Below are 125296 nucleotides of genomic sequence, written 5' to 3' on the forward strand. Positions count from 1 at the left end.
TCATAATAAGGGAAGTAGAGGAAGTTCAAAGAAGAGCAATCAGAATGATCTGTGTGCTGAAATAAACCAGCTGTGTGGAAAGACCAAAACATCTGGAGAAGTGCAGTGCTACCTAAGTGGCATAAGTAGAGTTCCTGAGGATACAGAAGGCAGAAAGCAGCCTCTTCACACAGCTTTGGCTTTCGTAGGCATCATGCAGAGCCCTTACAAGTCTGATTTTGTGCTGAGGAAGGACTCTGTCAACAGAGCAACTGTAGGTAATAGCTTGGAGACTGCCTTAAGGAGCCCGGTCCCACTGTCAGGGATAACAGTTGAGCTGTGGAGATGGTGCAGCAGCACCGCAGGAATTACAGTGAAAGCAGCAAGACAGACCTGAACTTCTGGTGCTCGGAGTATTTAAATTACTCTGAAAGCCTTGAGATGGTCCAGGAACGGCAGGACACAAAGGTGGCTGAGAGCCAGCACAGAGCCATCCTGTGAGACATTCAGCAAGCAGCAAGTGGGAGAGCAGGGTAAGGGGGTGGGAAAAGAAGAGGGGGAAATGAAGGCTTTAGATTGACTAGCGAGGGAAAAAGCGTATTATAAAGGTCAAACCTAAGGCTGAGGAGAAATAGTGAGAGGAAAACAGCAGAAAGCTGCACTTCCTGCAACACTGGCCACGAATCTTAGGGGGACGCTGTGCAGCTCAGCTGCAGTGGACTCCTTTCAGGTAAATACTAAACCGGCAGGCAATTTCCTCTTTGCCATTTTATCTTCTGATAAAAACACCTAAAGCCTTGCTGAGGGCTTGGGGTGCAGCGTGCATCTGTGCAAAGGGGTTGCAGAGTCCCTCGAGGGAGCCGACATCTCTGCTTTCTGCACAGCTCGGGAGCGGGCAGCCCCGGGATGGGGGCCCCGAGCGATGCAGGCACCTGGCAGCCCTCCCCCCGTGCTTCCCATTCACAGACAGACCGCCACGTGCGATCACCCCCGCGGGGTGCATCTCCATTAATAATTCACTGCCATCCTCGATTCATCAAGTCCGGGAAGTTCCCAGCAAGAGTGGGGAAAAGAGCAGGGATGAGAAACCGCTCGGCACGAACAAGCGAAGAGCGGAGCGCCTTCCTCTCATTCTTAACCACCCCCCCCCCCCAATCGCTCCCATCCCATTCTGCTTTTCACTCTAAGACACCACCTCCCTCAAAGAGCGGCTCTCGGGGAGGGGGTGTGGGGGGACACCGCACAGCCCTCCCCGCCACATCGTTCTCGCACCGCTGCCCTCCCGCTGCGCACCTCCCGGCCCCGGTGCGGCATCTCCGGCGGCTCCGCAGCCGCATCGCCCGGAGTGCGTGTGCGCGGGTGGGTGTGAGCGTGTGTGAGTGTGCGCCTGCCGGGGAGGCAGGCAGCGAGGGAGGAGTTTGGCTTTTTTTTTTTTTTTTTTTTTTTTTTTTAATTTTTCCCTCCCCCCTCCCTCTCTCGCTCTCTCTTTTTTTTTTTTTTTTTTTTTTTTTATTAATCAGGAGCACTGAATGGAAACCAATCAGATAGAGAGCCCCCTCGGCTCGGGCTGCCTGCATGCGGGAGTTAAAAAGTGCTGCCGGCCGAGCGGCAGCCCCAGTGAGCGGCGGGGAGACTGAGCGAGGGCAGCAGGGGCCGGGAGCCACCGCCACCCATCCCAGCTCGGCCCTGCGAGCCGGTAAGAGCCGGGATGCGCGCACCGGGCAGCGAGCTTCGGCCGTCATCAGGCGGCCGTCTTCCTTTTTTTTTTTTTTTTTTTTCTTTTTTTTTTTTTAATGTTGCTTTTAATTAATGCGTTATTATTATTTTTACTACACTCGTTGGAGATGTTACTGCGTTGGGGGGGGGGGGGTGGGGCATCACTTCTTTCGCAAAGTTGGAGGCTTTCTGGTGGGGGATCCGCGGCCGCGCCGGGTTCCGTCCCCATGGGGCTGCGGGGACCGCGCTCGCGGGCACTGAGACGGGGAAGGGATGCGGCGCTGGGCTGAGGGCTGTGATGGGCAGCAAAGAGCTGGGGGCGAGGGGAGGAGGTGAAGGCGGGCGGAGAGTCGCGTGTGGTCGAAGAAAAGTATTATAATAAGAATAGTGATGATGATGGAAAAGAGGAAGCGTGATAAGAGAGCCAAGGTTGTTCTGTTCTTTTCTATTTTTTTTTTCTTTGTGAAAAACCAAAAAAACAACTGTGTTGGCTTCTTGACACTACCTAATCTCGGTGAAATGGATACAGGGCGAAGCCCTGCAGATCACAAGCAAAAGGCAAAGTGGAGAGCTGGATGTGGAGCGGTGCTGAGTCGAGTGCTCCCACGGCACAAAGAAGGGGCAAAGGGGGGGTGGGGGGGGGGAACCTGGGGGTGCTACGGGGATTGGCAAAAGTGAAAGGCTCTCTCTGAGGAAGAAAGAGGATGGGGAGTGGTGGAGGTGGGGGAAGAAAGGGGGTAGGCGTGCAGGCATTTTGCAGAAGAAAAGTTGGATAATTGCAGGAAAAAAAGAAGAAAGTGTTGAATTTGGTTGTTGTCAATGTTTCTAAGGAGCTGGTAGCATACTTCATATGTCAGATAGATTGAACTATTTATACATTCACATGTATAGAACACCTACATGCGCATGCACACGAACCAATACACAGGATATAGACTGTGTATTCTTACACAGAAGGTTCAGTCAAGAGATAAGCAATAGTGGTAGAGGTCAGTGGCTAGGGAGAGAAGTCTTGTCACTGCTGCAATAAAATCCATATTTTATGGATAGTTAAATGCAGTACTTTGTAAGTGCAAGTGGACGGTCACCTAAGTAACTCCTGATGACATTCAAGGATCAAGAAGTTTAATGACCAAAATTACTCCCAGCACAGAGGCTACTTTTATACAAATCAAGAGGATGGGGCATCTTTTTCCTTGCACTTCTGCATGACGTGAGATTTTAAAGTTCTCTTAGCACTGCATGAGGAGATTTGTGTAGCAGAATTTACTCACCTAGTATAAGGTCAGTCCTTTCTCCAAACTGACAGCTCTTCAAGCACAGTTGGAATAGAGAGGATTGGATGGCTTTTGCAGTTAGTCCAGGACTTGGCAAGGGTAATACATGCATCCACATGTGTACTTCATGAGCTGTGTGCACAGACACATGCGCACGGAGGGCAGCACAATAAGAGCAAGGTTATTTTCATTTCCTTTTGTCATTGTACCCATGTGTAATAGCACCCTGGAAATAATGTAATTCCAAGGGAATAAAATTGCTTGAGTGTGCAGACCTCTTTGGTTTTAATCAAAATAGACATAACTCTCCCCGTCAAGATAAAGGCTTATCTCATGTATTTTCTGGGCTGAAATCTCTATTATGCAGTCAGTTCTGTGCAAAAGTGCTTGCATATTACCTAAAGCATTCCATAAAATTGATTAACATCTGTTCCTGAGCAATATAATGCTATGGGTAATGGTGCATCCCTGCTCATTTCTTTCTTTCTAATTCTTGTTTGAAAGCAATAAGTTTGCATGTCACAAGGGAGTTGGGTTAAGCTTGGAGGCTTGTGATCAGGATCAAGTAGATTCCTTTACCATGGATATATACAGTTATAGAGGCCTGGCAGCAACGGCACAATTGGATAGCTCCTTTAAACAGCCCAAACATGCTAATAAGGACTGCAGGGCTGAATCCCTTTTTCCTCTGCTCTTTTCTCTTCTCAGCTGTTATCCGACACAGCATCGGTAAATATATAATCTCATGTGCTTCTGGCTTTCAGCTGTACCATAATCTTTCTGGTCGTATTTCTAGTGGCTTGCAGTTGACTTTTGAGGTGGGGGAGGTGGAGGAGACAGGCAGCCGGTCTTTTCAGAGCAGCATAATCAGAGGCAGCAGCGCTTATTTATTTATTTATTTTTCCCAGGGAAAGTGGCATTGATTCAGTCCTGTTGTAGTTGTCTGCAATTATCCTCTGCAGCCATCTAAGGACCTAGCAAACTGGGGTCCCCATGGGGACTTATTAGTCTCTCTAGGTATTTTAGCTTTCACACCAATTCAAAGCTCCTACATATCTCCGTGCCAGCAATACATAGACATGGTCATCATTTTCCAGCCAAGTTGTTCAGCTAGAAATATGTATTTTAACTTCTGGCTCTTTGCTCCCTCCCTCCCTTGCACAGCATTCCCATGCAGGCAATAACCTGCCGCTCAAGGCAGCTTCTCCTTTTGGAAAGTTTGCGTTTTGCCATCTGCTGTTTCAAAAATATTTAGTTGAGAGACTTCCTTGAAAGCAAAACACAGGCATTAAAAAACGTTGTGGATTTGTGTTGGTTTTTTTTTTTTCCTCTTTTCTGCTGAAGATCTTGACACTGCTGTAAACTTGATAGAAGTTCTGGCTGTGCTCCCCAGCTGCAGTCCTGCCTGTGCTGCTGTGCTCAATGCACTGCTGTGCTCCCGGGCAGGACCCTCCCCATGTGCATTCTCCCCTCACATCTGATGCAGAAATTTGGCACTGACTGAAGATGTGTACCAATCTACTTGATGTTAGCATGTCCCTGCAATATTTGGGGGTCTGGAAGAAATCACTGTTGAGTGTTCCAGTGAATGCCTGTGCTCTCTGCAGTAGTCATGCAGATGTGGAGGGCACTGACATTTATCCATTGTTATATGGCGAGATCCATCTCTTGCTTAACTTTTTACTGTGCCTTCTGCCCTTTGGCTACTTTTAAACTATGCTCAGTTGCTGGTGTGATCTTGTAGCATTACGGCTCAAAATGAGGAGGAAATTGCTTATGGATCTTCTTGGAAATGCTGGCTAATTACTAAAACGAAAGGTAGCTGAGATCTATAAAAATGAGTGGGTAGAATCTGCTGGAAGCAGCAGGCCCCACCGCAATGGTGCCTCATCCCGTGTAATGGTTGCAATTCCTCTGGTGGCTCTGTTGCAATTACACCAGAATAAAGCAGAATTGGTTTTCAGTATCTTTTGATTATCGTGCCCGTGCGGGAGGTGCCGCAGAGGGGCCCTGTGCTGGGAGCTGAGTGTCAGGGAGACTTCTTAATTAACCCTTTCAAGATACTGCAAACTGCACACACTGTGCTGCTTTCTTGAAAGGCTTTGAGTCATTGGGGGGGTTGCTTCTTTTTCCTTTTTTTTTTTTTTTTCTAAATAATTACTTTGTTTCCCAACTCTCAGAAACAAGGCAGACAAATGTCATTATCCTCACATCTGCTGGGGCCAAATTCAGGTCCTCTCCAACAGAAGCCTCTGAAGTGAGTCCCTCATTCTGCACATGAAGTTCTGTATGCTGCTGAACCCAATCTCTTCTGCAGACTCAGTGCAGGGTTCAAGTTGCAGTGTAAATGCCTAAATGTGCACCAGTGGAGATAAAAACCGGCAGCAGCTGGTTTGCTTTGCTGCCTGCTTCGTCATGGCAGCCCTACCAAGGGGTCTGGAGAAATTAGGCACTCTGAGGAGAAAGATCTTATGGCATCTCAGCTTGCTTTCATTGGAGATGGAGAAAGAGGAGACATAGAAGGGATGTTTTGTGTAATTAAACTCAGCTGCTATCTGCCTTTATTTGCTCAACAAAAGGTACAGGGCAGATTATTAGTCCCTGTTTGAGGTTTAAAGATCCCTTGAAGAATACATAATAAATGCAAAACACCAGCAGTCTTACACTGAGCAGGGAAGTGACAGAAAAAGTCATCCTTTCTGTTTGTACTGTGAGTGACACTGCAGGAGAGCTAGATGGAGAAAGTGCTGCATAAAAGCATTTTTTAAGTTTGAGTTGGTTTGGTTTGAGTACTCCTCCTCACATCCATTTGGGTTCTTCTTGTGACACATTCCACCCCAAGAGCTCCTCTCATCCTCCCCCAAGGATCATCCAATATCTGCCAGCGGTTCATCTAGCATTGAGTTCCTGAGCTTCTACAGGTACTGCTGTGTCTTGTTTCTGATCATTCACCTTGGGTGAATGGCTTCCCCTCCCCAAAACAGGCAGTTTTCTTTCTCACCTTGACCATCCCCTACACTTAATCCAGGTGTGGCTGGCTGCCAACATCTTATGTGGCTTTATTTATTTTCCTGTCAGTCTGCTTGGCATTGGAAGACCCAAACAATTATTGTGGATGTTTGTATTCATGCTTCTGTTTGTTAACAGGAACATTCCCTAAAAAAAATAGGATAACTGTAGTTCAGGACTTTTTTTTGAGTGGTGTCCTCCTTTGGTTACAGGGCTGGACCTCTGAAAAGTAGCTGAAAGCAATGCCAAAGCACCTGAAACTGTGCTGAAACATCCACCCTCACACTGGTACTGCTTCATCTTTCTTCACACCCAGCCCCAGAACGCACTCCTTGTGCTGTCCCCTCTGCCAAGCACACAGCACACACAGCATATACATTTCCATCTGGTGGCATTCAGGAATGCTGCCAGCTTTGCTATGTTTTAAGTAACCTGTTCAATCATGGCTTCATTCTGGCATTGCGGGCAGATATTTTATGGATTGATTAGCCTGCCTTGCCAGGATATGCATATATCTATATATTCAGAAAGTGCTTCGTTATAGTCAGAATATTACTATTAGATTTGACTTACAACATAAATACCCATCGTATCCCCACAGCTCTCTTCTAATGTCATACCGCAGTACATAGAGATCACTTTATGAATGACATCAGTCCTGTGCTATCTGGGTACCTTAATTCCTCTCGGTTAAACTAATTCTGTTATCTTGCTGTAATGTTTACAGTTGCCTGAGAGATAATAGGTAGTGTTTCTTTCCAGCATTCCCACTTCTGCATCTAATCACAGAACTAGAGCAGGAGCACCCATGAGAAGGGTCAGCAGGAATTGGAAATTAGAACTGAAATTAAATGTGAGTCAAATTTCTCCAGGTACTGCAGGTGCGTGCTCACCTGGGTGTGAGGCAGAGCCACTTTCTCTCTAACTGCTGCATTTCCATTGTCAGCTAATCATTCCATTAAGCACAAAGACTGCTTTGTCAACACTATTGTTAGCATCTAGCTCTGCTTTAATGGGAATAGACGCAAAGAAACTTTTGCCACTGATGGTAACCCTGTATTGGGTTCTCAGAGGTGGTGGTCTCTGAGTCTGTTCTGCCAATGGGTTTACCTGGTGGTGGGAGAAACACCTGTGTCCATGTGTCCCTGCTGGGTGCTGGCACCAAGGAGCATGAGGACTGGCCTTGGCATCAGTGCTCCAGCCAAGGGTAAGCCTTTTCACTTAGAAGAAAATCCACATGTCCTCCTCCCTCTTCCTCAGAGTTCCACTGCATTAACAAAAATAACAATTAAAAGCACAGTTGCTTTACGTTTTGCCTTAAGCATTCAGGTGAAAACAGTTTCCTTGCTGAATTAATTATCTTTGAGTGCCTTGTGGTTTGTAACTTTAGGGTGTCATTAGTCTGGCAATCATTATTTGACAAAAGCATCTTCACAGACAAAGACAAAAAGAAAGTGGAATAGCTCCTAGTGTCATGTCACAAAAACCTCAATCATTGTGATATGCTGTGTAGACTTTTGGAGGTCTTCCTTCACGTAAGGGACAAGATATCACTGATCTGCATGGGGCATTCACTTAAAGTCATTCAAGTATTCCATCGTTTCTAAAATATTTCTTCACCACGCAGGCCCCAGTGAAGCTGGCCTCTGTATTTTGCCTCATTTTGCAGAAGGGGGGAAAGCAGAGCACAGCGGAGATATGTGACTTGCCCAAGGTCACACAAGGAGTTAGCAGCACAGCAGGGATGCTGAACTAGGACCTACAGCTAGGACCATTTGCAGCCTTCCTCTCAGCCTCTCCTGCTTGCTCCAGTTGTTTGAGCTGATCAAAGAATGGATGAAAAAAAAATCAGATTTGGGTCTCTTTTTTTCGTCCAGAAGAAAGACAATTATTTTTCTCAAGGACTCCTTGCAGCTGCTTTGACACTCTCTCCCCAAAGGACTTTCTGGATGTCTTTTGCCTGTTTGTTCAGTCATGTTCTGTGTGGAGGGGAAGGAGGAAACTAAGTAGATCCAGAGCAGTCCACGATAAGACTGCATATTTCATTCTCAGGGGACAGTAATCTGAGTTGTCCCTAAGAAAGGTGGAGATGACCTTCCTCTCTGTACTGGCCTGGATAGAGCAGTCACAGAGATTCTCCACAGTTCCCTGCCTTGTCCATTTCCACCTACTTATGCCTGCAGGAGAAAAAGGGATAAAGAAGTCTCAAAAAAGGTTGCTGCTTCTACATGCTGCTGCCCGTGGGTTGGGGCAGCCAGAGGTCATTCTGCACACTAGTGTTCACCTCCGTCCCTGTAGGAATCCATTTCAAAGCCCCCCTGCTTTGTAAACATCTAAGAAGCAGTATTCCTACTGCATAGCTACAAAGGTGAGCCAAAGAAAAGTTTCTTGAGTAAGGACATGGCATACGCCATACCCATCATGGGTACCAACCCTGGTGTAAAGACATAGAGAATTAGGAAAAAAAAAAAACAAGAAAAAAAAAACATTACGTTGAATTTACAAGTTATATGGTGGGGTTAGTCCAAGTCCAAACCACTACACTCTAATGTTTTTAGAGATGGCCTTACAAACTAAGCGACTGCAGTGAGGATTCAAGAGAGCCTATTTCCTCATTTTCACAGTATGAAAAGTGCTCTGGGAGATCACAGAGTGGGAATATAGAGAGCTAGAATCCCTTTCAGGGAGCAAATTCCTTTTGTGAAATTGGTGCTCAATTTAGCTGTCACTGCTGAAAGGGAAAAAGATGCAGAAGTAACTTTTATGTCCAACAGCCACATCCCTTTAAGCAATCCATGCTGTGCCGACCAGTTTTATAAAACTCTGTATTTCATCTCAACTCCATTTAAGTCTAAACAATATGAATGTCCTGCTACTGTATTTCCCTTTTCACCGCTGATAATTGCCAAGTTATTTCTGTTATAAACAAAACAGCATTCTCCTCTCTCTGCCTAATCATACCTGGTCCCAGAGCAGAAAGTTGTTAAAGACATGTTTACTTTTAAACAGAGCAATACACTGTACCAAAGTCCACAAGACTGTTTTGATACTTAAGTGCCTTCCTGGACCAGGATGTCAGGATCTTGTAATGCAGTGTTTACAGCTAATTCAGAGCTGACCGAACCGATGACCTCCAAAAATTTGTATATTTGGTGTTTCTAAACAGTAGAGGAGGAAAAATAGGGATGGGAACAACCGAGTAAGGAATGGTCATCATTTCCATTTGAATCCCCTTTAGTATAATGGGGTCCTAGCTCATTTGCACAGCATGAAGCTGCATTCCCCGCTGTGCCTCTGCTTCTGCCTATGGCTGGGGGCAGTCGCAGGGATGCCAGAACATCACAGGAGCAATCTTTATCACAAGTGCTGCACCTCTAAGGGCAATACTCTTAGCTCAAACTCTTCCTTCAGGTGCTTGTGTCTTCAGGTTGTCTGTTATCAAGATAAAAGCAGTGCATGCTAATCTGAGGGGAAAGTGCTGGCCCACTGTATCTTATTTATTAATATTTACAGCCATCAGCACAATTCCACAGACAATCTAATCTCAAGCAGCTTTTGAAATTCAGTGCTTTTCAGAGCAGTGCTTCCTATCAGAAACAGAACTGTGCACTCTGATCTGTAGAAAGGATTTGTCTCCCTCTTAAAAAAAAAAAAAAAAAAAGAGGCTCCTTCTTTTCGCAACACAGAATTTATATTGTTATTAAATGAAATGCATTATCATATTTTAGCATTTTAAGCTGCCTTTTACAGGATTTCTAGAACTGTTCCTCATTAATCTCCTACAATCCGTTTGTCAGATATCTCAAAGCTATTTGATATCACAGTTACTTTAAGGTATGATAGAGTTTTCCTTAGCAACAGGTTGTAATTTCAACCAGGCTGGTAAATGTGGGGTCAGAAGCTGGTTGTCACAAATCTAGGTTAAGAGATACTGCACGTTCTTCCTTCTTGTTGAAATACCATCCTGAATCACCCTGAGGAGTGAAAGTAAATACTGGGGTTACTTGGGGACAGCTTTTGTCCACTTGAAATGGCTCGTTTAATTAAGCATATTTTTTGTTTATTACAGAGGTATTTATCTTTGGCCAAACTGGCATTAAAACCAGTCTTCACGTGGTGCAGGCCTTCAGATGCAGATTCAGTTTCAAGGCCTTGCCCTGGACAGTATCTGTTACTTCTCCACGGCTCTCGGTCACAGGGAACAGAGCTGCTGCAGCAGTGATGCTGCCTGAGGAGGGAGGGAGATTCCAGCAGCCCTCCTGACCTGGGCAGGCACATGGAAATCTTCCTCCTGGAGGCTGAACCTGGAACGGTGGACACGTAGGCTGGATGGCTACCAGAGATCCCGGCTTCAGTAAGTGGGGGCCAGATCAGTGCAATCCCCAATACCGGGAGTGTTTTGTCAAGTCCCAGAATTAGTGTACTTGGCTATGGCAGTGACAGAAGGTAGAATATTATGGCTGTGGCAAGCAGTTTACAGCTCTGTGAATGGTGAGGTGAGGATACTCAGCCAGGCAGTACTTAAAGCCCTTCATTCCCTTTGAAGACGGTATGGTGGAAGGTTTGCTATGTTTTATATACATCACTGATGACGGTGCAGGATTCATGTTGATTCCAGCTTTATTTTTAGGCTGTGCTGTGTAAGGGTGATGGGGATGTGTTGTCAGGCACCACCCAACTTAGTATTTTCTCCATCCCTTACATAATTTCTCTTTCTATTGGATTGTTTCATTCTCATCTGTTGTTTTATAACAAAACGATCCCTTGCCCAGCTCTCCTCATGCTGCCTCTGGGAAGACAAGACACATCAGTAAGCCAAAGGTTCAGTAGAGATCACTGTGTTAGAAATAGGTTTCTGTCCTCACATGTTGTGTCACGGGGCTGTATGAGCTTGCTCTGCACCTGCTGGCGTTCCAATGGACTTGGACTGACTGAATGGAGCAGAGACCAAGCAGGATTCATCTGTAAGCTGGGATAGGATGAATTATTGTAAGTAACTAAGCTGAGCCATTAGAAATAAGTTGCTAATGTAAGCAAGATTAGCTTGATGTGCTGCCTGAAATGAGATATTAGAGATGATAGGGAGAGAGAGAGAAAAGTTTTCATTTAGATGGAAACGGGACTGATTAATTAAGCAGTAACGAACGAGGAACCTTGCCTGAATTGATATGAGGCTTGCAGTGCTAATTTAACACAAAGTACAGCTCCCAATTTGTTATTAAATTAAAATGGCTTTTAAAATTGTTTACAATTTTTTTCCTTATCTTCTTCTGTGTGGCAAAATGATTATTCTGGCTAGTTAAATAAACCAATCAGAGCAACAGAAGGGTTAGGTTGTAGGGGGGAAAGATTGTCCTGTTGTGTAATTAAGAAATATACACTAATATCCATGACATCATGAATAAGCACTTCAAAGTAGCAAGCGTGCTCTGTATTGCATATTAAACTAAACAATTAGCATGCTAACAAGCTGCTCTGGACATACAAAGCATTTCACTTAAGGAAATAACTGATTTTTGCTTTTATTTTTGTTAAAATATCTGCTCATCTTACTGACACGTATAGATAAGGGATAAAGAAGAAACATGTATCCATCTTCTGCCTTTCCTCTTCCTTGTAATTTTCAGAATAGTTTTAATTTGGTAAACTTACTTTGCTGTTGTCCTGTACAAGGGAACTTTCACAACCACTCTCTATGAAGGTGTGTGATGGAAATGCAAAACGTTGCATGTGGTAGACTGATCCAATGGAACAACAGGGAAAATAACCTTTTAGTGACATTGCTTTTGCAAACAAGTTTTACTCTGACAGGAATGATTTTATGTAATTTATCATAGGATAGCGCAACAGTAGCTATTTGTCATGCATTGTGATGTAATTTGATGGGTTCATTTCTTAAATGAATTATGGATTATGGATTACCTCTGTATATCAACAACAGAGCTGTATCTTTTATGTAAATATTCCCTCAACTTTTTCTTCCTCTTCCAATCCATTTTCCGTCATACAGAGATGACTTTTCTTCCATCTAATCTTTCTACTAATAAGGTGTTTAATAATTTAGCAGCCTAAAAAATGAGCATATTTCAAAGGAGTTGGTATCAATGGTAGTGTAAGAGCCTCAGGCTACAAAAATGTGGATGAGGCTACCAAAGTTTCAGAGTCAGGATCCCAACTGTCTTTCTGCTTCAGGCAGCTATTTTATTAAAGTTGGTATTAAACAACACTGCCTAGGGTCTGATTAACAATTTATGACTTCCTAAGAAGGATTAGCACAAGCCTATCATTTTTATATTTAAATCTTAATTTGCATCTAAGGAAAACCATACTCAGGTTTACGTTTTCATTGTTGATTATTTTTATTATTACTATTGCTGCTTCAGGAAAACTGCTTATGTGAATGTTGCTGGCACCAGTTTGTTGTATTGATCTTTGAGTACTTCATCCCCTTGTATATGTCAGAGGAAAAGCTGGCCTCTTGTATCATGTGATGGGTCTGATCCTGCAAAATGATGGAGACTGTCTCTTGCTGTGCTCAGTTCCTTTTCAGTGCCCCTGAAGTCCACTGGGATGGATTGGAATCAGCACTTGGCACAGCCAGGCTGAGATCTGCAAACGTAGGAGCTAAATGTTGTCCAGCTAATGTTATTTTAGAGGGTAAAATCCAGATATACATGCCGGAGGCTTGCCTGACATGCTTTTCCAGAGAGGAATTTCTTTCTTGACATTTACTTTGTGCAACTAGTCACATCTGTCTCAGTGATTTTCAATGAGCCTCCCCATCCCACTTTTTAGGTTATTGCTGGGCAGCCCTTGCTAGGAGAGAAGACAGAGGGTGATCCTGATGCTATGTGCTGGGAGGCAATGGAGCAGGAGCTATTGCTTTTTGCTAGGATGCTGGCAGGTGGAAGGGGAGGTGGGTAGATACCAGTAACACTGCTGGCCAAACTTTGCTCACTTGCATTAGTACAAAAGCAAGACAAATACGTACACCTTAGTGGAGAAGAGTGGAAGTTATTCCACTGCAGGCAAGGCTATTTTCAAAGAGAAAATAACAACAATACATTCTGTTATCTTTCTATTTTCAAATTGACCTAATGTTCCCCTTGACTTTCTCTTCTCCAAGTTCAGCTGCTTCAGGAAATTGTATGGCATATCTTTTTTTTTTCCTCTCTGTTTATTTCAATTTCTGATACTTTTCAGTGGATTTAACACACATTTCACTGAGGGTTGGATAGTGTGGTTATAGCCTGTAGAGCTAAGGGAAAAGACTGTCAGCTAGGGGCTGTGAGCTCCACTAGTTCACAGCAAGGAAGACGAGATTTTTGTCCTCTTGAGCTTCCCTCATCAGTAAGACATTAAAAGCCTGAAAAGAAATACTGATATTTAAGCATTTTCATTTCTTTATCTGAACTCTCAACATCTCCATGGCTTTTCTTTTAATCAATAGCTTAGTTTTGTCTTGGACTCAAGAGCTTTAAGTTTTAAAATACTAAAGCAGTCATCTGAAAAACTGCTGGTTCTTCAAGACGAAAAATGAGCACTAACACATTCAGAGGAAGATTTCTCATATGCATAGCTTTTCAGGACACGCCAGTAAATTTCAGTTGTAGGGCTGTACTCATATTTCAAGAAACTCCTGTTAGAAGAACTCTGAGTACTTCAATCATAATGCTTTCCTGTGGCACTCACATTCAGTATGTGTGCTTGTGGGCCATTGCTGTCAGTGGGATTTAAGAAAAAGTTCGAAAGATTGTGCTGAATCAGTGACTAAGAAGTATCTGTGAGGAATAAGTCCTTTAGATTCAGGATTAGTAACACTCAAGGTTTCTATCTTATTCTTCAGTTCTGGTTGAGATCTTGGCTAGTTGCATTCTCAGTCAAAAGAGGAAAACAAATCTTATTCCTTTAACTTCCAGTGAGCTGTTATGATAAGCATGAGCTGAAAAACTGGTCCAAGAAATCAGAAGAAAATGCATGAACACAATATCAGCAGTGGACATATCCAGGAACTAAAAGTAGTCAGCTCGCTTCACTCTCTTCCATTGAAAAATCCTCAGCCATACAGCCAGAGAGCAGAAGTTATGTCATGGGACTTCTGTGACCAATGACACAAAAGCATCAGCAAATAGTTCATACTAAATCTGGAATTATTTACCCAAACTATTCTGCAAAATATTATTATTATTTATTGGCTTTACATTAGCGTCCACAGGTCCTAAATGCATAAAGCAGTGCTCTAACCTAATTGAGTCTCAGCTGGCAAATATGTTCAGAGTAATCAGTCTTGGTTGTAAGATTATTTGATCAAAACGCGGCTAACTTTGTAGCAAATTATACTGGAACAGAGGGGCTAAGTAAGCTCTACCCTGTAAAAGATGTATAACTTAAACACATCAAATATGCTTTTGTTCTATTAAAGCACACTTATTAAAAAAAAATCAGCTGAATGTATTATGATTCAGTCTAGAATCTAGAATGATTTTTAAAGTCCTCCACGTACAGAATTTTTGGGTGAGGTCAATGTGATTTTCACTCACAAAGGTGGTTCACTTAAATGAATCATAAATGAAAAAAGCAAGATAAGTAGTGCACAAGAATATATTATCTTGACAAACAACATGGAGTCAAGTACAACAAGACAATATCAGAATTCTTGAAAGAAAGAAAAAGAACTACAAAATAAGCAGTGTTGTACAGAACACTCCCTAGATACATACTATGGCCTTCACTGACCTCTAGTAGTGCCTTCATGGTCTTTAGGATAAATTCTGCCCTCAGTTTTCCCATATTTTTCCACTGCATTCATGGGTAGAACTGTTACCATTAAAAAAAAAATGCCCTATGCTGCTATATTTTGTTAATTGTAATTCTTCAAACTGCTCAAAACTGTATTTTATTTCTATTCTGTTGCTGCACAGTCTGAACAAGACAGTAAACTGCCCAACTTCAATCAATAGGAACTTTATGGTTATTCTGGGTTACTTTCTGTAGTAACAGTTTTGTGGGAAATGCTGACTTTGTTCTCCAACAGTGCAATAGCACAGCATGCTTTCCAGATACAGTGTTTGCGTCAAAAGAACTGACAGATGAAAAATATCTGTGGATATTTGTTTCATACAATATCTCTAAACTTCTTCAGTTAGATGCTGATTACTAATCAAGTTCTACCACACACCAGTGCACTTAAATTTTATCACGGGGACATAATTTCCAGGAGAATATGTGAATATCAGACTGTGGTGTAATATCAGCGGGTCTGAATATAACCCATGAAATCAAATGCCTTCACATAATGAAGGTGTTTGGATCCTGAACTGAGATTATGTTGTGCCAGGGACTTCATTTTGACATGAACGAATGAGCTAAATGTACGAAGTAGGAGGTCTCTTAACATCTCCTCCTACCTTGTTTTCTGAATTTCTTCAGAAGGAGTATACAACCACCCCTGCAACCACACCCCAGCTTTAAATGGGTTACTGATATCCAGCTCTCCTCTTTGTAGCTCAAGTCTTCCTTCTGCTTCTACCCAACTCTGAAACGTGTCCCTCCAGGTTAGCTTGCATAAACGTAAAACCTCAAATTAGCATAGCAATCAGCCTTTGCCCTCAAAAACCAGTAGTTTGGCCACATTCAGTGCACATTTGCCATCTACTAGTACACTACAAAAATAAATAAATAAATGAAATTTGGGCCAAGCCCTTAACTGGAGTAAATCTATGTATATCTTGAGTAACTTTAAAGAGCTGTCATCACCTTTACCATCTGATGAACTAGCCTCTGTGACAGCAAAGCAGTGGATGCTTTGGAGCACTTTGACTATGCATGGCTTCTGCCCATCTGAAAGGATGCCAAGGGTAGGGAGTACATTTCCACAGAGACAACCTTCTGGTTGTTGCTTGCTGCAGAGAACAGGATGTATACCTAGAAACTGCAAGCCTTCAGTACTCCTGAGCATCGGGATCTGGGCACAGCTCATACACCCTGTAATATCAATACTCTTTATAAGCTCAAACCCTTTCCTTGCAAAGTCAGGAGCCTGGATGATGTGCCAAAAATAGTAGGTTGAACTCCTAAGTGTCAGAAAATGAACTCTTTGAAAGCCCTGAGCAAAGAAGGAAAAGGATGTGGGAGCAGCTCACACCAGAAGGGACATTCTGATTGTTTGTGGGATTTTTTTCTTTATCAGACATGCAAATGACAACAATGAAAAACAACACCAGAGTTGGCATTTTGACCTGACCTCTGCTCAGGACAGGTTACACATAGCAGCCTTGCTCGTAGTGCTATTCAGGCCACTGTTACTCAAAAGAAATACTGTCAAAGAAAGAAACATAGAATAATACTTGTGGAGGAATCTACATTAAGTAGAATTATACATGATATGATTATATCTCCTTTTAACAGCTTTTAAAATTCTGTCTTTTTTCATAAAGAAAGACACACAGCATTTATCTTTTCTCCATGATGCTGTGGATTGCTAAATGCCTCTGGAGGAGGGCTATGAGGGAACAGTGCAGAACACTCTCCAAAAGCTTTTCACTACCATTATTTGAAAAACACAGTTCAGTGGAAGTGTTTAAAAGGCCTTGCAGGAGAAATTCTGCATCTTTGCTTATCTTACATGCTTATATGCTAGTCTCCTTCAGTAAACTATGAGTCTGCACCTGGCTGGCTGGTTGGTATCACACATCTTTCCATATGTTGATACCAGCATAGATAGGATACCTCAGGAGACTGGCAAGCAGACAGATTTTGAAAGTCTCCTACCTTCAAGGCCCCTTACTCAAACCACAGCTAGAACAGATGCCAGCAGTCAGAAGCACCATCAGTACCACCTAATGGCTCTTCAGAGGACTGTGTAAGCAAAACAAGTATTTTCATTCCTTTTCATAGATAAAAATAAATAGTAGGGGTTGTAGTAATAGCATCATCTCTTGAGACTTTCAGTAGCACTGTGGCACCTATGAACCAGTAGAAGTGGCAGTGTTGCTAGCCTGCACACTTGCAGTCCCTGCCAAACACAGGCTGGAGGAACTTTCATTGCTGCTGTTTATCCGTTCTGTGGATACATAAAGGTCTTTGGCTTCCACAGCTGTGTCTACAACACAGAAGGATTGCATCAGTAAAGGGACTGGGAAAAAAAAAAAAAAAAGTGTTTATCCCAGAGTAACTGACGTGCCATGGAAGCAAGCAAGGTAAGGATTTGTGAACCTCCAGGTCTTTGTACAATACAATGAGTTACTCAGAGAGGTCACAGCCTTTGTTTTCTTATATCTGCAGAGAAGAACAGACAGGGCCATTTCTTATCAGAGGGTGGAATTAACTTTTCTCACACTCTAGTCATGCAGTGAAAGATCTACAGTGATATACCTAATGTATTCAAGGCATGTGTTTGAAATTAAAACATTGACTTGTAATATCACCTACCGTGAAGGGGAAACAGAAAGAGGGAACCAAAGGTATCCTCAGTTTTACATCTACCTTTTAAAGAACAGATTCTAAAAGGGAATTGGTTAATTTAAGCTTTGGGTAGTAGTACCCTTCCTTTCATAAATAATTGTTACTTGTGCTGAGTTCAATTTTTTTTTTTTGTGATAAAGAACATCATATCACTAGTTTTTATGGTCTTTTCACCCTGGAGCTGATCATTTGCTCAGCCACAGTAGAGAAGTAACTTCACGTAACCATTGCTAACTTATTTAACATCTGTAGGGTGAATAACCCAAAAGAATAGTATTCACAGAAAATAACGAGGTGGATAGTGTATTTTGCTTGGTTTATCTGGGTGGTAAACTGACAACCAACCAATAAAGAAAGGCTCACCTTTTGCAGATGGTTGAGGCTTGCTAATAACCCCACAGGGGAGGGATCTCCAAGAGATCCTTCCCTAGTGGTGGTCAGCCTTAAATGGGGTCTGGGAGAGGTGGAGCCAGACTGCCCCCCTTCTGGTCACACAGTGAATTGCCTTCACCTGTGCCCCTGCAGCTGACTCAGTGCTCACCTACAGTGATCAATCAGTGGTTCAGGCTGTGATTCAACAGTTCCCATACAGCATTTTGCTGAGCCACACACTGAGGTCTGCAGATTCTCTAAGTATTTAGTCACCTTAATAGAAGCATAAGCTTGCAAACAGACCGTGTGACAAATATTCATAAACAGAATAAAATAAATGGATTTCATCCTCTTATGGATAGGTGTTTGTGCATCTAAAGTGAATATAACAGTTCAGATCATGTGGAAATCTTTTTTTTTTTTTTTTTTCCCAATGAAGTCTAAGTTGAACCTGAAATTCAGCCTTGAAGTTCCATTTCTTCAGACAGACAAATAAGTATTTCTTCAAGGATAAAAAAACAAAGCAAAACCATGACATTTATAACAGCTGAGGACAGGATCTAATTTTCAGTCTGGTTAAATGACAGGGCTTACATTTGTTCTTATTTGCATAGGACTGTTGCTCTTCCCTTTTCACTGAGGATACTGGCAGAATTTTCAATGGACTGTGCGATTTTGGGAGGTTGATCTCTTACCTGTAGATTGTAATGAAATTGTTCTCAGCTGATATGAATGTTAGCAGTGAATCAGACCCTTATATTTTAATTTTAGATGGTGTTTGTTTCATTTCTGAGTCCCCTGTATACGCTATTCCTTGCTGTCTACTCTTAGCTTTCATTCTCCCTAAAACCCTGACTTGTTAAAAGAAATATGTTATTACTCAGGGATTTTAATTTTTACTTAAAAAAAAATCTAGCTTTTGGATATAAAGAAAGCCTTGAAAACATTACCTCTAACAAGGAGAAAAAGATAAAAGAACAGTCATCTTAGTTATTTTCAAGTCAGTCCAACTCATGATTTATTTAGACATGGAATTGGCAATAAGTTTAATTTAACTGCAGTAATTCATTACTTTGTTATCAACTTGCAACTTATTACACTACAAGCAAAGTTACCTCTCAGTTTTATGGAATGAGGAAGACTTCAGGACCCCATCTCTCTGCTCCCAAGGTCTCCACTGGCTCATCTGAGTACAGTCTGGCCAAAGACAGCTGACTTCTTGGTCATGAGTAGCTAAATAAAACAGAAAGGTATCAGCTAAAGGTGAATGATAATGACTGTGACACTTAGCATTTGCACTGTTCCTTTCTGCCCAAGTGCTTTACAAGTGGGAGCTAATTAAAATATGCATGGTAATAATGGTTCAGAGGGATGCTAAGTTGTGATCTTATTGTAATGGCTGTGGTGAGGTGGGAAATCACATTTCCCACTAGGAGGAGGCAGCTTTAGGTAATCCCTCTGTAACCTCACACATCCAAGTCCCACACTGGAGACAGCACGCATCTGAACTTCGGCACAAACATCAGCTGTTTTCTGGAAGAGGTTTACACCTTGACCATATTGCCTTTGCTTCAGCTATAATGGTGCAAAGGGGCTGAAGGGCTACAGGACCCTCTGCCTTTGTCTGTTCATGACCAGACACAGAGGGCTGGCAAAACACTTATTAACTGCCACAGGTTTAAAGAAAGATGGCTAAGCCTTAAAGCATTTTCAGATGAATATTGCAGAACAAGAAAGAAAAAAATCCCCTCTTTGCTGCTCTGCTGTAGCACCATCATTTTGTGTTTTCTTCTTGAAGTATGTGATGCCACAAAAATTAATTACTTTAGCAAAAAGAAATAGGATTGTAGGGGAAAAACAGATTTGTAATATTATCCTGATTATAGCTACAGGTAAGAGATAATCTCCCGCTTTCTCTTGTAAGGGAAAAGATACTTTGTCTCAAAAAATTACTCAAAGAGAATCCATTTTTTATGAAACCTCTAGCAATAAAGAAAAGGCAAAAGCATAATCTCCGGACTTTTCCATTTACTTATTTGCAGAAAAACTTGTAGGGATAATTCACGTTTCGACATCTAGTCGCTTATTGACTTCAGCTAATACCCCTTTCCAGGAATCAAGTCCAATGCATGGTGGTGGCAAAAGCTCTCTAACAGGCAAATTAATTGTGTAGGTTGTGCTTGTGCCCTCTGAACTGTGCTCTGCCTGCACTCTGTGGTACTGCCACAGGGCTGCTGCCAGGATGCAGTGACTGCTCTCTGGAAAACAGAATTGCCCACCAGGCAGAGACGGGGTCACTCAGGATGAGAGAGGGAGCTATTAACGAACAAAGTTTTAGACATTAAATGAACTTTGGAAATGAGCAGCACATTCTGTTGATTTGGCCAGGCTCCCATACAACTAAAAGTTCATGGCATTTCTGAGCTTGCCCAGCACACATCATTGAAGGTAATTTTGGCTGAAGTGATCTTAGGCTGCTTTTCCTTGTAAGGAATGAGGTACAGGCCAGCTTCCCTCTCTACCTTCAGGCACAGAAGTTTGTGAAAAAATACGTAGCTATGAAAAAGCAGTGGCAGAAATCCTAGTTTCTGGCAGTGTTCAGGGTTATGGAGCAACACTCACCCCAACTTTAGCTTCCTGACATTAAAAATGTACAGAGAAATAGCAGCCTTGTAACACCCATTGATTATTTGTTCTAAAGCAAGAGAGAAGGACATTGCTGAACATATTCCATGTTAGTGGTGGCAGATGTTGCCACATTCATGGGTGCTCTGTTCACTGTGTATGTGCCATTTGGTGACAGTTTCCCCATGCTAAGCTGCTGAGCATCTTTTCTCCTCTCAGCTTAAGTGTAATTCGACCCTCATCAAACTTATCCTGCAGACTGCAAGACAGCCAAAATTCCCATTGGTTCCTATTTGAAGAGAGAGGGGATTATTCTTCCCAAATAAATTAAATAATAATAATAATGATGTTCATTTCTTATTTTCCTATACTGCTCAGTGTTTAGTCAATCCTTTGCAGAATTCTGGAAGCCATTTTTAGAGGTATTACAATACAATTTTACAACAGATTGACATGCTTAAAACCTTGCTTTTATTTTGTTTGTTTTGGTTGTGGCTTTTTTTATTGTTTTTTTGTTTGGGTTTTTTTGGGCAAACTTTGCCCTCAGCTTTCATGGTTAGAGAAGCACTAAAAATGTGGAAGATACAAGATTACTGGTATAGTTAAAATAGCCTGTAATCTATTTAACTAGAAAAAATAGTTTATTTTCTGAAACGCTGTCGTAAGGAAATGATAGCAAACAGAAGGTGTTTACACTCAGAAGACACGGGTAAAGTATTTATCAGGAAAAAAAGCAACAAGACGGGGTTGGAAACAAGCAAGCAAACAAACAAAAATCCCTAGCTATCGAAATAAGCTGTGGAAAATGGAAATGATTAAAAAAAAACTGATCAAAAAAACATCTGCATGCTAATCCTGGTGTTTTCAAGTGGAACAACAGTGCAAGGAGAAAAAAAAATAAACACATTTAAGAAGAAATACGAGAAGCAAACAAAAAATAATTATGAATGGGGGAAAAAAAAAAACCCAGACATGACCAAGTTAGAAAAATATACAGAAGGAGACAGATTGAATCTGTGCATTCTTTTACAGTGAAGCTTTTGCTGGTGTTACTACAGTGTGAATATTATAATTAAAGAATGTCAGCTCAAGCAAAATGTTTTAAAACCTTCCTGTTAATAAACAGATAAATTGCCTAAAAATACTGATTATACTAGGAAAAAGGGTAGTGCTGGATTTTTGAGCTTCAGTTCCTTTCATCTGATACAAGCCTTTTAAAGAGCAGATGCCTCTCCCAGGCAGTTTGATAGCGGTAGTGCTGCTTTCCCTTTTGAGGTGATGAGAACACTCTTACAAGGTGGGCTGACACCATTCTGCAGACCCCAGCACATCCTGGTACCCGCATGGCACTGAGTCCCACCAGAGCAGCCGAGCTGTACCAGCCCCATGAGATCTGTAGGCTGGTGAACGCTGCCTGACAGCAGGATGAATGAAGCAAGCTGCTGGTGCAGCACAGTGTCAGGGCCACAGCAGGGAGGGCTGGAGGCTCTTTGCATCACAGCACGTCGCTCAGCCCTGCAACCATGCCGTGATGGGTACTGCAGACTGAGCTTGGTTCCATGCGAGGGCAGGCAGCAAGCACTCAGTGCTACTCTGCGCCAGCTGGAGGTGTGCAAGAGACAGCTCTCAAGTACTATCAGATGCAAATGCTAGTTCAAGGCAAGTCTTCTTCTCTGGGGTTTGGAAAAGCAATCACAGTGAATTACAACTAAACTTTCTGCTTGTTTTGTTTTTATAGCTGTCGGGGTATGTGACAAAGAATAGTTACGAGTGCAAAAAGAGAAAAAAAACTAAATTAAACATTGCCCTGGTGAACTTCAGTTAGTGGAGGTGATCTTGTAAATACTTATGCATGGGTGTGTCTTTAAGAACACAAGCAGCCTCAAGCACTTACGCATGTAGCCACTCTTAGAATGTTGCTCATCATTCAGAAAGGTTTAAGGAAGTTGGCATCATTATGTGATCGTAAAGAAGATCGTTACAATGTAGGTTGAAAACACCTTTTTAGGTCTCTTTAAGATACTGTTCCAAAACAAATTACTCAAAGCTGGCTGGCCTGTGAAAAGTGGCAGTTGAAAAATAACCATTGGTGTATAGATTCATCGTGGGCTCCCAGGAAAACATTTGTCATTTGGAAAGCCACTCTGAGCATGTTTTTTCAGCACCCAAAAGCATCAGAACATCTTAAAATTTTTGTCAGGCTCTGCCTGTGAGACTGCAGTGCACTTGTCCTCCCCATTACAGCCACGCTCTGCTTGGCGAGCCAGACAGTTTACCTGCAGTGTCATTACAGAGTGGGAGAAAATTGTGGTCATAAATCATCCATGTGAAAAATAAATGCAACCTTTGGGATTGCAGGATTTCATCCAAAAATTTCACCTTGTTAGGAGGTATGCTGTAATCTTGCTCCAGACTTCTGTCTTTCTTGGTTGCTGGAGCGTCGTTCCTATTGCTTGGGTTTCCAGCAGGTCTCCATGGCAGTCGAGTGTGCTAACCTGGCCCTGCAGTGCAAACCACAGTGCAAACGTTGCTCTGAGAGCATCTGCAAATACCACCTCATCTGTCTTAGAGAAATGCAACTCCCCTTCTCCATCCAATGAGCAGGATGAAAACTTCCAGCTCCTATTCCAACTGCATAGATGCCGAAGAGATTAAACATTATAAAATGTAATAAAAGTCTAGACTAATAAAACAAAACTGCAGTCTTGTTTCAGCTGATTAGCTGCTTTTGAATCAATCAGAGACAAAACCAGACACAGTTCTCCCCCTTTATATGTTTAGTTGGTTCTGTATATGAATCTCCATGAAAATGACTGCAGTTTGCAGATAGACAGAAGGGAATTCACTCCATGGGGCTGTGTGGAAAGAGGGGGACATGAGGTGATATGTTCAGGCCAACAAAGCTCTTGTGATTAACAAACAGCATTTGAAGAGAGCAATATTTAATAATGCAGATCCTCAATATGCTTTTCCCTCCTTATCCCTCCATCCAGTTGTTGCCTCTTCGCGCTCTAACAGTTTTATATGTTTTGCCATCAGAAAATTATTAAATTATTTACATCCGCATTCAGGGTCAGCGTCTCTTCATCCCTCAGCCAGGTCATAACCACGTTATTTTGTTTTTAGGCCACTTAATAGGAAACAGTTAATTGGACCTGCTGTCTTACCGCAGCGAAAACGACTACCTCAAACTGCATTAAGCTGACATCAATATTTCACTTCTCACTAATTTCTGTGTTTCCAGCTGAGCTGTTACAGAGCACTCAAGAATTAAAAAAAGAAAATAAAAATATTTTTCCTATTTTTTTTTATGGGGGGGGGGGAGGGGCACGTTTAAACACGTGCTGCAAAAGTGGAGCCCAGCAGTCCCCTTTCCGTCCCGATGTCCACCCCGGCCGTGCTGCCGCCCGCCTCCGCCGAGCCTGCAGCGCTCCCTAGCGGCAGCGCTCAGCGACCAGCGGGAGCCGAGGGCTGTGTCGCGGCCCCGAGTGGACGACGGCCGTCTCCCACGGCAGCGGTACGGCCGTGTCACGTCCCCTGACAGCAGAGGGACAGCCCCGTGAAGGAGGGGTGCGTGTGCCGGCTGCGAGCAGGCCACACTGGGTGAATAGTTTTCTGGCAGGGCACCGCACCGAGGCAGCCAGCACAAGTCGCAGGGGCTGATAGCGTCGCCTTTCTCCAAGTTTCTCTGCATCCTTTCAGTACATATGAGAAGGCAGTGTGCTTTTATCTGCTGCCTCCTGCGGCTTCAATTTATACCCAGTTAATGCCGTTTCAAAACCCCCCGGATTCAGAATCACTCACGTGAAAGCACAGAGCTGAGTGATTTTCCCTCTAACATCCAATCCTCTCTTTACATTTCACTCACCCCGGTGGGAGAGGTGAAGGAGCAGCGTATGACACTCAGTACTTCATGCTGCACTCGGACTCATGGTGCAATCATACAGACACTATTTCCTCTATCTGCCTCTGCAAGGAGGTTCCTTTCCCCACCTGATAAAGAACTCACACAGCTGAGTGGCATTAACAGGGACTGACAATGAGTTATTGGTTTAATGAATGAAAGAAAAAATAAACCAGAAAGCCCAGCCTCCAAACAGCTAGGTTGCAAATGTCAATCTTTAACCTTAAATATTTCCACTGTTGTTATTCTCCTTATGCAGCCTATTTGCATTAGTGCAGATTGTCACCATTTCTCCAGTGTGAATCTGTCCTCAGCCCAAACTCAGCCCTGGAAGGCTTATCCCAAAACAGGTGCATTCTCAGACTGAGCAGAGCTTTCCTAGCAATTTCTTTTTATCATGCTCTCTGCAGAGTATAAGTCAGGACTTGGTCTAAAATGTCCTTTATTACCCTGATGAATCCCTGCTGTGTCTAGCAGCTGGCATACCTTAAAATAGCCTTCAGGCTACTCTAAATATTGCTGAATTTCCTGGGGATGTAGCACGAGGAGGAATCATTTGTGGCACTGAATCCATTTCTCCCATAATCACAAGTCTCCACATAACAGGAACCTACTTTGCAGGAGTGCACTGTGCACTTCACCTTTCCCTGTGTCCTGTGGCCCACCTGAGACCTGGAGTACAACATGCAGAAGCACCTTAAAAATGGAAAACATTGCAATAAGGGCAAGGAAGAGATCAAAGGCATGATCTGTCAGAAACTACATGGGGAGTAGTGGTATGCAAGCATGGCTTAAAATCACCTTTAACCTCACCTTTGGACCCCAAACTGCTCTTAAGTCACCCCCTAAGAATGCATCAAACTCCACTGTGCTCCCCTTGTGTAGCACCAACTTAGTAATTCTTTCTAGAAGTACAGAGCACTAGCATAAAAGATTCACAGCACTCACGTTAAAGCCCAAATGCTTTGCCAACGTGTAGGAGTTTGTACCATATGGTTTCTGCAGGATCATGTAGCATCACATTGAGGATCTGAGAGATGCATCGTACAAGAGTGGCCAAAAGCAAGATCCTGCTCGTAGCAGTCATGTACTGCTCCAAGTCCCATCAATATATTCCCCCATAAAATACAAGCTTTTACAGCAGTACCATCTTTCTAATATATTAAAACAACAACTAAGGAACATTGTCTCAAATTGGACCAATATTTTTCCTACTTTCTAATTACATTTCTATTTAGATAAATAAAACTCACTGTGGACAGAATTAATATCTTGATTGCATTTTAGGAACCACTAAAAAGGACTGTGATCCTGTCAGTCACTCTACGTGATTTCAATGAATAATTAATAACCCAAATGCGAAATATATTCATGAACTATTTTCAGGAGCTTGAGTTTTACTTGCACCTCCTCACACCACACGCACAGTTTTTCAATTGCTTATTAGTTAGATTTTAGATTGACAATTACAAGTTACTACTCAGCCAATTGGTTTCTGTGCAATAATGGATACAGTGGCAGGGCACTATGTTTCCCAAGAAAGGAGTAATCCAAAAGCAATAATAATTGCTTTTCTTCAACAGTCAAGTTGTTTTCAGCAGTCTGGAAAACTCTATGTCCTCATTTCCTAGTACATCCACAGATCCACAGTTCTATGTTGCAGTTGAGCCAAAAAAAAAAAAAAAAAGGCATAGCACAATATATGTTTAAGTGCAATAATACGTCCAAGAAAATAGTGTCATCAGGGCGCACATAGCTGTTAGAATAAGTGATAGCAAGGGAAGGATCTTGAAATTTTCTCATGTAGGAAATAAAACAGACAGAAGGTCTTAGGGGAAGACAAAAATAATCTTGCATTGCTATCTGTAACATGTAAAAATCCTGCCCCTGCTCCCACTTCCTCTTTTCCCTCATGCACATACAATATGTTGCAAGGGTGCAAGTGAGAAAAAGTGTGCACAAAGAGTTGCATTTAGGCAGCATGGAGACACCTGTCATTTTTCCCGGGTGCATTTTCTTTTTGGTGGCCAAATATCATTATTTGTCTATCAGGGATGAACTGGGGAGGTGGTTTTCCATGTGGCATGTTACTGTTTGCCCTGAAATCTTGCAGAAGTGTTACAAGACATCACTTCAGATAGATAACAGGGATCTAATTTTATCTATAATATGAATTTAGTATTATATGACACTGAAAGCTCTCTGCTCACACCCTAATACAACCGTATTCTGTCAGTCATCGTTCATTCAAACAAAATCTTACAAAAATCTATTTTATATGAGAATATGAATCGTTTCTTACTTGCTAGCTCCTGTAATAGCAGGAAGGATCTTGTACCGCATTTTTTGTTGGGAGGGGAGGGAGTAGGGCAGTGGGTTTTTGTTTGGATTATTCTGACAGGTATACAATGTTTTATGGACCTGCCTCGGGTATTCATGCAACACTGTGGGATCAGCAGAGACAAACATCAATTGTCAGGTGATTTATCAGTTCTCATTCACGTCACTGCTGTAATTCCTGCAACCCTCTGCTCTCTGCTATCACTGCTTTATAGTACATCCCACAACACTAGGCTTTGTGGTCCAGCCCCAGCATGAATAAACACAAAGGAGAGGAAATGTTTTTTCATGCAACATGAAGCTGTTGTGCTGCAGGAGACACTGCAATACATAATCCTGCTAAGCCCAGCTTCAGTAACATACAGAAGGGAACTGGAGATGTGTGCAAACAGAAACAATTGTGAATGATATTGCTCCAAGAAAGGCCGTAAATAGCTCAGATGTTCAGAGCTCAGAGGTAACTGTAGCAGATTCCATGGAAAGCAGATCATCCCCACTTCACCCAGTTTGGATCTCTGCCCACCCCCTCTACTGCATCCAAAGCTGGCCACCTTCAAAGTCATGCCAGACTGTATCTCCCACATGTTTGTCCTCAGACAGCAATGTGGCTTTAAACCTATGTTCCATATATTTTTTTCAGCACTTGTCATGGGAGTTTAAATTCTGACTCAGGTTGAACTGTGCTGTAATAAAATACCTGTGGCCTGGAAGTGTTAGGATGCCCAATTTTTTAATGCACCAGCTAGAAGAGACAGAAGAGCACGGATATAGCAAATGCCACTGCACAGTAGGCTCTCCAGTTACCTGGAGGCATTATGTGCTACAAAAGCAGAATGTCATCAAGCACTTCGGTGATTCAGCTCCTCCTCATCCTCAGTACTAAGAGGTATAATTGAAATCTTTTTTCTGTTCTTTTCAGATTCTTTTTTTCTGTGTGTTTTTGTAAAGTCAAACAAATGGGAAAATTAATGACAGCACACGAGTGCACCACACAATAATGTTACTTAAGGACTGCTGTGCCCTTGGCTCCAATTAACCCTAGTGTTCGTTATAGGCTGCACCAGCTGCATCAATCACAGTTACTTTGGTTGAGGGAAAAATCCATCATTATTGCAGCCACATGCAGATATATACATTATTTTCCTAAAGTATCATAATCCTCCACTTACCAAAGAGGGCCTGTCATAGCTGGGAGGAGATGAAACTTGATTTTCCTTCACATCTGCTGGATCCTTTCATATAATCAGCACCACATGCACCAGGCAAGGTCACAAGCTACGGCAGTGTTCATCACAACACGCAATCTCCCCATTCTAGTGCCATTAACTGCTCAGCAACCTCTCCTTCTCCATCCCACTGTTTTTAATCTGCTAGAGCACTTCAGAGCAGGAATGGGAGAGCTCGCCTTGCAGAGTTTCCAAGATCACCGTCACAGACCACATTTTGAGAAAGAGTCAGCAGTGAACCACTATTCCATTTGTTTCAGTGGAATAAGATAAAGAATATCACAGTGGGATTTAATTTCAGGTTTGCTGGTCAACACCTGCATCTAGGAAGATATTCTGACATCGCTGGCCGGCATTACAAGATTGCAGTACATCCCTTGAGTAACATCTGTAAAGTCTGCAGACAACAGTAGCTGATCTAGAGACAGTGAGACCAAAAGTATGGTTTATTTTCTTCCTCTTACTTTTTTAAAAGGGTAGCGCCCTCTGTTATTTGCAGAATTGTATGATATGGTATGGTCAACTTGATGTGGTCAAGTTTTACACTGATTTTCTGAAAGCCTGTTTAGCTTGCATAGTTTGGGCTGAAGTTTTGTTCTAAGAGCATAGTTGACTGATCCAGAAATTAAAGAAGAGTATTACCTGACACAAGGGAAGGATGTACTGGGAACTGTTACCTGATACTGTTTTGTTTGACTCTAGTCTGACTGTGTTGCTGCAGATGCTTCCATTGTAAAAACAGATCTTTCCCAAGCCACCTCCCTGCAGATCGGATGGGCCAGCTGTACAGTGGCTCTGCTGAGTACCAGAGAGCCTCTTCCAACTCTGCTTGGGCTCTTCTCCCCCACGTAGGTCCCTCCCTGCCCTGTTCACAGGGCAGCACCTTAGCTTTACATTGCCTCAGTGCTACTAAGGAAGGGTTTGCCTCACACAAGGGTTAGGGAACGTGAATGTTAACCACTTGCTTTGAGTTTGCTTTTAGCTCGAACAAGGTGAGGTAAAAACAAGGAAGTATTATAACATACGTGAGAAAGGCCACAGGTGCACAGAAGTAAAAAGAGTTCCTGTCTTCCAAGTAGCAACATCAGCTCTAAATAGCTCGCTCTGTATGCATTCAGCTGACAAGTTGACAGATCCTTCACAGCCCTCTGGCTGAGGATTTGGTTCTTATGTAAACCTATGACTTCAGATTGTGTTCATGCGAGAGGATCCTGGATTTTTATAGAACCAGATGCATCTTTTGGCAGGAGGTGTATGTGTGTGCACACACAGAGCAGGGGGCACATTCAAATTCAAATTCTCCCTTCTCTCTCCCTGCAAGGAAAACTGTTAACTCATGAAAGACATTTATGCTACCAGGCATTGTTTCCTTTTCCCAGTTTCAGAAATGCTCTGGTACTTCGGGAATTACAAGGTGCAGGGATCTCCTACACAGATGATAAACAGAGCCACTTCACACCTGATCTGTCAGAGCACTGTAAAGAAACGTCCCTTCCCATTTGTCAAAGGGGAAGTCTCAGTGCAAAGCTCTTCCTACATGGAGCTTTCCACCACACTGACAGATGTGCTGCTGCAGAAAAATGGAGGCTGCCCTGAACCTGCAGAACTATTGTAAGAGTTCCTTCACCTTCTTCCCTACTCAGTTCAAGTACAAAAAATTTGTTTGAAAGAACAAGTTAAGTAAACTTACTGGAAACATAAAACCATTTATTTCAATGAGTGAGAGATAAGATGCAGAAATCCATTCCTCACCTGTAATCCCTACTGTTTTTATGTGCATTGAAAAAGTACTTCTATCAGCGTGATGCCAGCCCATCATTTCGTAGATAATGATCAACATTTTCTCTGTTATGCTCTGCTGCTTAGGCCTTGATTCAGCAAAGTGTTCAAGTACAACTTTATCTTTAGGTCTGCTAGCAGTTTTCAGTAAAAGTATGTACAGCTTGAAAGTAAAGTGCTCTGCTAAATTGGGTCCTTCACAGGACTAAAGTGAAAGCTCACACAAGCAAAGCAGCATTGCCCACCTTCCAGTTAGACTTGTTTTATTTGCTTGCTCTTGCTGTGTACAGCTGTGGATTGCTGGCAGTGTGTTTGGATGGAATTTGAGGGATTCACAGCTTCAAAGATGAGATGTGCCAGCTTTTAAAACAAGCTTGTATAAACACAGGAGACAAAAGTATCCATGTAAACAAAGGGAGGCAATGCATATATTCACATCTGAACAAACACACACACTTTTGCATGCAGCCCCATCTCAGCGGTGCTACAGCAGGTTATATAGCACTCACTGTATCAGCAGACATTGCTCTCCTTTCTGCTGTTGCTTTTCTCTTTGCTTCAAGATCAGAGAAGCACCGGGCCAAGCCTGCAGTTTTTTCAGCACACTGTAAAATGTATGAAGAGGTTTCAAAACCTCTGACAGTGTCTCATCTACAGCACACTAACATTACAGTTGTGCTCAGGGGATGCAGCAGGCTACGTATCATTGGATTTCTATATTATTTTGTGTTGCCCACATGCTTCTTGCTGAGATGTTACAGCAAGGGAGATGTTGTTTTGTTTTTGAAAAGACAATGAGGTTTTAAAACTTACCATCTAATTCAAAAGGCTTGTGTAATCGTGAAGATGAAGGGATCGGGAAAAGACAAAAACATTAAATTGCAAATACTGAGCATTTCTGAAACCTCTGCCACAACAGAACCCCAGATGTCTCAATACAGTATGGGGAGCAGGCTGCTTCCCCATAGCTTTCACTGCCTCAGCTACTTCTTTGCCACTAACTGTGATAAGAAGATGCACCATCTCCACAGCTGGTGTGAAATGAGCTAGATTTTATCCCTTCTCCACTGTGTATCGGCACATGAAGGTCCCTACAGAGATGTTCATCTTTTGGGAGCTATCCAGGGCCACTCAGAACCAGGGCAGTAACAACCCTGGACATGCACACATTGCCTCATTTCTGAGCACACTCAGCCAGCTGGTTCATGGCACCTGTGTATTATTCAGGCTTATTGTCACACCTTCAGAGGTGTAAGGGCTGGCCCCTTGTACAGTCTCAAATCCCATTTACTTCAATGAGAAGTAGAAATGTTCAGTAATAATCACAGTTGACCTAGGCTTGGCAGAATCTTCTGTATGTGACTTATAAAGATATGTTAGTTCAAGAGAGCTGCAAAATCCCCTGAGGGAGCCCCATCCATGGAAGCTAGATGCCTTCTCATGGGATGCACAGTAGCCAGAAGAGTGCCTAATTCCCATTACCTTAACTCATGCAAATATTTTTGTAAGTCCCTTCTGGCTCTAATCCCTCTTGGCTTCATTTTCCTTTTCTCTTTCCCTTTCAATCTTTTAGATAAGTTAACACTTAGCATAAAGAAGTGTTGTGAGGCTCTGCTCAGTGCCTATACAGTACTTTTCAACTCTTCTGGCAGGAGAGCATAAGTATTTAGTGAAGCAGGAAAAAAAAAAAGATTTTAATGGAGATGATCTACAGGCTGTATTCTATCAAATACCTTCATCTCAAATTTCCCTGGTGTCAATGTTGTATGGCTAGAAGAGGGTGCCGAATCCCTAGGGCGTTCTGTGCCTTTTGGCAGCATGATTAAATCCCCCAAGCTGATTCCCATTTCATCAATTTCTGCATGACTGAAGCAGGAGATGTGGTTTGAAGGATAAGAGAACAGGAGATATTTTAGCTTAAGCAACACAGCTAAGTCTGAGCTATACTTTGTTATCTTCAAAGAGAAGACAGATAATATACAAATCAACTGCATTACAAGGAAAAAGGGGTGGAAGCATACAACTGACAAACCAGTAATTTGGTAACAGGGCGATGAAATGCAACAACTGATTTGTTTATCAGACCATTCTATTAACCTCTAATGTAACATTTCATCTATTGTAATTGAGCTTTCCATTTTGCTATTAGACCTTAATAGCTAAATTGGCATCTTGCAGACCGGGCTAGGAAATAAAAGCAAACACAGAGGTTCAGTCACAATTCAGTCTCTCCATCTATTCTACACAAAAGCTGCATCAGCCTCCATTTTACAGTGTGGCCAAGGTCTTGCTGCTGCATCCTCCTCTGGCTGCAGCCACCTTCCCAGAGTCCTTCAGCTAGACCCCTCCCCAGCTCCTTTGGATCAAGATTGTATGGGTTCATTCAAAATCTACAATGAGCTTATTCTGACTGAAATGAGTTAAAGAACTGTTCAGCTAACAACCTGCTCTCCTGGCAGGGTGTACAGATGAGCGTCTGGTGACAAAAAACCTCTTAATCCAGCACAGCTGCTGTTAAGAGAAAACATGTGGACAAGACCTCACTCCCCCATCTGAGCCCGCTGGGATGTGTAAGGCAGAGCTGTGATGCAGTTCATGCTGTATCATTTAAGCAAGAACAAGGAAGACGGAAGTAATCAGACAGGAAAAAGAACTTGAGCCAAAACTTTCCTTTTGTTACTGGGCCAAAGAAATCCTGGAAAGGAGGCTTATGTCTAGTGGATAGAGTGGCCTGGGTACTAATCTGCATTGTGAGTATTACAGAATACAACCTCAACAGATTGAACGGGATCAAGCTTGGAGAGCCCCATCAGAGCACTGGGGCTGGCAGTAGGAAACAGGCTGGAAAGCTCTGCCAATTTGGTAGATGCATTTTGATGTCCCAGCTGAGGCTCCTGAGGGGAAATAGGAGAAGGAGGGTCTAGCCTGTGAATTGTGCCAAGCATTAGCTGCCACATTGCCTGCCTGCATCAGATTTGCATAGTTTTACCATTCCTCAGTAGCAGAATTGCACGCACCTGGAGGACTCTGATCACAAAATCATGAGTGCCTGGGGAATTCTGGCACCACTAGGATCAGCTGGCATCACAAAAAAGGTTCAGAGGCTCTAAATCCTGATCATCGAAGACTAGGTTCTCCTGTGCAGATGAACTGCTACTATTTGCTATCTTATTTCTTCAGTGGTTGGACAAATATCACTTCCATAATTTGCAGTTCTCAATTCTCTTTGTCTCTTAAATGTCACTAATCTATTAAAGATCCCATATCATAACTACTCATACTGCATTCCTTTTGTCTTTTACTTCCCCCCCCCACCCCCCCTTCCTCTTTCTGATGTACTCGTCTTTTCAAAACAGGACAAATTAATAAAGCTTGTTCTGCAAATTCTGGTTGTTATTGGTCACATATGGAAAGAAAAAAAAAAAAGATTTCAAATTACCTATACTGCCAACTAACACCTGAGCAGGCTATATATTAAACTGTATAAATTCACACCAATGACTTGGTACGACAAAAAGAGCAAGTTTATGGCTGTACATGCAGAAGGGTATTCTTAATGGAGTAGGAAAGGAAAAAGAAAGCACCATTTGCTAATTCAGAATGGATCCCACCCTACTCTTACAGAAGACCATGCAAAAATCCTCTGATCATAAGGGGAAAAAAAATAAAGAAAGAAATCATAGCCTGGTAACAAACTGGCTGTTACTATCATCGGGTAGCAACAAATAAACATGAAAGCTAACAAACTGCACTTAGAATGAGGGGTTTTGTGTATTTTTTTTTTAATAAACAGACATGTTTGATTATTTGTAATCCAGTATAATCCCGTGTGTAATGTTAAATATTTAAGAGCATTTTTCTTCCATTTGTTCTCAGCTTGGTTGGCCTGGAGCCAAAAATCTGTTATTTTAAAAGGCAACACTCCGCTACAGGTTTTGGATTTCTTTCATGTTGGCTCTTTTTATAGACATCTAAAATTAGCTGTGCATAGCGAACTCACAAACAGCAAAAAAAAGCTGTGGTGTGGGTAAACTCCTGGCTTCACATCCCAGGGTTCTGCAGCTGCTAGTGGGACCTTACAAAGCGGTTGCTAGAAGTAGAGTACGAGGAGGGACAGTTTAATCCTGCCTCCACACCTGCAAAGCCAAAGGACAACCAGCTCCTCTGTACCTCCCTCCTCCAGGGAAGGAGAGGCAGGCAGGCTCCTTAAAACATCACGGAGCTGAGGGTGACACTCGTGAAAGAGCAGGGCTAAGCCATGGCAGAGTCTGGTTGTGTATAGGCTGAAACAAGGACTTTTCAATGCACTGCTAAATGGCATTTTGAAGCCAAAAGATGAAGTAAATCAATCTCTAAGAAGCTCTTCTCCTCAATAGAAGGCAATGCTACAATTTTTTCCTCAGCTTGTTTCTCATTCTCTGAGAGAGGGCATGCCTCTGCTCCCCCTGGGGAAGCAGTTATAGCAGACAGAGTGCAACAAGTCTTCTGTTCCTCCCGCTCCTCTCCCACTGCAGGTGGCCGCAGCCTTTTGCTAACACTCCTCCCAGTACCCTTCAGATCTTCACTTTAAATGCCCAGAATTAACCACTCCAAACTTGAAAGCCTGAGGCCTGGCCCCCATGCATGAGTCGGGCTTTCAACTCAGGAGGCACTGCATCTCAAACAATGAAAAAACATCCAAAGTGCAGTTTGGCTTTCACTGCATTCTAGTTTTGGGATGGCTGGGACACAGGTTATATTTTCCAGTATTATTTGGCAAGCATCTGAATAGAAACATGTTTTCCTAAATGAAAATAGAGATCTACACACAATTACCTGTCTCCAGGAGCTGGGGATTTAATTAAAATATCAATTATTGCAGACTTGTAATGAAATTGCCAGTAAGCTGTGCTAAATGTCTCCGTTTCCTCTCCTATAGATACAGGTTTCTAAAAGAGGTAACATCCCTTTCTTCCTAAAACTATCAGCAATGTAAAAAAAAAAAAAAAAGCTGTACGAGCAGTCCAATTCTCTTGCAAGATATTTGTATAGGCCTATAACCTCTTTCAGCGATTTCTTCTTAATTTGTATTCATTCACAACCAGCAGAGAGAATGAAAAGTGTGGCAGGGAGAAACTCATTCCAGGAGTTCTGCAGCACCCTGCAGCTTAGCAAAGGTAATTTGTGTAGTTACAGCTCCTCTTTTATTGAACACATCTGCAGCAGTCATTGGATTGGGATGTTTCCTTTATGCCTCCTTGAGAGCTGGTACATGTCCTGGGTGGAAGGGTGAATTTGAAAAATGCTCATATAGCCTGTGACCAGCTATGGGAATGCAAAAGCCAGACTACTGTGATCCTATCAGACACAGGAATGCTACAGCACACACAAACAGAAAAGAGAAACAATAGAAAGGACTCGTGAATAAACAGCTATTTATTTGTTATTATCTCACCCTAAAGATTTTCTCATTAAGACTTAATGTGGTTTGGTACAGAGGTGAGCTGGGGTATAGGGTTGGAGATCAAGTCTATAAATAACAACAAGCAAGAAAAAAAAGGTTTAAAAAATTGTACAGAGCTTTTTTCCTTGTCTAAACTAGAATTTATAGCTTTTGCCCTGCTGCCACCTCACAGTATTCTTCACTACAAGGATGAAAAGAAAGTAAGATACAAAAGTTCTGAAGTGCAATTAAAAGCAATTTGGAAAAACAAACTAATAAACTAATAAGTACTAAAAGCAACTGTAGGCAAAATGCAGAAGAGTACCTGCGGCCACAAGGTTGATGTTATCCAGACAAAAGTCTAAGGAGTAGGGTTACATACTCAAAGGGTGCTCAGGGTAGTGTCCCTTCGCAGTGATGGAAAGAGATGCAGTGGAAGCTCTTTTAAGCCCCAGGGGAGACTGCATTTGAACCACTGAGTCTCTGGTATTCCTCTCCTTCCCTTTCCAGGCTCAATAATAACAAAGCAACCCATTCTGCTTCTGATTTTCTTCCTTGTTCCCTAGATGCAAGCCATACTCACATCCCCTCACAACAGAAAAAATAACACATTCGTCACTCACCAAAACTTTCTTTTGCATTCCACTCACCAAGCAGCATTAAAAAAACAAAATCCCAGTAAATTACTTTGGAACAAAAAGGGAAACCTCTGAATTTCATAATGACTTTGCTAATTTTAACCAGAATAGGGATACTTTCCCCCATGTTTCATGCTAGCATATACTTTCTAGGGCATCGTATCCAGTTCTGTTTCCTGCAAGTACTCATGCAGATTACTACAAGGTCCTCCAGCAAATGCAGAAACTGGCACTGCACAGACATGCTTTTTTTGGGGGAAGTCACCTTCTGTGAACCTTGCCTGCCCATAAGTATGCATAAAAGTGCAGCTCCTGGGAAAAAGATTGAATTTTTATCCCAGGGGAATGAAGGAGGAAAGGTATTCTATTAATAAATCTAAATGTTAGGTTTAACTCAATATGCAGAGCTGAGGCAGAGTGATATCTCATTCCTCCATTAGAGGAGGGGTGGGGAAAAAAGACCAGACACAAACATTTTTCCTTAGATACAACTTGTTTGTCTTAATGTGCTGATTCAGCATGTGTCACCCAGGTGCTTTCTACAGGGGACCTTGCTGGGAACCACATTCTGGCCCCAGCTCAACAGGTGTGCAACCCCACTGCACTGAAGTGCTCAGGATTCCCTGCCCATCTTTAGATTTCAGTAACAGACAGGTACATGTGGTCTGGAGGGTTTTATTTCTTTCTCCCCCCCCCCCCCCAACTGAAAAAAAAAAAACAACTTGTGTGTCACATTGTCTGCTGAAATCAGACACAGAGTCAGGCATCATTCTTCCCAACTCCCTATGTTTAGTGAAGTGTATTTTTAAGAAGAAATTAAAGAAGACTTAAAAACTCCATGCACTGACAGGAAAGACACTGTCCCCCAGCCTTTATTGCTGGCATGGAAAGTGAGCCACAGCAACTGCTTGTGTATCAGTCAGCACAAGGAGCATGGTACTGCAGACATTTTGGGAGGTAGGGGCTAAGCAGCAAAGAGCAGGTGGTGTAGGGACCTGGGGATCCTCAGGAGTGCCTAATCTACATGAGAAGTCACTTCAGGCCTCCAGAACATCAGAAAAGAAGGCTGCTTAAAGTCACCCTTGTCCACATTTCCCTCAGGCTTCTAAATGACAGGTTGCATCTCAGAGGTGTGACACCAAACTTCGGTCAGCCTTGACTAATGAATTGACACTGCTGGTTCTGGCACGGAGCTCATTCTAGTGGTGTGAAACTGCTCAGAATAGGGGGCTGCCTCAAGAAGAAAATCAGTGCTGCGAACAAGGCCACGATAGCAGTGTCCCCAGGGACAGCAGGGAAAAGGACACCCATTCAAATTCCTTGGTGGGTTGGAGCCTAAAATAACACCTGACCTCTGAGATGCTGGTCAACATGTTCAAGCACCACTAGCATGGGCTCAATACAAATGGGGAGAAAATGAGCACATAGGAGTGTCCAAAGCCCCCCCCTTGCCTGGCTGCAGCCCAGGGCTCACAGATGGATAAGCAGCTGTATCCCAGCTCTGAAGCCCTGCCAAGCAAGGAACCTCTCTGCTGCTGCTCTTTTTCTTTCTCCATGCTGTTACTTCACATTATTTTTCCTTTCTCCACACTTCCGCTGCACAAAAATTGCCCATCTGACGAACAGTGTTGTATTCAAAGTCTTATTATGGGCACAAGGGAACACACCTTATCTGCAGCGCCAACAATTAGAATTCATTGTTAGCCTAATTAATGTTTCAACAGCAAAGTCAAAATGAAACAAACATCCATTCATAGTCTTGTTACATTTATACTGACATTCTGTCCATATTACTTAATTGCTAATTCTCATTAATAATACAAGTTGGTTTATCACTGACTTTATGGTACCTATACCTTTCTGTCTTGCTACACTCACATTTCTTCCAAGTAATACCAGCAAGTTGTTATGTCCTAAATTCTTTTCCTTGAGGAGCATACTGTTGGTGGTCAGAATTTCTTCGGTCTGCTTGAGGTTTTCAGACTGTTGCTAATTTTTAATTGGTCCACAAGCTCAGTTACAGTGATTTATTTAAGGTAAAACCATACACTTCCACTGGGTTAAGCTAATGCAGGAAGGTGACATTGGTTCAGGTTCAATTAAAACAAGCTTCAGACCTGAAGCAGCCTCTGTTAAGTTAAGCCAATATCTGCAGCTTGTGGGTAGCATCACGTTTCCTGAGACACAAGGCTGCAGAGGCTGTGTTCAAACTGGCACCCCTGGTACACATGCACTCTCCTCCAAACAGGCATACAAAGCAATTACCTGTTCTGTAAACACTTTCGTCAGTAAAACTTTACTTAGCTGATCTTTTCCCCAGTTACAGTCGAATGAACTGCCATCAAAGTGTTGGATTTTATTTCTCAAAGCACCAGAGGTTTTCTTTCAAGCTGACATTGCTCAGTTCCATTCACATCTGACAGAGCCACGCTTGATTTCAAGGAACAGAAGCTTATGGTTTTAAGTCTCCATCCTATTCTGGATACTAACACCACAGAAATGCTTTAGCCATTCAGCACTGAAATCAAAATTAATTCCCACAGGTAACTAAAGTGTTACTAAAGCGTTACTAAAGCCTTTACCAATTTAGATAGCATACAGCACACAGATACAGATATATATATATACATACACACACGTATACATACACTTAAGTTCAGCACTTGAAAGATGGTACTAAATGACAGCACATCACACTTTCAACAAACTTCAGGCATTTATAAACAGAAAGGAATGGAAATCTAAAATCATAAACCTCAGATTCCCCGTTTAATGAAATACCGTACTTTTTCATAGAAGGACTGAACCTTGGGTAATCCCCACTGCTTTGTAAGTGCCCACACTCAAAATAAGTCCTCTTAGAGCCTGCAGTGCAAAATAACCTGCAGTAAAGAAAGAAGAAAGGGGTACTGATTATGGAGAGGGAGCAGAGGCAGATAACTCCAGGGTAATCTTCCCCTATATTACCTGCGCGTGTGCTTCACACCTGCATTGTTGCTAAGTTGCAAGGGCTTAAACTAGGAAGGATAATCTAATTTCTCCTTTAAAACTGATACTCTGTGGATTGCTTAGGTAACTGAAAAGATATGATTTCATCACAAAACAATCAATTCAACAGATAATATGTAGATGGAGGTAATAAACTGCTGGTGTAATTTTGATTTTGTTTTGAAACCGTATTCCATCTAGCAGGTGAGAAATATAATGTGGCCTATATATGAAGGAAAAATACTAAAAGCTACCTTGAAGAGACTTGAGTAGAAATATGTGAAATCTTACAGAGAAATGAGAACGATAATGTGTGCACTCGTGAGTTTATTCATGTTCAGTTGTCGACAATCACCCAGATTTTATGGTGGCCATAATATCTTCTGCTTTTGAAGAAATGCTAAAATGTTGTACGATAAGAGGCTTACAGTCCATTGACCTGGTTGCAGTAAGAGTTAGGCTTCTAAAAGCCTTTGAAGGTCTGGTCTTTACAGTTACTCTATTTCCATATTCAGAAATGATAGCTTTGCAGTTCACATGAAATGACTCTGAGGATAAATGCAATACAGATTCTTAAGTGATCGAACTCCTCGGTAATTGAAACTATGTGAGTAGCTCAAACAGGTGAATAAACACTCATGTTAGCCTCTAGGGCAGTTTGACAATTTTCAGCTTACATTAGTTTGGCCATAATTAAAGGTGAGAAGGAAAAAGGAAAGCAGAAAATGGGAGGACTTTAGGTTCAAAACTAAGTGACCTTGACAGGAAGGAGGCTTTTATCTCTCCTTAAGGAAGCAGCCGCAGATGACAACAGTCGTGTTGCGCTAAAAGTACAAGCAGTATTTTAAGATTTCAGAGGAGGATAGTATTAAATTCTAATAAAAATGAGAATAAAAGCTTTCAAAATAAGTAGTTGCAAAACTAAGAAACATGCAAGGGAAAAAAAACCAAAAACACAGAAACACTAGCTCCAATGACACAAACATCTCGTCAGTTTCAATGAGACCAAAGCCGTTTGTTTCTGTATGCTACTTTCCATTAGAGATTCAGAGAAGTTTAGTTTTAGCTTAAGAAAATATTTAAAGCATATAAGAGTAGTCTTTCCAGTAGTGGATAAACAGTAGACTTGCCCTTCTCTGATAAAAAGTGCAGTACTGACGCCTCAGTTCATCAACTTAAATATTTACTAGAGTTACTTAACCTCAGCACTCACTGCCCAGGGGAATACTCCTCCCAAACTGCTTTCCCCACCCTCCCCCCCTTTCCTCACCCTCTCCCTCTTTCCCCACCCCAATCTTGGCTATCACCAACCCTGGCTACTTCATGGGATTAATTCAGAATCAAAACCAAAGCTTCACTGAGCAACAGAGGCCAATTTCAGAGTCTTCAGTAGCTTACAGAGAGTAATATTCTTCCAAATCCCAGACCAGAAACAATCACTTGTATCGCTTGTTCTGTATATTTAGAATTAGCTCCTTCAGTTATCTAACACATAAGGGCAGATCTGTTCTAGAAGTTTCTAATCCGCAGCTTGCTGCGTATACGATCAGATAATTGTTTAGCAATGTACTTAAGAGCTGCAGCATGACTCCCAGCTCCTTTCTCTAGAAAACAGTAGCAAAGAGCCTGGCTGGAACAAAATTGGAAGTAAAGCACCATACTGAAGCCTCCATTACACAAGGGGATGTCTTCAGTAATTGCATTAGAAGCCTTGCTTCCAAAAATACACACTCTACTTCTTCTCCAAAGAGATTCCACATACAATTGGAAAGAATTCACCACCACCACAAACACTGATTGTTTCAAAGCAGATCAAAATCTTTCAGAGATTTCTTCACTCTTAAGAAGCAATGCGCATACAGGGATCTGAAAACGAAAGGAATTTTCTCATTGGGTTCAGCACTCAGAGGAGAATAACTCAACAGTACAAGCAAAGGAGTAAATCACTTGCATGGTATTTGTGACTGGTGTACGTATGCATGGCTGTATACTCCAAGAGAAAAAAAAATACATAAATGATTCAAATTTCTTGCATTTTCTCAATTAAACAACTCATTAAGATTTTTCAAAGAACGAGTGACATAAGTGGCATTATTAAATACTTCAGAAGCTTTTCAATAATAATAAATGTAACGTTATTCTTTTATACGTTTCCATATTCTAAGAAACACAAAATTACTAGCAAAGATTTATTAAAAGGCTCCTTTCAGAGAAGAAAGCCACCTCTCAGATGAGCGATTTGAAAAGCAAGTATGCATGTTTCCTATTCAAGAAACTTCAAGAGTTTCAAAAACATCACTCAGTATTCACAAAACTTCAGTTAAGTAATGAGTCACCATGGCTGGAAATACATACTGGAACAGGGAGGTTTGCCTCACCTGAAGTCACATGCAGCTGTCCCATACCATAGAAGGTAGATGGTTCTGGCTTGAAGCTGTACTGGAAGTAAAGATTTACTTGTTTAGATAACTGAGTCCTAGTGGCAATTACCCCTGCTGTAATAGTATGGTATTTATTCACCCTGTATGAACAGCAGGTGCACCTCATTGCCGTGTAACAGTGATTACCCAGTGCTAGTGTCTCTGAAGTCAAAAGGAAATAGCTTAGTGCTCTTAAGTGCCACAGCTTCTTTTTCCTGGATGCATGGAGAGCTCAGGAGGACTTACAAAGGGTATTTCCATTCTCTGCCATCTCATCTAACCCTTCTTGAGAAGATCTCCCGGCTCTTTAATAAGATCCCAAGTAGGATCAAGAGATCTGAGAGAAGGAAAGCCTGCAAACCTACATTAGCTCTCCTGCCTTTTGCTACAGCTTTTTAAGCTGTACAGTTAATAGGGGCAACATTAAGAGGCTTTTAAAGAAGCATTGCCTTTTAGTACAGCCTGTTACTATCGTGATCAAAGAAATAAAAGACTCTTTCATCAAAAAAGAGACATGACCTACTAATCTACAGTTCTTTTAATAGCACATTTGTAATGAAATGAGTCTTAATGGGCATCCCTCTTATTTCCCTCTTAATTGCTCCCGTTGGAGTGTATTTGCATAAATGGAGTTCACTTGCCCACAACATGCTGAGCGTTACAGGAATTTCTGATTGGTTGCAGTCTGTATCCATTTCTTAGTGGCAAATAGCCATAAAAGTCCATGAGAAAGCCCTTGATTATCAAACAAAGTAAAGTTCAGCTGTTTCTACCCTTCTCAGGTTCAGTACATTATGCCCCATCTACTAATTGTTTTCACCTAAGTTCAGAGTGGGAAGTTACCATATGTTACTGTCAAAATGCACAAGAAAACAGAGAGAGCATCAAGCCTCTAGCAGAGAAGAAGCAAACAAGCAAACAGCAGCTGGTGAATGGAAAACTCCTTAGGAAAGACAAGTGCTTTGCTCTACACAGATGTAATAGGGCATGCTGGCAGTGGGGGTGGTGAGAGAAGTCCTTGTTAAGGGAGAACTTCAAAAGGCAAGCAGAAGAGATGAGGGTCACTCAAAATAAATAAATAAATAAATAAAAGACACCAGCAGTCAAATGTGGGATTGCGGCTTTCCTAGAAGTATGAATTTACGGATGGCTGAAAATTTAAAATAAATAATCCCTTTTCACTATGCAAAAAGTATAAACTCTAATATGTCTAGGTTAGAATCAGGTGAACTCTGTTTACCTGTTTGCCCTTAATTATACTGTTTACTATAATAATCTTGATATCTGTCTATCAGCCTCCTCTGTAGGAAACAAATGAGACCTTTGGGATTAAGATTACGTTTTACAACAATACACAGTGCCCGAAGCACAACCAAAATATTCCTTTCAGAGAATTTTCTTCCATTTGTGTCTGTCATTGAACTATCTAATTACTACTGCCAAAATAGTGAATCTTTGATAGAACAATATGCTGGTGCCTGCTGAAAATATCTTATCTCCTTCTTTGTTCTACTCCTGGCTACACATGTGGCAGAACAGCCTCTGCCTTCACTGTCACACTACAATACTTCAGGGAAAACTGCAATGCTACAAAAAGAGCTGCAAGCCCAGGCTTTTTTCTTGTATTTGAAGAGTACCACGGACATGTTGCTTTGAGTAATTGCTGATCAGCACAGAAAGAATCTGTTCTTCTGTGGTTCTGTATTGTTTATGCTTATGCATGCCTCTGATGGCATGGGCGTAGGTGCCTAACGGTGGTTTGAAAAGGGATAGAAAAAGCAAAACAGAACATTGCATCTACCTTAAGGAAGTCGTGATTTTCAGGGAGAAGCTGACCAAGATTTCTTTAATGCACTCTGAAGGTTCCCGTCACAGAGATTGTTTGGTGGTAGCATCTCATACTTTTATAAGAATAGACTCTTGTTTTAAATAGCTTTATCTTTTCTTTAAGAAATGCCTCAATAGTCATTGATCTCAGAGCTTGTCTGTGAGACTTTCAACTTACCGGAATCTAGAAAGAAACAGGAGAGATATTCAGATGATAACAGCTTTTTTTTTTTTCCAGTGAAGAGACAAAACACTGTAACTTAGGCACCCAATAGCCTTCCTCTCTAGGTAGGAGAACTGAGCTTCTTTTCGGGAATCAAATGAGGTAGAGTGGCATTATCTTTTATAGAACTCCTGTTTTAAATAATCTGCTGATTTCCCTATCCTGGGGAAAAAAAATAATGTTAGGGATTACTAGGTTTATTAAAAACATTTGATAATACTTCTCTTCTCCATGCTGAACAAGCCCAGATCTCTGAGCCTGTCTTCGTAGGAGAGGTGCTCCAACCCTCTGATCATTTTTATGGTCTTCTCTAGACCCACCCCAACAGTCTGGACACAGTACTCCATGTGATGCCTCATGAGAGTAGACCAGAAGGAGACAGTCACCTCCCTCACCTTGATGGGAAAGCTTCTTTTTATTTGTCCCACAGTACAACTGACTTTGTGAGCTGAAAGCACACATTGCCAGCTTGAGTCTGATTTTTCATCCACCAGTAACCCCTTGGTCTATCTCTGCAGGGTTTCTCAGTGAACTGATCTCTAGTCTGTACTGATATTTGTAATTACCCCAACCCAGCTGCAGGACTTTTATATTCTTGAGTGACCAAAGATTAGTCACTTAGTGCATCCATACAATGGAAAAAATAAGATTTCTTATTCTGTGACATCCCTGTCTTGTTCTTTGAGACTGTTTATGCACAGCGGATGAAAGATATGCTTCCAGTATTTCTAAATACAGAGACTTATATTTGGCAATTCTGAAACAAGACGACACTAAGGCTCTTTTCAAATGGCAGGTAAGAAAAAAAAATTCAAACTATCTGGAAGCAGACAAACCCCATCATCAGTCCAATCACCAGCTACCGAATAAAGTCATACAGTCACCTGTTGTCACTACCACTGAGGCACTATCGAGAGAGATTTTCCTCTCACTTTGCCTATTTTGTTGGTTTATGCTCTTGTGAAGGCTGATGTTTGCGTGCATTCTGGTTCAGTGGGATTAAAGCAATCACATTATGCCAGAGTGCCATGTTAATAGATCCCAATGCAGGATTCAGGTAGTAGTTATCTTAACATTTCTGCTGCTTTCAGTTATTTTTATAGTTCTGGGCCTTTTTTCCTGCTGAGAGAACTGAATAAAAAATGGCTTTCAAAGACACTATAATCAACCACTGCTGACTGCAATTACACTGTGTACTCCATGTCTTCAGAAAGAACCTATGGTTTAAAACCACATATCTTTCAGTTTGAATTCCCTCTTGTCTATGTTCTGTTTGGTATTTCAGAGGTGTATTCAGAAATGATCACTAGGGCATATGTTTATATAACAAAGATATTAAAAAAGGGAATATCAGAAAATTAATATTTCATCAGCTGTCTTTAGTCTGCAAAATAAGTCTTTTCTGTTTATGAGTGATATTTGCAAAGGAATGCCTCATGGAGAATGAAGGAAAAAGGACATTTGGGTTTCAGAGCAGTAAAAGCTAATTTACACTTGAGACTTTCAGATCTTACTGGTCATAAGAGAAACATAATTGTAAAGTAAGCTCAAACTCAACCGCTTTTTAAGTCCAAGTCAATTATGGACAAGTCTGCAGTGTTACAGCTTCTGAGTACATGAAACAGCTATTACTGAAAATATCCAGCAAGGAATTCTTTACTTTCTTTACTATATATGAAAACGTATCAATATGATATATTTGAATACATGAATACTACATTGGAAATAAATGAATGTGAGAAACGTGGAAGCTTTTATTTTATTTTTTTAGGTTAAACGGAATACTTTGTTTCCTTTGTGTAGTGATTGCTACTTTAACCTTTACCCCCATGATGAGAAAGTAATTTTTTTTTTTTGCAGATTTTCTTTACAGTCTTAATCCTCTTCTTGCAATTTTTCCTGCGGGGTAGCAGAACTGTATATTTTGTCATTGTGAGGATAGCCCCAAGGACAGCTTGAGGTCCTGGCTCCTCTGGGTTGCTCAGATTATTTTAGGGACTGGGATATTGCTTCTTTGACATGGCTTTGCAACAAGGTAAAATCTAAATAAATAATCACCGGATCCTCACCTAGCATGCCTCCTTCCAAAGCGCAGCCCACCACAGCTTATGCAGTAAAACTAGGAATCAATATCTGTACATTCTCCTTCCCCCCATCAGTGCTTTCCCCACCCGTCATTCCTCAGGCTTTGACAATGAAATGTTGATTCCTTCTCTCTCGGAAAAGTTTGACAAATTGAACACTTGTACCTGATGTCAGCATCAGAGTACTGGTAGACACTTCATATCACTGGTAGACACAACACAGCTGTCAATGAAGCCAGAGGACCAGTCTACACTTTTTCACCCCAACCAGAAAACAAGTTTGATTTTGTGCCAGTAGAAGCACATATGCCAGAATATTCATTGTGTAATACTACTCGAATAAAACAGCAGGTCTATTTTCTGCCTTTGTGTTTATTTTCCCCTCAGTAACTGAATATCAATGAGGACAGATACAGCTTTCCCCCTCCCCCACCACTCACAACATAAATAACTGAATAAATAAATCTTATCTGAATATTCACATCTGCAGTTAACGTATATGGGGATATGTAGTTAACATCGCAGGGCATATATGTATCATTCCCCATACTCTGTTCTCTAAGTTACTAAGTCACATCATCTATTAACTTCCTACTCCTCACTCACTCTTCATGTGAGAACAGCAGTAAATTATCAGTTCTTGAATACAATCAGTGCTAAATCACATGGACTAATGGACCTTATTCCTAACGTCTACAGCTTTGTACCTAACTCTCAAACAATGAAACTATACTTAGATGAATAGGGAATAAAAGATCAATTGCACCAGCACAAATTTGAATGAAGGTTATGTCAAAAATTTAAGAGACTCATGATTATTGACACATTAAAAGGATACTTAAAATCTAATCATCAGCAGCCTATAATGCCTGACGTATATACATATACAGAAACAACTGAATGCATGGAATCCAAAAAAGAAATAATTTTCAAGTCTTGGTTCAATAACAATTCATGAGTCATATTCCTTTGAGAGTCTATTGAGGGGGAAATACTATCAGAATGAAAAAATATTTTCTCTCTCCTTACTGATGCCTCTGAGGGGAAGGCTCTTTGCTGGTCTGGTTTATTTAACCACCACATAGGATGAGCAACACAACCTGAGTGGTGGTGGAATCCTCTTTGTCATTCCCAATATCAAGAACCTGCACTTAGTGGTTGTCACTGTGCTGGAACACCATTTCCAGGACAGTGCTCCCTGATGCATCAGAGAAACCCCAATGGATACATTTTCTCATTGATCAATCATTGAAGTAATGAAGTATTTCTCAGGAAGAGTGTAAAACCACACTGAATTCTCACATCAGTGACATGAAGACATCTACATTAATGAGATACTGGGGGAAAGGGTGAACAGAAATGTTGACTACAAATATCATCACCTAGGGGAAACAATTTTTAAATAAGTTGATATTTAGAGTGATTAAGCAATTGTCTGAGGTTTTGATCCTTCAAAGAGACATGGACATGAACTTTAAATCTTCGGATTGTCACACCAAAGACAGTTCTTTCGCTGCGAGTGACACTGCTTTTATGTTAACAATCATCATACCTAAAGTTAGACTGGGTTTTCTTTTTTTTTTTTTTTTTTTTTAAGTTTGAGTGTGCAGATTCCTTCTTCTCCCATAAAAATCCCAAATTTGATACGTATTCGAGCTGACAGAGCTAAGCCAGCTGTCTGAGAACGTTATACAGTGAAATCGTTTTTCACTCTTGACATTTCAGTTGATTAACGCAGTGCGTTCCCCAACCAGATGACCAGCTGAGGGTTAAGAAAAGTGAAATGTTTAAAGTACTCTTGCCTGTCTTTGGATGATGCGAAGAAAACACAAATTTTAGTCCCTATCCTTTGGTGGGGACCAAGGGAAACATCCCATCAATTATATTTTCACTCTTCCAATTAAAGGAGAAAAAGAAGCATCCCTGATGAATGACTTATTTTGAAATTAAAAAAAAGAGTAAGCACAGAGACAAGAGAGGAGCTACTACATTGCAGAGACCTCTCCGCAGTATGAGATACTGAAACAAAAGCACAAAATGCCATTTAAGAGACAAGGAGCTAACTCTTTACTAAAGGCTCAGCTCAGAATACATTGCTTCTGTTCTTTTCATTCACTTCACTATATTTATCCCTGAGACCCATAAAACAGTCTCCAGCACTTAGAGGGCAAAGATACTCTGTGCTTCAGTTGGCGCTCATCTCAATTGCACACTCAAAGCAAGGCCTGTAAAAACACGTCTGCTGTCTTGCCATGCACACAGAATTCACTGGGGCTTAGCTGCTCAGCCTCTGTGCTGAGACCACCCAGTCAAGGGAGACATTTACAGGATCATGCCCTTATTTTAGCTTTTTGGACACATCTCTGCAAAGAGGAATAAAAGGCTGTATTTCACAGCTATGATATCATCCTCATGAGCTATATTTCAACATGAGCCACTATAAAACCTCTCCCATGACATCACAGCTGTGAAATATAGCTGACTTCAAGTGCAGAAAATTCCCCTGTAGGAATAATTGTTTCCTGGCAATTGGCATTTGAAGGACTGACCCTTTAAGAGGCTGGCACAAATCCTGTCAGGTAGTTTTGATCCAGGCAGCACTGCTCAGGAAACATTAAGTACAGGAGCAGAGGTACACAAGCTCACTGTGGGATTTGGCTGGGGGGGCAATGAGATGAGCACTGGTGGAGCCTGTGGAGTGATGATTTTCACTCCCTTATACCATGCAGACTTCACTAATAAACAAAATAATAGGTTTGCTCATACACTGTACTTCTTACTCCAGATCATTCCTCCTCAGCAAGGTGAACCATATGCACACAGCCAGAAATTAGTTCTCCCGCCTTTTCCCATCTTCACTCCAAGCTCGCTTCACAATGGGTATGCAGTTAAAGGGAAGCTAGCCAGGGCTGCAGCTGCCTACAGCACTCATTAACTCACCCAGGGAAGGCAGCAGCCTCCCTGCAGAGCAGATGGGCGATAGCGTGGGAGTCAGAAATACCATGCACAACATCACCTCCCCTCATGCGCCTCATCAGAGTGCATGCCCACCAGAAAAGACTCAGCTGAGAGGTTACAAGGAGGGATGTTGGCAGAGCCATAAATGAGAGTCTAAGCAAGTCAGATGGGCATAGGAGGAAGATAACAGATGCCATAAAAACTGGAAGAAAGCTAAAGCCACCTCAGCTCTCTCTTGTCTGGTGCCCAAATCTACTGAATACTTCCATCAAGTCTACTTACATTTGTTTTTCTCTGGTCCTCTCACCTTCCCCCTCTCCTGTGAGGGCCATCTTGCTGTGGGCAGTTGGCCTGTGTCTCCTGTATGTCTGCAAGTTCAGATGGGTGTAAACCTACAGGGGTCTGAGTCTGCCTCACAGCACTCAAAGCCTTACATTGGCATATCTCCCAAGCCCTGCAGGATAGAGGTGTTTTTGCCTACAGAAGGTTTAGTGATGTTAATGAGAGCTAACTAGGAATCTTCCCTTTTCTCAAGAGGAAATAACACTACTTAAGAATTAATTGTACCTTTTCCACTCTTCCTCTTAACGTTAAAAAGCTAGCTCCTCCTCACCCAGAAGATACCTTTTCATGGTATTTTACATAGTGAAGCTGTAAAATGATACAGCTTGAACAGCCCTTTTCCATTACCTACCATCCACCTAAAAGGGAAGTGCTTTCTTTAATATAGAAAATTATTTACTAAGAGGAACTGTAAGAGACTTGAGGTTATTTTATACAATTTATTACTAAGAACAGTGACAACCAAAGGAATAGCTAACACAAGGCATTGGGAAGTATTCTAACCACATCAGTGTACCTCAGATGTTAAATTCTGCCTAATTTACACCTTAAAAGAATACAAAATATGGAGAAAAAATTATCCATGTACAATCTGATCCAAATATTGATGTATGAAATGTCTAGAAAATAAAATCTCCCTTGGATTTACTATGAAGTCAGATTACCATTCAACAATTTTATTTACAAATACAGAGCTGCCGTGTTGAATTTTGAGCTGGTTCAGAATGATTTATAGCTTCTGGTAAGAATATTGAACAAAAATAACTTCTCCAAAAAGCATCTGTGCAAAACAAAATGAAAATCAAGCAAATAAACTTATATCTGTTTGATCTAAACAAGAAAAAAATGAACAAAATGCTTATGAAAAATATTCTTACATATTGTGGATTTTTCCTGTCAACTAATTCTAATTTCTTTAGATTACAAATTGTTCCAAAGCTGTTCATTAGGCATGCAGTTCTTATATCATTTCTCCTTACTTAATAAAAGCTTTCTTAAAACAGAAGAAATGTCACTAACACGCTGTAGTACTGAATGCGTGGTGTTTTCCATGATGAAAGTCATGCAGTCTTCAGAGATAGAGATCATTTTCATAATTATTTTGAAGGTGCATAGATAGTTAATATTAAAAATAGGAAGCAGTAGCTAGTAAGAGCCAAAAGGCAGAGATGAGCTAGATGGCTGCTATATTTTTTAATTAATAAAAAATATTTACATATATAACTATTCATTTAAAGTTTCAAAACTCAGCACATAACTCAGGCAACAGGTAAAAAAGAAAACAAAGATTTCCACTTAACTTCACAGTGGAAAACAAGTCCAGAGGGATGGAGATATTGGAAATCCACATATTTATCTCACTAACCTGTTTACTTGACCCTTGAAATGAAGGGAAATGCAACATCCCTTAAATTTGAAGGTAAAATCCTGGAAATTTCAGTTGCTATAGTTATGGACTGAAGAGCCTGGATGTCCTTGAGATGACATCACACACTCTTGCTAATCCTTCTTCAACGTAGTAAAGTAATGACATCAAGAATCACAGTAAAAAATTAATCAGCTATATCACAAAGCCCAGGCTGTAAAAATATAAATGCTTTGTTTGCTTTAGTTCACGAATGAAAGTAAATGGAGGTGAAGAAAAAATACCAACACCAAAACACATCAGTACTAACTGCTTGCACAATCTCTTCCAAATTTTGATCGTTCTTCTAATTTTTGGATTTATTTGCTGTAATGATGATTGTTAATACCTTTGAAAAATACTTAAAACACTACTATTTTTCTTTTCAGAGTCCCTCTGAGACTGCAAAGACTACTTAAAGAACGAAGACGGCATGAGATTGGATTCAATGCAGTAAAATAGGTTAGCTAGAGGACAAGAAAAAAAGAGAGCTGCTGTTTAGATCTTCTCTCGTTGCCGTGATGAGAACTTACCATTGCTTCTGGCTGCTGTTTTGGGCTGGCCAGCCCCACCAAAGCTTCTTAACTTTGTTGTCCAAAAGGACTAGTGGCTTTCCAGAGAAGGAAAAGGTTTTGGTATTGTCTGGAAACAGCAGGGGAGACCTCAGTCGTTCCAAAAGGAGTTGGATGTGGAATCAATTCTTTTTATTGGAGGAATATACAGGAACTGACTATCAATACGTTGGTAAGGTAAGATTCTTTCAGATATGCTTCAAGTTTAGAAGAATTAGATAGCCAGCAGTATCAAGTAGGTAAGAATGATGCCTGCTACAGTTCTCATTCCTTCTGCCCTGCTGAGGAGTAATTCAGCAGAAGGGTTAGTATACTTCAGCTTCAAATTGCAATCAACAACAAAGAGTTCCTAGTTTAACTTGCAAGTCCTGTGGCCAATTATGCCCAAACTTCAAAAGCTTTTGGGTTTTAGTTTGTGTTTTTTTTTTTAAATGGAAATGATGCAGCTCACTTATAGAACAGTCTAGTCCAGCTTTTATCTTTAAAATTTATGGTTTCCCTTCATGTTCATTAACTGCATAGAGTCAAACTACATATACTTGAAGAGGGTATAGTCCAAGATATTTAAAATTCACAGACTCTATACTTTATATACTTTAGCAAGGATTTTCCCTATCCCACAGAAGGCAGCCATTTCATTGCTTACTCTCCACTGCAAATACCAGTCCTGCAACCATTTTATAATAAGGTTTTATGGTGCCACTGAAGGCTCTGTGATATGACCATAATACACATGCCATGCTATTACAAAAAGTTGAAGAACACTGTGCTTGTGTGCTAAGTAACAATCAGTTGAAACATTCTAAGCTCAAAGCATGCCAACAGTTAAAGATCTGTAAAAATAAAAAATTGCACTTCAATTCTGAGAATATCCACCTCCCTGAGTGGCAGTCCCTTATGTAGGTAACAATTCTTACATAAACTGCAGAGCTAATGCATTTGTGGTTTATTTAGAGGGAGCCTACACTGCCCAAGGTGTCATCATCTATAGGAGTCTCTCATGCAGAATGCAGAAATTATGCTATTGCTAATGACATTCAAAGTAAAAACAATATAGCTTAGTTTTCCAAACTCAAATGGGATTGTGTGTGATCTATCTTGATCTTTCAGTCCCCTCAGCAGAGGCTGCAGATCACAGTGGTTTGACATTTTATCTCCCTCTACAAGCTTCTGAGCATTCCCATGAGAGATGGTGGCTGCTTTTCTTGCCTGCCAATCAGCTGTCACTCAAAGTTGGATGTGACAATCCTTTCCCACTAAATGGCTGTAAGGCACGATTCAAATGAAGAGCTACTCAGCTGGTGTAATACTCATAGAGCTCCAACCAAGATAATCAGCATTCATGAAGAATACCACTGAACCCAATCTACAGGAAAATGCCAAAGGCAGAGAGTCCTCAGAGAGAAACAGAAGGGAAGATAAGAGAGTAAGAAAAAAAAGCCAGAGGAGAGTAAGAGAGGAGAACTAGAAAGGCATAGGTAGGCGGAGAAGAAACTTAACAAATAGGAAGCAATATGGAACGGGGGGAGCAGAAATCAAATGGGGGTAGAGGATAGAACTCAGGAAAAGGTTACCTAAAGAGAACACAAAAACAGAAGATGAGAGAGGGAAGGAAAACCAGACCAAACAGAATCTAAACAAATCAAACAGATGAGAAGTACGGAGCCAAGAAAAAAGAACAAGAGCATGTCTTCGAATTTGTATTTTACAGAATACTTGAGGGGGCTGATGTAGGGAGCTCCTATTGCAGCCTGTCATTTTCACCTCAAATTCTGACACTAAACTTTCTCAGTCCCAAGTTTCCCATTCTCTACACTGCAGAATTCAAGTAAAAGCTATTGACTTCAGAGGGATTATTAGGGGAGCAAATATTCTTTCAGGATGTGTTTGCAGTGAGACAGCTAAAAATGATCTAGTTGGACCAAAAAACACCCAGAAAAGTTTGAAGTAGAGTCACTGAGCGAAAAAAAATGTGGTTGTTCTCCTGTCTATTTGTACTTTAATATATTTACCATTACAAAGCATAGAAATGACACATAATGTATAAATGTCATTGATTCTGTGTCCCTGGGCTGTACACAAGTGGCCTTTCACACGTCTTTCAAATGCCAGAACTGCTCACACCCTTGTAATTTAACAATTAGCCAAAAGGCATGGAACAGAAGCCATTTATTATTAGAGAAAGTTGAATATTGGTGTGAGGATAAAAGATAGAAACAGCTGAATGTCTCCAAATTGAGGTAACCAGGCAATTTAGCTGAGCAATTAAACTTGATTGGTGTGGGCAAATGAGGATAATGAACATGTTTATGAAGCATATTTTTGTCTCAGAGGACAAAATGTTAACCCTAAGTATGAACTGATAATAAGTTTTTGTTTATCATCTTTTTATTGCCTTATATTGTAAGGAAACAATGATAGGAAAAGCTTTGAAAACAATAGCAATACATGCATGTAAAGGGGAATTGTGCCTTCTTCTTCTGCATAGACAGTCATATCTAGCTTTTTTGCTTTCTGTCTTCAGAAGTTGAAGCTGGTGGGTATTAACATCAGAATTATTAAAAAACTAGCCTGCTTTTTCTTATGTCTTTTCTGTTCATTGTTAACGTGTTCAATTCAAACACTAGTATCAAAAGATTAGACATAAATTGGCTGTAAAATAGTCTAACAGCATTGTTTTTATAACTGCCCATATTACAGTCATAAAAACCTGTAACTGCTTATGCTACAGAAACCACATTTATATCATAATAGTTTTGGAGAGAACAGGAGGAAAAGCAAAGAAGAACATATTTAGGTTTGAGATAATAATAAAAAAAAGAATCTCTCTGAAGATATCAAACAGCAATAGAGCTCAGGGCAGTACTGAAGGCAATGCTGAAGCATCATGAGTCATGGGCCAGAGCACTACAACACTCTATATAGTGTGTACTCTATATCCAGCAAATCCAAATGCTTCCATCCTTTAAGAGATAATTGTCTAAGCACCCCGATCACATTTAAAACAAAGTAGTTCTTTTCTGGTAGCCATAGGTACCATGAACTGTTAGAAACAGGTCCCCCAGTTTTGTTTACTACAGATTTTACTATCAACCCAAATATGCTGTGGCAGATGCATATTCTTGTCCAAGATATACAGATCTCTCAATGTTATCAACACAAGTTGATCATACGCTGTGGCATTGACATCAGATCCACCATTTTATCATGCAGTTCTATTCCTGAGTTTCATTTCTATATATTCACAAAACAAATCCTTAAAATAAAGAATAGAAATACCTATAGCCTCTAGTCCTGGATAGGCTCAGTAATATAAGGAACGTTATGCAAGTTCTGGACTGGAATTATTCATTGCATTGCTGAATAACTTGTGAGCTACAGCCATTCGTTGAAGTGTGATTGATGGGCACAGTGACATTTTAACCTGAAGATATCTTTTCCTCTGGTTCAGAAATCATGGCACTTGGCAGAGAATCAATCCCAAAATAAAATAAAAGGATCACATGATGATCAAAGTAGAAAAGTGCCCAATACCACTATCCAGAAAAATCTGCAACATTTTAATTAGGTTTTTTAAATATCTGCTTGTACCAGTGGCTGTTTACTAAAATTTTAAAAGGCTGGGGTGAATACCTCTCTAAGTCTCATGTTAAAAATAAAGTGGTACAGAAGCAGTATATAGAAATATATGCTGTATTCCTCAGAGTTCTTCAGATATTTCTGAGCAACAAAGTGAATAAAATCTGTCATTACTAGAGTAGACACAAAAGGTATAGTTACCATTTGTGTGCACATGATGCCTTTACACAGCTATCCCAATGGCTGTGTGAAATCCATGTTCTGGCATCCATCACTGAGTGGTCTTGTCAGAGCACAAACCTACAAGTCATTGTTTTATAAAGGGATACAGTGCCTCTTTCGTTTAGACTAAAGAAAGATCTGAACAAGCCTTAAATCTTACTCATTAACCTGGAAACAGGTTTCTGGCAGCCCACAGTAGAAAGGAGCAACTTGCTTTCCTGATAACAACAGGCAAAATGGTTTTGTCACGCTGTCTGTCTGACAGTGAAAGGAAACTTCCAGACATACTTTTCGTTTTCTCCTGTGTCTTATTGATGTTCAAATAATTCAAGCTTCCAGGCAAGCATACAGATATCTGATGTTTCTACCTGTACCACCCATCATAAACAATCATTCTTTGCTGACAACTCTATTTTTCAAGGAAGATAAAAATCAAAGTTCTGCTGGTACATGGCTTCACAAAGCAGAAAGAATACTGCACCAAGGCAGAAGCAGAATTCTTCTGCTAGGTGTTGAAAAAAATACTGGGAAAGATTATTTACCCTCCATAAGGAGTGGTTTAAGTACCATCAACCCTGCTTCTGAGGAGGAGGGGATAAACTAAATGGTATTGCAGTATGCTTTCCAGTAATATTTTGATTCTTTTTCCCTGACTTTACTTATGGCTACAACTGTTTTGAAGGCAAGCATCACTAGAATCAAAAAGACAGAATGTCTCCAAACCATTGCAAGTAGTGGGACTAAGTCACATTGTGAGAGAAATGTACTGCTGTGAGTAGACACGAGGGGCCATTCAAAGAAGGAAAAGTACTGTCCTGTAATAGAGTCCACACATTTTTAACATTTTGATTAGTAATGGGTTGCATACTCCAATGAGAAGTTATGACATCATAATTGGATGACAGCACAATTAACAAGAAAAACTTTCCCTTTCCCTCAGATCTTTAACAAGCTAGTATTTTGTACTTATCACCAAAACTTTCCTTTTCCAAAAAATGTCAAGATGTGTAAAGCCAAACTAAAACAACTATTTGCATCTGGGCTTTCAGCGTTCCTTATACAATTCTACTGGCAAATATTGTTTGTTTTCTTTACCTTGTAACTAATGCTGTGATATCCTTGTGATGCTTTCAGTTTCTCATTCCAAACAGTGACCATTTGCTTTCTTCATGAGGCCTAAAATTAAAAGTTACATTTCTGACTTCTTTTTATTCAGTGAGTCTATTCAAGGCAGCTTTCAATTTATTTTGACATTCAGAATATCATTTCTTTCAGAATAGATTCTACTTTCTGCTTTTTCAAGAGAAATGCAACCCAAGGGCCAGACTGTCTTGGAATGACTTTATCCTGAGCAATTTCTGGTCCCAGCGTGGCTCACAGCAAAAGTGAAGAGAGCTATCAGTCATTTTGCAGTTGCTTCAGTCAAGCAGCAATACCCACATTGTACACAGGCCTCTGGGCTGGACACCTATTCCTTATAACTCCTCAGCTTTCTTCTTCCACAGCCAAATGTGCACAGAAAACATGACTCCATTATGTTCCTCTCAATGACACTACACCCATCACCATGTGGATTGATGAGGTGAGAAGCCTTGTGTCTTTCTAGATGCACCCTCCCCTCCAGATCCACCTCTGATGGAGCCAGAGTCCTTGGAAAGCTATCTGTAGTGTGATAAAATGCCATTTTCCTATGCTCTGCTAAGAGAACTTTTGTGGACTGCCCTTGCTAATGACAAGAAAGTGACAGAATGAGTACTAGTTTTAATTAATTGCAATGTTATGTTTAACACTGTCGTGAAAGAAGCATCAGCACAAGCCTCTTATTGAAGAGAAAACCTATGTACAGAAAGGTTAAATGACACAACCAGAGCTAAAAATCAGAAATTTCTAAACCAATCAAATAAAGTAATGAGGAAAAAAAAAAAAAACACAGAGTTCTTAGCCTCCACCTGCCTATTGCTTCAACAGGCTGAATATATGTCATTCTTGTAAAAAGTAGAACAAATGCCATGGCATGTGTGCACTGCCTTTATTCCTCATCCATCATTCATATTTTATGTTCTACCACTTGACTTTCCCAACTGCCCTTCATTCTTATACTGAATTGCACACACATACACACACACTTGTCTTATATTCCTCTTTGAAAGATTTACTGACACTGATAGAAACCCTCTATACTGTTCGTCTCTGTGGAATAGAGATAACTGAAACAAGGGACTGCTGAGAGGTTAAAGGCCCAGGACACGAATCCAGAAACAGGCTGCAGATTTTAAATCATCATATGGGAGCTAAGAAAGGAGATAATGAGAAATGGGTGGGATGGGCAAGAATGACATTCAGAAAATGGAAGGTTGGAAACAAAGCACGTTTATGAATCTCATAATTGTGAATCTATTTGGTACAATCCTTATACCCAAATATATTACATAATGTTAGAGCCTCACAACCACGTCTCACATATTTCATATCTCCTCCTTTATGGGAGATGATTACTTAAAACACCATGGAACATAACCTCCTCCTCTTCCTCCCATCCTATCTAGAGAAGTCAAGGCAAGCAAATTCTGAAACCTCCAAGACAGTATTTCTCTCTGGCCTGAGAAATGAAAAGAACTGAAAAATCCTTGCTTTTTTTTTTTTTTTTTTTTTTGGGGGGGGGGGGGGAAGGGGAGGTGCCTTGAACTACACAGTTTTGATTTCTATTTGCTAACAACCCACTCACAGTGCTCACATTCTGGGCCACATCTTTCCACAGATCATCCTGTCCTTCCTTTGTCAGCAATCTGCCTGCCTTCTCGGACTGTATGCCCTTAGACTTCTAGCTATACAAAAATAGCTTAACACATTTATCTTTCTCCCCAGGGTGAAACTACAGGTGAAGTTCACAGTTTATTTTGGGTTACTTAAATTACTGATCTTTGGAGCTGTGATTAACATTTTCCTATTTGTTTGTACAGCAAAATAAAGTCTTCTGTTTAAAGCTGGAGTGTTGTGAACATAGAACTTACAGGCTAGCAACAGCTAGAAAAAAAAAATCCCTCTATCAGGCCTATGACAAAGAACCATTGTTATTCCACCATTTGCTACTTATAGTTGGCTCATCAAAAAATATTAAACTGCAAAGCTTACAGAAATCTTTTCATTGAAAAAAAAATATCCTCTGTGACTCCCCGTGCTTTTGCTGCCATTTCTCTCACTGGTATACATAGGTTCACAGTGGGGCAGCAGCAGATTGAGAGCTGTGGCCAGTCAGCATAGCATTTCAAAGCACAAACTGAAAATGTGTTGTGATGTGAATAGCTACCACTGATCTGTATGTGCTAATGCAGACTGCGGCTTGCTTTCACCATTAGTGGAGTGAAGCAAACCTTAGCATGCACTTGCGAATGCTTCAGGGTTCAGTGAAGCTTGTACTCACCGTGAAAGCCTGAGGTGGCAGATGAAGGAAAGGTAAAAATCACCCTCTGTAAGGAAGACAGAAAAGAAAGAAATGATGTTTTTTCCTTCTCTAATTTCACAATAAATAAATAAATAAAGACATCAAGAACAATAGAACTTGTAGAGAAATAAAATGCCCAAGTGAGCTGGGAGCTAAACTGTACATTACAGAAGGGATAAAAAAAAAAAACACCAGGAAACATTTACTCTGAATCTATCATTCAGAGTGTTTTCTTCTCAGAGTTGTTTATTTGGGAAACATCACTCAGACCACAGCCGAAGCCTGCCATGTTGAATGCAGCAGGACTCTAGAAAAGCCTAGCTAGAGTGGCCTCTCTACAGAGAGCCTGTTTATCCAGATCTATTTCTTTCTTCTTTGTGAAACACAGTTTCACTGTTAAATATCTACTGCAACAAAGGTTTCACTGCCCTGCACGGCTTCGACATTCTACTTCCTTTAGCACATTTGTCAGCTTTGTGCATACTGCATCTTTGAGTTGATGTAGCCTGCCAGCATAAGTCACATAACATGTAACTTCTGAGTTTGCATTATGTTATAATGAATAAGAGTTTAATTCTCCCTAAAAGGCAAAATCAAAGATTGTAACTACATCTTCAGCTCTATGACACACTTCCCCCTAAATAGCAGACCCTGCAATCAAGCTGACTAGGCACCAGATTTAAAGGCCATGCAAACAGAGGTGTCAGAGCATTCATAGCTTCTTTCCAGCCCATGCTCTTTCCATGGTTTTACACGTTTCAGGTCAGTTGCTTAAAGGAGATTAATGCTACTTGTAACTGCTAAAATTCCTCAGAGAGTTTCCAGTAGACACAGGGAATAACAACCTCCAAGGAGGTTTTAGCCAGAGAATTAATGCTCTGTGCATAAGAGCCCTCGCATGTACGTTCATGGTAATTGTGAACTGGTGTAAGTGTGAGCCTCGTGCTACTTCCAGGTAACACACAGCCTGCCAGAGTCTACATAGTTCACTCTGATTAACTCACCTCCCACAAATATTTATGATTTTACCTACAAAAAGTATTTCCTGGAAAACTCCTTTTAGATTATATATACCAATTTGATCATACCCATTACATGCTTTCAATAATTCTTATTCCACAAATACTAGATAGTAATTTGGAGATTACAAACAGAAATATTCTCAACCGAAGAATTCCAGGCTTTCCAGTTTAAATTAACCTTCATTCCTACACAGGGCAGTGTTGGATCTTGAACTGTCCAGCACTGAATATCACTCCTGACAGATACAACCACAGAATAACTTAGGTTGGAAGAAACTCAGAGGTATCTGGTTGAGCCCTCTGCTCAAAGCAGGCCCATCTGAGTTCTGAATGATGTGCTCTTAAAGTTCTGTCTATCTCCAAGTACAGAAATTCCACGTTTTCTCAGACGGTTCTCTCAGTGCTTAACCATTCCTATTTTGATTTTTTTTTCCTCCTCCGAATAACTAATCAAAATTTCCCTTATTGCAATTTCTAACTACTGCCTTTTCTTGCTGAAATCTAATCACCTTCTCTTCTGAAATCCAAACTGAAACATCTGTCTCCTCTCCTCATACATCACATGCTCCAGCCCCCTTACTCTCTTGGTGACCCTTCAGCAGACTCACTGCTGTAAGTCAAGGTCTTCCTTTTAAAGAGGAGGGACAATACTAAATGCAGTGCTCCACTTACATTTTCACAAGCCTTGAATAGAGGAGAATGATCTATGCCCTCTGACAATAGGCTATACTATTGTTAAAAGAAACCAGTGTGTAGTTGGCTTTCTTCTCAGCAAGGACATTTTCAGCTTATTGAAGTGAACCATCCAGATCTTTCGGTGCAAAACAATTTCTCTATCCAGGCTGTATTCCAGCACAGATGCAGGAAGTTGTATTTGCCAGTACTGAACTTCATGAGTCCATTTCTCCAAGCTGCTGTAGTCTCTCCAGATAGCAGTTCCACCTTCCCAATATTGAAAGCTCTCCTTTGCAAACAACCTCCATGTTTTTATGGCTCAAAAATTGTTGAGAAGGCATTCCATCATCCAAATAATTAATGAAGATATTAAGCAGTATTAACACCCAGTATCAACCCCCAAATGAATATGTCAAGTAATCAGTCATCAGGAGGATTTGCACCCACAGATCTCAACCCTTTGAATTTGCCTATCCATGAAATCTTCCCTGCATTTTACCCTCCATATCTCACCAGATATTATATCAAAAGCCTTCCTAAAGTCATGCAGTACCTATACCCTCTGCTTTTTCACAGTGCCGTGGAAGGCTGGTTAACTAATTTCCATTGCAAAATCCACATTAGTTGTTCTCATCATCTCATTTCTCTTTGCGTGCCTAGATTTAGCTTCCAAGTTGGTATTCTCCATCGCCTGGGGCTGAGGCATAGCTGGCCAGTCTCTAGTTCCTTTCTTGTCCTTTAGAATGGCTGTAGCTTTTTCTTTTCTCAGAAATTAGGAAACTTCTCAATCACTTAGCAAGTTCCATAGCATGAAAACATCTCCTTACCATTTTATTTTTTGATACCTCCTACACTAAGTATGGACCTGAGTTCATCCATGTTGTTTAAGAAGTGCCTATGTTTTTGTAGTGTCTTTGTTTTGTTTGCTGCAAATAATACTTCACTTGAATTTACCGCTAGGCTCAAGGACCTTTGAGATCTGAGGGTAAGTTTTACACTCACATCCATCCAACATAATATGTCCTTTGGTCAACTCATCAATCACTTGTGTGAAATTTCCTTATGACACTTCATAGAGACCTGAGTTGCTTGCATACAGCCATATTGCTCTTCCAGCAGACATCAAAATGATTAAAGTCCTTCATGAGTACCACAGCCATCAATTGTACCGCTTCCTTCCTCTGTCTAACAAAGGCTTCAAGTACTCCATTCTTTGAACAGGCAGTCTGTAGTGGATACCTACCATGATATCACTCATGTTGATCTACCATTCATCTGCAAGCTCTTGACCAATTTATCACCTGTTGCAAAGCAAAGCTCCATCTACTTGATCTGATCAACCTCCCTACCTTCCTGGTCTGGGCTTCCTAAAGTTCTAACATCTGTTTATTTCAGCATTTGAGCTATCCCATCATAGCCAGGCTGATATTTGAAGAAATTATCTTTTGAAAGAAAAACCTATTCAATGCCAGCCTTGGCTAAGTCTTCCCAGAAAAATTTCTAGCTGAGGAGCTTTCCAATGAGGATGATTAAGACATATATGTGGCCTTTATAATCTTAACTATTGTCTCACACAGTTCTCTAGTTCTCTTTACAAACTTTTAGAAATAAAGTTGGGAAACATGACAATGGAAAAATTTTTCCTTTTCTCACTTTCTGAATTACAGAACTAGATGAGTCAGGTATGCAAACAGATTAAAGACCCAACTAAAGCTGTGGATATGAGTTTATTTTATTCTTGTTATACATTGATTTAAAACCAGAATATAGTTCCTCATTTGTTTGAATGTTACTCTATAGCCTCACTTCTCCAATCCCTGCTATCCACCCCACCACACATTTTCATATGGCATATAAAATTCATACACATACATCTGTATTTGATTGTCAGCATCAAGAGCAGCTCAGAATATCAAGAGTTCACCTTTGTCAGTAAGCAAAGGATGAGCATTTGCTTTCAAGCACATCCATCAGGGAACAGAGAAAAGCTGTTACTTACTGAAGAAGCCTAATGTTTTATTCAACCATATCCCAGTAAAAACATTTCTGGATATTAGGCCAAGCATTTCTTTTTTTATAATCCTAGTTCACCATTAAGGAATATCCCCCCATCCCCTCCTCCAACTCAAGAAATAGAGGCTTTTACTGAATTAAAAATGTATTTCTTCATCTAACTTTATGAATCTGCATTGTATCTACAAAGGAACAAGGCTGATGTAATATTAAACTTAAGGTGTTATGTTTGGAAACGATTTGGGAGCTTTTTTTATTTTTAAGCTTGAGTCTTAGAAAAGCATTTTTCAGAGAAATGGACAATTCGGATCACTGATAAAGAGTAAGCAATTGACCCTAGATAAATTTCCTATTATACTAAAGACAATTAAAGCTGAATATATAGCACAGATTGATTTAATTAACTGTACTAATCAGGCAAGTTAGAGATTAAGGAACATATATTAAGAGAAGGTATTAGCTACAAAAGTAATTGCTTTTCTGGGAAAAAAAATAACAAAACAAGAACAACCAAGAAATGCCTAATCTCAGTAAATAGCTGCTCCCAACTACTATTATTTGAGTTGTTTTTTTAAATATAGAAATCCCATTCAAGTCCACTGGAAACCTTCAAAGATACATAGATCAATCCATGAAAATATTCTGCCATTAAACTGCTGCATGCACATACAAACATATCTTTTTCCCCATGTAATTTTTTAAATATTAGCCTCTTGGCTCAGTGAGTATCTTTCCTTGCACAATGGAACACAGTGTGATAAATAAACTTAAGGAGTGAAGGCACATTAACTGTGCTGTAGGCATCTGTTCCCATGCACATATCTGTCTTTGACATACACAAGGACATCAGGGAAAGGGAAAAATTTTGTTCTGACTTGGAAAAAAAAATACGCTGCAAGGAAAGTAGGTACTCCTGAATTGTATTCACAATTCTCATTGAAAAAACTGGGGATTTAAGGAAGAGATTTCTAGGGAAGCATGCTTTTCTTTAGGGATTCATATTCCCAGTGAAAGTCATTACAAGTTAAACATGATTTTCCATAACTCCACAGCCTACCTGACAGAAAAAAAAACATTTCAGTACAAAGTCCTAAGTTTAAAATACATCCAGATGTTACTGAGCTAAGATTCCCTCTCTCTATCCCATACTTCAGTTAACATGGTGACAGTAACCTTCAGCAAGTAGACAAACACCTGAGAGCAATTAAATTTTCTAGCATTACAGCATTTTCCTTGTTTTATTTGACTTAATGTTTGATATTTCCACAAGCTAGCATAGAACATATTACACCTGAAATTTAAGTCATTATAATTATGTTAACAATGTTTGGTTCTGTACAACTCACGTTTTACTGCAGGAAGAACAAAGAGGCATCAAATAATGATATAAGATCAACCATTAAGGCTTTAATAAGACAATATTAAAACCTGCAAGTCCTGTATTTCCAAATACAATCCAACCTTCCCATTACTTATCTTGTATTTTGTCAAAGAAAGGCACTTAAATGAGCTTCACACCTTGTTTGTACTTTTTTATACCAAGGAAGTCATTAGTTATGCATCAAACTAATCATTTCACTTAGTCTTTAACACTCATATTTGAAACCAATGACTGACAATCCAGTTACAGTAGGAAACATGGAGTGATGATAACATGCCACCAGAAATAAAATGACTTGTACACCTCATTAGGGCTTTCAAAGCTTTAGTGGATTGAATTTACATTCCTGGTCACTGAAGTATGTGCATCAGTTAATAAAATAACTTTTAAACTCTCCTAATCTGCTCAGACTTACATGCAAGAGAGTATTCTTAGTACCTACGTTAGGGTATGACAAGTCTAGGGTGGCTAAACTCTTTGTGCCTTTTAGCCAGCAGGTACTGATGACTCAAATAAACCAGTCCTCCTGGAAACAAAAAAGAAACAAAAAAGACAAAGAAACAAAAAAGTGGTGGTCACTATGGCAGACAAACACCAGATGCTGAAACAGATGAACTAAAAAGCAGATTTTTTTTTAAACAGCTTTGTTCATAAGGAATTGAAAACTGACAAAAAAAAATCTCCGAGCTTTTGTGAGGGTAATTCTAGAAGTCCGTACAATACTATTTTGTTATGACGACCGCAGTTCAGCTGAACAGTGCTCTGTAATCTTCCAGGCAATGGCATAATGAACTCAACAGTAAATGAAACTGTAGAAACCATTTTACAATGCATGTGTGTATATATATGTATTCTTATTTAAGCGGGAGAAATCAGTACTCAGAGGTATAATAGCTTTGAGTTTTTTAATGCCTACAAAGTGAGATTGGGTCTCTTTCTTGTGGTTATGTTGTATTTCAAAGAAAAGCAAGAATTTTGATAAAAGAACATGAAATTCAAGGACCCTTATGCATAGAGAAGATCAGACTTGACACAGAAGTCTATTATGCTTTATAAATTTCAGACCTATTTGTCTGTTGTAACAGTAAATTCCTATTATAATTGTGCTCAGAGATAATAGCAAAAGGGACAAATAAGACTACATTAGCAAAGAAGGGCTGAGCATCTTCCAGCCCAAAAGAACACAGAACACCTTTACGTAGTTCACAGCTTTATTCAGTAATCCTTAAGATCTGATAACAAGTTGACCCCAGAGAGAGAGCAACTAAATAAGGGACCTTTCCAACTTGGTGTACTGGACAAGTTCAGTACAAAAAGCTCGTGTCATTGCCCCTATTTAATCAAAGTGAAGGGTTCCACAACTGTTGCTGCTCAAGAGGAATAAGAGTTGAAAGGCCCTAGGCAACACTGAAAGGACTGACACTTCTCAATTGATTTTTTGCAAAGCTGATTAGCTGTGGCTGCATATTTGCACTTCAGATTATTAAACCATTAGTGATTTTGAAGGGTGTGTAACAAAGGTGTGAGTCACTAGAGTATGGGTGACTATTCTTAGTTTTAAAGACTTTAAATAGGATAGCAGGGTCCTGGCTACTCTTTAGGTAGCCTGTCCCACAACCCCAGAATCACAGTATCAGATAAGTTACTTTCAAGGTCTACCTCAAGGCCATGCAGCCACCCACATAGCCCTCATAAAAGAATCAAGAGAGCTTTCCAGCATGCATGGAGGACATATGCCTGAAAGGAGTCAAAGACAAGAGCACTTTGTCTCCTGACCCTGATCAAGCGTTGAACTCTTATTTCAGCACCCTTTCTGCTCTATATCTTGCTCTGTTTTGTCTTTATTCCAGCATCATGGGACCTGTAATAGATTAAATAAAAATTCCAATAACTCTAAACAGACTAATGTCCCCATAAATCTCATTTACCCTTAGTAACTCTACAGTCCTCTATACCATTAAGTTACTACAATGTTAATACTAGCGTGCTTGATTTCAGTACTCTACCATACCCCTTACTGTTACAGTATGACAGAAAATGCAGCAATGACAGCAGAGCAGCAAAGTCCTAAGCTACAGCAAATGCGGATTTGCTCAAATACAGCAGCTGTAAATACAGAAACAAAAAAGAGGAAAAAAAATCTGCTTACCCTTGGAAGGACTTACTTTAGTAGGCAGGGATCTCCAGAGAAATACCTTAACATCCTACTGCCAACCCTTAAATGAAGACTGGGAAAGGGTGGATCCTGGCTCTACTTCTAGTCTCTCAGGAACATTGTTTGCACCTGAGCTCCCTTGGCTTGGACTGCCTTCCTGACAGGTGCTCAATCACTGTTTCAGGCCATTTCTTACCATTTCCACTACCACTGTTGTCCAGAATATCTTACAAGAGGAAAGATCATTTTAAAAATGGAAGGAAAAGAAACAAAATAGGAATGAAATAGGAGTTACCAAGAGGAAAGCCTTAATGTCAGTCCTGGATTGTCAGGAAAAAGCTAGTTAAATATGGCAACAAAAATGGCAAAAAAAAAAAAAAAAAGGCCAATTGAAAAGGACCAATCACAGAAAAACTACTAGGAACTACTAGGGACATCAGATCTGGTCTTTTCTTCATGGGCTCCTTTTAGAATCTAAACTAAAAAAAAATACAAAAAAAAATGCAAGAGACTAGCATTGTAAACAGGATTCTATCTGAGGACTGAAAATTGCTCATTTTACACAGGAAGAGTGTATGTAAACTGGCAGCCTTGCAAAGAAAAATACTGAGAGTATATATCATTATTATCCACAGATGTTGCAAGAGGAATAATATAGGCAAGTGGGTATAGGTTCTCAAAACAGAAAAACAATTTTGGTGCAAGAAATTAAAATTGTCTTAAATTCAAACACTCAGGAATCAGTCATACTGAACCATATTCATGTTTACGCTATTGACTACAGGAAAGTAACTATACTAACTGTAGTCAACTAATCGCTAAAATAATTTGAGTACTCTGTAAACTGTAACATGTAAGGACAAAAAAGTGATGAACAACAAAGATTGCTGATTGCTTAGAAAAGATCTTTGATTAGTGGGGGGAAGTAAAAGAAGAGGGTATCTAATTTTAAGTACCTGTCATAATAGGTTGAAATAAGCCCCTGTGTGGAAGTACTGTTTCTGGTAGCTGTACATTTGGAATTACGGTGCTGTGCTCCAGTAAAGTTGAGTCTCTTTGCATTTTTCTTTTCATCTTTTCAATACTTTTTTTGTTTATTTGTTTATTTCTTCATTTACTTTCTTTGGAAACGACAGACTCCTATTTTGAGGCTGTAGAGTATAGATCTTCATAACATTTTCCAATTGTTTTACGTAAGAACAGAAAGGAATCAACTCTTTTAGTTTCACATTAAGAAAATTTGGAAGTATTGTAGAACCCTTCTCCAGTTCTTCTTTGAATCCTTTTTAGGTGTCCTCACATTTTTCCAGAAATTTGAGCTATGTTTTTGAAGTAACAAAATAGTGAAAGGGTAGGTACCTGTATCTTAAATTAACCTTCCAAATATGTGATCTGAGCAGATAACTAGGCTCAATGCTCTGTGCCCTGGCCATTGGCCTTCTCTAATTGATTTTTAAGCCCATTAACCAATTCTAATTAAATAGAATTAAATTCTAATTAAATAGAATTAAAAAAAAGATGAATAAAGGTGTTGAAAACACTTATTTCATTACAATTTGGAAGAACAGTAGCTGCGTAAGGTAAAGAAACCTACATTTTGCCATGACTGTTTAGCTGGACATGCTACTAATGTGCATATAACCACCACTGACCTCCGTACATTATGTCTCTTTCCAGCCAGGATTTAGGGAACACGAGAAGGAGCTTAGCATTTTTCAGTCAAGAGGTTTTGAAGATATGGACAGAGCAAGAAGTATACAGTACCATGCAGTAGTAATTTTGCATTAGGGGAGAGTCAGATAGAGAGGTAACATGGACCAGGAAAGGAGGAGGTGTTTTCCATAATAGAGGCCATAACAGCATGGCACACGCATTCTTAGGAAATCTGTCTTTTCTGGCAATGCTGGATCTTCTAGTGGATCTTGTGGGGTATCTTCTTAGAAGAAAGGCTCCTTCATGACTTGAAATAAATTATTTCTATAAGCATTTGTCCCAGCGACACAGTGTATGCATATATAGGTATATGAAATACAAATAGTGTTTTGGGGGTATTTTAAGAAGCAAATAAAGTCTCTACTTAAGTTTCAGCAAAACATATATATACTTATTACCTAATGAACAAAAAATACCTTTTTCCTTTTAACACTGAATCACTAAGTTCAGGAAAAGCTTTAGCGATGATTATTTGATTATATTAATGGTGCTAGTTATGATATTAACTGACAGTGTTTGATGATTTTATAGGGATAGACAGGGAAGAGTTCAAGAAAGTTATTACTCTGAAAGAGAAACTGCGTGCAATACTATAACGTCCTAGTATTTTTAGCATTTTACTGTAGAATCACACTGTGTGACCTCAAGCGATACATGTGGTTGAATTTGTTCATTACTTGACAGGGCTTTGCTGTTTGGATCTATTCAATTTGGAGTGAAATCATTGCTATGAATACTGCCAAGTGTAAGCCACAGATTCTTTATGTTAACTACATACCGACTGCCCACTTGCCACTTCAATAATTGGTTGCTATTTCACTGTGGTGCTTGGAAACAAAAACGTGGCCACAGCAGTCCCAGAATAGCAAGTTCCTTTTATAAATACAACAAACAATAAGACATGAGGCAGCTTATTTCTGGATAATTGTGGGTTGATGGTTTAGTATGTACATCCCAAGGTCAATTGGCTTGTGTCATTGTAGAGTTCAGGGACTGCTTGCAAATTGAGGGAGCAGGGAGTTGTATTCACAACAGGAATTGGAACTTGATTTGTAGGATGGATGGAAACCACCTTACCCACCGAATTTCCAGTTATCATAACCTGGAATATGACATTAGTGGGAGCTAAACTGCAATTTACAGCTGTCTGACACAACCTAAAGCCATTTCATGAATGAGATTAACTATGCTGTGTTATAGAGCGAGGTAGAGAAGGGATGTTATTTCATTCTGGAGAATATCCATGGCCTGTAATTTCAGTTTTTTGGAATTTAATTACCACAGCTATAAAAGTACATTCTCAGTAAAACCTCATTACAAATATGTGTGCTGGAAAGCTGCCTCTGTCTAATGCATTCCATTATAACACCGAGAAATAAAATAAAAAATAAAAAAAATCAGAGCTTAATTTTCACCTGTTATAATAGAGGAGGTCTCACTATCATTATGAAGTTTTAGTACTGCAGCTTCATACAGTTTCACATCAAGGTGAATTTAGCATGGCCTGTAACGGGCCCTTCCAGCCTCACCTGGCCTAGGCCCACACACCAGCCACAGCAAGGCTGCAGCATGGCTGAGCTCCAGCTCCTCACAGTCCTGCCCTGACAGGCTGCCTGCAGGGCCCCAGGGAGTTGCCTGGTGCCCCTGGTGCCCTGCTCTTGGTGGGGCCTACCTGGTGCCTCCTGTCTCACGTGGGGAGCCCCTGTCCCTCACCAGTGTTGAAGCACACCAACGCTACTTCTTCTGTGCATACTCAGACATTTTAGAGTAAAGCTCTTGTAGTGTAGAACAGCAAAGACAAACACTAATGAATTGTACTACTTAACGCCAGTTTGATCTGCTGCTTTCATGCCATTTCAATTTATGGACTTTTTACAAAATTACATGAAAGTCTCCCTTAATTTTTTTCCCATGCTTCGCTGAATTAATTCCTATTTATGTAGCATAGGCCTGATTCAATTTTTGAAACCCTGGTAAAAAAATTCTGAAGCTCTGCTTTCAAGTTAAGCAATCCTGCGCATTAGAGACAAACACAAATGCTGTAAACAAACTCACTCCAAAAAATAATTAAAAATTAATTACGTATGCAACATTGACTACAATGTCAAATTCAAGTAGCTAATGCTGCAGTCCTGCAGTCATTTTAAACATCTGTATGTTTCTTACCAGAGCAATTAGGCCCTACCTACTTTCAGGCAGCCATGTTTGAATGTCTTGGGCCAGAATATTCCTAAGGGGAAAAGAGAGAAAAAGACTGGATGGTTTTTATCTTACTGTAAATCATTAAAAGGAAAGAAGATGGTTCATGTAACAGTGGTATTAAAGTAAAATGAGTGAAAGAATGCCTAGGGCATAATAAAATCTTTAATTTGTCATTCATCCTCAGCCTTAGCCAGTGATTGATAGGTGATTTTGCAGAAGTGTCCAGAGAAGATTCTGAGTGAATCAATTTACTATAATATTAATATAGTCCAATTGCAGAAGCATTTGCTTTTTATTGCAACTTAAAACTTCTCAATTTTGCTTACCTTTGGGGAATTGCTCACTTCAGTCACCAGATTAGATGAATGCTGTCGAGTAACACCCGAGTGCCTCAGGAAATAAAAAATCTAACTTTAAGTAGAGCCTTAAAATGTTTGGCCATAGTAAACTTGTATCGAGGAGCAGTAATGTAATACAACCTAGCTGACATGAATATTGCATCCCACGATATTTTATTCTATCTCATGACTTTCTGCCATGGTCCATTTATCTGGTCCATGAACAACTTTATGCAGAAGATAATGGACACTCTTCTGCAACATGAGTTAATACAAAGAGTGAAGCTATGATGTCTCGTATCTGTCCTGCTGAAAGCACTTGGAATATACTTTCTATGCATATTTCATTACAGCAAACTTCCTGTGAAATGAGGGGTCTGGGTAGTGAAAGCACATTCAACTTCAAAGGAAAGTGGGGTTGTTTCCACTACTCATTTTATCTTCACAACAATTGTGTTAAGTTTAATATACAAAACCATCAACTTCATTTTTAAGTGCATCTCTCCTCCAGGCCCTTATTTTGGTCTAAGCTAACACCATTTGTTCCTTCTTTAAATTTTATTCCTAATTTTTTTTTTTTTTAACATGGTTAGAGGAGCCATCTCTCACTTCATATGGTTCACACAAACAAAATATTGCTTTCAAGATAAATTGACACTTAAGAAAAAATACTGCAGAATGGTTTTGTCTGGATAAAATTTTATACCAAGCAAACAGTCAAGCACAGATAATATGATCTGTAACAATAAATTGTTTTTTTCTAGATATTTTTCTCATAGCTGAATGTTGCAAATTTATCAAATATGAGAATTTTTCCTGAACATGTTTGTTTATTCTAACATATAAAAACAACATTTTTCTGAAAAAGAAATTAATAAAATTCAAAATACATTGGCCTAGTTATTAAGCAGCTCATGCTGATGCTGTGAATTTGTCCTATCCCACAAAAACAAACACACAACAAAACAGAAAACAAAACAAAACAGCACAACAAAACAACAACCCTGATGTTCAGTAGCTAAATAATTATCATAATTTAATTAATTCTTATAATCATACCTCCATGAAGAATTTTTATGAAACATTCTTGATGCCACACATGGTGCTGTACTGGAAGGTCACTGCTGGGACGTGACCTCCCCCAGATCTGACTCCTAGGTAAATAAGCCTTACTTTCTGGCCAGCTGAACACTTAGTCTATTCTGTCATGTCTTAGGGAAGTGGTAAGGCTGAAGGTATTAGAATATTAAATCTGAAAAGAACATTGTAATAGGAAGAATTTATTTTCAAAAGTTTCGGCTTTTGCATAAAAGCTAGAGACTGAACTTCAATGAAGATCACTTCATTCTCAACATTAATGAGTCAGTACACTGAGATATAGACCCTTTTACAAATATATTAACAGCAGGAGAAAAACTAAGGAAAATTTCCCTCCTTTACTCAACGAGGCAGGCAATATAACCACAGATGATAAGGAAAAGGCTGAGGTTCTCAATGCCTTCTTCACATCTGTCTTTAATAGACAGGACAGTTGTCCACATGGTACTTGCCCTGACCTGGAAGTCCGGGACGGGGTGCATAATGCACCCCCTGTGATTCAAGCAGAGACGGTCAGAGATCTTCTCCTCCATCTGAACTGCCACAAGTCCATGGGGCCAGATGGGATCCACCCAAGGGTGCTGAGGGAGCTAGCAGAGGTGATTGCCGAGCCACTTTCTGCCATCTATCAGCATTCCTGGTTATCTGGAGAGGTCCCACAAGATTGGAGGCTTGCCGATGTGACTCCCATCTTCAAGAAAGGCCGTAAGGAAGACCCGGGGAACTACAGGCCTGTCAGCCTGACCTCGGTATCAGGGAAAGTTATGGAACAGATGATATTGAGGGAGATCACACGACACGTGCATGGCAATAAAGGGATCAGACCCAGCCAGCACGGGTTCACCAGGGGCAGGTCGTGCTTGTCCAACCTCATCTCCTTCTATGACTGGGTGACCAGACAGGTAGATGAGGGAAAGGCTGTTGATGTAGTCTACCTGGACTTCAGCAAGGCCTTTGACACGGTCTCCCACAGTATTCTCCTAAGGAAACTGGCAGCCCGTGGTGTGGACAGGTTCACTCTTCTCTGGGTGGAGAACTGGCTGGAGGGCCGTGCCCAGAGGGTAGTGGTTAATGGAGTTAAGTCCAGCTGGCGTCCTGTAACGAGTGGTGTCCCCCAAGGGTCAGTTTTGGGGCCCATCTTGTTTAATATCTTTATTGATGACCTAGATGAGGGAATTGAGTGTACCCTCAGTAAGTTTGCAGATGACACAAAGCTGGGAGGATGTGTCAAACTGCCTGAGGGTAGGGAGGCCCTTCAGAGGGATTTGGATAGGCTGAACAGCTGGGCTGAGCAAAATGGGATGAGGTTCAATAAGACCAAGTGCCGGGTCCTGCACTTTGGCCACAATAACCCCATGCAATGCTATAGGCTTGGGGCAGAATGGCTTGAAGAATGTAGAGAGGAAAAGGACCTGGGGGTGTTGGTTGATGCTCGGCTCAACATGAGCCGGCAGTGTGCACAGGTGGCTAAGAAGGCCAACAGCATCCTGGCCTGTATTAGAAATAGTGTAGCCAGCAGGAGCAGGGAGGTGATCATCCCCCTGTACTCAGCTCTGGTGCGGCCGCACCTCGAGTACTGTGTTCAGTTTTGGGCCCCTCACTACAAGAAGGACATTGAGGCCCTGGAGCGTGTTCAGAGAAGGGCAACAAAACTGGTGAGGGGCCTGGAGCACAAGTCTTATGAGGAGCGGCTGAGGGAGCTGGGATTGTTTAGTCTGGAGAAGAGGAGGCTCAGAGGAGACCTTATAGCACTCTACCACTTCCTGAAGGGGGGTTGTGGTGAGGAGGGGGTAGGCCTCTTCTCCCTGATAAGTAATGACAGGACGAGAGGGAATGGCCACAAGTTGCGCCAGGGAAGATTTAGATTAGACCTCAGGAAGCATTTCTTTTCTGAAAGAGTGGTCAGGCACTGGAATGGCCTGCCTAGGGAGGTGGTTGAGGCACCATCCCTAGCGCTGTTCAAGAAGCGTTTAGATGAGGTGCTTAAGGACTTAATTTAGTAGTTGGGTAGAGATAGTGATAGGAGGATGGTTGGACTAGATGATCTTATAGGTCCTTTCCAACCTTATGAACTTATGAACTTATGAACTTATAGACAGTCATGATATACAAGAGTTACAGTCCTTCTTACACTGATAGGTTAGTTGTAGGAGAAGAATGGAAATTTCATAAACAATTAACTGAAAAGTTTTCATTTTCAGCTCATTAAGCAGTCTGAACTTTTTAAAGAATACTAGGGAAGACAATTACAAGTGGTTTCAATACCCTTTCTATCTTGACCATTTTTGCTAACTTGTTCTTTGAAGACATTTTTCATTAAAGTGGTGATAAAAATGAGTTTGGGAATTCAGCCTATAACAAGTCCCAGAACAGCACTATTCCATGATTCATATGAATTAATGATAGTCTGTTACCAAGGACTGTCTTTCTCCCACTGTGATACAGACAAAATTAAAGAGGCTTTCAAGGCAAACAAAAATTGAATATCTGAATGTGAAACAGTCATAAAAATATACATATTTTTAAATAAGAACTATTTTTATGCCTTTTTTTGCAAGTTGTCTTTGAGAAAATTATACTCAAATATCCAATTACAATTACTTTTCACAGTTGACTTCTAGACTGACATCCTAACAAGCTGATCTAACAGATATTCTTCAGAGGCTTAGGCTATATCTGGTAAATCATATCATTTCTGCAGGTTTTATGGCCAGCTGACTGGGGCTTAGGAGGTCTGAACTGTACCCCAGCTTCCAAAATACGAAGTTTCTACACTTTGCTATTCAAAAAAAACAAAGCAAATATAATTGACTCCTTTTGTGAAGGGTTTTGAAATCTCCTGATGTAAAACTTTGCACACTAGCTACCTATTGTTATTGTTTCCATTTTGCTACATTTGTGAATTAATGTATTTTCTCTCTTATTTGTATATAGTTCAGAGTCATTAAAGCACAGCATGCAGAATTTAAGCTTAAGAAGTGACTGGCCTGGCCACCTTTTAATTCTTTTTCTACTGCAATTAATAATTCTGTGGATTTTCCAACTGTTGGAGATCACTATCCTATATATTCACAGAGTACCACTTAAGCCACTAGCATTTAGATTTGATTGATTTGTGTTCAGCTTGGGAAAATCATCTTCAATTCCAGTTCCTAGATTTTCCCAGAGATTTTTTTATAATACTGTATGAAATTTGAATTCGGACATCAAGATACTACTCCATCCATTCAATGCTCCTACAGTGGTATCATCTTATTTCCTAAAAGAAGTGTATAGTCCTTTGGCTGGGCATTAACAATAGTAAAGCCTGAATCATGATAACAGGAAGAAATATGTAGAATTGTGTCCCAGTTATTTATTTTCCCCTCTTCTTGATTATTCTCATTTCACCATCAGCTGCATTCAGACCAGGATAAAGGAGATGGATCACTTAAGTACATCCTTTCTGGAGATGGAGCAGGAGACCTCTTCATTATCAATGAAAACACTGGTGACATCCAAGCCACAAAGAGACTAGACAGAGAAGAAAAGCCTGTATACATACTTCGTGCCCAGGCTATAAACAGAAGAACTGGAAGACCAGTGGAACCAGAATCTGAGTTCATCATCAAGATCCATGATATCAATGACAATGAGCCAATGTTTACAAAGGATGTTTACAATGCCAGCATTCCAGAAATGTCAGATGTTGGTAGGTGCTAACATTTAATTTCTGTGTCTGATGTGGATTATTTCTGTAGATTTTATTAAGAGCCCAAAACTGGAAGATAATGAAAGCAGACGTCTGCTGTTTGTGTTGAGTAAAAGTAACTGAGTCATTAAAAAAATCTGTCTCAAGTGGAATTAGTGACAATGGTTTGCTGAAGATTTAAGTATCAGTTGAGTGAAACGCTCTCCCTCCGTAGTGCCACAGAAAAAGCAACTTAATGCATTCTTGTTTAGCTCACAGTGAAAGTAAGCTGAGCTGACCTCTGTTACAGGACACCTTCAAAGAGTTTAACTTACATTGGTAACATGATTTAGTTGCACTGCATTGCATTAAGATACGGTCACCTACAAGGGTCGGTACCAAACCTAGAACTAGTTAGCTAATGCTGTTTAGTTCAAGAAGGTAAAAAAGTGAAAAAGGAGAGATGCAGAAGAGAGTGTACACACTTCAGGAAAGAACACTGTGAGCCAAGTCAGCTCATCATTAATTCTTAGATATGTCATTACTTTCCTATTAATTTTGTTGCTCTTTTTTAGGCAACAGAAATGAGCTACAGAGTCCACAGATGTCCATTTAAATCTTTCCATTTGTTTCAAAGACATCAAGCCATCAGAATGAATTAAAAAAAAAAAAAGAGAGAGAGACAATTCCTCAAAATATGACTTATGGTTGGATCTTTTTCGAAATAATTCACAGATTTTGATTTTTTTTTCTCTGATTCCTAGGAAGGTCATTTTGATTTTTTTTTTTATTTTTTGTCAGAGAAAAATGGATGGTTGAATGGCAAGAAACACAGTTCTAATCTGAAAAAATACCCAGGGAGAGAAACATTAATTAATCACAATCAAGAATGAGATTAAAATAATGCTCAACCAATACGAAAATAAAGACTTCAGGGCATACTGTCTCCTCTCATTCATGGGACTTGTCACACAGATGTAACCTAACTTGGTGAAGACAGAAACTAATATTCACAGTTTAATATGTGAAGTGAATACTTTATTCACAAATCTGTTTTATATCCTAAAACTTAAGCTCATTTATCATGTTTATTAACACTCTGATTAGAATTCAAAACCATTTCCTTCTCTAAAAGATATATGAAAAAACTGATTTACATTCTGATGTCAAACACCTTAAAGTCTAAGTTTGTTCTGAATGTAAATTTCAGTTTAACCTCTTACAAACATTAATAAATCTGTGAACATATATCCTAGAACTAGATTCAAACTCTAAACACCTTCCATATCTGGTGAAAGGTGGGTTTCTGATTTGTTCATAAAAATTATGATAAAGGATTTATGTATCCAATTGGCAACTGCAGTTTAATGAAGTGAGAAAATGCTAGCTATCATTTTGGTTTGGAATCATCGTCTTTTATGAGCAGAAAAACTCCTACCAAATAAGAATATCTCTACTTATTTTCACATGTTTGACTGGAACCTCGGCTATGCTTTTCTCATAAACTGTCTCGGACATGGAAAAAAAAAAAACACAAAAAAGATAGAATTTTACTTTCTATAATTTATCATTGCAGGTACCTTTGTTGTGCAAGTCACTGCAACTGATGCCGATGATCCTACATATGGGAACAGCGCTAAAGTTGTCTACAGCATTCTCCAGGGACAACCATATTTCTCTGTGGAATCTGAGACAGGTCAGAAGACCTTGTCTGTCATTCTTTGACAATATCTGCAATTTATAATGACATGCTAAGCCAAGCTAGGACATATTAGACAAAAACTTGAAAGAGATTATACCTCATTTCAGTGCAAAATCTGACAAACTTAATTGAGCGATACATCTGTAAACATAACACCTACATTATTTTAATCTTACAAGCAATATCTTATAAATACAATTACTACTGAATGTGAGCCAGTTTTCAATCATTTTTAACAAGCAGTGGTACAGAGACTGCCATAGATGCTTAAATTAAACCAAATAGGTTGGCTTTTAGAAGAAAACGAGGAACAGGTGGGTGTGCAAAAAAGTGCTTAATCCTCATATATCTTCATAATGGCTAAATTAAGACTGAGGGTTTGCTTTTTTTTTTTCTCCTTCTGCTTCTTCAAAACTTGTTTAAAGTAATTATAATTTCTGTACATCTGCAACATATCACTTCAATGCTAATTTTATGAAAGAAATCTTAATTAAGAATAATGATAGAAGAGGTAAAATTGGCTGTTGAGCTACACTAGCAGATCACAAATAGAATCACAAAATTCTGAGTTCTGTTTTTGGAATATATTTAAATTATACACAGTAACTAGAATTTTTTATGGGCTGAATAACAGACAGCTTTGAAGCCTGTGTGTGTAAAGCATGTGAATTCTGACTGACCAAATCTGCTGTACCACCACACTATCCCACTACACAGATACTCTCAGGACTTCTGTCAAACTTTCACAAGTAACAAACGATTTCAACAAGCTCCTTAAATGGGAATATCCATTCTGATAAGTTGCTTGAAACTAGAGAAAATGGTTCTCCTCAACATCCTTAAAGGAAAAGAATGGTATTCCAGACAATTAATCAGGCTTTAGAATTGTTTCTTATCTAAATCTTAGAGACTTGGGCAAAGTAGAGATGAGATGTGTCAGGGAAAACGTGAGGTGAAAAAAATACATCTGAAAAAAAGGGAAGCCAATATCAAAGGAGGCTTCCCTTTCAAGCATAAAGTATTAGACAGTACAAGAAAGAGGATTTTTGCACTGCTGCACGCATTCTGACTTGGAAAGTATACTGAGTTACAATATGGATAATGCACCTAGGAGTTCAGCAGTAATAACCTTTTAGCAAGAGGGTTGTATGTGGAAGGGAAGGGAAGCAAGGTAAACCACTGACTTGATCATGCTGCTGAGGAAATTAATTGCAAAACTCCTAGAGTCTAATATGTTATTCTTGAAGCTGTTATGAATTTTCCCATGGATTTTAGCACTTGGATTTCATCCCTTTTGTCTACAAAGGAGTCAGTTCTTAGCCTTAAGACACCCAGTGAGAATGCAAACATTTTGCTTCATGGTACATCGAAATGATTTGAATTTCAACAGGAGTTAGGCTCAAAAATGACTTTGTACCTTTGAAAGAGGAACAGACTGGCAAAATGATTTCAATCGGTGTATAAATAGAAATATACATACTTGGGCATACTTGCATGCTTGCAATTTTTTAAATTAATTTCTCCCATTTTAACGTTGTTGTACTGCCTCTTTAAGGATGTCTGTCTGAAGTTAGCTTTTTTCCTCATTTCCTTTTTATTTTTATCTGTCAAATGAAAATACTGACAGAACAAGAAAGAAAAGGTGGAGTGCACTATAATGAACAATAAGCCTTCTTTCATTCAGTGAGAGACTTTAGCATGGAGCTGAAAGGGTGTAAATAGTTATGTAAAATGACACTACTCACAGATAGGTAGAACATCTTTCTGAGGATCCCACTACTATTGTGTCTGTCACATCAGCAGCAGCCTGAGATATGATATGACAGGTCTGTAATTTAATGTGCCATCTCTTAACAGTACTGGGCAGAGTTTACTCACTTACACAGAGATTGTTTTGTTCTTTAGGCTGTGGGTTGTTTTTTTTATAAATAATTTCCATCAAAGGCAGTACATTACTTGTAAATTTTACTTCTTTAATTTTCACATTTTAGGCATTATTAAAACTGCTTTGCTAAACATGGACCGTGAAAACAGGGAGCAGTATCAAGTGGTTATCCAGGCTAAGGACATGGGAGGCCAGATGGGCGGATTATCAGGAACTACTACTGTGAACATCACACTGACCGACGTAAATGACAATCCTCCTCGGTTCCCCCAGAGTATGGAATATTTAACTTCTATATCTTTACAGTAAAATGAACAAGAATCGAGTGGTGTTTGTTTGTTTTTTAAGTCAAGTTTATGCTGTCACGAATTTAAGAAAGAAAAAGGGAATACAGAAGCAAGCAGTAGCATCATGCTAAGGTTAATTACAATCAATGGGAAACATGCCTTTAATATTTTTACTACAACTGCAATAGATAGTCTGAGAAGTGAATTAACAAACAGAAACAACTTCTGTTTTTTGATAGCCATTAAATAGCTTTGACTGATATAGTCTATATTTTCTGATCAATACTGTTTTTATAATAGACCATGTGGCCAACTGCATTTTAAGTCCGTTCCAATCTAAAATATTTAACTTTTGTAGCATTCATTTAAGAATGTAAAATGATCCCAAGAGCAACTCTATCAAAATGAGTGTTTATACCTGAAAAATATTTGCATCAATGGATTTTTCTATATTCACTGCAAACTTAAAAAAAGGCACATATATAAATATACTAGATATTTCTGCTTATTCTCCTCTTCTTGCTTCAGGTTTAGATAACTGTGTAATATTTAAAGGAAACAGTTGTGTCAGATCTATTAGAAAACCATTTGTATTAATGATTGTTCATTGCCATAAGTGATTCAGAGTGATTCAGCTTTCATTCACTTTTCTTTCTCTCTTTTTCCTTCCTTCATTTTTGCTTTTTGTCTTTCCACCACTCTGAGTGTGCATGTGTGTATCAGAGTGTCAGTGTGTGTCAAAGTCAAGAGCAGCTGCTCAAGAAAATAATTGCAGATACTATCAGACAAATCAGCAGCTTTGGCGGTTAAGTCATTGGGAATGTTATTGGAAGCAACTTGTCATTTAAGCTCAAAGTCTGTTCTTAGCTGTGGGCAAAACGTTTCCATTTAAATTAAAACAAGTTAAGAGGAAATGTAGCACTCTGCCTCCAATGAGTTAATTATACATCTCTGGACATGAGTGTCTTCAATATAGAAGCCAAAGATACAGCTTCATAATGCCAACATTCCCGAAGTAGTTTTTTCTCAGGGGAGAAATTCAGTGCAGCATATTAGTAATAGGCATTTGAGCCAGTTTTGCTTTTAGTGTGCTTTTAGTGATACTAAACTGCATTGGCCTCTGGCAGGTCTTAATATTTTATTTGTCTTTTGACCTTAAAACATTTTTCATATACTTTGTTTTATATTGTTAACACAGACTGATAGTATCTAGGAAAGGACGAATGTTGCTAAAGTTGCATACATGTAGGAAAAAACAAAATCCCTTCATACTAGAAAAATGGTAGAAGAATAAGTTACTTTTATCCCTATGAAAGTAGGGCAGAAGCTGAACGCTTTTGCACCAAGCTTGAAGACAAAGCCACTCAGTAACTCATCTGTTCATACCCAACAGTACAGTGGGCTCAGAGATAGCATCCAAAATACCACGAGTCTGACTGACAAAAGTTTCCTCCTCTGTCTGCTGTAGGCACCTACCAATTCAGAGCTCCTGAGTCTACGCCACCTGACTCACCGATTGGCAGGATTAAAGCTAATGATGCAGATGTGGATGAAAATGCAGAGATTGAATACAGCATCACCGAGGGGGATGGATATGACATGTTTGGAATTACCACAGACAAGGACACACAGGAAGGAATTCTAACTGTCAAGAAGGTACACATCCTAACACACTTCACACCAACCTTGGAAATACCAGAAAAAAGAAAAATCTACCATTTTTTCCATTTTTGGTGCAACATGTTACTTATTAAATTGGATGCCATCTATTAGGAATCTCTACAACATTACTGTTGTAAATTTTATCTTATACAGTTAGGATGCTTTCTTTTTACAAAAATAACAAACATGATTTGAGGGATCTGAGAGAGTACAAAATCCATGGAGTGGGATAGAATTGAGAAAAAATTCTGTCTGAACATGTCTTCAGGACCCAACTGTGACTTTGTCTCTATTATGCATACAGGATTTGCTCTCTTCTTAGAAAGGTGCTGTGTTAACACCACAGAAACACTCAGTGTCACACAGCCTGCTTTGCACCATCAAAAGATATTGAATTGTATAGCTATGAAGTATCAAAGTACAAGTGAATTTATTTTGTCTCGTGTTATAAAGATGCAATTAGTAAACCCATCAGCATGCTTTTCCTTCAGGAAACAAACAAACAAACAAAAAACCCACCTAAAAAACAAACAACAGTGCCATGTTGGATCACAATGGACACCATCTACTAAGCTGCATGTTCGCTGTCAGAAAAGGTGTGAGAAATATTGTTTACAGTGGGCTATCAGGCAAGCTTGATAAGGTTACAGATATCACCCTCCATCAGTTCAAGTTCAGTCATCACTAAAGAGACATTGTGGAGATTTTCTGAACGTGCACTTGCTTTTGATATCAGTACGACACCTGTCATTACTTGTTTTTTAAAAGATGCCTTTAAGGGGCTGATTATGATATCAGTCGAGCTCCGTTTGCATTTCTGTCTCTTGGTGACTGAAGCTGTGAATCTTCTACAGCTAAACAAGAAACTGGGGTAACTAGCCTCTCCCCACATTACACTAAGGAATATAAAAAATGATTTCTAAGTCCTGCTTCAAATTCTATCAGTGTGTGATATAGTCATAGCCTGTCATAAAATCATGTTTCCCATGGGTGGTCCTGGATGTCTTCAGACATCAAATAACAAAGTGATTCATTTCAATGATGGAATGTCAGCATGTTAGAAAGGAGCTCCTAGAGAATCCCACTACAGTGTATGGTGCTTAAGGTCAAGAGATGGCCAAGAAAGCAACAAAATTCCAAAACCAACAGGATAAAAAGCATGAAGATACTTGAGGAAGCTACAATTAATTGGAGCTTAGAAGTTCTTGGTGCAGAATTCCCTGCAAAAGTGTTTTTGTTTTTTTTTTTAATTTTTTTTTTTCCTAGAACTTGCCATCAGTGGCAAAGAGCCCCAATTTTCTTCTCTCTTCTGGCATTTTAATTCCAGTTCAGGCTCCTGTTACCTAGCACAGACTTCCATCCTCCAATTCATTTTGCTCTTCTGGTTGCTCATCACAGCCATCCCCACAGACTTCTCAAACTTTTCATTTTTTCTCTTGCCAGGCACTGGATTTTGAAAATAAGAACTTGTATATTCTAAAAGTGGAAGCCACCAATACTCATGTGGACCCTCGATTCCTCTACTTGGGGCCATTCAAGGATTCAGCCACAATCAGAATTCAAGTGGAGGATGTAGATGAACCCCCTGTGTTCAGCAGACCAGCATATATAATTGAAGTGAAAGAAGATGTTCCAATAAACAGTGTAATAGGAACAGTAACAGCGCAGGATCCAGATGCTGCCAAGAACCCTGTCAAGTAAGCACAGACTTTCAGCTCACTTTGAATTCTTTTACTGCTTTAATTTTGCCTTTTTTTTTTTCATGTGAGTACACACAAAGAAATCCCTTTTAAAAGGGTATGCTTATATATGGAGTAGCATAGATGGTAAATGATCTCTCTTGCTTGAGCATATCTGTGTATGTGCGATTGCATCTGCATGGCCCTTGCATCTTGAATTATATCCTAGCCTCTTCAGTAAATAACATTTGTGGTTATTTTTACCATGGGAGAGTTTACTGGGAAAGAACACTACAATGATGCTAATGTTCTCCTTCCTCCTCCAACATTTTCCAGTGCAGTGTGGTGCATCCTTTGGCTATATCACAGGGTAGTGATTCAGCAGCTCACTCTTCTCCCATCTATTCACATCTGCTTAACAAAGATCACATTTACCTACCATATACCACAAGCAGAAATGCCCTGAAAGCACTTTGGTTCACACATGGACTCTGTTCTCGCTTATATTAGTGTAAGGTTAGTGTGATACAAATCAGGCTCACGGATTTCATAAATTGCAGTTGCTATGACTCAGTAAATTAGTTGTAGAGGAAATGGAGTAAACACTAAGATTGGTGTAGCTAAACCTAAGCCTTCTTTTCTGTTTTTTTTTGTTTTTTTTTGTAAATTAAAAGTTTGATTGTTTCAGTACACCTGAAAACTGGAGTACTGGAGTACTTATATCATATTAGATAGAATATGAAAGAACTTCTAAATATCTGGGTGCTTTAATTGCTGCTGACAAGGAAGTAAGAGAGTAAGAGGAGGAAATGAAAAATACAGCAATATTAAATCCAGGTCAATTTTTAGCATGTCTCTAGGTTAGGCAGGTTGGAAATGCAATAGTGTATTTAGATCAAAGATAGAACAATATAGGCTTAATAAAAATCCAATCCATCAATGCTTTGTACATCTGCAAATAGCTATCTCTTATCAAGATGTTTTATGGTGCTTATGAAGCATGAGTAAGTTTTAAGCTCTTAGCTCATCTTGTGAGATGGGTAAATACTACCATCTTAATTTCCTAGAAGAAGAAACTTTCTGGCAGAAACTCTCTGTGTTTGAATGCCCTGCCCTGCACATGAATTCTTGCTCAAGACTAAGCCTTGTAATTTTAATTAAGGTTTGCTTTCATTTATATCACGACATGCAACAATTATAGGAAGTTCTGGATTAAAAGAGTGACTATAGTGACTTGAAGGGCAACATGGTGTTCGGCTGACTGTGGTGAGTTTCAGGGGAAGAATAAACACCATCTATAGCATGTCTTCATGGGTATGCTAGCATGAAGATGAAACACTGGCAGGCATAAAACCCAGGCAAGACCTTTCCAGTCTTCATACAAACACACTACTAGTAATGTGCAACAATGAGAGAGAGAAGAAGAAAAATAAGGAAGAGGTCAGAGGAAAGGAAGATATCACAGCATACAATAAATATGAAAATCAGTAAGAGGGAAAGGAAATCAGCAGCCTGTGAGATGTTATCTTGCAATAGATGTACGTAAGTTGCTCTGAAAGTAATACCTCTTCTTTATTTCTGTGGAAACTACATTAGATATAAAGAGCATAACACTGCTATTTGATAGAGCACATTCTCAGCTACAAAACACTGTTTTTCAACACAGTCAGCACCATCAGCTATGCATTTTCTTCAGCAATGAACAAGAAAGAGCCTGCATACTGTGTTCATAAAAATCTGCATCAGTGGAGGTGACCCACTGTTGGCTGTCTCCACTGCTGAAATGCACCACCCACAGCCTCACAATGCTCACTGTTTGGTCTCTGTAAATATTCAGCAAGTACTGATGAATGTCAATGACTGCAATTTTTTTCCTCATGGAAGAATTCAATGACACACCTTTGTTTCATAAGCACTTTCATGTCAGACTGCTCCTCTGCTGCCATCTGTCATATGGCAACAAACTGTAACAGAATGTTGATGGGAAGGTTCAGCCTCTACTGCCATGCCACAGACATTCACCTCTGTCGCAGCTGAGCAACATAATAAAGTAGGGGGCATTACTTTTGGAGCAGACCTCGTAATTTTATGGTGCTAACGCCTTGGATATCTCCTAGAATTTAGGATCAGAGGTTGAGTCTGCATCTTTTTGACAGGGTGATTTTTTTTTTCCATCATGCAATGGAGATGTTAAATCTGATTTTTGCTCTGAGCTTCAGGGAAGATGCAATTAGACTGTATATATATGGCTCGTCACTTGCTTGTCAATTTTCCTTGACAGTTAAAAATAAAATCTTTAGATACTTGATATTACAATGAAAGCCTTTCATTTTCTCCTCTACTTGAGTGAAGATTTCTCTTTTTAAACAAACTGAGTCCTAACTCTGTTAGATGAAAGCCCCTTTGATCTTCCATTAAAGGAAACCTTCACAATATCATTATGAAAATGCATTATGAAAAATTCACACACACATCCCTTCCTGACCCACAAATCTTCCTGACTCGCGGTTGCATTGAACGGCAAGCTGCTGAGCATCAGGAGACAGTGAAGCAATAGCCAAATATGAAGCAGATATCTGCCCTGGTTGAAAGAGTGCATCACCATCTGTGACCTGTGTATCACTAGAGCATCATTCCAGCTCTTACAAATTAGCCTTTCTTCTGTGTAACATTAAGGAAATACAGAAGTACACCAATAAATGTTTGGCTGTATTTGAATAACCATCCATGCCATGCATAGCAACATTCATAGACTCCTGATTAATTCTCCACTGTCCAGCTGTGCTATGAGAAAAGTTTTGCATTCAGCTTTTGCTTGATCTAAATAGAAATGATGTTATGAACCACTGCATACTGAAAAAAAACCCTAAAAATCAAAAAAAAGCTGCAACCAGCATTGCTGTATTGTACATCAGATCTCTGTAAATAGCTAGTCAAGTGTTTTTCTTTTTGCTATAGTAACTCTTTAGAGTCATAATGAAGTTCATCAGTCACTGGAGCTGTCCTCCTGCTGTGATTTGATTTACAAAAGTTTCTTAGATTAAAATGATCCGCAAACAAATGTAGGGCTTAATTTTGTTTGTATATTTTAATGACAACATATTTGCATGTGTTAGATTCTCTTGCCCCTTCTTCCTGCTATGTACAAGGAGAGAATGAGAATATATATAGATACCTTTTAACTTTCTAGCTTGTCAACTCCCCAAGGTTTGAAAGTGATGAGGTCCTGAAATCTGACAAATACGCACCAGTAATTTCATTAAATAAATGTAAAAATGAGTTTGATGTTGTCTGCTTAATTCTTACTGTGTTATGATCCATAAGTCAGAATCACCACCAGTTCTGCATAATTTAAGGTCCTTGACCAAAAGAGACTGGATTATACAAACTGAGAAACAGAACTGACAGTCTGGCTTATTAAAATCATCTTTGGAGACCAGGGTTAATGATATAATTAGAATATACTTTAACTGCATTGACCTTGTTTGTATTTTCTCTTGAATATGAAGAAATAAAATTAACATTTCATTAAGAAGCCGTTCTCTGGTTATTTTGTTTTTCTTTTTTTCTGAGTTTAACTTTCCTCTGCACAAACAACTGAATATACATTTGGTCTTACTAGGATTTACATTTTTAAATTCTTAATGTTTTGAAGAAGTCTTCAATGTATAAAGCTCCAGAACATTTTCTTTCATTTCACTCAGATACTGTATCACAGATGCAATTGAATATGGGCAATCTTACAAAGTAATGATAGTGATTACAATATGTCAAGGCATTAAAATCTTCTAAGGCTGAAAGATACGTTAAGTCCATTCATAATATGAAGCGTGCATGAAGGCATAATTGAAGAAAAAAAAAACAACAGTGGACAACTCATGCCTAACGCTAGATGCTTTCTTAAACATCTTGCTGAATAAGAGCCTGAAACATACTATTAGAGTTGGCTAGAATAGCTAATCTATGGAAAATTCTGGTATTTTCATTTCAAATAAGAATGAAAAATCTAGATGTACTGTGAAATGGAAATACTGAAGTATTTCAGCTGAAAGATATGGAAATGAGCTGCAGAATGTCTGAAAAATGACTGAATTCACAAAATACCAACATAATATCATAGAAAAGCCCGAATGAATGAAAGTTAAAATGAAATGTTTACCATATCAAATACTTACTTTGTCAAAGTATACGAGAGTCAAACTGCTTGGTACAAACTTGTTTCCATCAAACATTTCAGCTAAGTCAACAAATTCACGTGTAATATTTACATTTGGACAAAACTACACGGTTTGCCGGAGCTGTCCCGTCACTCAGTGCTGCCTATTCCGTACCTTCACAGATACTTTGTTCAAGCTGTCAGTAATGTTATAATGGTGCATTGAGAAACTAGGCTAGTGACACCAAAGTTGACTTCATACAGCTAAATTTTTTGTATCGTTAGTCAACTGACAGTGAAGAATAAGGACTGTATCCGATCATGAAAAACTAGTAGAGTGTGCCTATGCAAATACTACCAAATTAGTTTGCTCTGTGAGTACCCTTGAATTTCATTTTGTTGTTTCCATAGAAATTGAACATGTAAAAAGAAAGGCCATTTATTCTAAATAATTAATACTTACCATAATTTTAGGAAGGTGCATTTCACTAAATTCTCCTTTCAGAATAAGACCTGGTTTACTGGCTTTGGATATCATATCTCATTGTTTTCACTTGAAAAAAGAAACCACACAGTAACAAAATAATTAGCAGATCAGCATTTTCAATTTAAACTTTTCTTAAAACCACTTTTTGAGCTGGATGCTTCTATTTGCTCCTATCTGTGTGCAAGATCTTTCTCAGAAGTTAAGAAAACACACAGGTCCTGGGAAATCTGTGCAGAGTAAAGGACGTGACATGGAGCTGCTCCTAGAGTGGAAAAGGGAGTGAAGATTTTTCCTATGCCTCTGCCTTTCCCTCAGTTCTATAGTGACAATGAGCTCTGCCAGTCATTCTCCTGGCCCAGTTTTCATCTAATTGCAAACCAGCTCAGCTGTATCTCAGTTTTATCTTTGCCTAGACACAACAGTAGCTTCCTTGCCTCCACTGATGTGTCGATTAAGAAAGGATACTGGGCTTCATAAGGTTCTGTTCTGGATTGTACACCAGCACACACACAACTTGCAAAAAGAGCAGAATAATACAACTGTATTCCTGTTTCACCAACATCAGAAAAACATTTGTCAAAACATCCACTGTTTATGTGAAAACTTTCTCTCATGAGAGACAAATGAGGTGACAATATTTGGATTAGGACAGATGAACACTGTCCCATGAACTGGAGAGTTCTGCTTTTAAAGTTGGATTTGGTCCAGCAGGAAAAGAAAGAGTAAGATCAGACTATAAAATTGCACCTGTACTTGGATTATGAGCTCCAGAGCTTGTTATCATTTGTTTTCGCATTTGGATATCATCAAGTAGGGCTGAGCATGTTAGTTTTAATGAATTATAGGAAACCTTTAGGTGATATACATTGTGGAATAATGAATCTCTGTTTCATGCCAACTTGTTATTTTGGGGGCACTCTTTTTAAACCCTGGGAAGGGAAAGGCAGAAATGCATCCTGGCTATCAAATTTCCCATCAGAAATTATTTGGAATAGTTGGGATATAAAGCCATTAAAAAAGAGTTTGATAATGGGAAAGCCAACTCAGCCTGAAAAAAAAAAATCATATTTTTCAGGACACAGAGTTCACATTTCTCACAAAAAAACAAAGCTTTGATGATTCTCAGAGGTATGTAAATTCCACAGTAATCCATTTATTCAATGACAATGCCCCACCTTCTAAATCAAACCTCCAGTGTGCCATTATCCAGAAGCTCAGAACAAGCTCTTTGTGTGAATATATAAAGACACCGAAGGCTGAATTCAAAACAAAAGGCAACCCCATTTACTGGGTGTTTGATGTCTAGTCTTAGAAAATGGTTTAAGTACATAGAAAATAAATGGAAAACAATCTTCTAACATCTCTCTCTGAATTTGCAGGTATTCTGTAGATCGACACACTGATATGGACAGAGTATTCAACATCAACTCAGGAAATGGTTCAATATTTACTTCAAAAACTCTTGACCGGGAAACACTGCTATGGCACAACATTACAGTAATAGCAGCAGAGATCAGTAAGTCAAACCTAAATACCACTGCTGTCCCTGATGTAATGAACTTCGCCTTCTAACTGAGAGCGTGGAAAGCATGGCTGGACAGATGTCAGGATATATGGATAGGCTGCTCAATACTAATGAAGAAGTGGAAACTGAAAAATATGGTCTGCAGTTTTATGTTTACTAGGGAAGCAGTGCATGAAGAGGTAACAGCTGAGAAGGAAGGCAAGAATTCTATATTTTCAATTAGTAATTGCCACAGTGACTCAGTGAGTACCAAACAGTGGCTTAAGGTTAAACTGCATTCTTTGAATGACTTTGTTCTGATCCAGGCCGAATGGCAGGATGTTTTCTAGTAGGAGTGAGTTGCCTGGGCTGAGCTAGGTGCCCAAGTCTTAATCAGCTTTTTATTATTTCAATTTCCAACTCCTGTAGTAATTTTCCTTTTTTTTTTTTTTCATTCAGAACCCCTGGTTACAAACCTGTTTGTTGCTTAGTTTAGGACTGCTCAGAAAAAGTAATCTTGTGGTAACAGTAGTCATTTTTATTTTATGAACCGACATGCCAGTGATCTAGATAAAGCCATGCATGCTAGCCAGCCTTAATAAGTAAGCCTCTTTATTTTAGTGCACTACCTATGAACATAAGGCATACTACAGAATACAGTTCCATCCACCTTTGCAGAATCCCCATGAATATGCCAGAATTGTAGACAGATCATTTCTGGGACTGTCCCAGAGGTTAAACGGTTGTTTGGTTTTTTTTAAACATGATCTGAGAGAAACCTAAGTTCTACTTTCTCATTTTGAGTGCATGTGTGTGTGTATGGCTCACTCAGCTGCTGAATGCTGAGAAGAATGTAACTAAGAGGTACTTGACTTCAGTCTTCTTCACTCTGTAGGGTTTTGGTTTTTTTTTTGAAGCTGAAAACTGTCGTGATACATGTGATGCTAGTGAGGCAAGACAGATGGCCTTACATAAGACAGGGCACTAGGGCCTACAGGAATTATGTTTTTTTAAAATAGTTTTCTCTCTCTTTTGAAAGCTTGCACCTTTTTATGCCAGGTATGTGGTTTCTGCATACCAAACACTGACTTCTAGCTGACTGTTAGCCAGATGTTTGTGTTTCTGTTAAGTCTTTGAAGGAGTGGTCTAGTGTCAAGAGTTGTACGCTAGAGTCTGAGCTCCTGGATAGAAGAGAAGGAAAAAAATAAACACCTAAAAAAAGGAAAGAATAACAAGAAGCACACTTACTTTGATCCCAGTGGAACTGAAACAACATGCACTACAGCAAACTGTGTAGTATCTGAAAACCAAGTTGTATCTATATGAATTGATTTCAGTCCTTGCCTCCTTCCCTTAGGGCAGAGCTTTTACTGGGCCAAATGCTCTCAGATAAACCTTTTGAGTCTGAAACAAGTTTCTGCCTTAATTACAATTCCTCTTTAGTCTGAAACATTCCAGGCTGCAATAGCCTTCCCAGGATGTGCATCTCTGAGCCTAGACCAAATTTGGCCTAACTAGGGTAGGTGCCTTCCAAAGGCAATTTTCTTGGCTGAAAAGCAGCTACTACTGAAACAAGCCTTGGTCTGATCCAGGCTACCACACTAGTTTTAGTCTGAAGAGAGTAAACTGGAAAACACCACTGCTTAGTGCTCCTGGCTAGAACTAGACATTTCAAACAGGGCTACCTAAATCCCATTCTGCTAACATTAATTTCTCTCAGTGACACAACATCACTAATTCAGATTACTAAAGAAGTAATCTAAAGGAAGTATCCTTTAATCAAGGCAGGACGTGCACAAAGGGATGGATGCAAAAAAGTGGTGAAGTCATAAAGAGAAACCCCTTTCAGTGATGACTGTTCACAAGTTCATTTTACAGTATAGAACTAATGGAAATGCAGAAGTTGTTTTGTATTTAATTTTCTAAAATTATCAGTTAGTATAGATAGCTGCATTTTCTAATGCTCTCCTCCTGTTTCACTTGTATGAGCTGCAGTTGCTCAGCAGTCCTGAGAGTTATGCTCTGAATGTTGCAAACAAATCCTTCATGAAACACAAGGATCACTACATCTGCCACAATCAGAGGCAATCTGATAATGAAGCTCAGTGCACAGAGCTCCTGACTCACAGCTGCAGAATCACAGCTCACCAGAGACAGTTCTGAGACTGCTTTAAAATAAATACTCTTTACTTAACACTTAAAGGTAAATCAGGATCGGCAGGACACTGGAACAGCATTCTGAAAAAAAACAAAAACAACAATGTTTAGCAGTTGATAGTTAAACATAAAACATAATGCCACTAGAGAGATGGATTTCAAGCAGATCTGTCTGTTTCATACGGTGGAACTTTTTTTTTTTTTTGGAGATGGAGCTCAGTAGTAATTACAGGATAATGTAAAAAAAAAAATCTACTCCAGTTCATTTTCATAAATAATTTGAAAGAAGACCAAAAGGTCTTTATGATGTATAAACATATTTCAACTCATATTCCTATGAAATCAGAAAGGCCCCCATCCACAGAACATATTGGCTTTTATATAGCTTCTGTTTATTATACTCTCATTTTAAATTGTGAGGATCTTAAGCACCTCGAAGTAAAATGAAAATATGTATTTAATAGTTCAAGAAAGCAGGAAAAAAGACAATTGTAATTTTGGGGAGGAAAAGAAATACATTTGGCAATATATTTGAATTCGTTTTTTTAGAAAGGTATGCCCTTAAGAACAGTCTTGCAAGTAAATTCAAATGAGTAATTCTATTTCTGCCTATTATAAAAATTCAACATTTGTATTGATGTATTTTAGCATAAAATTCAGCCTAGTCTATGCTGCACGTAGATATTTTATACATTGGATGAATTTAGCCCAGTGGTTTATATTAGAATGTGTTTTATGCCTAACAGAATCATATTGACATCAATGGGACTGTGGAGCTTTAAAGTGCAGTATTTTGTCCAAATGACTGAGCTCTGTAATACGAATATGCAGTGCCAATTTTGGGGAATGCATTTTCAAATTTATAGAAGTTTGATAAATACAGTAATAGGGCTTTTATTAAAGCTTAACTCAACAAGCTACTATAATGACTGCTTGTAGAAGCATGCAAACTCATAGATCTGTATTTTATTCCACTGTTGTTTTTGTGGGGTTTTTTTCTTTTTACTTGGATCATAGATTAAAATATATTAATAAACTATGTTTATATGGGTTGGAAATGAATGTAGCAAAACTCAGTGCAAGTCCTCGTGAATGGGAGGAGGTGGGTATTTATTTTAAATAAATGTCATTTCAGTCCTACTCATTCCCTCAAGGATTTCATTCTTGCACTCCCACACGCTACCAAGCACTACAGTGGGTACGTCTAGGTGAGATGTCCTGGATCATTTTTGCAACATATGGAGGACATGGTACACTGATCGATTCTGGAAATATCTCTTGGTTTACTGTCGATTAGTGATGACAAATTTATTTGGGGGGAGGCCTTTTGCCTTTTAGGAGCTGATGGTAATTATGACGTGTCCTTTGGACTCAGATTTTGCCTGTTTCCTCCTTCATGCCTCTCAGACGAGGTTGCTGCCCATTGCCTCTCCTTCCTACTTTGAATATCTTTTTGAAGAAGATCTGTCTCCCCTGTTGTCCAACAGGAAAAGGAATAGTCTGCACAATGTGTTGCATTTCCAACCATTTTCATTTCTGTCTACGAGGTTAACAATACTTTTATCGCTACTTTATGCCCAGTAATATCCTTGTCAAATTCAATCTCTTGATCCTACCAAGTCCTTAAAGCCAAAAAGAAAAGAAAAAGAAGAAAAAAGCTTACATACAGAAATCTGTAGATTTTATATAGTGCTGGTGTGCTTCAGCCGATACATTTTAAAATCAACTCTAGAATATTAGCCAAATCAATCCACAGAAGATTAGAAAATGCCTGTGATCACAGCAGCAGTTATTATGTATGTATAGTAGTGATAATCGTGGTAGCTTAAGGAATTCTGTCATGAGATTTTCAGGGGAGGGAATATTGCCTCTTATAGGTGGAGAGGAAAAAAACAGCAACCCCATCTTCATGAATATTCAGTATTCCTGTCTCAGAGTTAAGGAAGGGAATATGTTCTGTGAATGTTGTTACCAGTAAGCAGGCTAATAAATATATATCATTTAATTCTGGTATAGTGTTTTATAGATATACATACATTCATAATCATGTTCTGAATGCCTAAAGTAACTGGCAAACCTTGAACTCCTACCCAGTGATAACTGTAATGTTTACACAGAATCAGAATATGATAATATAGCCCAGTTTTGTTATATTCATCTCATAATGTATTTTCCCAGTAATTAACAGAATATAATGAATGAAAAAGGAATAATGGCACTGAGCCCCTAATCTGTCCTTGTTTTATATACTGGGTCAGTAGCTGTGCTAAATAAAATCTGTGTGTGTTTTTTTTTCTGGTTTTATCATTTCAGACAACCCAAAACAAAGCAGCCGTGTCCCAGTGTTCATTAAGGTTCTGGATGTAAATGACAACGCTCCAGAGTTTGCCATGTTTTATGAGACCTTTGTCTGTGAAAATGCAAAGGCAGATCAGGTGTGTTTGTTTGCTTGTACTAAGAAAATATTCCAAATGAATTGCTTTTGCTACTTCTCTTCACCACCTCATCAAGAGATGCACCTTGCACTGCATCAGAGTGTCAGTTTAGCAAAATTAAACTGAACTGTGGCTGCACAGCGTCTGATTACACTTAGTATTCTTGCAGCTAATATGATACTATGTTTTACACTTGTTTTCAGTACTGTGCCTTGTTATCTCTGATTCATTTTCCCTCTGTGATTCTCTGCTATATTCAGGCACCTCCACTGTCTCCTTCAAAAACTGTTACAGGTCCTGTCTGTGAGATAATTATTTTCTCCCAGATAACTCTCACTCTACCAGTGCTATTACTAAATGGTTCAAAGTAGCAGATAATTTGGAAGGATCAGACAAACAATTCTAGAGACTTGGGATTTGGTTAGCCAGACTGGACTGTCTCATCTTCCATTTCTGCTGCCTGTCACGTGCAAAGCTTTCCTACCCAGCTGGAATGGCAGCAACCCAAACCTGCTGTGGAAGTCAACGCTACTTTCCTGCCAAATTTCAAATTCATTACGTTATTGGTTAATGGTACAGGATACAATAGCATGGTGATCTGAAACAGCATCAGGAGCACATGCATCGCTTTTGTTATGCTTACAATAGCAGCATCAGCTGCCTTAAAGCAACAACAAAAACAACAACAATGAAATCACTTTATAATCCTACAGTACATAAATAAGCATAAAGTCCACTGACATTGAAGATAATTTTGTTCTGATTGTTTCAGCTGATACAAACATTGAGTGCTGTTGATAAAGATGACTCTTACAATGGACACCAGTTTTCATTCTCCATAGCTCCAGAGGCAGCCAGCAGCTCAAACTTTACACTTCAGGACAACAGAGGTGAATTTCTAGAAAGACCTTTCTTTGTTATCTCACCCTTCCTTTCAGTCTTCAGGTGAAGATAAAACGTGTGCTTTATGATTCCAGACAACACAGCAGGGATTTTCACCCGAAAAACCAGATATAACCGGCATGAAACGAGTACCTACCTTTTGCCAGTGGTAATATCAGACAATGACTACCCTATCCAGAGCAGCACTGAAACGGTGACTATTCGGGTATGTGCTTGCGACCATCGAGGAAAGATGCTGTCCTGTAATGCAGAAGCCTTGATTCATCCTACTGGTCTTAGCACTGGGGCTCTCATTGCCATTCTTCTCTGTATCATTATATTACTTGGTAAGTGGTTCAGATGTATTCCGTTCTTTATGTGGTTGAAGTGGTTTTGAGCAGTTCAAACAGACACACAAAAGCCAAAAAAAAAAACCCCAAAAAAACCAACAAAAAACACCAAAGCACACGGAAAGCTTCTCAGTACTTTCAGAACAATCAAGAAATTCAAAAGGCTCACCTCAAAAGAAATGGTGCAAGGGGGCAAAACTTCCAGATCAAAGTGGTTGGTATCACAGATGTCAGTGACTTATTTTCCATTGCTGCAAGGTGGTTATACCAAGGCTAGAGTAAGAACAAAGCAGAGGCATCCATGTCTTATCTGACATTTATATTATTGTACTTCCTTCTCTGAGGGATGCTGGCGATATGGTGTACAGAATACATCCTACCTAATCTCAGCTGTCTAAAAGCTAGACGCATTCAAGCAAGATGAGACAGCTGGGCTGCTCCCTGTGCTCAATGGAAAGAGACAGGCACATTCAGAAAGCCATCCATTCCATCCCTTTATTGGAAGAGGATATCCACATGCTGAAGAGTGAATTTATCTCTTTCTGTTGACCTCAAAAGGAGTCCAGATAACTTAGTTTTAAACAATTATGCTCCCACGTCTAACCTAGGGGCAAACAAATGACACTTAGTGTTTCTGTTCCACTGGAGTAGGATGCTGAAATGGGGTGGCTACGAAAGCATTCTGACATCTCAATGTTCTCAATGCATCTCAATGCCTGGCTACAGCATTTACAGGTGGTCAGATTTTTATTTATTGATTTATTTATTTATTGAAAGATAAAGCAAGTCTGCATCACCACTCATGTTCCTTTCATGCAGATTCCACTCTTCTTGATCAGCAAAACTGAGATGTGTCCATCAGCCCTTAGATGTAACCTACTAATCTGTGGAGAACTGTGCAATAGACTGCAGTCAGTCCTCAGGGAGACTTTATTAGTCACCATTAGCAGCTGACCGGAAAAGAAAGGACTCAGACCAATGTCATACCACTAGGGTCAAGCAGGGGAGAAGAAATTCCCTAGCAATTCCACTTGTTTTTACTACGCTTGTATCTTCCTCAGACATGCTCATCACCATATGCTGATCACCCTGAGCGTTACTATTGACAAATGTTTTCTCCCTCCAGTGATGAGTCAAAGACCATATTGTGACCATCAACAATATAATCATGGCTGGCACAGATAAGCACTATCATCTCTTCAGAAAAGATTCATACAAAAACAATCTGAACCTTAATTTGCCATTAAATTTATTTTTCAAAACGTGATATCATGGCCTTTAAGGGTTGAGCTCACTTTGTATCAAGTTCCTTTCCAGAAAAAGAAATCAATCTAATGCCACAGATAGTCTTGCACTAGTTAATACAACTGTGCTCATTAATATCAATCTGACATTAAACGATTTCCTGTTTTATGTCAATCGAAAATAATTGATTCTGTGTGCTAAGCAGCACTTTATGTCAATTACTGCTCACGCCACCATGCACCATAAGCAGATTTTCAATTAACTCAGCTATATAATTTTCTATTTTCAGGCTGGTTGCAAGGTTTGCATGTGCAATCACTACTGAGTGAAAAACAATACTCTAGGCAGACCTGAACCACAACTCAAAGTTTAGCAGCAACAAAAAAAGCCTGTAAAGTGCTGGGTTTATTTTCAGATTGAGTAGGCCCAGTGGCTTATCAGGAGGCCACAAATACTGCTACAAACTGGCATACTTTTAAAGGTGATGTACTTTAACGTACAACATCTAATGTTGAGTTGTTTTCACTTTGGTTCTTTCTTTTTTTTTTTTTTTGCCTACAAGTTCAGTGCAAAATAAGAAAATCCAAGTATCAGATATGACATAATTATCAAGTATAATTCTAGAATATCCTGTATAACACATTTTTTGTCACTAATGAAATACTTTAGAGACTCTTCGATGTAAAAACTATCAATCCTACGCTTTCTCAGATAATTATGAGTCCTCTAATAGAAGCACATTCAAAATTGACACTGTTTTTCAAGTTCTTTAAAGTTTACTCCAGCTATCTGTTTTCTCTAACATAGATCTTTTCCTAGCCCTCCTATATAGGATCACAGCTTCATGTTCATAGGGAGAAGAGTTCTCCCTTATTGCACAGCCATACAAAAGAGGGTTACTCAAACTAGAGTCTTTATGTGACAGCAGAAGTAAATCATCACTGGGATAAGAACCCAAAGTTTTTGCCATCTGAACCATTCTTGCTTTTTCAGTTTCTCCACCTTAATTATTTCCTTTTGACTCCTATTAACAGACTTTCTTTCTTAAAATATTTCTACGGTAAATATACAGTAAGAATTAGCATATTTTCCTACTCCAAACTATCATACTGGAATGCCTCTACAGACAACAGAGAGAAAAAGTACAAGACTCTTTTGCAAAATGTTAGAGCATACCTAACATCTAGATCTAAGCCATTCTCCATGGAAGCCCATCATTAAAAACAGACAAAAAAAAAAAATAACAACAACAAAAACACAAAGAGGGACAACAAAAACACAAAGAGGGACTAAAAAACATAGATTTTTGTCTGCCAGGAGACACTACATTTCAATGGAATAAAATTTTGTTTTGGGGATGTCCTCAGTCTTTAACAGTGCTCTTAACAGGGTTACAATCAAGGAAGGGACTGAAAAAAAGGAGTCTGTTACCGTGCTTTGACTCACACACTATTTTAGAAATACAGTTTTAGAAATACAGCTGACATGAAAGATAACTTTGATCTACCTTATCGTCTCATATCAATGAGCTTAGGCATTTTCTGATTTGTTTTGCTTTGCTCTGAGAGAACTATAAAGACAGCAAGATCTGTCTTTTTTTTTCTCCGAGTTTGCACAGCAGAGATGAAATATTGGGCACTGTGGACTTGAGACTACCAAGTAGTAATACATCCCTGCTTCTTGCTGCTGTTCATTTGTAAATACTGGGTCATTTACCATCTGAAAGTAGAATCCAGCTAAGAAATCTGAAATCAACTTCTAAAAGAAATAAAATGTCGAACACATCACCTCCTGTCCTCTGTGTATACTTCTCCAGGGACCACTATTGAGTGGAACTGTTTAGGTTTGGATCAGGGCCTTTGAAATAATTCCTGTCTTCTGAATAAATTATATATATACACACACATTAGAAGGAAAAGTATAAAATATCTTTTGTGAAACATAATCCTTCGGCAGATTTAATAAAAACACTGCCATATGGCAGTATCTCATATGTCACCGGCTTTAAGCTATATACTTTATAAGGCAAACTATACACTTTAAAACATGGTATCCATTGTAAAAGCTTGCCAGGAAAGTTAATAAAATAAACTTGGACTTCGAGTGGGTTGAGAATCCATCCCATATCCTAAACTATTCCACAGAAGGAAAGACTTGAAGTTCAGCTTTACTAACCTTTTATTAAAGGCCAGTAGATACTAGTCTTGTCCTTAGCACAAGTTTCATCTCATCCTAGATGTTCAAGGTATACAGCACGTATATAACATGTTTTGGTGCAAGTGTTTCTCCCTTCCCGGCTCTCATGGAACTATTTTTGTCCTCCAAGCAACAGAGTTGCTATCCAATTCTGGGTAAAAATAGGCCTGCTGACAAGAACACGCTGCTCAGCTTCTTACCCGCCTGACATCTCCTTTGTCTGCTGCACACTCATGCCACAACATCTTTCACAGTGTTCACAAGCAGAAGAAGCATAGTCTAAAAACCTGACATGCACATTTGCAGTTTTGCAAAACAACTTCTAAAACTTAGAATTTAAGCCCTAGCTCAGCACTTCATCTGGGTTTTAATGGATTTGGGGGATTAACTTTTCCCTTCCTCTCTCCCTTGCTTTTGTTTCCAGTTACAGTGGTGTTGTTTGCAGCACTGAGACGGCAAAGGAAAAAAGAGCCTTTGATTATTTCCAAAGAAGACATCAGAGACAACATTGTCAGTTATAATGATGAAGGTGGTGGAGAGGAAGACACCCAGGCATTTGATATCGGCACGCTGAGGAATCCCGAAGCCATAGATGATAATAAATTACGCAGAGACATTGTGCCAGAAACGCTTTTCATGCCACGGCGGACTGCAACAGCCCGAGATAACACGGATGTCAGAGATTTCATTAACCAAAGGTTAAAGGAGAATGATACAGACCCAGCAGCCCCCCCATATGACTCGTTAGCGACCTACGCATACGAAGGTAATGGTTCTGTGGCAGAGTCCCTCAGCTCCTTGGAGTCGGTGACTACAGATGGAGACCAGGACTATGATTACCTCAGTGACTGGGGACCACGGTTTAAAAAGTTGGCAGATATGTATGGCTCAATGGACAGTGACAAAGACTCTTAATATGTTGCCTTTTTTTTCCCTCCCTCATTTTCAGAAACAGCATTGAGATACGTGAAGTGGCTATTTCTTTCTATTTCTCCACAGCTCTGTGAAAGGGTTCTCTGTTCGAAACGGTTCCAGTTGTCTAATGACTGCAGTCTGTGTGGATCAGCTGTCAGAAAACTTTTTCTAGTATCATTTTATGAGCTTCCAAGAGGCAAAGTTCTTATTTTTAGGGCATCCAAGTTTATCAAGCCAACCTTACAGGCACGGCACAGCAGTGGTGGAGGGGAAAAAAAAAGATCAGATGGGGAGCAATATTTTTACTTGTTCTGCTTATACTGTAAATTGGAGTATATTACTGTTTAAGCTCACTTGCTCTTTTTACTTGTATTCAGATTATTCAGCTCAGACGACTGCTCTGTTGATTGTGTATTGCACAACCCAATGTAATGAGGTACCCTAGTTTAACCTATGTATTATAGTCAAAAGTAGTGGTGATGGAATGAAGGTTTATTATACAAAGTAGAGTCAGCTGAGAAAAAAACCATCCAATGCATTTTACTCATGAGGAGGTTAGAGAGGCCTAACAGACATTTAAATCTAAGTGTCTTTTCAGAACTTGCCATTTCCCCCAGTGTACTGAATCATATTAACACACATATATATAGTTCATTGACTGCTATGTATATATTCTTCTGACCTAGCGTTGCTGGAGAGATGTGAGTGCATGCGTGTGTGTGCAGTCAGTACCCCCAATATCTTGTTCTTAGATGGCTTCTAGGAACCTAGGCTCCATATTAGACCATGGCTCTGAGGAAGGAACAGGCTTTTCTTTGTACTTGTGATGGGTTGAACATGCACATGAAGGCCACTGTGCTGGGGAGGCAGGAGTCTGACTTTTCTACTTCTGCTTGTTCCCAAGTGTAGGAGCGCTGTTGTAGCCCCAGGGTGACCACTACCCATTGAGAACTAACTGCAGAGGAGGAAGGAGAGCTTTTACATCCTGAACTCCCCTGGCTGCAGCCCATGGTGGCTTCTCACTGACTCTCAGCCCAGTTTTGCTATCTGTAAAGTAGGGAAATAATGCCTACCTCATCAGGATGTTGCAAGAATTAGATAAGTCACTTGGAAAATGCTTTACAGATGGAAAATGCTGGCATTCTGACAGAGGAAGTTCTTATGCTTTTTTGCATTTTTTTTTATTTCCCCCTTCAGATTCAAGCCCTGAATGCACAAATAAGCAAAAATCAATTGTCATTCTAGTGGACTGAAAAGCAGGGTATATAACTTCAGTGGGTTTTTTTAATTATTTTTTTTTCTTTTAATAAACTACTCAGCCAGCGTTGTTAAAGACTTCACCAGAAGGTGACATTTTAATCACAAGTCTCTCTGTGGGTGTGCTTATCTGCATTGCCAAGCTAAGTAATTTTTGTCCAGTGGTGGGAGAGGGGGGAGATGTCATAGTCTCAAGCCAGAACAATTTCCTCTACAGCCTGTGTACCGTTCACTCTTTCTGTTGGTTTGTCAAACCTAAACTGTGGCTGTTCTTTAAGTAAAGTCATCTGGGAGAGGCTAGATGGAAAATCCCCAAAGCAGTACCCATCAGACATATCCAATTCCAGGAGCTGAAAGCCCCTGTGGGTCCCAAAACAGGGACATGGCCTAAAGCAGATTGATGGGGGAAGGTGGTTTTTTCATTTTTTTAATATACCCCATAAATAACTGATCTCACGTATTTAATTTTGAAATGGTATTTAATACTAGAATTACAGGAACAGATCTATTTCCTTCCTCCTTCCCCCTCAAATCTTTAGTGAATCAATTTGAAAACTTAAACAGCTCCAATTTACTCTAAAAATAAAGAGACGAGGGAAAAAAGTTAATAAATAGAAAAATTAAAAGGGATTAAAAATTAATCCCTGGAATTCATTACTTTCAGAGAAACAAATAAAGAGAGTGGTAAGATTCCACAGTTTTAGACACATCCATGCATGATGACAGAAATTCTGGTTTTGAGGGCCCACTTGCAGCTCAGAGAAGGAGAAAATTGATCTGCACTGCCCAGCAGTGTTGGGAAGGACACTTCTGCAGTGGGAAGCACTACAGTGTGCAGGTTGAAGGGAAAGGCAGCTGGTGGTTTATAGGTGCCCAGCATTGTAGCTCAGTTGAGTTTCAGAGCAGGGAAGTTCAAGATTTCAGAAGAAGCTGAGCACCCAGCCTGTCGTGGGTTAGGTGCCCACTCCAGCACATGGTGGGGCTGAACCTGGTGTGCCCATATGATGGCAGTGACACAGCTAGGCCTTTCTCATATTCTCCTCAGTTCTACTCCACAATATGAGATTATAAAAGCCTGACTGGAAATCAAAGCATCCAGTAGGCAACCTGCCCAAAACCTGGTTCAGGCAGAGGAGTGGGATCGCCTCGTTCCTCAATGGCTTTCAGACACTTGGGATGAGAACCAGGTGCTCAGCAGCACCTGCTTCATGCTCTTCTGTGTGAGCCACTCTCCTCCTGCAGTTCCTGCACATGCTGTGCCCTTCAGGGGACCCTCTTGCCACAGGCTTGCCCCTCACCCATCTCTGCGTGGGGCTGCCTGCAGCAAATTACAAACTCAGAGTACAGCTGGATGCTGAGAACCAGTCAATGAATCCTAACCCTCCTCAGACCATTGCGGACAGCAAAGATGGCTGCCAGATGGCCTGTGGGTTCACAGGCATTGGGCCCCACTAGCCACCTTGTACTCAATAGGGAGAGGGGGCTGTTGTCACATAGCTGAAGGCAGCCCAAGAAGTAAGCAGCCTGCCCACAGCTGGGATGATGTGGTCCCCTCATGGAAACTGCCTGAGTCAGTTCTTGAGGAGGCTAACATGATAGGAGGACCACTCACCTCCTTGTAGCTACTGAACTACGTCAGTACAGCAGCTCGGTCTGATTTGGAGACTGTTAATGACAGTTCAACCCCAAGTTTGTTGTTGTTTTTTTTTCCCTCACCTCCTTTTTTTTCAATTTTTTCTTTTTTTTCCTGTTGAAAGCTGGCTCTATCTTGTCCATTGAGTGACCCAACATATAATAGAGAGGCTGCTCATGACTATTGTGTAAATGTATAATATATAAAATTATGTAATGTCACCACAGATATACTGTCTCAATAGCAAATGGATTCTCCTAGGATAACTCAAGGCAAATTCACATCCAAATTATTTATTATCCATCCAGGTTTTAGGGCCTGTTTTTTTTTTCCTGTGAATTAGACTTAGCATCTCTCTCACAAGAAGAATTTAATTGTTTTTTCCTCTTGCTTGGCAGTACCACAAAGTGCAATTTATAGAATCAGTACTGCATATTAAATCTTGAAAGTGCCATATTGCAGTGAATACAAAACTTTGCAGTAGTGTTTTCTTTGCACCTTGTTGCATGTTGGTGTGCTAGATGATAGAAATGAGTATTTAACAGTACTTTCACACTGCTAGAATTGCCATTTATAGATAAGCAAATGTTAGATTAGGGGTTATGAGGTGAGTTTCAGGGCTGTTTTAAGCCTGCTGTTCTTAGAACCACACCCATTTGAAGAGAATAAACATTATAAGCAAATTTAGCTAAGCCAGGCAGAGATGAGCAAGGAAGTTGGCTTTTCATTTGGAAAAGTGTCTGTTCTAAAAACAGGGAAGCTATTAAAAGCTACCAAGGAACTCAGTGGAGTTAACATGAAATAGAGACCTGCTTACATGGGGGACATTTCCAGCCGTGCTGTTGCAGAACAATAACATCTCCATGCTTGAAAGGGAATAAGGTTTCTAGTATAGCTATTCCATCCCAACTCCCAGAGCAGCTACTGTATTCTGTAAAATGGATTTTTACTCAGGATGATTGTTTCATGTTAAGAATCAGTCTACCCCACAGCAGCAACAGTATGAGGAGATGCAGCAAACCAGATGTACCGAGACATGCTGCCAACACATTTGTGCCAGAACATCTCCCTTATTAGACCAGCCTATGGAGAACAGCCAAGACAGAAACTTGCAGCAAGTCCTGAACAAGGGAATTTGAGGGTTTCCTGAAGGCTCAGCTGGCAGCATCACAGGTCTGAGACATGTTCTGAGACCTGACATGGATGGATACAATATCTAGTCATGAGAAGAAAAAAAAGGCCTTTCGGACACTGCTTGTATAAAAAATGTCTACGGCAGATCCCAAGCAGAAGAGAAACACTCAACATGTACCAACACCATTATATTCTATATTTGGCCTACGAAACAGAATACATATTTTGTGATAATCCCTTTTTTAGCTGCCAGGTGTCATTTCATTCTATGGGAAGGTATTTTATAGTTCTTAAATGTGAATGGGAGAGGCAACCTGCAAACGATCCAGGTTTGGAAGCGACAGGCTGCATTACAAGGCATAATATTTACATTTCACAGACAAAAATAAACTAACAAAAAACATCAACTGGGTATTTCCAATGCTACAAAAATTCAACATTCACAAAGAAGTAAAGCAGGGAGAAATGGTATTGGGAATATGTGTGCACATGTACAGTATGGATAAAGAAGGAGAGAAGTGAAAATTGGAAGCTAGAAATGTTTCAAAGACTGCTTTACCCACATTGAGCAGAGACAATAGTACATAATAACTTTGACACTTCCAGATTGCCTTCAGAAGCCAGAGGAGGGATTGGCATGGATAAGAAGACAGGCATCATCTTTCACAGACAAAGCAAATTTAATGAAGGCCATTTCCATGCAAATTTCTAGAGAAGACAAACCCTTTTTCATGATTATTACTAAAACATGCTAAATTTCTGCATCAGATCTGACTTGATGGTCTTCTGCTCTGTTTTCAGTGAGTTATGGATAGTGATTCTGAGCAGGTGACTTCTCAGGACACTATCAGCTCTTCCTGCCACCATCTGTTCTAGTTCCCTCCACATTTTATTTGGCTCTAAGTAGTACCAAACTGTTTTACACAGACACTATCACAACTGGATGTTGCTATCCCCTGCCCATTTGTGTTTCAATTAATGCTGCAGTCTGAGCTCCTCTGTCAAATAAGAGCTGACAAATTGGCAATTGTTACCCCATTTCTGATGAGTATGAACTATTTTGTAAGTTGTGAAAGGCAGGGTATTTTTCTAACCCCCTAAGACCTGTGAAACAGCAACTTCCCACAACAAATGTCAGAGCTACAGTTGAAGAACTGAGCACTGTGCAGGCAACAAAGCACTGCTACAGGGTGCCCAGAGATGATGTAGACTCTCCTCCTTGGAGGTCTTCAAAAGCCACCTGGACACGGCCCTGAGTACCCAGCTCTGTGTGGCTCTGCTGGGGGGTTGGACCAGATGGACCCAGAGGCCTCTGCCAAATCTCAACCATACAGTGATTCTGTGATTTCATATATTTTTTTATTATTTTCAGTTTAGCCTTCTGCAAAACTCGTTTCCTTAGAGGTTGTTTCTCTATTTAAGAGAGATGAAGAACAAAAATATATTTAATGCCTACAGCCTTGTGCATTGCTCCAGGAGGGGAAAAACACAGCAACCAACTCCATGCTTTAACACCAGTCCTTCCCCTCAGCAGTTTTATTTAGGCACAGCTGAGACAATCTTGATTCTACCCATCATTTTGCAATATTATACTTTTCAGCCCAGATCTACACTCATAATACACAAAATACGTCCCTGAACAGTACATAAATTCAGCAGGAGGCACCCAAAAGCCTTGTCTGGGGTTACAAGGAGTTCAAGAGTCAGAGAGCCAGGAGTTTCAGGCAGAAGAACGGAAAATGAATTGCGCAGGGCAGGAACTGGGGGGGAGGCAATCACTCACATGTAAGGCAGGCCCATGGCACTTAAAAGCCACAAAGCTGTCATATTATACACAGAGTTGCTAGATATCAAAGGAGCTTTTACAGAAGTTGCTCTTATTTTTTTTTTCTGCATGTCCTCTACCTTTAAAAAAGAAGAGGGAAAAAAAAAAGGAGCTGCAAACTTTACATTTCTCCTTTCACAAAGTTAATTTGACCAAGAAGGCATAAGTCTCACAGACAGATTAATCCTTTCCACTCCCCTGGGCTTTTGACCTTTCCTACGAGACTGCACTATTTATGTAAATATACCTGGAGACACTTTCTATAAGCTTTTAGTTTTCTACAATCTATCACCTTAGTGTTTATTAAAGGAACAAATGTATAGTATTATTAAGCATTCAGGTGAACAGAACAAAGAAACAACAGTGCAAACATGAAATTGTTCTGGATTTTGACATATAAAAACTCTTCAGAATCACTGTACTGTTTCAATTCTGTGATTACTTTCATTGCTTTGAAAATTAAACTTAAAAAAAAAAAAGAAAAAAGAAAAAAGGCCTTATAATAAATGCTATGTGCATCTTAACTGTGTTAGCTAAATCAATCTGGCAAACTCCTATTGCGATTTGTGATTTTTAAACCCTTAAAATAAATGCTTTTCGGTATTGATTTTTTTTAATTAAAAATACATCCAAGAATAAATTGAAACCAGTGCCACGACCTGGGAAGATTTACTTGCTGGTATGCTCCAGCCACACAGCCTCTCGTGATGTGTCCCCTCGTGTAGGGGGAGCCTCAGCAGCAGATGGATCTGGTCGTTGTTCAGCAAGGAGGAACATTGGCGGGCGATAATATTTTTGGCACCCAAGTGATTTTACACCTAGAAGCTTCCCTGTATTAAAGAGGAATCCATGCTAGGACGATCATCTCTTCTTCAGCATGAATGGGCAATTTGTTATGGTCTGATGGCAAGTGTGCACTCTCTTATATTTCTTGTTCACTGTACTGGCTTCTTTTTGGGGGGTGGAGGGCAGGGGGATTAAGGATTTAATGAGAAACCAATTTGAACAACAATTTCTCACAAATAGAGTGAATTTGCCTTTTTGCAAATTGATTTTTGTAACAAGTTATTTATATGATGCTACTTAATAAATTGTTTTTTTTTTCTAACTCGTTTTTTATTTTCCCCCCTAATTTTCTCAATCTATGGTTTGTATATACATAACTATCATAAAGCTAAACCTTCAGAAAGATTCTGAAATTGCTTTAGAGCACAGAGCTAAACTGGCTCAGCCTTTCAAACATCATTTGTAAGCGTCTGGCTTGCAACATGCTGTAAAAGCAATAGGATCACTGCCCATGGTTAGTGAAGCATCCCAAAAGAGCGATATAATTTCAGAAAACATTGTTTAGAGATGCTTACTATCAGGAGGATATTAATCCATGAACACAAGACAAATTTTGACTAGCCCAGGCTTTCCTGGAAGCCAGAAGGAGCTTTATCTGAGTAAAGCATGTAGAATACCTTCCTTGAAGGATACAAAGATCAAAGAATTTAAAATAGGACTGTTATTTTTCTTTTATTGTATGAGGTCCCCCGCCCCGCCCCCCCAGGAAAAAAAAAAACAACAAGAAGTCTTTTTTCATTTAAGAGAGGACATATGTCATTCACAATGTCCTTTTACATAAGTAGAAAAACCTCCAGATAAAATCATTCATTTAATGTTTCCTAGAGAAAATGTCTGCCTACATCTCTATGAATTCGATATTGTTTAAAATTCTTCATAAATATAAAGACAAAGAAAAGAGGGGAAGTCACAGCAAAGCAGTACTTCACCAAAAGCATTAAAACTAGACAAGAACAACCAGTTTAACAGTGAGACCCACCTGTAGCTTATGAATGAACTGAATTAAGGTTGAAAAAGACCTCTAAGATCATCTAGTCCAACCTCAACCCATCATCACCATGCCTACTAAACCCTGTCCTTCAGTGCCACATCTACACAGTTTTTAAGACCTCCAGTGAAGGTGATTCCAGCACCTCCCTGGGCATCCTGTTCCACTGCCTTACCACTCTTGCAGAGAATTTTTTTCCTAATACCCAACCTGAATCTCCCCCTGTGCAGCTTGAGGCCATTAACTCTAGTCCTATTACCTGGGAGAAGACACTGATCCCCCTCACCTCACCACCACCTCCTTTCAGTCAGTTGTAGAGAGCAATAAGGTCTCATATCAGCCTCCTCCACTGTAAACAATCCCAATTCCCTCAGCCACTCTCCATAAGACTTATGCTCCAGATCCTTCAGAGTTTCATTACCCTACTCTGGACATAGTCCAGGGTCTCAGTGTCTTTCTTGTACTGAGGGGCCCCAAAATTAACACAGTAGTTTGAGGTGCAGCCTCACCAGAACGAAGTACACAGCCAGGATGCCACAGGCTTTCTTAGCCACCTGGACACACTGCTGGCTCACATTCAGATGGCTTTCAACTCACATTCCTAGATCTTTATCCTTTGTGCTGCACTTTGTTACTGCAGAGTAAGACCTAGTATTTGGTCTTGTTAAAGCTCAAACAATTGGCCTCAGCCCATTGAACCAGCCTATCTGGATCCCTCTGAAAGTCCATCCTACCCCCAGGCAGATCAGCATTTTCTCCCAACTTGGTGTCAACTGCAACTTACGGAGAGTTCATTCAGCCCCCTCATCAGATCGTCAATGAAGACATCAAACAGGGCTGGGCCCAATAGTGACCCCGGGGAACACCACTCATAACCAGTTGCTAGCTGAGCACTACTCCATTCACCACCACTCTCTGGTGCCATCAAGCCAGCTTTTACCCAGAAAAGAGTACACCTGTCCAAGCCATGCCTGGTACACTCTCTGCAGTCCTCCATATGTACAGGGAGCTCCGAGTGCCAGGAACAGAACAGAGGGGCCCGCCTACCTTTCTTTATTGCAAAGGAGAATTTGACAGGTTTCTTATTTGAATTCTCAGAGAGCACATCAATTAGAACAAATAGTCAGCTGGAGACTAGTATTTCAGCTAGAAAACATATCTGATTCTCAGACAGTCACAGTTTTATCTCTGTGAAATACCTCCCCCAACAAGCAACACACAAATCACTAACACTCCAAAAGTTCAGCTTTCATTAATACTATTGAAGTTATCACAAAGTCAAGTTAACTGGATGAGCCATTAATGCCTACAATGTTTAAAAAAAAAAAAAAAAAATTTTACCAGTAATTGCTAGATTTCAAGGATAGCTCAAACAAGGAAACCAAAGAAAAGGGTGATATGTTTCACTAAGGCTTTAATCTTCACATCAGAACTGCAGGAATCATCATTTACATGAGCAACCAAGTGAATTCAGTGTTTGTCCTTTCAATTTTAATATCAGATGATGTTACTTTTGACACTGTATACGATAAGGTATAGACCTTTTTTTTTTTTAAATGAAAAAGAAAAAATAAAGAAGGATGAAAAGAAAGAAAATCACATCTTTATCCAAAGTCTTTGAAATCTTCCCTGTTACTAGCACTACATCATTCCATATTTTAGCACAGCTGGCTGTCAAGAAGCACCAGCCCTCTACACTGTTTTTTTACCCAAACCAAGTGTACCCACTAACAGGTTCTCTGCTACTGCCTGTCCTTATGTCTGATCCTCAAGCTACTCTGTCCCAAATATCAGAAAAGATGATTCTACTTTCCCCACAAATTAGAAAGCAAATTTCAGCATCTTTGGAAGTCCTCAAGCAGTCTACTTCAGAACTGCCTGAAGTACTCGGTATATATTTTCAGTTGTGTCAGTCCATGAAGTGCACAATCCCGTTTACGTTTTCACAAGCTATGAAGATAGGTACAGACTAATAGGACATTGTGATGGATGAGAGGGAGTGGCTTTAAGTTGCATCAGGGGAAATTCAGACGTTCAGAAATTCTGCCATCGCCCTTTCCTCCAGAGAGGTTTCATCCTCTTGGCTTGTTTAATCATGGCACATGTGTCACAGTCATGAATAACCTGTACAATCTGCTCTAGGGAGCTGCCTTGGCAGGAGGGTTGGACACGATGATCTATAGAGGTCCCTTCCAATCCCTACAGTTCTGTGACTCTGTGAAATACTTCTCTGAAAGAGTGCTCAGGTGCTGGAATGGGCTGCCCAGGGATGTGGTGGCAACACCTACCCTGGAGGCATTCAAGGAACTTCAACACTGCATTGAGGAACATGGATTAGTGAGAATGATTGGTGATAGGTGGACAGTTGGACTGGATGATCTTGTAGGTTTTTTCCAACCTTGGTGATTCTATGATTCTATCTTACTTCATTTAAGCAAAAGAGAAGAAACTTTTTAGGACCACAAAAACATAATCAGGAAGACTGTATGCGAGGAGGAACACTGACTTGAATCTTCAACAAATAAACAAATGAAAAATTTTGGGGTGGTTCCTCAAATATAAAAAGGCAAGATTCACCATATGCAGCTTTTTTTGTACCCCTTGCTGGAACTTTGCCTTTCTTAACTCAGAACTTAGCTGGCTGGCTGCTCATGCATGCACCTTAATTAATAAACAAATGAATAAAACCCCTTCTGATTGCTTTTACATGTTTTTCTAAACATCTGCTTCTACCTACCATGTTAAACAAAGCTGTTCTCTTCTATAACTCAGCTGGGGAACTTATTTCTTTCTCTCTCTCAGGACACAACTGGGTTTTTCACGTCAATTATCTTAATTGGAAGCAAGCTTAACCCATTTCCCAATTACAGCTCCAGCTTATTAGAACAAACAAACTCTCAAACCTCCTTTAATAAAATATAATACGACCAAAAACACCCCAAAGAACAAACATAAGCTTTGTTAACGAGACACTGAAAAATGGAGTGAATGAAAGAGCTCTGGCAAGGGAAAGAGTGAGGCACATAGGAAGCTGGTGGAGTGGCAGGAGATGGTGGGGTTTAATTGTCCAGTTTAACCTCTGGTGCTGCATTAATTCCCCTAAGTCTGCATATTGGTGCCTTACAGAGGGTGTGCTCTTCACTCTGTCACTCCCTGCATTTGATTTTCTTTCCCATGTACCAAACAAAACACTGGGACAGATGCATCTTTATTTTGTCACCACTGGGCATCCTGATGGCCCAGTTTCTTTAAAGTTTAACTGCAAAGCCAGGTTCTTTTTGCCTCTTCATTCCACTTCCAGCCTATATCACTCATATTCAGATGGATACAAACCTAACACCTGTTATCAAAGATAAAGAGCCTAAAGAAATAAAAAGAATCTAATAGCAAGAGGGGAAACCCACCTGCTACTGCTCCATATGACAGCTGGGTTAGCCATGCCTCTTCACATGACCTCTTCTGTCTCTTGCTTACCCATTTTTATCGCAGTGTCAATGCACCAAAGCTACAATTTCCAATACTAGACAAACTTTTCACTACAGATTTGTGAATGAAGTACACTTTTACTTTCCTATTTAGCTTCCCATGGCTGCCACTAGCTTTTTCAGAGGCACTCACCTTTTACACACACACAGGATGCCAGTCTAAGAAGCTCTACACACCACCTACATGCATAGAGCACAGGCTAAGTGAGTAAAATATTTAACCCACAGAGTTATAACATTTCATTCACCTGCAGCATCTGCCAGACATGGAACCAATAACAATTGTTTCTCCTGGCAAAGCTCAAATGTTCAGAGGTAGCAGCTATGGTGATGTTCTGATTCTGTTGTTTTCTGGTATTGTCGACATTTCTCTAAACAACATTTACAGTTGTTTTTGAGTAACAGAGGAAAGTCAAAACTAAACTTTGAGATTCACCGTTCTAATATCTTGGTATTTAATCAACCTGTAATATAATATTGATTGCGGATGCCCTGGAGAAAAGAGATTGGTACTTTTCTTTAGAGCAAATACTTCATATAGCTCTTTATTGCAGTAAGAGCCTTTCAAATGTTTTGATACCAAATATCCATCTGGCCCATGGGCTCGATCGCTTGCACAGTCAGAATTTTATCATTGATTCTAGCATGAGTGAAATGGGATGCCTGGAAGACAATACACGTTAACTGTGTGATGGCCAGGAGGAACTGCAGCAGAGGGACTCACATTATAGATATTACTCCTGAGGGCTACGAAATAAAGGCAATGAGCGTAACAAAAGATTTCCGGCAGAAGGACCGTAATATACAAAATATTGTAAGAAGATTTCATTTTTGTTACTCACAGTCACCTTGCAAAACAAAAAGCTCACTGTATGTCAGCTGTTGCCCCGCTCCACCAGCAGGTCACGTCCCTGGTGCAGACGGTCCTGATTTTGTGCTGGCTCCGGCTGCTCCTCCTGAATACTCAACAGCTACAGTAACTGGACCAAAGCTGAACTGCAGATTGATTTCATTCGTCTCTCGTTTTGGCATCTCCTTTCTTCTATCCGCTGCACAGCCTACGAACACTGATGAATATGCACCATATATTAACCATACACATTTACAGCTGTTTTGTGAACGATGGCGCAGTCTCATCATCCTTTCCATCTTGCCTTTTGAAGCCCTGCTGGATGCATAGCTGCATCTCACTGGCTCACCTCCATCAGTGTTATCAAGACTGCTCACACCTCCCTGTGCCCTTGGGGCTGGGCACTCACCAGGTACTAGATGCTGAGTACAGCGCTGGGTAGCCCAGAAAGGAGCTTTTGGAAGCCCTTTTTTCTAGAGTAAACAGCTGCCACCAGGCATCAGCCATGGAAAAGGAAGAATAGAACTTGTGCTCGTCTCACCTACAGACAAAAAGGGGTGGACACTGCAAGAAACATAAAGGAGTGCTAAGGGTAGGCTGAAGAAACACTGTTCCTGAGAGAAATGCATGCTGGACTGTCACAAAGGGTTAGCAGATGTGTTTACTTTTCTCCCATAACTCTGCACCACTAATAGTGCAGGCACATAAGAGCTGAGCAAAGGAAAAATGAGAAACCCAAAGACTTCTCCAAAATACGTGGAATTTGTCCCTAGAACCTGGTGGGGTGCTCAGAAGCTGACAGATTTTTACTTTTATTTTTTCAACTGATTTCAGTTTGCTGTTTCACCAAAACTAAAGGCACTATTCCCAGAGCATAAAATGAAAAGCATGCATAAATCTGGGTGACATTGGTGCCTTTCTATCTTCAGCTCCAGAACAAGGATTCAAGTGGGATTGTTTCAAAAAAAAAAAAAAAAAAAAAAACTTTTGCACTTGCAAGACCAGAACAATGTTTGTAACGAATGTTATCTGTAATTCCCATCATCTCTTTGAGTCATTTGTGACTCATACCACACTGAAAACCATAATGAAGTTGCACAGGGCAAATAAATGGAGCCAGGTATATCAGAATAAGTGCTGATGTGCTGCAGGTATGAGAGCTAACTCTCGCAACAAAATTACCACCCATGGTGTTGTACATTGTCAGCTGCAGTTCTCAAAACTCCGCTGCCTTTCTGCAGTAGTTTTCTCATCTATTTACTGTAACAGCTTCACATCATTTACAATGAAGTCAGTATAAGACTACTTGTGCAAAGCAGCTTTGGAGAGTAAACTCATCAACATGTGCACATATTCTAGGACAGGGCTCATTAACACAATTAATGTCCTGTCCACAAACTTGCTGCAAACGTTTGGAGGAACTGCGACAGCGTTCACTTCTTTGAGCCTGGCTCTGTGCAAATGTACTGGAATTCCCCTCCGCTGTAAGGCACAAAATGAGGGCCTACTTAATTTTCTATTGCATTCTGGATTAATGCAATGCTCTCCTGCTGTTGCCAGGGGTTCTGCACCTGTATGAGGAGGGCTGTCTAATCAGATGTTCTTTGCCACGTCCTGAATTTTATGAAGTTAGCTTTGTTTGCTGCATTGTAATTATATTTAATTTGCCCCAAGCTGCACAGTTTAGGTGAATAAATAACACTTTATTATGTATTAGTAGTAAAAGGTCTTGGAGTTAGTTTGCTTAGAACGAAAAGAAAAAAAGGAAAAAAGAAAAAAGGAAGCAAACAAAGTCCCCAGTCTTCTATTACAGCATGTGGACAGACGGCTGCAAAGCACAGAATAAGGCAAGGAATATTTTACCAGGCTATCAAAGGGGAAAAAGTAATAAGGTTACCGAACATTTAGTGTTACTGATACGTTTAAAGACCCAGCATACAAGCTGTTCTGTACCTGAACAGCCTAAAAATCACACACGTGAGGTGTTTATATAAACAGGTTCTTTCTGAGCTACAGATTAACCTGATGCAATAATTTATTTTTTCAAAGGGCTATTTTTGTTTTAAAAAAAGGTTATGCTTCCTGTGTTTTCTCGTATTTAATTCTATATATGCTAGAACAAATGAGTCTGACAGGCATAAAGACAGTTTGTGACTCAGACTTGTTGACAGCTGTATGGAGAATTACTACGAATTTGTACTTCGTGTTTCCTTATCTCTGACTGAATTGAAAAGACTTGATGCTTGATTTCAAATATTTATTTTTAAAACCATTTTAGTTACCCTAGAAGAAGAATTTAACCAGGGAAACACTATCAGTCTTCTTAAAGAGAGTGGCACAAATAGTATCTCTATAACATGGTGCCTATTGTACTCAGCAGCTGAACTACAAAAAGCACAATGCTCCTTCAAATTCCCCCACGCAAAAGAAAGGTAAATTTTCTTTATTCAGGTTCCTTGAAGCAATAAAGAAAGGGAGAGGAGATAGATGCAGCTCTTTGTGGCACTGCTTAGAAGCAAAGGTTGATCATGAAGTACAGCACCGTTTTTAAATGTTTCAAAATGTAAAATAGAGATGCATTCAGACCTGCCTCATAAATGGACCATTCTAGTTGAAACTCTGAGAAATGAATTCCTGGCTCTGCTTCTTTTCACTGAGAAAGAAAACATAGTGGCCTTTTGGGGCAAGATCTTTAAAGATTTTCGATGAGATTTATATGGCTGAAAGAGCTCTCAGAGACAAATCGATATAACTAAGCACAGCGCTCTCCTACAATCACGCTGATCCGGAAAACCGGCTGCATCATCACAGGGCTGTCATTTTCTCACTTGCTTTGTGCAAGATTGCCTAGGGTTTCTCACAACACTGAAACCAAACCTTCTGGATGACAGTGACAGCAGGGGCTCAGGAACTGCATCGCCTTCAGTTTGAGGGCTGCCACACACGTTTCTTTTCTTGATCGACTCAAGCTTCCTCTTCCCTGGCCCTGCATTGCCAAACAGGCACATTTCCAGTGTGGCTGCCCCTCTGTCAGATGATCTTTATAAATGGTAAACAAACATAAGGCCAGATATTGCACTCGTGTATTCTTACACTTTTTAAAGGTCCATCTTATTTTTCTATTGGGGAATAATTTTTTAGACTATTTGAAAAGAATGGAGAGCTGATGCATCGCCTCGAATCAACTAGCTAGGTGCTTCGGGTTATCCGTTATTCACTCCTTCCTCACCAGACAAGCTGATCACACTATGTCTGTTTTGCTTGGCTCCTTTTTGCATTCGATCCACTTTGTGTGGTTTCTTAGCACTGCCTCAATCTTGGTGGCTGTTCGCAGGCTGGTGCTGCTGAGGAGCTGTGCAGAACAGGGTCCTGCTGCTCCCAGTGCTGCAAGAAGAAATGGGCAGCTCCTACCCAGCAAGCGTACCTCAACCAGGTAGCAGGTAGCCAAAGGAATTCAGGTATAAACTCTTAAAAATGAAGAATTCAAGGATTAGAAATGGAGCCAGCCAAACCACTTAAGTCCTGGTAGACCTCTACATGCAGGTCAATGTGCTTACATGCAGCTGACAATTTTGCCTGGCCTTTGCTTGGAAAAAAGAAATGAAAAGCATCTGAAGCACAAAATGCAACCTGAATGTCACTCTTGTATTTTTAACTGTGGAGCTCAGGTTCTTTTCCATGCTTAAATGCACACACCAGACACAGCCATGGAACACAAGTTCTGCACACCCTATGAAAATTTAAGCTGCTTGAAAGTAGACATGTGCCAGTGAGGAATCAAAGTAACAGGAATTAAAAGTCCTACTTGAAAAAAAGAAGGCTACAGATTTCATCTTTTTCACCACTGCAGCAGCCACCATTGCAAAACAGGACGTTTTCTGCTGATAAACACTAAAAGCACAAGACAGAGTGTCAAAGTCATGATATCAGGCCATACTTTGTGGAAATGCCCCTGAAGCCATTTTAAGGTAAGTTCTGCTCCTTACTATTAGCTTGAAACATACAGGATAGAAGTTAACTAATTTTATATGTGAAGATCCTAAACTGTACTGGTGATAAAAAAAGATGGGAAGGATACAAATTAAGGAAACAACAGGAGAAAAGAAAAAGGAACTGAAGAGAGCAGCACAGTGGAAAAGTGAAACCTCAGGAGTAAAATGAGCATAGCCTGTAAATACCTTCAAGGTAACAATGTAAATGAAGGCAGGAAATCACACCAAGTCTCAGAAGATAACAAAAAAAGAAGTAATGGCCGTAAGCAAAGGAAGGATAAGTTTAGGCTAAGCATGAGCAAAAATTGAAGAGTAATAGGGCTAGTGATATAAATTCAAAGGTAGCTGAAACACAATTAGTGGCCACATTTAAGAACACTGGGCAAATAAGAAAATGATGGAGATATGTAAAATTTATGTTTTGAAAGGAAAAATGAAGAACATCTTCCTCCTTGGCACTCCATCTATGACTTTTCTCCACAATGGTCTGATCAACTTCAGATTGGCATGGAGAACAAATTCTGCTACTTGCAACATACCTACTGTTTCATTACATCTGCTTGTTCATAATTTTGTTTCTTTTGTGACAGCTGATATCAGTGCTATTCTTCTTTTTTTTTTTTAAATCTTATTTGACTTCTCATCAGTTATACTTCAGTCACCGCAAATCCTCATCTCATCTCATCGTTTTGTTCTTTCTTCCATCCAGCTCCTGCAATCAGTACAGAGATGCCTCTTTTGCAGCAAGCACTAATTTGATTCTGTGTTCCTCCAGTTGCATTTGCCCCAAACACTTTGAATAGTCATGTTGCAAGAGGGCCTGTAGCTGTACAGATGTAAGTGGACACTGTTAAAAGCTGTGCAAATGGATGACCCTTGTTCAACATGGGGGTGGCTTTCAATAGCTCCTTTCTTTCAAGAGACATCTGTGTTTCACTAAAGTACATTATGATTTAGTACATGGAATAGTTGTTTCATCAGCACTATCTCCTTGATATTTTGATGAACTGTAAATTCATGCTTTTAAAGTCACTGTTATTCACATGCCAAGGTTTCATTTCAAGGTTCAACTTTCAGCACAATATAGACACTTTTTAAAGTCAAGGAAAGGATCCTAACGACTCAGATGAGTTAAGAACGAGGCCTCATACTCCTATTCAAGTTTAAGTAACCCAGAACATAAATTTGCCATTTGGATCCCTTCACAGGTAGTCAGTACAATAGCTTCCACTTCAGCTATCATAGTAATGTAATTCAATGCTGTGCCTTCAGTCCCCATCACAGCTTTTGATACCTTTGTATGCAAGCACTCAGAAGCTTAAAACAGACTCACATTTTCAACATTGTACCATCAATCAAGAAGTGCTCTTTTCTGCTTTTGAAGATGGGCAACTGACACTCAGAAAGGAATTGGGTGCCCACATAACCTTGAGGACCCAAGTCGAAAGGACTTTCATAGTGTTCCGGTTGCCTTTCAGCTTTCCTGGAAAAAGCACCAGAACTCAGTTTCTCAGCATGGTGGAGACCATCAAGTGGGGAAAGCTGGATGGAGCCGTAGCATGGCTTTGGATGCCAGGGCAGGTTGATGCAGCAGTAAAACACTTGTGCCAGACCAGGCACACCGAGACAAAAGGGAAAGGAAGACAAAGTTCATATCCTTTAAACAGTTGTCTCCTCATTTTGTCATTCTAAACTTGCCCTTGCTGAGTTAATTAATAGCCTGTGTTAGAGAAACAATGCAGGCTGCAGCTTTTACCCCTCTTCCATGTTTTCTGTACCACTGACTAGCTCCTGGGACATAACCTCTGTGAATGCTCCCTCATTAACTTTCTACTAATTAGTCTCATACCATTTATGAGGTATATTATCTGGGGATTTTATATAGCTTAACACATTAAAAAATAAAGTTTCTTGACATTTGAAAATGGTCTCACTTAGGAGAAACTGTCACTCTTCCTCACATCTGCACATAAGGGGATGGTGGAGGGGGTCATCCAGGGATAAAGATGCATCTTCCCCACTGCAAGGACTATGCAGTGTTAAGGTGGCTATGCTGGGCTGGCTCTTTTTGAGCATCTGTGTCTTAATTAGAGCTATATGCCATGCATTTTAAGTCCAGATTCAGCTTATCTAACGATGGACACAGGAGTAATCACAACGATAAAGGAGCTGTCATCCTTTGGTTCTCAGACAAGAGAGAAGCACATTTAGTGGGTGACTCATCCTGCCTAAGCTATGAACCGGTCTCTGGAGGGATTGCCTTCTCTCCTCATTCGTTATAGCACTAGGCCTCAGTACCTACTACTTGGTAGAATGTGTTTCACTCTTAAGAGTTTCATATTGCAGATGAAATTGACAGGAGTTGTTTAGTTTGGGGTACATTTTCTATAGATGTAACCTGTCATAGTTTCACGTAATTTCATCCATGTCCTTAAAAACCCATTATGCCACCCTATGCCTCCTTCCACTGTCCTGTGTTCACGTGCACTTGAGTTGAAGACAAAAGTTACTCAGATTTCATCCTAGAGAAGCAGAATTCAGATTAGCAGATTTCCTCCACAGAAGTAGGTTGGCTACTGCAAAGCCAGCTACATTCACAGATTGCTGGTATTTACCTTCAGCAAAGTTACAGCTCTCAGTCATTCCTTCACTTGCCACTCCTCCTTGAAGATGAGAAAGGAATCAGTGAAGGTTAAACATCTGAAAGAGTCACAACGGAAGTCAAGAGGAGCTTTTTTCTCTCTTCACAGAGCATTCGATTGGGTGCCTCCTCCAGAGTTGCCTTCTTTACATATGCCTCCTTGTACAGAGAAATTGCTGAACAAAAGAAGCTGAGTTCAGGTGAACATCTTGAGCTGTAATACAAGTTTTAAGACAGAAGGATGTGATCTATTCTGAAAGTCCCTGATGATTTATTTAGTGGGCATATTTTTACATTGTTTCCTTTAATATCAGAGAAAAGGTGCCTTTGGAGACGCACAGCTTTTATCTCACCTGCTTTAAAATCGCACCACGGATCTCAAAAGAAAGGCTATGCCAAGTCAGAATTTAAAAGATTCACCTTAAGGCTGTCAACTAAAGTAGATGAAATATGTACCACAGAGTTTTAAATGACTGCTTATGCTGCCTATCACAGTTAATAGCATGGAGTCAGGTTCTCGACTGAATGATACGGGTTCTCACTGTCTTCCTAGAAGTGATGAAACTGAATCATTTCATACAAGAAAAGGATCTGGCCCTTAAAACTTCATCTGAATCCGAAGTAATTTCATTTATTTGAATAATTTATCATAACCTATTTTTCATTAATGTGACTGTGCTCTTGTTCCTCTTGTGCTTGGTACTTAGTGTAGCTCTACTGAAAAAAAAACAGCGATGTGAAATTAGAACTTTCTTACTCAGCAAATCTCTTTCCTGCATGAAGTCAGGAAGAGCACTGTTTAACTTACCATAAAAAGTACTGAAGTCTTCCCTTCCATTTTCTTTTTTTTTTTTTTTAGAATCAATAGAACTGCGGGGAAGCAAACAGGATTTGGGGCTTGTGCGTTTACAGAACTATTCACTCAACTACAAGGCCACCTGCACAGCCTCTGTCCCCAGATTATAACTGCAGTCACATTCTCATTGCAGACAATGGAGAGCTGCAAGTACAAATAAAACTTGCAAAGCTCTTGCCACTGATGACATGCAAGCTGAAACAATGTCAGTCTCGAGTTCCAACTGATGTGCTCAACTCAACATAGACATCTGCATGCCTAAAATTACCTGCACGTATAAGCGCTGCAGAATCAGGGCCACCACAAGTCAAAGAATCATAGAATCATTTTGTGTTGAAAGGGATCTATAAAGGCCATCTAGTCCAACTCACCCACAATGAACAGGGACACCTACAGCTACATCAGGTTGCTCAGAGCCCCATCCAGCCTGACCTGAATGTCTCCAGGGATGGAGCCTCCACCACCTCTCTGGGCAACCTGTCCCACTTAACAACCTGGGGACAAAAAAAACCAAACAGATGTGTCTATCTGTAGATATCCTTCAAATCATCTCCTGTACTAACCCTCCATTTAGTGAAAATAAATTGTGTAACCAGATTGAGTGTTTCAAATTCAAGTAAGATTTGGGAACAATTTTGTACACTGCAACAAAGAAACCGACTGCTCTTTCAGAGACAGATAAAATAACATTAGCATAAAACCTTCTCTCTCATGGAAGAAAATATAATTTGAGGCAACGCATCTTCCAGTAGATCCAAAATAATAATATTTTTACTTTTCAAGATAAGTCATTTCTGAATCTTACATCAGAAATTTGAAATTAGTATCTCTTCAAGACTGCTATTAAATGCAGGCAATACAAAGGCAGAAACTTTCAAAACAGCTTTTGGTTTCCCTTTGCCATAAAATATCTTTTATCCCCGGAACATTCTTCAAATTAAGAGTCTTAACATATGACTAATTTTAAAGTCATTTAGACTGTCAAAAGGTAAAGGGCACATGAGCTATAAGGCCAGCTGGGTCATCAGAAGTCTCTCTCTTTGGGACTGATGCAGTGAAAAATATCCACAGTTTTCTGAATAACTCAAGTCCCAAAAGGCCACAAATCCTAGCATTGCAACAGGGCAACCTATTCCACACAAAGGTCAGCATCGTTAAATGGAATAAACAGACCAATCCTATAGCCAGAAATGACAGATCTGTCTAGAAGGTGAAGGAGCCATGCAGCTGTCTCTTTGGGCCTCCTTAACTCCCACACCTGTACAGTCTCAGACCTCTTTACACATGCTCATCTGCTTCACTCCGTATACACATGTAGATATCTACATCTGTATGGTGCTTGCACATGGGTCAACATGTGGGAAGCCACTGATGGAGTATGGCCCAAGCATTGCCTGCTGAAGAAAGGGAGAGGTTGTGCAAGACAAGAGAACAGGACAAAGCATGGTACGGTAACCATCCTCTGGGCAGTGATGAGAACTGTCCCTAGCAGTGCAGGTTGGATAAGGCTGCAGCTATGCCTCTGTCACTGCCCTCACCTTATCTATGCCTAACCACGTGCACCCAAGTACTCACGTCCAGGGCCTGAGCTGTGACCAGATGTCATCAAGGAAAAGAGAAAGTGCCGCTTTTGGCAAAAACACAGAGACCATAATGACGATGTGATGATTAACATAGAAAGAATCCCTCGTGTTTTTGGAAACTTAAGGAACCATTAGAAGTTTCTCTTCTTTTCTGCAAAGTCATGTGTTTTTCATACCCCCGCTTACATCTCAGTCTGGGTACCTTGTAAAAGTGTACTCCCTCCTTCCCTAACACAGCAAACCACTTGTACAAGGGGTATAAGGCCAGGAAGCTGGAGCTCCTCTCAGCCAACATGAGAACCATCATATAACGTCTCCTGACTTAACTTACCACCCCCAGAATTTGTATAACCTTGGAATACTGATTAGTTATAGGTTAATGCTTGCTTAGAATACATGTGATTATAGGTCATAAGTTCCACAGCTTGCTCAGAATACATTTAATATATTGTTTTGGTGCACCTGATCTGTGTCAGTGAAGCATGCCATAGCCATAGTCTTCTTGCTGGGCAAAACAAACTAGGGAACAAAGTGGGATGCTACCAGGTAACCTATCACTAAAATAATATGGATGTAACATTAAAAAAAAAACAACAAAAAAAACAAAGTTATATGGAGGTAAACAACCTCTTCCTCATGTCTCCTACCTTCTGGACCTTTGTTGCTGTAAGGAGAGATGTCTGCCAGTCAAGGCTGGGCTAAAAGCCACACATTTCCCCCTACCTTCTTGCTGGTGAACACGAGCTTGTTGCATGGCTGCTGGCCCTCCTGGGAACCAGCATATGGTGTGTCTAGGGTCACAGGGACACTAAAAAACACGGGAGCAAGGAAATAAGGAAATAGCTTTGACATACTTCAATCAAATACTATGCAGAAAAGAAAGTGCAGCTTTTTGTACACTGATTTTCCCTTATGACCAGGCTCTAAATATACTGCACAGGCTTAGAGCCAGTCTGACCTCAAACAGGTTGTGTTCTGCTCGTATGCTGCTAGTCCCATGTCCTGCCACCAAGGCTGATGGGTGGGCTCCAGAGACACAAGCCAGAGCTGCCCAGAAGGAGCTGAACATCAAAGGCAGGGAAATGCCAACACACTGGCTGCAGAGAGAGACTACACACAACACTGACTGCTTGGATTTTCTTTTCCACTGGACTATTTTCTAATTACTTCCACGAGTTTTCGACTTGAAAGAGGCTAAAGAATACCACATTCTAGTCTGCTGCGCAAGAAATTTCAAATGTTGACATTAATGTAGAAATAACTCCTACCTCTAAAGTTAAATGCTGTAAATAAAGAGCTACATGGTATGGGGAGAGATCGAACCTCAGCTGGGACTTGGAAGTCTCAGGTTTTGTTCTCATTTCTACCCTTGACCTACTCTGTGACTGTGTGTGAGTCCTTGCCTTCTCTCTATTTCTTTCTGGGTCAGAGACTGCCTGTCATTTTGTGTTCATACAGCAGCTGGCTTGAAAAGCCCTAGCACTAGCAATGATCTCTGGATACCTCTACAATACAAACAACATTTTAATACCTGTTAAACAAGGAGCACAGAGAAAACATTTTTCATCCTCAGTAAAAAAACTTTCACACTGTAATAAGTGAAAACTTCATGTGGTTCATAAATGGTACATATAATGTATTTGTCCTAACCCCAAACACGTATTCAAATATGTTCCTAGTTAAACTTCAGAAATGTATTAGTGAATTGCTAGAATATTTCCCACCTCTTTCACTTAAGATATTGAACTTTTATTGCCTCTTTTCTACTTCTCATAAAAAGTATTGATTGCTTCATCTTACATGTAGATTTACACCCTAGCCTTGCATAAAACTGAAATCCTCATGCATTTTTTTTAAACTATCATTACCCCAAGCAGAGGGCACAACTGTATTTGTGTTACAAAGAAACCTGGTATTCTTGGCATATATTTGAAATATATTTAATATATTTTTCTGTCCAAGCCATTGTGCCTCTCCTGAAATATTTTTTTCTACTGTTTTAGGTAACAATTCTGTTTTTTTTTACCTTTTTATTTTTGCTTACATGTACAAATGTCTTTTATGAGCTAACAGTTGAAATAAATTCCAAACAGTCTAATTAAATAAATTCCCACTGTAAGCTACAAAAAGTATATCACTGCGTGCCTAAGGATCCCATATTCTCCAAAGGTGTCCTACAGACTCTCATAAAACTACATAGGACAGATTCAGAATATTATTTGCGTAGGTGCCCAGTGAAGCTTTCATTCCTGCTGTTAGTACTTTATTTCTGATATAAATCCTAAAGCTTCACTTCCAAGGTCAAGGTCATTGCAAGGAATTGATAACATACCTCCTACACAAAAGGCAGCTTTGAAATAGAAGACAGTACAATTCAGACTGTTAAACAAACAAACAAACATGTAAAACAAATGAACAAAAGGAATGGGAAGTCTTGAGAACAAGTTGTAGGGTAAAACCATGAGTTTTCTGAAAGCTTGAGGGGCTTATAAAGTTGCTACTTTTCGGTTTCCCATCATTTTGGATTTCTGGTCAAGCTCTAATCCAAAAAACCTATGCAACAGTACATAGATCGTTTTAGCCTTTTAGTGTACATATACTTACGTTGCTTGTAAAATCTGACACATTCTGACAGGTAGAAAATATATTTAAAACACACGGCTTGGGTTTTTGAAAGAGACAAAAGTATTGAACATTAAAAATCTTGGACATAAAAGATCAACAGTTTTTTACTATTTGTTTCCCTTTGAAAAGAAGTGTTGACAAAGCTAAAAGACTGTCATGTATTTGATTGTGTTCATAAACAAAAGAATAGAAGGTAAGAAGAGCAATAATTTTGGATGACTTGTCCACTATGGCCATTACAAATTATTTTCAAGGAATTTTAATTTTTTTCTTTGCTTTAAGAGAAACACACTACTTTATAAGGATATACTGAATAGCACTAGCATTTTAAAGCGCTGCTGGATTTGGAAATGGTTGCTTTTTGTTTGCCAGTTCAAGTATCCCTCTGGAAACAGAGCCACAACATTTGAATTGTAATTCTATTTGGCAGCAAAAACATTTCTTGGCTGGTCAGCATGTCAGGACTGTTCTGACACGGTAAATGGCTGAAGTAATGACAGGAGGAAGTCCGCAGGGAAGTAAATGTTATTAGAAATGTTGGCTCAGCTGGCTTCAGAGGGGTCCCATGGGTTCCTATGACCACCGTGCCCATCTTTATTTAAAGTAAGAAGCTACCTCCAATGATAAACACTCACCTGTCACTGTCGCATCACTTCTGGACCACCAACACAGGAGCTGCTTCTGCCACTGGTAAAAGCTCATGATTTGTCAGGTCAAGAGTCTGTCTTTTGTTAATGGATTACTTTTGAAATGTCTGCCGGAAGGGAAAAATATATATATTTATTTACTTCTTTCTAAAAAGAGTACAAGCAACATGCTATTCGAGCCCTGGCTCTCATAGTAGGGTCCCCAACTTTAGAGACTTTCTTGGTCATTGTTTCTCCAAGACTCACCCCTTGAGAAAAGCAGGAGGGTGACAGTGCCGAGACTGCATGGCAACGTTCTCTTTTTCTCCCTCAGAGAGGCCTTCAGGCACATGAAGAGTATTGTAGGCGTTCAAAGAAATAAGATGCTTAACCTCTGGATAAAGCCATCATTACTCAACCACAGATCCCTTATGGCCTGGACCCAAAAGTCAGTTATGTCCTCATTTTCATTTCTCAGCAATTGTATAAATAGTTCTTTATGCTCTTAACACTGTGAAGAGCAACAAAAACAAATTTTGGAGACATTCAGAAAGGACTGTAATAGAAGTCACAGATATATCATTTATACCTCTATTCATGAAAGATTTTGGAATCCTTTTAGGAAATGCAAAGGTGACTTCGACAAAGGACAACGTACCATTAAGAGAGGGTTTGAGTGTATTTATTTGGTACTCTGTTATCAATAGCAAGCAGATGAAGGAAAGTGCCTCTGAGATGAACTTCCTTTCTGAAGGGTGGGAGATTAGAACAGCTGGAGCATATAACCTACTTCATTTTAGGACTCCAGGACAAACCTGAAATTTGAGGGCACCTGAACTACCAGGCATGAGAATTAACTATCCAGGTCAGTTGAAGAAAGCAACTCTCTTTTCTTTCTTGTTTTTGAGCAGTTCTTGTCTTTTTTTTTTTTTTTTTTTTTTAAACATGGGAGATCTTTACAGCTGCAGCCAAGTGTACTGCCCAGAACAGGTAGGCTGAGCTTGGAAGATCAGCCTCTCTGCCTGCACTTCTGTCATGACAACCTGGCAGATCTTCCAGCATGCTGATACCCGCCAATGCACTCCAGGCAGCAATGCTCCTTTCCCTTAGCTCATTACCTTGCAGATCAAGGATGTCCCTACAAGCAGAAAATGCAGACAAAAGAGACTGAGGTCTTCTTTTCTGCAAGCTTCAGAGAGTTCCTCTGGCTGAGCAACTCACTGCACAGCAATGTGGTAGGCTACTGCAGAGAAAATAAAGTAAGGAAAATAAGACAAGCACAAATTCATCTACCCTTGCTTTTTCTTAGAGAATTGTTTTAAAAGAGGATCCAGCTAACAACTAACAAGTTGTTCTGATGGATGGTCCTACCTAGTGTTTCACTGCGAGGCAGCTGTACTGCGTTCATGAAAAATTTGCTGCAAAGCACACCATCTGTAACTCAAACTGGGAACACATCAGGATACAAGGGAAGAAAACTGAAATATTTTTTAAAGCCTCACTAGACTAAAATCACCATCTTGCCTGCAATGTGAAATGACCAGCACAGCCCCACACTGGTAGTCCATTTTGATGAGTGTTCATATACCAAGGAGACATTACAACTTCAAAATATAAGGAAGTAATCTATTTTTTTTAAGCAAAACCCATTGGATATTAGTGGTAGATGGTCTAATGGGCAGCTCTGCAGAACAATTAAAGGGTACTGAGATGTGAGAGGGACAGATAGGGACTTGATTACTGCTCCTCTTACCGCATTGTTGCCATCTTTTTTCTTTTTTAGGCAGTAAGAAAAATGTTCATTAGGCATCTATCGGTTTGTAACGTAGCTGCTTTCCAAGTCATTCACTACAAATCCCAACAAGGAATCAAAACAATAGAGAGCAGAATCCAAAATGCCTGCCCCTGATAGCACATGAACCTATGTTTATCAGGGAAGACGAGTAATTATCAGAAACCACTGACAAGAGATGTCACTTCTATTTCTGAGCTTATTCACAGTAAGATTTCAGTCATTCTAGGAGTTAAACTGAGGCCTGCAGGGAACAGAGGGCAGCGGTATCTTCAACTGAACATTTTCACTATAGCTTAGACAATGCTTCAACAAGATAAAATGGGACCACCTTCTGATTTAGTATTCCACATCTTTGCAAAACTGTTTCAAATGCTGGATGCCAAATAGAAAACCTGTAAGAGGCAGGGTGAGACACACGAGTCTCAGTAATTTTTATCACAATAACTATCTCCACCAAAGATGAAGTACTATGTAGATGATCAACTCCCCAAGCTCTTACAGGCTTCATAAACTTCTACCAAACAAACTTTTCACAAGTGAATCGCTTCATTTAAATACACAGCCTGCATAATCGAATAGCCTTTGAAGTAGGAAGACAGATGATCAGGACTCGCCTTTTGATCTTTCCAAATTGTTTTAGCAAGTAACAACCATGCCTGAAGTCTCTTCTGGAAAATTTTATTAGCAACAATGTTTACAGCAATCTTAGAAATGAAGGCTCTTCTAGTATCTTACTGAAACTGAAATATCACAAAGTGAATTTCAGCTCTGTAAATACTGGCAAATTTTAGGAATATTAATTGAAATTGCCTAATCAATTCATCTGGTTTGTATTATCATTCAGTCATCTGTATGCTACACATTAAAAAAAATAGTAAAACTTATTTCACAGGAGCTGCTGGATCCACGTACACCTCAGTCTTGTTTGTCAGATGTACATTGCACCCAAAACAAGTCAAGGGATTTTGTACTGGCACCTCTAGATCAGAAAAAATAAGGTTCTGGAGGAAACAAAAATGAGTTTTCCTCTATTAAGAAGCCACAGACATATTCACATCTCTGAAAAGGAAGGGAAGTAGTCATTAAATACAACAGTTCTATTGATCAACATGAGCTCAGTAATCATTTTTCCAAAATTTAAGTTAAACTTCATCTCATTTCTGTGTTACGCAGATTGTATTTACTGTAAGCATTCTATGTATCTCCTCATATTACCAAACACGCTCACAGCCACTTTTTAGTCATAAAGATTACTGCAGCTTTGATGTAGACAAAGGAAACAGTCTTCTTACAGCTGAAAAATGAAACATATTGAAAAATGTAAGGAATGATGTATGGGAAAAACAAAAGTGATATTTAAGTACAAACTAACACTTCCCCTGGGCACTTTGGTGATATGAGACATGATGAAATTTGCAAAACAAAAATGAAGATGCACCTTCTACTCGTCAAACACCTGAATCTGGCCTCTGTTAAGAGAAAGTAACAATGCACACAATTACTCATAAACCTTCTACCAATGCACCACTTCAACTTATT

General features: G+C 39.9%; 1 protein-coding gene across 1 annotated transcript; it reads left to right on the plus strand.

Annotated features, from left to right (window-relative positions):
• The first annotated feature begins 1522 nt into the window (after window positions 1-1522).
• Window positions 1523-99949, plus strand: LOC136059061 (cadherin-6). The gene is made up of 12 exons (XM_065752958.1): window positions 1523-1675; window positions 50387-50746; window positions 73806-74100; window positions 75656-75775; window positions 77773-77940; window positions 79422-79609; window positions 81059-81312; window positions 87317-87453; window positions 91912-92033; window positions 92806-92923; window positions 93011-93262; window positions 97131-99949. The coding sequence occupies exons 2-12, from the start codon at window positions 50519-50521 to the stop codon at window positions 97619-97621; spliced, it is 2373 nt and encodes a 790-aa protein (XP_065609030.1). The 5' UTR covers window positions 1523-1675; window positions 50387-50518; the 3' UTR covers window positions 97622-99949.
• Window positions 99950-125296: the final 25347 nt, after the last annotated feature.

Source organism: Cyrtonyx montezumae, unplaced genomic scaffold (assembly GCF_038088225.1).
Source record: "Cyrtonyx montezumae isolate F1298 unplaced genomic scaffold, pur_monq_1.0 scaffold_8, whole genome shotgun sequence".
Classification (NCBI taxonomy): domain Eukaryota; kingdom Metazoa; phylum Chordata; class Aves; order Galliformes; family Odontophoridae; genus Cyrtonyx; species Cyrtonyx montezumae.

What these genes read in the sequence shown, in the direction of transcription:
- LOC136059061 (XM_065752958.1), top strand. Translation starts at nt 50,519, where the DNA reads ATGAGAACTTACCATTGCTTCTGGCTGCTGTTTTGGGCTGGCCAGCCC. An exon ending in GCTGCCAAGAACCCTGTCAA is followed by an intron (nt 81,313 to 87,316) that starts GTAAGCACAGAC and finishes CTGAATTTGCAG; the next exon opens with GTATTCTGTAGATCGACACA. An exon ending in TACACTTCAGGACAACAGAG is followed by an intron (nt 92,924 to 93,010) that starts GTGAATTTCTAG and finishes TTATGATTCCAG; the next exon opens with ACAACACAGCAGGGATTTTC.